The following is a 121,896-nucleotide window of genomic DNA, read 5'->3' as shown; positions in this document are numbered from 1 at the left end:
CAGAGCAACACCCAGTTTTACCCACAGCCAGTCCCTCCCACCAGGAAGCTTTCACAATCCTCTTACCCTCACCCATCAGAGGGCAGACAGAATGAAAACCACAATCACAGAAAACTAACCAAACTGGTCATATGGACCACAACCTTGTCTAACCAAATGAAACTCTGAGCCATGCTGTGTAGGGCCACCAAGATGGATGGGTCATGGAGGAGAGTTCTGACAAAATTGGTCCCCTGGAGAAGTGAATGGCAAAGCACTTTAGTATCCTTGCCTTGAAAACCCCATGAACAGTATGAAAAGACAAAGAGATAAGACACTGAAAGATGAACTCCCCAGGTCGGTAAGTACCCAATATGCTACTGGAGATCAGTGGAGAAATAACTCCAGAAGGAATGAAGAGGCTGAGCCAAAGCAGAAACAACACCCAGTTGTGGAAAGTAAATTAAAATAATTTAATTACTTTTTATACAATGGAATGTTGCTCAGCCAAAAGAAGAATGAAATGATGCCATTTGCACCAACGTGAATGGACCTAGACATATTCATGCTAAGTGAAGTAAGTCAGACAGAGAAAGATCATTATCATATGATATACTTACATGTGGAATCTAAACATGATACAAGTGAACTTATTTACAAAACAGAAATAGGCCCATGGACACAGAGAATAAATTATGGTTACCAAAGGAGAAGGATAGCAGGGCAGACAAATTAGGAGTTTGGGAATACTATATGTACACTACTATATATAAAATAGATAAACCACAAGAACATAACTGTATAGAAGAGAGAACTATACTCAATATTTTGTAATAGCATAAATTGGAAAAGAATCAGAAAAATAATAGATATATATGTATAACTAAATCATTTTGCTATACACCAGAAACTAATACAATATTATAAATCAGCTGTGTGTGTGTGTGTGTGTGTGTGTTAGTTGCTCAGTCATGCCAGACCCTTTGTGACCCATGGACTGTAGCCTGCCAGCCTCTGTTCATGGGATTTTTCAGGCACAAATACTGGAGTGAGTTTCCATTGCCTTCTCCAAGCTCTCTTTCCAACCCAGGAATTGAACCCACGTCTCCTGTGTTTCCTGAATTGCAGGCAGATTCTTTATCCGCTGAGCCATTGGGGAAGCCAATACAATGTTGCAAATCAAATATACTTCAATAAAAAAAGTTAATTTTATTTGTACATAGAACAAGTTTATTTTCCAAAGTAGATAAAGTAAATTAAAATAATTTAAAGGTAATACTTTAAAGGGTTCCTCAGTGGCTCCTGGTCACCAGAAAGACCAAACCATGCTTAGAAGCTTGGAATTTTTCCATCCTACACCCTCACTTCTCTAGAGAGGATAGAGGGGCTGGAAATGGAGTTAAAATTGATTCTGCCTACATGAGGAAGCCTCCATAAAAATTCCTAAAGTATGGTGTTTGGAGAACTTGTGGGTTGGTGAACATATCTGTGTACTGGGAGGGTAATGCACCCCAGGCTCACAAGACAAAATCTCCTGTGCTCGGGACGCTCCCAGAACTCGCTGGGAGTATTTCTTCATCAGGCTGTTTATCTATATCCTTTCTCATGTGCTTTAATACACTGACATAAGCGAGTGTTCCCCCGAGTTCCATGAGCTGCTCACTCTAGCAAATTCATTAAATGAGGAGGGGGTTGTGGGAACTTCTGACTGTAGCCCAATGGGACAGAAGTTGTGGGCAACCTGGGAACCCACTGCTTGGGATTGGCACCTGAAATGGGGATGGTCTTGTTGAACTGAGCCCTTCACCCGTGGGCTCTGATGCTATCTCCTGGTATATGGGGTCATGTAGGATACCACATACTGAGTTAAGCTGTAGGACACTCAACTGGTGTTTCAAAGTTGCTTGGTAAGGGGAAACCCATATGTATGGTGACTGGAAGCCCCAGATGTGACATTATCTGCATGGGGGGTACAGGAGACATGCAGGAAGGAAAGGTTGGGTGTTTTCCTAACATGATAAGATGTGCTCCTTATTAATGTATTAAATAAGCTGGCACCCAGTTTAATAACTCCAGGAGTTCTGCAGAACTGATGTTTGTATCAATATTTCATGATAATTATACCAACCATGGCTGTAGTTGGGCTTCCCTGGTAACTCAGATGGTAAAGAATCCGCCTGCAGTGTGGAAGATCTGGATTCAATCCCCAGGTTGGGAAGATCCCCTGGAGGAGGGCATGGCAACCCACTCCAGCATTCTTGCCTGGAGAAGCCTCATGGACAGGGAAGCCTGGCAGGCTACAGTCCATGGAGTTGCAAAGAGTTGGACATGACTGAGCGACTAAGCACATAGCACACCAACCATAATGTAAATGGAAATAGCTAATTGTTATTGGGCAAAAAAATGGGGTTGCCAAATAAAATACAGTATTGCCAGTTAAATGTGAATTTCAGATAAAAAACAAATAATTTTTAAACATAAAATATGTCCCAAATATTGTATGGGATCTACTTTTACTTAAAAAAATTATTTTGTTTACAGAAGTCTACTGTATGGCACAGGAAACTATATTCAACTTCTTGTAATAACCTAAAATGGAAAAGAATCTGGAAAACATTCTTATATATATAAGAAACATATACATATTTGTAGAACTGAATCACTTTGCTGTATACCAGAAATAGATACAACATTGTAAATTAAATATACTTCAATTTTAAAAAAGACCAAAAGCCACATACACATGTTGCTTATCTGTAGTTCAGATTTAACCCCGCTCTGCTCCTCTCCACTGCCTTGGTGTCTGGGACTCCATTGCTGGGACTGTAGGCCCCCCTCCTCCTGGGAATGAGGGCAGCCCTGGGAAAGCTGAACTTCAGGGTCTCTTCTGCCAACCACATTGCACCTCGCAGGAACTTGATGAGCCCACTGTCTTGTTTGGTGGCCTTCACCTTTGGCTCCCTCACTCAACTCAAAGGATGTGCACCTTCCTTTCCAACTAAAAACTGGGCAAGGGGCAGAGGGTTATGTTATTTATGTTTAAATAATTTCCCTGATAGCTCAGTTGGTACAAAATCTGCCTGCAATGCCGGAGACCCCAGTTCGATTCCTGGGTTAGGAAGATCTGCTGGAGAAGGGAAAGGCTACCTACTCCAGTATTCTGGCCTGGAGAATTCCATGGACTGTATAGCCCATGGGGTCACAAAGAGCTGGACACGACTGGGTGACTTTCACTTTCAACTTTTAAACGTAAGTATGTCCCAAATACTTACGGGTGGGGTGGGTGCTCTTTTTCTCTCCCAGTCTGGCTCTCCCACGACTGGTCCTGGACCTGGGAAGGGGGCTACGGGAATCTTTAGGATGTATCCTAATCACCCTGCTGCCTTGCTCAAGAGGTGAAGTGCACTCTCCTAGGGATCCTGACCTCAAACGAAAGGGACTTCAAAGGTGCAGAACTTTAAGGTAAATCTGAAGACTTAATGTTTAGGTTTTGTAAAATGTCTCTGTTACATATATGTGAAGCAAAAGAAAACTCGGCAGGCACATGAGGGAGGAATACTTTGCTGAGTTAGAGGAAGGATATATTCCTGAAGTCTTTTTTCCTGCCTTCCTCTCTGCCTCTCCTGTTACCCCAGGTCTTGTGAATGACAGAATTTAGTGTAAAGGCCACCCGTCACCCTTGGCATGCTAAGGTATAAAGGAAGAGAATTTAAAAGCATATCCTAAGAACACAATAATAAAACATCACTAGTGAACAAGATAACGATAGATTCACTATCACCCCATGAGTGTCCAAATGTATTACAAAGAAACACATTTATGGGAGTAAAATCACAACTGGCTGTTGAACAACCATCTACTGGAGGACACTGGAACCCACGAGAAAAAAGTTACCCCACGTCCAAAGGTGAACCACTAACTGGAGAACAATAATTCCAAAGAAGTTCTCCCACTGTAGTGAAGGTTAGGAACCCCAGGTCAGGCTTCCCAGCCTGGGGACCCAAAAAAGGGACTGGGCATCCCCAGGGAATTTGACCTTAAAGGCCAATGGGATTTGATTACAAGACTTCTGCAGGACTGGGGGAAACAGACTCCAGTCTTGGTGGGCACAAACAAACCCTTGTGCACACCAAGACTCAAGGAAAGGAGCAGTGTCTCCACAGGAGACTGAACCAAAACTACCTACTAGAGTTGGAGGGTCTCCTGTGGAGGCATGGGTTGGAAGGGGCTCACCATGGGGACAGAGGGACTGACAACAGCAGTCTGGGAAGGTTCCCTATGGTGTAAACCCTCTCAGAGGTTGCCATCAACCCAGCCATAGAGCCCACTGATACCAGGGCTGGGTCGCCTCAAGCCAAAACACTATTAGGGAGGAAGCGCAACCCCACCCATCAACAGATAATTGAATTAAAATTTTACTGAGAAAGCCCTTAGTTTGAACATTCTTTGGCATTGCCTTTCTTTGGGATTGGAATGAAAACTGACTTTTTCCAGTCCTGGAGCCACTGCTGAGTTTTCCAAACTTGCTGGCATAAGGTGCAGCACTTTCACAACATCATCTTTTAGGATTTGAAATAGCTCAACTGGAATTTCATCACCTCCACTAGCTTTGTTTGTAGTGATGCTTCCTAAGGCCCACTTGACTTCCCACTGTAGGATGTCTGGCTCTAGATGAGTCATCACATCATCATGGTTATCTGAGTCATGAAGATCTTTTTTGTATAGTTCTTCTGTGTATTATTGCCACTTTGTCTTAATATCTTCTGCTTCTGTTAGGTCCATACCATTTCTGTCCTTTATTGAGCCCATTTTTGCATGAAATGTTCCCTTGGTATCTCTAATTTTCTTGAAGAGATCTCTAGTCTTTCCCATTCTATTGTTTTCCTCTCTTTCTTTGCATTTGTCTCTGAGGAAGTCTTTCTTATCTCTCCTTGCTATTCTTTGGAACTCTGAATTCAAATGGGTATATCTTTCCTTTGTTCCTTTGCCTTTAGCTTCTCTTCTTTTCTCAGGTATTTGTAAGGCCTCCTCAAAAACCATTTTGCCTTTTTGCATTTCTTTTTCTTGGGGATGGGCTTGATCACTGCCTCCTATACAATGACACGGAAACTCCGTCCAACAATATGTGAACCGTGAACTTCCAGATGTTCAAGGTGGATTTAGAAATGGCAGAGGAATCAGAGATCAAATTGAAAACATCTACTGGATCATCAAAAAAGCAAGTGAGTTCCAGAAAAACATCTACTTCTGCTTTATTGACTACGCCAAAGCCTTTGACTGTGTGGATTACAACAAACTGTGGAAAATTCTTAAGAGATGGTAATACCAGACCACATTACCTGCCTCCTGAGAAATCTGTATGCAGGTCAAGAAGCAACAGTTAGAACTGGACATGGAACAACAGACTGGTTCCAAATTGGGAAAGGAGTACGTCAAGGCTGAATATTGTCACCCTGCTTATTTAACTTATATGCAGAGTACATCATGTGAAATGATGCACTAGAAGAAGCACAATCTGGAATTGAGATTGCCTGGAGAAATATCAATAACCTCAGATATGCAGATGACACCACCCTTATGACAGAAAGTGAAGAAGGACTAAAGAACCTCTTGATGAAAGTGAAAGAGAGAAAAGTTGGCTTAAGGGATGGGATGGGGAGGGAGTTGGAAGGGGGATTCAGGATGGGGGAACACATGTACATCCATGGCTGATTCATGTCAATGTATGGCAAAAGACACCACAATATTGTAATTAGCCTCCAATTAAAATAAATTAAATAATTTTTTTTAAAAACTGACTTAAAACTCAACATTCAGAAAACTAAGATCATGGCATCTGGTCCCATCACTTCATGGCAACTCACTGGGGAAACAATGGAAACAGTGACAGATGTTATTTTGGCGGGCTCCAAAATCACTGCAGATGGTGATTGCAGCCATGAAATTACAAGATGCTTGCTGCTTGGAAGAAAAGCTATGACCAATCTAGACAGCATATTGAAAAGCAGAGACATTACTTTGTCAACAAAGGTCCATCTAGTCAAAGCTATGGTTTTTCCAGTGGTCATGTATGGATGTAAGAGTTGAACTATAAAGAAAGCTGAGCACCAAAGGATGATGCTTTTGAACTGTGGTGTTGGAGAAGACTCTTTAGAATCCCTTGGACAGCAAGGAGATCAGACGAGTCAATCTTAAAGGAAATCAGTCCTGAATATTCATTGGAAGGACTGACGCTGAAGCTAAAACTCCAATACTTTGGCCACATGATATAAAGAGCTGACTCATTGGAAAAGACGCTGATGCTGGGAAAGATTGAAGGCAGGAGGAGAGGGGGACGATAGAGGATAAGATGGTTGAATCACATCACTGACTCAATGGGCATGAGTTTGAGTAAGCTCTGGAAGTTGGTGATGGACAGAGAAGACTGGCGTGCAGCAGTCCATGGGATCACAAAGAGTTGGACACAACTGAGCGACTGAACTGAAGACCTTGATGAATTACTCTTTGACTTAAGGGAATGTTGTGGCTCTTTTGTTCCTCTATCCAGACCACTAACACTTTATCCATCTAAGTGATAAGGCTGTGTGGTTTTCTTACTATTTGTGTATTCACTGGAACAGTGCTTTTAACCTCTCTTAAGAACTTTTCCTGTGCATTTACAACTTGGCTAACTGTTTAGCATAAGAGGTCTACTACTTCTTGGCCTATATTGGATTTTGGCATGCCTTTCTCAGTAAGCTTAATCATTTCTAGCTTTTGATTTGAAGTGAAACATGCAACTCTTCTTTCACTTGAACACTTAGAGGCCATTGTAAAGTTGTTAACTGGCCTAATTTCAATACTGTTGTGTCTTAGGAAATAAGGATGCCTGAGGAGAAGGAGAGAAATGGAAACAGCTGGTCAACAGAGCAGTCAGAACACACATAACATTTATTAATTAAATTTGCTGTCTTATGTGACTATATTTCAAGGTCCCTCCTACAAAAAAGAATTATAACTGTAACATCAAGATCACTGACCACAGATCACCATAATATATATAATTTTAAAAGATTTGAAATATTGCTAGAATTACCAAAAGTGACAGAGGCAAGAAGTGAGGAAATGCTATTGGAAAAAATGACATCTAAGACTTACTTGATACAGGGTTGTCACAAACCTTCAATTTGTAAAAAATGCACTTATCTATGAAACACAAAAAGCAAAGTGCAATAAAAGAAGACCTGCACATAAATCACTGAAGATCTGGTGGGAGCTAACAAGGTTCTCCTTAAGCTGATTGAGCCGACACCTTACTGTTTCAGAGGAGCCTCTGACTCAGAGACACTGTATGTTTTCATGCCAAGGCTATTTCACTTCCACAGAAAAGAAACATCTAGCCTGTTTTCTTCTTTCTCTTTTTTATGTTCAGTTTTTCTCTTTATTGACTCCCTTTCCTCTGAAAATGTGCTTATCCCCCTCATTCCCTCAAGCTCTTCTTGCCTCTTTCTCCTCTTACGTTATATTTCGAAAATCTTCCTTGGAGACAGACACTAAGTTTGCAAAGACAGCACAACACAGTCCCCATTTACAGTGCAGCACAGAAGCCAGAGCCAGACGATGATGCCAGACGGGGTGGGGACGCCTATACAGATGGTCACACAGGCCTCCAGAGCCAGGCGATGATGCCAGACAGGATGGGAACACCCATTCAGATGGTCACACGGGCCTCTAGAGCCAGGCAATGATTCCAGACGGGGTGGGAATGCCCATACAGTTGGTCACACGGGTCCAGAGCCAAGCAATGATTCCAGACGGGGTGGGAACGCCCATAGAGGTGGTCACACAGGCTTCCAGAGCCAGGCGATGATTCCAGATGGGGTGGGAACACCCATGCAGATGGTCACACGGGTCCAGAACCAGGTGATGATCCCAGACGGGGTGGGAACACCCATAGAGGTGGTCACACGGGCCTCCAGAGCCAGGTGATGATTCCAGATGGGGTGGGAACACTCATACAGACAGTCACACGGGACTCCAGAGCCAGGTGATGATGCCAGACGGGGTGGAAATGCCCATACTGGTGGTCACACAGGCCTCCAGAGCCAGACGATGATTCCAGATGGGATGGGAACACCCATTCAGATGGTCACATGGGCCCCCAGAACCAGGCAATGATTCCAGATGTGGTGGGAACACCCATAGAGGTGGTCACACGGGCCTCCAGAGCCAAGTGATGATTCCAGACAGGTTGGGAATGCCTGTACAGATGGTAACACAGGCCTCCAGAGCCAGGCGATGGTTCCAGACGGGGTGGGAACGCCCGTACAGATGGTCATACAGGCCTCCAGAGCCAGTTGTTGATTCCAGACGTGGTGGACATGCCCATACAGATGATCACATGGGCCCCTAGCACCAGGCAATGATTCTAGACAGGGTGGGAAAGCCCGTACAGACAGTCACATGGGCATCCAGAGCCAGGTGATGTTCCAGACATGGTGGGAAAGCCCATACAGACAGTCACACGGGCATCCAGAGTGAGGTGATGATTCCAGATGGGGTGAGATTGCCTGTACAGATGGTCACACAGGCCTCCAGAGTGAGGTGATGATGCCAGATGGGGTGGGAACACCCATACAGATGGTCACATGGGTCCAGAGCCAGGTAATGATGCCAGACGGGGTGGGAACGCCCATACAGACGGTCATACGGGCCTCCAGAATCAGGTGATGATTCCAGATGGGGTGGTAATGCCCGTACAGATGGTCACATGGGCCTCCAGAGCCAGGTGATGATTCCAGACATGGTGGAAACGCCTGTACAGGTGGTGACACAGGCCTCCAGAGCTAGATAATGCTCCAGATGGGGTGGGAATGCCCGTCCAGGTGGTCACACAGGCCTCCAGAAGCAAGACCAGCTGAGGGAAACGGGTGCAAGTGGCCTGGAGAGGACTGTGTGAAGGAAAGTTCTAGAGAGAGATGCTCTGCGAGGTGATTTGGGAGAGTAAGGAAGCAGGGACTCTCCGAGGAGTGAGAAGAGCCTGCTCAGAATCCTCTGAAGAACCTCAGGATTTTTGCTATGTCTGCCTCCAACCCTGCACTGAAATCACTCTTGCAAATATACCGAGAATTAATCATTGGCCAAGTGGAAGTTTTTTCAGGTCTATTTCTGCAGACTCCCCAGCAGGCTGAAGGGTAGGCTGGGCCCTGCTTCCGAGAGGCCTTGCCCCCTCAGCGTCCTGGGTGCTCTTCCCTGCTCTCTTCTTGCCAGCTTGCTTCTGAGTCTCCTCAAGTGCAGTGCCCTCCTCCTCGGCCCCACCAACGGCCAGCCCTTCAGCTCCCACCAAGATGACTGGACTGACGGCGAGGTGCCTCACCCTCCAGGAGGGGTGTGAGGGCCTGGGCACCCCAGCCTGGCTTCTCCCATGATGCTCTGCTCCACCAACAACCTGTCCTGGAGCCTTTCACTCTGTCAACTCACAGGGTGAGGTTTTCACCGAATCCCATTCACTTTACCTCAGGAATGTCTCTCAAAGCCATCATTATTTCTCCACTTGGCATCACAGGAGATGTGGAGATTTCCTCCCTATCTGCTGTCACCAGGACACCAGCAGAATTATCTTTCTGAAACACAATTCTGGTGTCTCTTCCCTGTCTTAAAGGACATCCCACAGCAGAGTTCAATCTATGGAATGTGGTTGAGCAGGCCCTTTGAGCCATCCACATGGTTTCAGACATGTATGAAGGGCCGGGTAACCTCATGGTTTGGGAGACAGAATGTGAGGGGAAGGGAGCAGGTCAGCTCAGCAGACCAGCCCCCAGGGAAAACCCGTGACGCATGCATCCCCCTCAGGTGTGACCACTCTGCCTCCTGACTGCATCCTGTTATCAGTGCTTCAGGCCGAGGTTCCACCACTGAAGGAGACACTGCCCGCAGAGCCCATGCCAGTGAGGTAGATGTTACCAAGAGGGATACAAAAACCTTGCTGTTTTAAGCCCCTGCAATCCTCAAGATGTTACTCGGTATAGCCCAGCCTGTCCCAATAGACACATCAAAGAAAAAACAGAGCTGGACAGCAGTTAAATGGTAAAATTAGGTTTTACTCAGGAGCTATGGCAAGAAGGGAAAGGAGACATCAGTACAGAACCAGGTGCACTTCTGAATATAGCACAGCCAAGGGCCTGTTGGGGTCAGAGGACGCAGTTACTAACAGGAAACAAGGGTGGGGAAATGCTAGCGAAACCAGCCTTATAGATCCTTGCTGAGGGCAGGCCAGATAAAGGAGAAGTCCTTGGGAGGTGCGTGTGTGGGGTGGGGAGGTGAGAAATCTGGTGATATTTCAAGTGTGACCAGGTGTTAACTGACCGATCAGTCACCTTACTGAAATCCGGCCCTTAGGATCATGCCAAAGGGAGGGCCTAGTTGAAGAAGAGCTCAGAGTTGCCGACGGGAGTTTGCCCAAGCAGAGGCTATCAGTACGCCTTGTTCCCCACCAGTAACACTGGTCAGCCTTGCTCTGTTCTCCTCTGGTAAAGTCCTTCTCCCTCTGCGTGTCATTTCTCCCCTTGAAAGTCCCATGACAGTTGAGCCTCCTTGCAGTAACATCACCCCTTGTGCACACTTCACAGGGCACTTATCATTCTGAATTCCAGTGAGCTGCTTCCTGACTGTGTAACCCTGTCCCCGCAACCCTCGCCAAGAACCCTTCTCCTACCAGCCCTCGAAGGGCTTCCAAGTATAAGAAGTCCTCTTCATAAACACCATCTCAAAGCCTCTGCTCAAAAGTTTCTATTCCATCCAATTTTGCTGATCAACTTCTGAAGCCTTCCTCAATTAACTTCTGGAAATTTGTAGTCAGTCTAAAACTTGCCACCAAGTAAATTGTTTTTACTTTCAAACAAATTGAAAGTATTAAAAAAAAGAAACCTGGGCTTACATAATGGATTGTTGAAGGGAGGAAACATGATGTACATACAGTTGTTTTCTTCACCGGAAGTTCTTTTTGGAAGCTTTCAAGGCTCTTGCGACACACGGCCTGACAGCTCTGTGAGGGGATGGAATGCATTTACTCCTTCTTGCTTCCAGGCAGCTAGCACAGGGCCCAAGGTAGAGCAGGTGCTCAGCTGACATTCTCTGAACTGAATTTAGTGAGTACGAAAAAAGTGCCTATGATAATAAAAGTCTTGCTTCCTTTTCACTCCTAACAGCTCTGTCCTGAGCAAAGTCTTTTTTATTCTTCAACTTCTGGAACCAAATACAGGGAGGGCACTCTCTATTTGTCTTGAAAATGGTGTACTGAGTGCCTTTGGGAGCTACAATAAAAGAAGGAAAAAGAGGGAAGGTGGGGGAGGAGGGGAAGGGAAAGGGGAAGAGGGAGGGAAGAGAGACAGAAGACGATGCTGACAATAATGCACAACAGAAAGCTGAGGGGAAAGTGTTAAGCATCACTGCCCAGGCCGACACATCTCACGGCCTGGGCTCTGATGTGCAGGGCCTTCATTATCTACAGCCCTGTAGGGACCTGGGAGCCAGTGCTCCCACCGCAGTGATGACGGGGACAGGCAGGGGCAGCCAGACAGCTGGCCCAAGATTGAGGCCCTGAGTGGGAGCCTGGGCAGCCTGACCCAGGGAGCACACTCTGTAGCTCTGACTCCTCCCCTGCTCCAGAAATGGGGCTATGGTTACCAGGTTCTGGCTTCCATCTGGGGGTTCCAGTCTGCAGTGAAGAGGCTGCTGTGAAGCCTCATCATGGTGGAAGTTGGCTCACCCACCCATCTCTGAGGAAGGAGAAAGGCTGGTGCCATGACTCCTTTGAACTTCCGTGCCTGTAGCCAACCTCCCTCATCCCCCTGCCCCATCCCCACCCCCGCTGCAGGCCAGCCTGCTCCAGCTGGTCCTGGGGTGGTTGGCAGAACTTGTTCTAAACCCAGGGGCCAAGACTTGCGGTAATCCGTGGAACTGAGGAGAAGCAAGTGGTCACTCCCAAATTTTGCTTTTACTGAGGTATACTTTTCATACAATAAAATGAACAGATTTTAATGAACAGTTCTTTACTTTTTTGTAAAGACATAACCATACTCTGGAGGTCCCCACTTGCCTACCCTTATCACTGAACAAATTTCTGTCACTGAAGGTTAATATTGTCTATTCTTGAATCTCAGTTTGGTGTCTGAATTCTTATCAATGTAACATTTTGAGGTTTATCCATGTTGCTAATGTGTATCAATAATGCTATTCTTGTTGCTGGTTTGTGTTCCATCCCAGGATTCTGTCATCAGTTCTCTCAATGATGAACATTTAGGACTTTTCTGGTTTGAAGCTATGATAAACAACCTGGCTAGAAATATTCCTGTGCAGCTCTTATTAGGAGTGTGTATTTTTATTTCTCTTAGGTCAGTACCAATGTGGTGACACTACTGAGAGATGGGGTGATAGGGTAAGAAACCATCAAACTGCTTTCCAGAGGGGTTGTACCATTTCACACTCTCACCAGTAGTGTGTTAGTTTCCAGGCTGATCTCAATCCTAGCCAGATTTTGGAGTTATCAGTCTTTTCAACTTTAGACATTCTAGTGGTGTGAAGTGGTATCTCATGGTGTCATTGACATTTTACTGATATGTATGATATTGACCTCCTATTTGTGTGTTCAGTGGTTATTTGTTTACTACCTTGTATAAAGTATTTATTCAAGTCTTTTGCTTAATTTTCAAAAGAGAAATTAAGTTCTTTATCATTGAGTTGTCATAGTTCTTTATATATTCTGGATAAAAGTTCTTTGTCAAATATGTATTATAAATATTTCATCTCCATCTGGGTCTTGTCTTCTTTGTGGCTCAGCTGGTAAAGAATCTGCCTGCAATGTGGGAGACCTGGGTTTGATCCCTGGGTTGGGAAGATCCCCTGGAGAACGGAAAGGTTATCCACTCCAGTATTCTAGTGTGGAGACTTCCATGAACTGTATAGTCCATGGGGTCACAAATAGTTAGACACCATAGAAAAGAAATGCAAAAAAGCAAAATGGCTCTCTGAGGAGGCCTTACAAATAGCTGTGAAAAGAAGAGAAGTGAAAAGCAAAGGAGAAAAGGAAGGATATAAACATCTGAATGCAGAGTTCCAAAGAATAGCAAGAAGAGATAAGAAAGCCTTCTTCAGCGATCAATGCAAAGAAATAGAGGAAAACAACAGAATGGGAAAGACTAGGGATCTCTTCAAGAAAATCAGAGATACCAAAGGAATATTTTATGCAAAGATGAGCTCGATAAAGGACAGAAATGGTATGGACCTAACAGAAGCAGAAGATATTAAGAAGGGGTGGCAAGAATACACAGAAGAACTGTACAAAAAAGATCTTCGTGACCCAGATAATCACAATGGTGTGATCACTGATCTAGAGCCAGACATCCTGGAATGTGAAGTCAAGTGGGCCTTAGAAAGCATCACTATGAACAAAGCTAGTGGAGGTGATGGCATTCCAGTTGAGCTATTCCAAATCCTGAAAGATGATGCTGTAAAAGTGCTGCACTCAATATGCCAGCAAATTTGGAAAACTCAGCAGTGGCCATAGGACTGGAAAAGGTCAGTTTTCATTCCAATCCCAAAGAAAGGCAATGCCAAAGAATGCTCAAACTACCGCACAATTGCAGTCATCTCACACGCTAGTAAAGTAATGCTCAAAATTCTCCAAGCCAGGCTTCAGCAATATGTGAACTGTGAACTTCTGGATGTTCAAGCTGGTTTTAGAAAAGGCAGAAGAACCAGAGATCAAATTGCCAACATCTGCTGGATCATCAAAAAAGCAAGAGAGTTCCAGAAAAACATCTATTTCTGCTTTATTGACCATGCCAAAGCCTTTGACTGTGTGGATCACAATAAACTGTGGAAAATTCTGAAAGAGATGGGAACACCAGACCACCTGATCTGCCTCTTGAGAAATCTGTATGCAGGTCAGGAAGCAACAGTTAGAACTGGGCATGGAACAACAGACTGGTTCCAAATAGGAAAAGGAGTTCGTCAAGGCTGTATATTGTCACCTTGTTTATTTAACTTATATGCAGAGTACATCATGAGAAACGCTGGACCGGAAGAAACACAAGCTGGAACCAAGATTGCCGGGAGAAATATCAATAACCTCAGATATGCAGATGACACCACCCTTATGGCAGAAAGTGAAGAGGAACTAAAAAGCCTCTTGATGAAAGTGAAAGTGGAGAGTGAAAAAGTTGGCTTAAAGCTCAACATTCAGAAAACTAAGATCATGCCATCTGGTTCCATCACTTCATGGGAAATAGATGGGGAAACAGTGGAAACAGTGGCAGACTTTATTTTTCTGGGCTCCAAAATCACTACAGATGGTGACTGCAGCCATGAAATTAAAAGACACTTACTCCTTGCAAGGAAAGTTATGACCAACCTAGATAGCATATTCAAAAGCAGAGACATTACTTTGCCAACAAAGGTTCATCTAGTCAAGGCTATGGTTTTTCCTGTGGTCGTGTATGGATGTGAGAGTTGGACTGTGAAGAAGGCTGAGCGCTGAAGAATTGATGCTTTTGAACTGTGGTGTTGGAGAAGACTCTTGAGAGTCCCTTGGACTGCAAGGAGATCCAACCAGTCCATCCTAAAGGAGATCAGCCCTGGGATTTCTTTGGAAGGAATGATGCTAAAGCTGAAAATCCAGGACTTTGGCCATCTCATGTGAAGAGTTGACTCATTGGAAAAGACTCTGATGCTTGGAGGGATTGGGGGCAAAAGGAGAAGGGGACGACAGAGGATGAGATGGCTGGATGGCATCACTGACTCGATGGACGTGAGTCTGAGTGAACTCCGGGAGTTGGTGATGGACAGGGAGGCCTGGCGTGCTGCAATTCATGGGGTTGCAAAGAGTCGGACACGACTGAGCCACTGATCTGGTCCGATCTGATCTGAGCGACTTTTACTTCACAGTTACAGTTTTTGCCTCTTTGAAACATTTGTGCTTTCAAACAGGGGCAAGAGCAAGGGCCACTTTGCTTCTAGCCTCTAGCCCCTGTGATCCAGTGGCTTGGACTCTTGGTTTCCATCCAGGTTACCAAGGTTTAACTTCTAGGCAGGGAACGAAGATCTCTCTTCAGGACTGCTCACTGCTCTCCCTCTGAGATCACTCCCACTGGACTGGTAAACTCGGACAGTCTGGAGTTAAGTGGGGAGGATTCCCCTGGGAGGAGGGGTTTGGTGGGGAGAGAAGGCACTGTGGCAGACAGAGCATATTCTTGGCTATTGTATCTCTAGTACACAGAGATGACAAGATCTGAGAGACACTTGCAGAAATCACAAGGAACTCTAGAAACTGGACCGAATCCCAGAGGGAAGGGGGAGTTCATTTGACATCAGTGGTCTGCCACAAATGATGGACTTGATTTCTCCTGAATGCCGTGTTCCTTGAACTAAAGTGTTGAATAAACAAGTCCCCATTCAAGATTATTGAGATTGAGGACAGTGAAATTCAGTTTTTGATTTTGTTTTTAGTGTGGGAAACACAGAGAGAACTTCACAGGAATATACCCACAATACTACTGTGTTGAGACCTGTCCCTGACTGCGGGTTCAGAAGGCCTCTTGGCTTTGACCACTGGGACCTGGAGAGGATGGAGCTCAGGAGAGTTCTCCAAAAGAACACTGCCATGGGTCCATCTCAGTGTTTCAGGAGAAGGTCCACAGGCCAAACGGAAGAGGAGCTAAGGACTGCAGTGTCTTCATGGTGAGCTGTGGACAGCTTGTGGCATCTTCTTTGTCTCATCATCATCCGTAACTTTCCGTACGATCACTGAACCTTGCTGTTGGTTTGCAGATCTCTTTTCTCCAAGGCTTGCATTTGATTGGAAGGAAAAAGCTAGGGTGGATAAACATCTTCATATTCCTTCTTGGGCTTTTGCAGATGAACACATGTGTATCAAGAAAGGCCATCACTCCCTTCTCCCTGACCTTTCCTGGGTGGGCCTTCTCTCTCTGAGAGGAGAGATGGTTTAGGACAGAAGCCATTTCCTGAGAGGCACTGTAGAAAAAACAAGTCCTTTGAGTCCTTGCTTTGATTCCTGCAAGTGGTGTGATTTTGTGTGAGTTACTTAACACAGATGTCATGATGTATTCCCATCCATAAATCAGAAGTAATTATATCTTTACCTGTTCAGGAGAATTACTATAAGGATGAAATGAAATAATTTGGAGATGGACTGTTTCGTGGGACCCACACAGAAATCACTACCAAATCCATTCACCTAGCAATCTATCTGTCCCCCTTCTTTCTTATGTGTATGTGTATATCCATCCATCCATCTGTCCATCAGACTCTCCATCTCTCTACTCACCACTTAGCTCTCAATATCAGGGAGACAGCAGACTCCAGGCTCTGGGATGACATATCAGCTATCTAATGGCATCACTGAATCAATGGACACAAGTTTGAGTAAACTCTGGGAGTTGGTGACAGACAAGGAGGCCTGGCGTGCTGCAGTCCACGGGGTTGCAAAGAGTTAGACACGACTGAGCGACTGAACTGAACTGAACTGAATGGCATAAAACTGCCACCCATGGTCAGAGGACTTAACGAAAAGTGGAAGCAATATGATCAATAAACTGTTTGGCAGGTATCAAGGAAAAAGTTGCCTCAGTGGTTTTCAGACCTAGGGTGTTTTAGTGGCTCTGGGGATTTGCAGAAGCACCACTTTTCAGTGTGTCTGCTGATCTACAAATCCAGGAGACTGTGTTTCCTCTAGGCTTGGCTGAAGAGTTTACTCCCAGCTGTGGAAGGAGTAGGTGGGGCAACAATTCTATGTCTGATGTTGAACTGGGGAGAACCACTGCTAAAAAGGCCTTCATGGCAATTTTTAAAAGATGACAAACCCACAGGCACATTAACAATCACCATATATCACAACTTTTCTGCAATACTTTCATAATTTATGCTAAAAAATAATCCTCCGAAAGAGAGCACTTGTTCAGTGGCAAAGTTCGTTAATAGTTAACTGTCTCCCTCCATGTAACAGTGACGTTGCTGCAGGGGCCTGAAGCCTAAGGCTGTCCTCACCTTGCTCTTTCTCTGCCCACATCTCTCCCCTACCTACTTGGAATACTCTTCTCTTCCATGCACACAGCAGAGCTGTGTACTGTTCCTTAGAACCAGCTGCTTCTCTCTTACTCCTCTTCCCATGGGAGGTAAAACTCTTACCTTCCAGAGTCCATCCCTTGCCCTGTTTCATCTGCTGAACTGTCCTGTTTGATCTTGTGTCCAGTCAAGAGCTCCATCACAGGACTTCTGCATCAGGTAAGGTCAGATGCTGCCCAGGAAGTGATTCTTCCTCAGTCCTGATTGCCTGTTACAATCACCTGGGGGCTAAAAATATCCATCTGCCCAGGTGCCCTGCAAATTCCAGACAGGGCCTACTAAGTTCTAGAGACCCTGTCCTATTCAGCCCTTCTGTCTTTGTGCTTACCCAAGCACAAAGTTTGGCAGGTATCAAGGAAAAAGTTGCCTCAGTGGTTTTCAGACCTAGGGTGTTTTAGTGGCTCTGGGGATTTGCAGAAGCACCAATACATCATGACATCTGTGTTAAGTAACTCACACAAAATCACACCACTTGCAGGAATCAAAGCAAGGACTCAAAGGACTTTTTTTTCTACAGTTTGGTAGAAACTTTGGCAACTGGTTTCTGCCAACAAGACAAACATGTCCAACATGAAAATGAGGTTGCATTCATTTTCATTTTCAAATTAAGGAGAAAAAATAAAGTGAGTAGAAAGAATTTTCTCAAATTTAAAAATCTTCCTAGAAGTTTTCTTAAAACTCTCAAGAAACTGCTTATGTGAATTAGAATATGTTGTTGTTCAGTCGCCAAGTCGTGTCTGACTCTTTGCAACCCCTCAACTGCAGCACACCAGGCCTCCCTGTTCCTCACTATCTCCCGGAGTTTCCCCAAGTTCAGGTCCACTGAGTCAGTGATGCCATCCAACCATCTCATCGTCCATCACCCTCTTCTCCTTCTGCCTTCAATCTTTCCCAGTCAGGGTCTTTTCCAATAAGTCGGCTCTTCACGTCAGATGGCCAAACTTTTGGAGCTTCAGCTTCAGCATCAGTCCTTCCTATGAATATTCAGTGTTGATTTCCTTTAGGATTGACTGATTTGATCTCCTAGCCATCCAAGGGACTCTCAAGAGTCTTCTCCAACACCACAGTTCAAAAGCATCAATTCTTCAGCACTCAGCCTTCTTTATGGTCCAATTCTCACATCTGTACATGACTACTGGAAAGATCATAGCCTTGACTATGGCCCTTTGTCAGCAAAACGATGTCTTGGCTTTTTAATATGCAGTCTAGGTTTGTCACAGCTTTCCTTCCAAGAAGCAATTATCTTCTAATTTCAAGGCTGCAGTCGCCATTTGCATTTATTTTAGAACCCAAGAAGAGAAATTAGAATATAGCTAAATATATTGGTTGATTTTGCTTGCATTATGTTTTATTATTTTACATGAGATATAAAAACTCTTCATGATATTAGAACCCCATATGCTCAGTCGATGGAACACATTTGCAATGATGCTGACACTTGCTTCTAGATGGGATACTGGTCAGGGTCCTCTAAAGAAATAGATCCAACAGGATGAAAGGAGGGGTGGGGAGAGAGAGAAAAAGAAATCCACAGGGCAGGCCTAGAGGTGCAGGGAAGGGTTGATGCTGCAGTTCATGTCCAAAGACCTTCTGAAGGTTGAACTATTTCCGGCTTAAGGATGGTCAGCCTGATCTTTCTTGAGGCCTCAACTGATTGGACAAGGCCCACTCACTCCAAAGAGGGACATCTACTTTATTCAAAGTCTACTAATTTAAATGGAGAAGGAAATGGCAACCCACTCCAGCATTCTTGCCTGGAGAATCTCATGGACAGAGGAGCCTGGAAGTCTGCAGTCCATAGGATCACAAAAAGCTGGACATGATTTAAATGCTAACCTTATCTAAAAAACACCTTCACAGCAACATCTAGACTGGTGTTTTGATCAAATATCTGGGTATCATGGCCCAACCAAGTTGACACATAAACATGCGTGTGCCTCATACTAATGTACTTCACTCCGAGAAGCTGCCTCTGAATGGGGGAGGAGGGGGGAATGTGTGGAAAGCTGCCACCTAAGCTGTGGAGCCCAGGAGAGACCAGAAGAGCTGGAAAGGTGCTGTTGTGGGGGTGGGGGGGCGGGAAAGGAAGGCTGGCCACTGCCTTGCCTTGGAGGGGGTGCTCAGCAACACCAAGGGGCTGCCTTCCCACCCACAGAAGGTGGGCTGTGAGGCGCCTCCCAAGAGAGTGGAGGCAGCTCCACCAGCATGGGGTCCCCTGGAAGTCGTCACCACACATTTGCAGGTGGTGGTACTGTGATTTTCATCCTCATCTTACAGGTAAGTTTGCTGAAGCACAAAGCGAACCCACCACCCAGGTGCACACAGGAGTCACATGAAGATCCAGGACCAGGGTGAGGGCTCCTGCTCCAGAGTCAGAGATGTTTCCCTCTTCACCATTCAGCCTCCCTCTGCATGAGAGTGAAAAGAGCCCTAAGAACTCAAGGCTGACATGATTGAGACCTTGGAGGAAGGAAGTAACAGCTGCATTCTTTTCTCAATCAGCCCTAGTATCTCAGCAAAGGAAAGAGAGCTGCCTCTCCAAGCCCAAGACAAAGGCGCCCACTTCTGTGCTTGTTGGCATTGAGGGGAGGCTCATTTGTCCTGTATCACTTGACAGATTGTGGCTTCAGCGAGAAGCTACTGATTCCTCCATACCTGGCGACTCCCCATCACTGGAAATTTCCCAGCAATGGTTTCCCTTTCTTGCAGAGGTCCATTTCTTCTTCTCCAAGTCTAGACACCAGTTGTCCCAAGTGAGCACATCTTGGGGAGGACACATGTGGTGGCAGCAAGCTGAAGGGAGGCTTCCTGGAGACTCAAGGAAGTGGGAGCTTGTGTCCCAGCCAGCGCAGCTTCTCTGCAAACAGCAAGTGCCAGGGGAAGACCAAAAAATGCTCTTCACTTTGACAGACCAGCCTGTCTTGTGTTTGCTCAGGGGCTCTCTTGGGTCAGCAGGCCTGGTACTCTCCTTGACACCCATACACATGCATAGGGAAAGTCCATTGAAATTGGTGTTCTAAAAGCTCTTGACCTTTGGCCTCCGCAGAGGTTTGGATGTAATTGGAGGGAAGGCGTGCAGCCTGGTCACCGGGATTATAGGTGCAGCCCCAGTGAGAAGTGCACCCCATGGGAGTGCAGCATCACTGTCCTGAGAGCTTGTCAGCCACTCGGGTGGAACTCTGTGACCACCCAGACCTCCTGGATCATCATCTGCCTTTCCGCCCGTGGTGAGTTTGCATGTGGAGTTTGAGAAATGCAGCTCTAAAGAGGAGCAATCCTGCTGCTTCTTCAGAAACAGGCGGTGATGAGGGGGAGCTCAAAGCAGGCACACACGTGTAGGTTTCAGGAAGCCAGGGAGCAAAGCAACACAGTAAGTCTCCTCCATCCTCTGCCTGCGCCCTGGGGCCGTGGACCTGCTGGGAGGAGAGCCAGGGCCCAAGGGTGGGCATGGGACACCTGTGGGTGCTCAGGCAGTGTCTGGACCGGCGCCAGCTCAGGGTGTCCCTGACAGCTCATCCCCTCCCTCAGCCCTTCCCTTGCTTTGGGTGAAGGGTATGTTTTCATTAATTTGTCAACAATCATACACACTAAATAGAGATTCCTAAATATGCTGCTGACCTCTCCAGTTGGTATCCAGATGTAATGATTAAATGACCACTACAGCAGTGCTTCAAGTGGGGGTGTTCTCAGAGGGCTCAGGTGGCAATGAGGGGAAAGGTGGGGTCAGGAATGGCTGCTGGCTTGTGGCAACACTGGTAGGGAAGAGGCTCCCACGCTGGCTGCAGGTGTGTGACCCTTGGGCCGGCTGGCACTCACTAGGCTGGGCCTTAGCTCGAAGAGATGTCCCTGAGCCTCCTCCCTGCCCTGATGCTGTGAGTCTTCCTTCTTGAGACCACTGGAAGGGGAACCATCGATGCTGGCAACAGTGTCCAATCTGCAGAGGCCACGGTCCTGCCGGGACCGTTCTCAGGTGGGGGACGGGACTTGTGGCTCTGGGAGCCTGAACTTCGGCCCCTCTCAGAGGACAAGTTATCCTGAAGGAGGACAAACAGGACTTTCAAGAGGGAGGGACATATCCAGAGACCCCGCAACCACACCTGCCTTCTGGATTTGGTGGCCTCCTGGGAACGCCAGACCAGGGTCACAGGAAAGAAGCAACACGTGCCTTTCCCGAGGTCCTGTGGTCTGGGTGATGGGATTGAGGCCATTCGGGGACTCGGGACTCAGCTACAGATGCCAGCCTCCCCAGGCAGCACAGGAGACTAGGAGGCCTGCCCACCTCCAGCAGGGGCTGCAGAGCCTCAGGAGGATGTGCCACAAGAAAGACTGTGCACCCTGGGATCTGTGCCCACCCTCCCTGTGGCCACCTTCTAGAACGTCAGGCCATCAGTGAGAGACTCAACCCCACCCACCTGTGTGAGGAGAAGGCAGCCTTTCTGGATGGCCAAAGAAAAAAAATGAAAGAGTGTTTTGGCATATGCACTGTCTCGGCCACGCCCTGTCTCACACATATGCACAACCACATGAACACATATGCTCACCCACAATGACACACTCACCACGAGTCACCCAGATGGCTACATTGAGAAACCACATGGCATCTGGTGCACACGTGCTTCCTGAGGCCCCCTGTGGCAGTCAGTGAATGGCATTCTTGGAAGAACACAAAGGCGATGCCTGGGGTCTCCAGAGGCTCTGTGCTAACCCCATAAGAGACCACAGAACTGGGCCCTGTGTGCATGGAAGCTGAGGGTCTGCCTAAGGGGGTGGTTCTGGCCCTACAGGGCTCAGGCTCCTTAACTGATTCAAGCTGACAGAGATGGGTGGGGGAGAATGCAGAGCAAGACCCTTCCTCCCAGAAGTGCCCTGAGGCCCTGCCAGGGAGGGTTCTGAGTGCCTGGCGAGGGCTGGCCTGAGTCTGCTTCCCAGGAGTTCCAGTACTCAGCTTTGAAAAAGGTGGCTCCTGGGTTAGGTTCCGTGGTGGACAAATTCTGAAAACAGTAGCCACTCAACTCCCACGACTCTTCTAGGGTCACAGGGTGTACTCAGCAAAAATGTAAAAGATTTTGTAATTAGAATGTTGGATTCCTACTGCAAAAACAACCCAAACAAGATCCATGCAATCTTTGTGCTAGAGCCGGTCTCCCTCCTGGACCATGAAGCCCAGCTACAGTCACAAAGATGAAAGTGTGGGAGCGGCCAGAACTGTCAGCAATCAGACACCTGCCCCTTCACAGGCGGAAGTCCCTCCCTTGGGCAGCCCTGCCTCCCAAACCATCCTTCTCAGCTTGGCACCTAAAATGTATACTTAGGGAAATTGGTGGTGACTTAAAAAAATCTTCTGCTGCCTTCTTGGTTGATCTCATATGGACACCCTATCAGGCATAGCAAGGGCTTGTGTGACCCCGCAGTCTGCTGCCCCATTGGTTCCTTGCAAGGTGGTGGATGTGTAGCTTGTCCTGCTCCTGGACTGCAAAGCTCGCTTCCCCTCCAGGACCCGCCCATTGTGTGCACTTGTGTGAAGCAGGGATTCATAGATGAGCATCAGGATAGCGGATGTGTTGCTCTACATTTTTCCAACAGAGCTGTCCTTTAACCAGGATCTCTGCTGCTGCTGCTAAGTCGATTCAGTCGTGTCGGACTCTGTGCGACTTCATAGACGGCAGCCCACCAGGCTCCCCCATCCCTGGGATTCTCCAGGGAAGAACACTGGAGTGGGTTGCCATTTCCTTCTCCAATGCATGAAAGTGAAAAGAGAAAGTGAAGTCGCTCGGTCGTGTCTGACTCTTAACGACCCCATGGACTGCAGCCCACCAGGCTCTTCCATCCATGGGATTTTCCAGGCAAGAGTACTGGAGTTCGGTGCCATTGCCTTCTCCGAACCAGGATCTCTACACTGGGCCAATAGTGAGATCCAGAATTCAAGGAAGGATATTGTCTTTTGCATTCGAGCATCAAATGCTATTACATCGTCACTATTAATGACCAGAAAAGCTAAAATAAGCTCACTGCAAGCCTTCTAATCTATAAGGCCCCCCATGCCTGCCTGATTGTAACTTCCTTGGTGACCAATGGGGTCACACTGGAGCCCTTGTTATGTATGGTAGATTTTCTAGGTGGTGCTAGTGGTAGAGAACCCACCTGCTAATGCAGGAGACTAAGAGAAATACATTCCTTCCCTCAGTTGGGAAGATCCTTTGGAGAAGGGGATGCAACCCATCCAATATTCTTGCCTGGAGAACCCCATGGACAGAGGAGCCTGGTCCATTGGGTGGCACAGAGTTGGACACAACTGAAGTGACTTAGCACGCATGCATGCAGAATTTTTCTAAAAGGAGTTTTGTACTCATTATGGAAACTCAGAAATTTAGATTTTACCTATTCTTGAGCTTTTGAGCTAAAAAGAGGGGGAAAAGGTCAAGGAAAGACATTGTCTCTTGCTTTGGAGCGCCAAGCACTATTACGTTGTCACTATTATGGACCAGAAAAGCTAAGATAAGCGCACTGGAAGCCTTCTAATCTATTTATATGGCCCTTCCTGCCTGCCTGATTGTCACTTCCTATTATTTCAAAGTCACCTTTGGTCTCGGTTTGTATAATACCAAGAGCTGTATAATACCATCCTGCCCAGGAACTTTTATTTAGTTCTTGATACTGTCCAAGCGGTGGCTTTTATGAACCATGCTGACAGCTTTAGCCTTCCAAAGGAGCACAGATTTAAAAGGAGCCTGAGACACAAAGGGGGCGTGCCATCACAGCCCTTTCCTTTGCTAGAGCCGCAGGGGTGGGGCCTGGGGGCAGGCTCCATCCCCACTGCTGTTCCCTGGCCTTCCTCTCACCCTGGCATCCCTCCTGACAGCCACAGGGCAGCAAGGCCAGTCCCAGTGGATTTTCACAAAGAAGGAAAAGGAGCCCCACGTGCAGCCTTGACCTGTTTCCCCTCCCCCTTCCCCATCCCCAAACAGACAGGTCTGCAGAGAAGCCAGGTGCCCCTAGTACCTCCACGCCCAGAACCCCAAGCCAAAGCTGACCCCAGGATCCTAGAGGTCGCACTGAGCCACGTGGTCTCCTCTTTCTTCCTGCGACCTGCCTGGTAACCTCACTTGAGCTGAGTCCTGTCTGAATCTCAGCCATCTGAGCCTGCAGGTCATGCAGGGCCCATGGGTCAGGGTCTCCATCACCTCTGGCCTCCATTCCCCCACCCACATTTTCTCTCCCATCCTCTTCCCAGGGGCCTAGTTTTCCTCTGACATTTTACGGAAAGGCTTATAATTTTATATTTTGCATTTAATAAGTTTTGTTTTCCTCCTTTCGTTAGCACTAATTAATTTTATCTTCACAAAAACATCATCTGTGAGGTAACATGCAAGCAGGGATTCTTACCCCCATTTCACAGACTGGGACCTGAAACCAGAAAAAAAGGCAAACATGCTAAGACCACACAATGAGGAGGAGCCAGGAGCTCCAGAGTTTCAGGGGACTTCAGAGCAGCTAATATGCAAGGCTTTCCTCAGCCTGCACTGCTTTTTGTCATGAATGTAATGCCCACTCATTCTGAATTCAGAATATCTTGGTTGTTCTGTATTTTCTCAATTGGCAAGTGTCTAGGGAAAGTGCACACATTTTTTGTTTCTTTTCATTTAAAAAAACCTCCTTATAAAAGGTTATGAATCCCTGAGAAGGGCCAAAGTAGGGTGTACATTCTGCCACTTGTACACAAGATAATTTTCAGGGCATGTTTGCATGCCCAGTCGCTCAGTCACGCCTGACTCTTTGCGACCCTATGGACCATAACCCATCAGGCTCCTCTCTCCATGAAATTTCCCAGGCAAGAATACTGGAGTAGGTTGCCATTTCCTGCTCCAGAGGATCTTTCAGACCTAGGGATTGAACCGGCATCTCCCGTGTCTCCTGCATTGCAGGTAGATTCTTTACCACTTGAGCCATTGGGGATGACCTTTCAGGGCTATACCAACATTTTTATTTGAATGTGCCAGCCTGAATTTATGACTCCATTATGACCATTTATGTCTGTTTATTACATTTGTGGTAGGAGGGGTGCAATCATGATAAAATCAAACCCCATATCCACTGGGTGGGCAACCCATAAACTGGAGAACAATAATACCAAAGAAGTCCTTGCACTGTTGTGAAGATTCTAGGCCCTGGGGATCCGGCAAAGGGACTGGAAATCCCCAGGGAATCTGACTTTGAAGGACAGTGGGATTTGATTACAGCACTTATGCAAGACTGGGGGAAACATAGACTCTTGGAAGACACAAACAAAATCTTGTGTGCACCAGGACCCAGGAGAAAGGAGCAGTGACCCCACATGAGACTGAGGCAGACTTGCCTGTGAATATCTGAAGGTCTCCTGCAGAGGCGTGGGTGGAAACGGCCCGCTGTGGGGACAGGAGGTGTGTGTCCTTTTTGGAGGTCACCAGTGGCCCTACTATAGAGACTGCAGACTCTAGGACTGGGTCACCTCAGGCCAAACAACTAACAGGGAAGGAGCACAGCACCACTCATTAGTAGACAATTGGATTAAAAATTTACTGAGCCTGATCCAGCCCACTAGAGCAAGACCCAGTTTTCCCCACAGCCAGTCCCTCCCATCAGGAAGCTTCTGCAAGCCTCTCATCCATCAAAGGGCAGGCAGAAGAAGCAAGAACTATAATCCCATTTATGACAGTAGTATTAAAGTTGGGGGGAGAATATTCAATAAAAGTAGGTTGATATAAAGAAAAGGCTGGTAGGTATGAGAAATGGAGTATTTCTTGCTGTATCAGTAAGCAAGGATGTCACAGTTATCAGCGATGCTAGCCCTCCTGTGATCCAGCTGCTCTTGCCTGCAGCCACTCCCTACAGCGAGCACTGAGGATATCGGAAAGCGAAGAAGCACAGGAGGCTGGCTACAGACAGCCAAAGAGCATATAAAAGGAATGATTTCTGTGAGTCCAGACTCTTGCATCTTCCCATACATAGAAAAGGGCTAAATTCCTTCACTTCAGAAATCTAGTTTTCTTTAATTCACAAAAATACTTTCGACGTTCAGACAACCTGCCCTTTGTTGCAAACTTCTGTATTTATAATCTGACTCCTCCCCTCCACCTCCTTGTAGCAGTTTTCTCAAGGTCACATGAGATGCTGTCTCCTAGACTTGAAGCCCTAAAAATTCCCACCAAATAAAATATAACTCTCAACTTTTAGGTTGTGACTAATTTTTTTTAGGTCAGTAAGTGTTCTGGGAGAGTGCTAATTGCAGGAGTAAAGGATGTTTGTCCAACCCAATGCTGTCTAAGCTAGGCAGTCAGGATGTTGAAGATAGAATCACTGATGAACGAATGAAATCCATTACAAACCATCAGGTGTAAGGCGTCTCGTGCAAAGGTGTCCATGTGAGGTTAACACAACCGTCAGGGCCTGAGAAGGTCCCTACCCTGTGATTCTCGAAGTCCCTCCAAGAAGAGCCCCATGAGGACAATGCAGCAGAGAAGCCCTGGGGCAGTTCTGCCAGTTATTCCTCTCCTCCCAGGATCCTCTCTCCACAGGCCCTTGGGACTGCCTCCTGCAGCGGTGGCAAGACACTCACCCCATGTCACCACGTGAGGGCCACATCAATGGGAAAACCTCTCTCTCCTGAAGGGTACGCCATTTTCACCATTATTAGGCTTTGAAATCCAAAATTCATTCTGAAGAGTTGTAGTCTTCAGAGTGATTCAAAGTTTGAATGCAGATCTCCAACAGTTGTTCCAGTGGATTTAATTCATGTGGACAACTTGATGCTGGTTGGACCAGAGGAAGGACTAAAGTAAGCAGAAATAATAAAAGCAGCTCTACCTGTACACACCCTCAGACCCCTGCCTACGGGAGCAGGTGCAAAGAGTTACAAAGTAGCCCAAAGTAGCAGAGGTGTAAGGACCAACCTGGTGAAAATCTGTGCCCCATAGTTATAGAGTGCAGCCCAGAGGAGCAGCAGGTGGACCAGCTGAGGAGATGCACAAAAATCCCAACAGAAGATTCTTGTGCTGCCTGCTGGGTTCCCAAGTGACTGCAGCAGGCTTACAGTTTACCAAAAAAACCAGGCTAGCTTTTTAAATTCTTCCTTTCTTGCTTTGTAACAATGAAAATATGAGGTGGAGCTTTGTTATGAGTTGACTTTCTCCCTGTCTCTATTTATGTATAGAAATCTTACTGCCAATACCTGAGAATCTTGTCTACAGTGACCCAGGGTGATTAGCAAAGATGAGGTCACACTTGAGTGGGGTGGGTCCCTCAACCAATATGACTGTTAACAATAAAGAACACCACACAAAGAGAAAGAGAAAATGCACACAAAGGGAAGGAGATGGAGAGAGACACAGGGAGAAGAGGCTGTGGGCAGACCAAGGTTTCAGAAAGAACCAACCCTGGTCATACCTTGATCTCAGACTCCTGGCCTCCAGAACTGTGTGGCAGTATCCTTCTGCTGTTTAAGCCTGCCCGTCTGTGGCAGCTCCTAGGCCACAAGTATATGCTTCTTGTAAATTCTTTATGATACACATGAATAAAAGAATTTTTTAAATTTAAAACAGAAAACAAGTACAATAAAAAAATTGCCTTTCCCACATCCTCAGAAATGCAGATGACCCCACCCTAATGACGGAAGGCAAAGAGGAACTAAAGAGCCTCTTGATGAAGGTGAAAGAGGAGGGTGAAAAAGCTGGCTTAAAACTCCACATTCAAAAAATGAAGATCATGACATCCAGTCCCATCACTTCATGGCAAATAGATGGGAAAACAATAGAACCAGTGAAAGACTTTATTTTCTTGGGCTCCAAAATCATTGCAGATGGTGACTGCAGCCATGAAATTAAAAGACGCTTGCTTCTTGGAAGGAAAGCTATGACAAACCTAGATAGTGTATTAAAAAGCAGAGACATCACTTGACCAACAAAGGTCTGTACAGTCAAAGCTATTGTTTTTCCGGTAGTTGTGTAGAGATGTGAGAGTAGGACCGTAAAGGAGGCTGAGTGCTGAAGAATTGACGCTTTCGAATTGTGGTGCTGGAGAAGACTCCTGAGAGTCGCTTGGACAGCAAGGAAATCAAACCAGTCAATGATAAAGGAAACCAACCCTGAATATTCATTGGAAGGACTGATGCTAAAGCTGAAGCTCCGATACTTTGGCCACCTGATGTGAAGAGACAACTCATTGGAGCTGACCCTGATGCTGGGGAAGATTGAGGGCAGGAGGAGAGGGGGGCAAGAGAGCATGAGATGGTTGAAAGGCATCATTGACTCCACGGACATGAGTTTGAGTAAACTCTGGGAGATAGTGAAGGACAAGGAAGCCTGGTACGCTGCAGTCCATGGAGTCACAAAGAGTTGGACATGACTAAGCAACTGAACAACAACAACAATAACATGACTCAAGGATACATTTCTATCATATATCTAAAATTAAAATAAAATTCTTTCCAAAACACCCCTGACTGAGAAACTTTATCCTGGTATATGCTATGCAAAAATGGATTAGACACAGTGTCTCTTTCGAGAGTTTATTCAGGTATAATTGGTGTACAATAAGCTTCACACATATAAAGTATACAAACTGTAAAATTTGTAAACCATGAAAGTTCAGCACAACCAGGACAGTGAACAGAACCATCTCTTCCAGAAGTTTCTTCTGTCACCTCTGCAATCCTATTCTTGTTCCCTTCCTTCCTCTCCCCCAGTCCAAAGAAACCAGTGATCTGCTTTCTATATTTTCTAGAATTTTATATAAGTGGAATTATGGCATGACATTTTTATATTCTCTTTACTTCTCTCAGCTTAATTATTTTGAGATTTTTTTTTCTCCCATGAGCTTACATGTATCAGTAATTCATTCCTGTTTATTGTTGAGTAGTAGTCTACTGTGTGGATATGACTTTATTCATTCATTTCTTGACAGGCATTTGCAGCATTTCTAGTTTTAGGCTATCCAAATGTACCGCTGTGAACATTTGTGCGTTAAGTCTTTGCAAGGACAAAGGTTTCTTCTCTCTTGGTTAAGTACCTAGGGGTGGAATGGCTGGCTCATATGGCATATGTTTAACTTTTTGGGAGATCACCAGATGACTTTACAAAATGCTATAACTTGTTATGTGTCCACCAGCGTGCATGAGTGTTCTGGTTGCGCACACACTTGCCAGTGCTTGTAGGGTCCACTCTGTTCTCGTACGTGTGCAATGGTGTCTCACTGCACAGTGCAGGAACTTTGGTGTGAGCCATTCCCCAGAGCCTTATGATGGAGACCCTGTGTGGAACCAGGATCACAGGTAAATGTTGGACCTACCTTTGCTAACGAGTGAGGGAACAGTGAAGATGGTGCTAAAAAGCGTGATGTCTTTCCTTCTGACACACAAAATAAATTCTAGGTGGATTACATCTGCAGCAAGGTCCTACCATATAACACAGGGAACTATATTCAGTATTCTGTAACAAACCATAATGGAAAAGAATATAAAATATATATATATATATATATATATATATATATATATATAAAACTAAGTCACTTTGCAATAGAGCTGAAATAACACAGCTTTGTAAATCAACTATACTTAAATAAATTTTTTTAAAAAATTAAAAATTTCGGGTAAAAAGTACTATTGTTTGTTCCATAGCAAAAATACACAAATGTGTGAAGAGAAAATGCTCCAACCCACACCCTTGCCCACCTGCTCCCAGGCTCCTTCTGTCTCCCTTCTGGGCCCGAAGTCATGTCCTGGGCTCCAGTCATGCAGGGCTGCTGGCCATCCCTGGGGATGAGCCCTTGCACACGTCAGCAGCTTTGCCGAATGTCTCTGCCAAGAAGTGCTTCCCTGTATTATCCACCTCCAACAACTCCTCTCACTCTGAAGGATCCACAGTGAATAGGTGCCTCATCCCTGTGGACCAGCTGTTAACTCCCAACCTGTGTGTTCTTACAGTTACCTGTGTGTTCTTACAGTTACCTGTCACATTGCTTGAAATGAGCAGATTATAGGGGTTGGCCTCCATGCATCTGTGTGTCTCTGCCGGGTATCGAATTTGCATTTTGGAGGACTGTGTTCCTGGTACCCAGCACAAAGCAGGAACCAACCAGTGTGTACCTAATAAAAGGAGGAAGCATGTGCTTGTGTTTAAAACATACAGGACATTGTAGTGGGTAGCCATCCAACCCTGAGTGAGTTTAGCTCACTACCACAACCCTCCCTATCACAAGACTAGACCCCGTGACTGGGCACTCCTGGCTCCACCTCCCCTCAGGAAATCCATGGGTTGCTGTTGAGATCCCCAGGCCCTTGACTGATTCTTCAAGATTCATGCCTCCCTAGAGTTGGCAGCTTTGCTATACAGCCCCAGTGGGCTTTGATATTACTCTGTACTTTTAATTAAACATTACCTAATTCCATGACATAAGAGTGGAAAAAGAGAGTGGTAGTTTCTATGAAAAACAATTCCAAAGCTTTGGAAAGACTCAGTAATTGTAAATCATGAAAAAAAAAATAATGTTTCATTATATGTGCATGGTAGAACTTTAAAGATGGGAGAGGGAGTAAAAATCCATAGGAATCTGCGTTTAGAGTCGTGTGCAAATGTCTTAGTTTCTCACATCACTTTAAATAAGCTGAAATTGGTCTGTATAGTCTCTATACAGATAATGCGTTATGGCTGTGTGTGCTTTAGACAGGAAATGTGGATTGAAAATGATCAAATCAGATGATCAGCATGTATATCTACATATTTAAATTTCAAGCTAAAATAAAATGTTATATGTGTATATATATATATATTATTGTTGCTTCTTCAGTTGCTAAGTTGTGTCTGACTCTTTGCCAACCCATGAACTGCAGGACACCAGGCTTCCCCATCCTTGACTATATATTAACATATATATGTAACGTATATATGTGTGTGTATGTATATATATATATATATATATATGGCTTCCCAGGTGGTGCTAGTGGTAAAGAACCTGCCTGCCAATGCAGGTGAAGAAGGAAATGGCAACCCACTCTAGTATTCTTGCCTGGAGAATCCCATGGACAGAGGAGCCTGGCAGGCCTTGGTCCATAGGGTCCCAGAGAGTCAGACACAACTGAAGTGACTAAGCACACACACCAATGCAGGAGACTCAAGAGATGTGAGTTTGATCCCTGGGTTGGGAAGATCCCCTGGAGGAGGAAATGGCACCCCACTCCAGTATTCTTGCCTGGAGAATCCCATGGACAGAGGAGCCTGGTGGTCTACAGGGTAGGGTCGCACAGAGTTGGACATGACCAAAGCAATTTAGCACATATGCATGCATATATGTATATATGCACATGTATGTGTTATGTGTGTGTGTATATATATATACACACATACATATGTACATACGCTTCCATATATACACATTTATATGCATATATGTATATGTATATTTGTGTTGGCATGAGTGTACAGGTGTTTTATATATATATACACACATACATACACTTACATATATATACATTTATATACATGTGTATATATATCAGAGAAGGCAATGGCAACCCACTCCAGTACTCTTGCCTGGAAAATCCCATGGACGGAGGAGCCTGGTAGACTGCACTCTATGGGGTTGCTAAGAGTTGGATTCAACTGAGTGACTTCACTTTCACTTTTCACTTTCCTGCATTGGAGAAGGAAATGGCAACCCACTCCAGTGTTCTTGCCTGGAGAATCCCAGGGATGGCGGAGCCTGGTGGGCTGCCGTCTATGGGGTCGCACAGAGTCAGATACGACTGAGAGATGCAGCAGCAGCAGTATACATGTATGTTTGTGTGGGCATGAGTGTACACACACACACACACGTATAATGATTTTCTACTTTAATATATGATTAAATGATTTTGGTTCTTTACTTACAAGCTACTTGTCTTATATGTGTTAGATAAGAGAGTTCCTATTAAATACATAATTTATATAAATAAATACACAATATATAAATATAGATTTTAAATATTTATGTGTATGCATTAAACATTATACTTCTGTGTAAATATATTTTGTGTACAGAATACTTTTTTGCATATGGATAAGTAGTATATAAAGTGAACACTTTTTTGCTTTTAATTTTTATTTTGCTTTGGAGTATTGTTGATTAACAATGTTTTGTTGGTTCCAAGTGTACAGCAAAGTGATTTCAGTTATACATATAAATGCACCTATTCTTTTTCAATATTTTGTATTTTTATGTTTGTAAACCCATGACTGATTCATATCAACGTATGGCAAAAACCACTACAATATTGTAATTAGCCTCCAACTAAAACAAATAAATTAAAAAAGAAAAAGTATTTCCTCCTCATTTCTAGGACAGATGGCTATAGCTGCTGGGTTCCCAGGAAGCCAGCTCTGAGGTGGAGTCGGATAGGGAAAAGCTTTGGGAGCATCACCTGTGCAGGAGAGACAGGAATCTGGATCAGGAGAGGAGGAGCTGGAATGAGAAGAAGCTGAGCAGCGCAGTGGTCCTGGGTGCTCTGGGCTTGTAGAGGTCATTGTCATCCCAGTGGGGAGGGGGTGGCAGGGCCCAGACCTGCAGCAGGACGTGGGCTGTGCAGCGGGATGAGGCCTTTGGGGAGTCACCGAGCTGGGAGGCCCTGCTGCCAAGGGGCTGAAGGCTAGAAGCTGACTGCCCTCAGCTCCCCTGAGGTCGGGCAGTGAGCCTCGATTCAGGGATTCCAGGCAGTGCAGCCCAGGATCCTCCGCAGGAGTGGTTGGCTTTGTTCTAGAATGAGTTTCCTCCATCACATGGAGGGGATTCCAAAGTACTTACCAGAATGTGCCTGCATTCTGAATCACTTCAGTCATGTCCCACTCTTTGCGACCCTATGAACTGATCCTGCCAGGCTCCTCTGTCCATGGGGATTCTCCAGGCAGGAACACTGGAGTGGGTTGCCATGCCCTCCTCCAGGGGATCTTCCCGACCAGGGAGGGAACCCACATTTCCTGCATTGCCGGTGAATTCTTTACCGCTGAGCCACCAAGGAAGCCCACTTACCAGAGCACTTGGATGGAAAACTGGTCCTTTCCTTATTTTCATGCCATTTCTCTTTTTCTTCATCTCAAAATGTCACAGAGGACAGATCCAGCCACCAGTGGTGAGCACGCTATAGGGGAGAACTTCCTTTTTACAAAGGGGCTGAAGAATATTTGGACTGAAACCTCACAGTACCAGCACACACAGTGACACACACATAAACACATACACTCAGGCAATGCGAAGTGGCTCTGCCCTGCTAATGACACACAGAGTCTTACATGGAGCTGGGAGGAGGGAAATTCTAGCCTCCTAGCTCTTCATCCTACTCAAGGATTCCATGAGTCCACAGTCTTAGGGAGGGGTGGCTGCTCCACTGTTGGGTGGGAGACAAAAACTCTACAACCATGACGACAGGTTACAAGTGTTGAAAGCCTGGTAATAGGCCTGGATGGAAATTCTGGTTGCGTGAGACAAGTTTCTTTTCCTCTCTGAGCCTTTCTTTCTGTTTCCCAGCTCTATACAGTGAACAGTGAGATCATTCATACTAAAGTGCATGCTGCCCAGTGAAAGCCAAGTTTAGAAAAGCAGTTGCTATACTGTCAGCTACTGTTTGTCTTCAAATATGCTCAAATACATAAATATGTGTGTGCAGAAAACCAAAGTGAACAGTGGTTATTACTGGGTGGGGAGATTATAGGTGAATTTTTTTCACATAAATTCTTTCCCATGAATTTTTTCAAGAGATATTACATTGGTATTCAGAAAGAAAAATAATTTTTAAAAATAATTAAAGTTAAAAATCATACTGTTTTCTGCCATGGGTGAAGTCAACAGAAGAGTCAGTTTTGTGGCCTGACTCCCCCACCTCAGGAAGGAGAAAGTATCATGAAGGCAGTTTTACCAGGAGGTCTCAGAGAGGCCGGATTACTTGCCTTAGCTCTGGAACAGTGGCTAACATGCTGTAGGAGACAGGGCTAATGTTTTCAGGCCCCAAATCATCAGGTGAACCCATACTTTTCCCCCAGCTCATGTATAAGTTTTAGCACCCAATTACTTCTCCTTTAAGAAGAAACGAATAAAATTTAGTCAAAGAATGGTACCACTTACCCAGCACAGAGGAGGTCCACCTGCTACTGCCACTGGAATGGTCTGGCCCCAGAAGAGCTCTCTGGTCATTGTGTGACCTCAGCCATACTCTCGGAGGCTGCCTAGGAGAAGTGCTGGGTGTTCAGATGGGGCTGCCAAGCTGTGTTTGGAACTCCCTGTGAATCCTGAGATAATGAGGAACATGAGGTTTCATACCTCGACATTTGGACAAGCTTGTCTTGAAGACCACCTTTGTGCTGAACCTACGCAACTTTGCAAAATGCATTCTGTAGCTTGGATTGGAAGCTGCAGACTCACTCCTGGTGAGGTTGCCCTCAGGTCTCTGGTTGTCCCCACCTTCCTCCTTGTTGTTGCTTTTCAGAAGCAGCTAAGTTGTGTCTAACTCTGTGCCCCATGACTGTAGCACACCAGGCTCCTCTGTCCTCCGAGTTCTTGCCTGGAGAATCTTCCTCCCTAGGCAATTCATAATCATGTCACCTCACCTTTCCTTCTGTTTTTCTTTTAAAAATTTGAGGTCATTTTTCTCTCTTCCAATTTCCTTTTTTTTTTTAAATTTAACAAAGCATATTTCTTGTAAAAAGTGACATAGTAAACAAAAGAAAAAATCATAAAGCAAAAGTTAATGGTTCACTATCACTTACATGCCCTCATCATTTCATCCTGAAGTTTAAGGTATTCTCAAAGTTGTCGTGTCATCCCTAGGAGTCAGACAGTATAACCACCTAGGCTGACACATTTTTATTTCATTCATTAACATTTTGTTCCTTTATGATGATGATCCTCTGTTAACTTCTGGTTGTTCAGAGAGGGAATCATCATACAGCAGCATCCCCTCATAGGCCACGGTCTAGCTGCTCACACTCCATGTTTCAGATTTGTGCCACTCAGGACACCTGGAGTGACACTGATTCTGAAGTGGAAGAGAAGCTCTGCACCAAGCTGCAGAGGGCAGTGGTTGGCCGGAGGTGGGGGTTGGGGGAAGAGTGGGCACTCCCGTTTGCTCCACAACTGTTCATAGATGCAGGTTGTGAGTCTGTGGAGACCGTAAGACCATTCACCCGGTATCCTCATTCATATTTATGAAGTCTTCTTAGAAATAGTTTTCTCTGAAACTTCAGCAATGTAAGTTTGAAGGGTTTTCTTAAAGTCATACCACCTTGGGGAGGGAAAGAAGGAAATTAAGAGAACTAAACTGTGTCCAGACTATGCTTATCTCAAACTATCTTAACCGTTAGAATCTCACATCTCCCCCCTTGTCCCTTGCCTTACACTGGAGGCCTCACCCTACTGCTTAGTCAGTTAAACGGGCAGGGAAGATGGCTGATGTTGTGAGCCTGCAGTCTGCCTCTCAGTCACTGCTGGACGAGGCTGAGGCTCAAAGACACCTTCCTGCAGTGCTGGCACTTTCCAGAGTCATCACTTCCTTGGGGGCAGCAGTTCATGTCATCAGCCATGAGTCTGAGGCCACAGAGGTGACCCAGTGATCCAGAGTGCCAGACAGGTCGTGCAGAGCTGGCACAAGGCCACAGACAACACCGAGTAACACCAGATGGGCAAAGCAAATACTGCTTCTGTTGAAGCCAAGTTTCGCATGCATGTCCCAGGCTTTATGGTCATTTTACCCCAGAGTTGAACTCAGCTGTTCTCCACTCCACCCTCAGTCTCTGAGCCACACTGGACCTGAAACCAAAGACATGTACACCCACTTGTACCCACCCCACACTGTCCCTCAACTGTGGGTTTCCTTTCCCACAGACCCAAGCTCTGCTTCCTTCTGCCGGAGCTCCGGCTCTGGGATTTCCTCTCCAGTCTCCCATCCCTGTTCTCTATAGAGAGATGCCTTCCTTCTTCTTGTCTGTCCCCTTCTCAGACGTCGGAGGAGCCAGTGATGAAGAGTGTCAGGAAAGAGGGCAGCCAGGTTGGAAGGAACAGATGATGGGTAGGAGAAGTTAGGATGAAAGAAGGAAGGATGCAGGGCATGTCCTGGGACACAGCAAATGATGCTCCCCAGGCCTGTTCAGAGGTATCCATGTGCCCTGAAGCCCTAGTTTTATGCTTCCTTGATTAAGTTCCTGACAGTTGACTCACAAAAGCGTTTGTTGGATTCAATTCTAAGCAAAGTAAAAGTGAGAGAAGCCTTTTTTTGCAATATAATCACAGTGAAGCAGATGACCAATGGTGAGTACAGGGAAGTGCTGAATCATCCATTTCCCCCATGAGCTCAAATGTAAACCCATGGAAGCAACCCAAGTGTTCATGGATAGGTAAATGAGTAAATAAGAGGCGGTACATATGTACAATGGAATACTACTTGGCCATAAAAAAAATGCAATGCTGTCATTTGTAGCAACATGGACGGACCCAGAGATTATCATACAAGTGAATTGAGTCAGTTAAAGAAAGACAAATATATCACTTGCTGCTAAGTCACTTCAGTCGTGTCCGACTCTGTGCGACCCCGTAGACGGCAGCCCACCAGGCTTCCCCGTCCCTGGGATTCTCCAGGCAAGAACACTGGAGTGGGTTGCCATTTCCTTCTCCAGTGCATGAAAGTGAAAAGTGAAAGTGAAGTCGCTCAGTTGTATCAGACTCTTAGCGACCCCATGGACTGCAGCTTACCAGGCTCCTCCGTCCATGGGATATTCCAGACAAGAGTACTGGAGTGGGGTGCCATTGCCTTCTCTGATATATCACTTAGTGGGATCTAAAAAATAATGCAAATAAGTTTATTTACAAAACAGAAACAAACTCACAGACATAGAAAACAAACATGGTTACCAAGGGGGAAAGTGAGGGGGGGAAGGACAAATTATGAGTTTAAAAATAACAGACACATTAATAGATACACTGAAGTGAAGTGAAAGTCGCTCAGTCGTGTCCTATTCCTTGCGACCCCATGGACTGTACAGTCCATGGAATTCTCCAGGCCAGAATGCTGGAGTGGGTAGCCTTTCCCCTCTCCAGGGGATCTTCCCAACCCAGGGATTGAATCCAGGTCTCCAGCGTTGCAGGCAGATTCTTTACCAGCTGAGCCACAAGGGAAGCCCAATATATACATGTGAAGTGAAGTGAAAGTCGATCAGTTGAGAAATACACTGCTGCTGCTGCTGCTGCTGCTAAGTCACTTCAGTCGTGTACGACTCTGTGTGACCCCATAGACAGCAGCCCACCAGGCTCCCCTGTCCCTGGGATTCTCCAGGCAAGAACACTGGAGTGGGTTGCCATTGCCTTCTCCAATGCATGAAAGTAAAAAGTGAAAGTGAAGTCGCTCAGTTGTGTCCGACTTTTCCCAGCCCCATGGACTGCAGCCTACCAGGCTCCACCGCCCATGGGATTTTCCAGGCAAGAGTATTGGAGTGGGTTGCCATTGCCTTCTCCGAGAGATACACTATTATATTTATAATAGATAAACAACAAGATCTTACTGTGTAACACAGGGAACAATATTTTGTAATAATAATGACAGAGAATATACATATATATATATATATATATATATGCGCACGCACACACACACACACACACACATAACTGAATCACTTTGCTGTATACCTGAAACTAACATAATATAATAAATCACCTATTTGTTGCTGTTGTTCAGTCACTTAAGTTGTGTTCGACTCTTTGTGATCCCATGGACTGTAGCACTCCAGTCTCCTCTGTCCTCCACTATCTCCCAGAGTTTGTTCAAATTTATGTCCACTAAGTCAGTGATACTATCTAAGTATCTCATCCTCTGTTGTCCCGTTCTCCTTTTCCTTCAATCTTTCCCAGAATCAGGGTCCTTTCCAATCAGTCAGCTCTTCAAATCAGATGGACAAAGTCTTGGAGCTCCAGCTTCAGCATCAGTTATTCCAATAAATATTCAGGGTTGATTTCCTTTAGGATTGACTGGTTTGATCTCCTTGATGTTCAAGGGACTCTCAAGAGTCTTCTCCAGCACCACAGTTTGAAAGCATCAGTTCTTTGGCACTCAGTTTTCTTTATGGCCCAACTCTCACCAAGTATACATGACTACTGACTATACAGACCTTTGTCGACAAAGTGATGTCTCTGCTTTTTAATATGCTGTCTAGGTCATGACAACCCACTCCAGAATTCTTGCCTGGAGAGTTCTATGGACAGAGTCTGGGAGGCTACAGTCCACAGGGTCACAAAGAGTTGGACACGATTGAGCACGCATGTGTTGATGAGGCAGCAACAATTGTGGGAGCTCACCAGGGACTGTCCGAGGAACTTCCAAGGAACAAAGGTCTTTTAATCATCTATAGTTAAATTTTAAAAAGACATTTAAAAAAATATGTAAACACAGACTCCAAATGATTTCTGCTGTGCCCTTCACAGCTAGACCCTCAGCGAGCCCCTGTCCAGCACCTTCAGTCCCATAGACCATCTTGTCCCCTTCCCAGGTCTGGACACTGTCCCTTTTTACACTTTGCTTGTTGTGAGTTACCAGCCCCTTGTTTCCTAGTAGGTATCCCTGTGACTACTTGCCCAAGGCGGTTCACATAGAACTTGTAGTCAGAATCCTGTAAGACTATTTCCCTGGAAGCAGCTTCAAGAAGAATCCAGGCATGAAGGGAAACATTTCCACTTAGCAGCACCTTCCAATGAGACATCATCCACCACAGCTGCTCTCAGCTGTGAACTGTGAACTCCCAACAGCACAAAGTATTTGCTCTAATGCTGTGCTAAGAGTCCTAACCAAACTCGTGCTTGGCTTGCAACTGCAATAGGTTGGTCCTTGAAAGTGACTTCAGCCACCATGTTGAGTCTTTGCTCAAGAAAACACAATGCTGCCAAACTCGAAAACACTCATTGTGTCAACCCCCATTGCCAAACCACTTTCAATACGTCTTCACTTAACCCTTTCTGCAATTTCCCATTTACTCAGAGTCCCAAGTCTCCTTCCTCAGACTCAGCAGTCTCAGTCTGTTGCTGACAGGTGAACAGGAAGCCTGTGGGCACCAATAGCTGGTGAGTGTCTGCCGCCAACACACAGGCCAGGATGGAGAGAACTTGGCTTCAGAGTGGGCAGGACCCCTAGGAGCTGGGCGGCATTCTCAGGGTGGCCCCAGGCCCAGGTTAGTGAAAGGCAGACAAGCATTCAGGTCCCAGACATCGAAGTATCTTCTTCAACACTCATGGGGGCTGGTGGTGCCTCTGAGGGGGAGCTGGCTGTGGCCGAGACTCTCTGGAAAGAAGAGAAGACAGACTGACAAGCCCAATGTCTATGCCACTGAACCCACACCCAGGCACAGAACAGCTTAGCCTTGCTGCCAGCCTGGGCCCTGGTCAGGGCAATCTGATCATGGTCTTGGCAGATTTACCACCTCAGAAAATCACTCTTTCCTCTTTAAATTTTAAAAAATGTTTTATTTTTCCCATGGCTTTTTTAGAATATATTTTTTATTTTTAAATTGTGGCAAAATACATATATAATAAAGTTTACCACCGGAATCATTTTAAAGTGTATGCTGTAATGAGTTTAAGGACATTCACACTGTTGTACAGCCATCCCCTCCAGCCATCTCTCAAAAGTTTTCATCTTCTCTGATTGAAATTCATCCCCATTGAACACAAATTCCATTCTTTGCTCTCCCAGCCCTTGGTAACCACTAGCAGGTTTCTGCTTCTGTGAATGTGACTATTCTAGTGACCTCACATGAGTACAATCAAATGCATATAAATTTTTGATCCCTAAATAAAAGAAGTAGGGGAGTGCTTATGCTTAGGGCCAAAGAACCTAAATGGGCAGAGTGCTGGGTAGACATAACAGTCCCTTTCTCAGTACTGTATTTCATATGCCTAAGATACATGCTTGCTCATATGCACCTGTAAGTCTGACTGTCTCAGACTGAGAAGCCTACAAGGCTTGTCACTGTGATCGCTACATTCCCAAGTCCTAGTAAAGAGCCTGGCACACAGCAGGGGACAGAATGGTGCATTTCCTAAGCTCTTGAACACAGACATACTTTCCCCAGACACATCCAGCTTCCACCAAGTTCTCCACGCGCTTCTTGTCCATAGACGGGCTTTCTGCACAGAACAGAAAAACACTTTGTCTTCTCTTGCTACATTGCCTCGTGAGATTTGCTGTGGACTACTAGATGAGGCATTTCTCATGCCTGCTGCCTGGTCCCATCTCTGCCCTAAGCCCACAGGGAAGCATAAATAACTCTCCTTCTAAGCTGGAATGTTTCCAAATAACCACAGACAGATTAGAGAAAGGCAGGAGTGCCTGTTAAGGAAATGAACTTGGTGTGAGAGAATAAGCTTCAGAGCATGCAGGGAGCCCATCTGAACAGTGACGGGGAGGGCCATGTCTGCTCATCCCACATGGCTGATGGGCATTAGGCTGCACTTTGGGGATGACTTTCAAATCATCAGCTGTTAATTTCAACCTAAAGAGGTTCAGGAAAATGCCTGGAATAGTCAGCTCAAGTCGCAACTCACTTCCACTGGAGATGGACCTTACAGTCAACATGTCCAAGTCCTCATGTTCCTGCAAGGAAGGGTCTGGTGCTGTCACTGATTGTGACACTCGAGTGCAGAGAAGGTGGTCAGAAAGTCTAGGGCTGGACTGTGGGTTCTCCACTTGACACAAAGGAAAAAGCAAATTTGGAGGAGGGTGGTTGTTAAACCATGTGGCAAGGCCAAGGTCTCAAATCTCAGAAGAGTATTGCACCTAAATGTTCATTGACAGATAAATGGATAAAGTTGGGCTTCTTTCATAGCTCAGTCCATAAAGAATCTGCCTGCAATGCAAGAGACCCAGGTTCAATTCCTGGGTTGGGAAGACCCCCTGGAGAAGGAAATGACAACCCACCCCAGTATTCTTGCCTGAAAAACCCATGGACAGAGGAGCCTGGCGGGCTACAGTCCATGGGGTCGCAAGAGTCAGACACGACTTAGCTACTAAACCACCACCATAAAAAAGAATGAGATGATGCCATTTGAAGAAACATGGATGGGCCTGGAATGATTATACTAAGGGAAATAAGTCAGTGAAAGACATATATCATATGATATCACTTATATGTGGAATCTAAAAAAATACAAATGAACTTATATACAAAATAGAAACAGATTCACAGTCATAGAAAACAAACTTATGGTTACCAAAGGAGACAGGTGGGTGGGAGGGTTAAATTAGTAATTTGGGAATAATATATATGTATATATTTGTTGCTGTTGTTGTTCAGTTGCTCAGTAGTGTGCAACTCTTTGTGACCGCATGAAGTGCAGCATGCCAGGCTTCCTTGTCCTTCACCATCTCCCTGAGTTTGCTCAAACTCATGTCCATTGAATCTGTGATGCCATCAAACTGTTTCATCCTCTGTCACCCCCTTCTTTTCTTGCCCTCAATCTTTCTCAGCATCAGGGTCTTTTCCAGTGAGTCAGCTCAAAACAACAGGTGGCCAAAGTATTGGAGCTTCAGCTTCAGCTCCAGTTCTTCAAATGAATATTCAGGGTTGATTTCCCTTAGAATTAACTGGTTTGATCTCCTTGCAGTCCGAGGGACTCTCAAGAGTCTTCTCCAACACCACAGTTCAAAAGCATCAATTCTGCAGCACTCAGCCTTCTTTAGAGTCTGACTCTCACATCCTTACATGACTACTGGAAAAACTAGCTTTGACTATATGGACCTTTGTCAGCTGAGTTATGTCTCTGCTTTTTAATATGCTGTCTAGTTTGGTCATAGCTTTTCTTCCAAGAAGGGAGTGTCTTTTAAATTATGGCTGCAGTTATCATCCACATTGATTTTGGAGATCAAAAAAATTAAATCTGACACTGTATCCACATTTTCCCCATCTATTTGCCATGAAGTGATACGACTGGATGCTATGATCTTTGTTTTTGAATGTTGAGTTTTAAGCCAGCTTTTTCACTCTCCTTTCACTTTCATCAAGAGGCTCTTTAGTTATTCTTCACTTTCTGCCATAAGAGTGGTGTTGGCATCTGCATATCTGAGGTTATTGATATTTCTTCCTGCAATCTTGATTCCAGCTTGTGCTTCATCCAGCCCAGCATTTTGCATGATGTACTCTGCATATAAGTTAAAAAAGCAGGGTGACAATATAGAGCCTTGACATACTCCTTTCTCAATTTTGACCCAGTCCCTTTTTCCATGTCCAGATCTAACTGTTGCTTCTTGACCTGTATACCGATTTCTCAGGAGGCAGGTAAGGTGGTCTGGTATCCCCATCTCTTGAAGACTTTTCCACAGTCTGTTGTGATCCACACAGTCTGTTGGCCACCTGATGCGAAGAACTGACTGATTTGAAAAGACCCTGATGCTGGGAAAGATTGAAAGCGGGAGAAGGGGATGACAGAAGATGAGATGCTTGGATGGCATCACTGGCTCAATGGACATGAGCCTGAGTAAACTCTTGGATTTGGTGATGGACAAAGAAGTCTGGTGTGCTGCAGTCCATGGGTCACAAAGAGTCGAACGTGACTGCACAACTGAACTGAAGAGTTCATGATGAAAGTGAAAGTGAAAGTCGCTCAGCTGTGTCCAACTCTTTGTGATCCCCATGGACTGAATTCTCCAGAATACTGGCATGGGTAGCCTTTCCCTTCTCCAGGAGATCTACAAAAGATAAAGAGATCTCTCTGGCCTATGTCCATCATGGCACAACAGGTCCATCCACATTTAATACAGGCTCTGCTTCCCTTTTTTCAGCTCTTCTCAGCTGAGAAGCTTCCAAATTGGAAAAGGACTATGTCAAGGTTGCATATTGTCACCCTGCTTATTTAACTTACATGCAGAGTACATCATGCAAAATGCCAGGCTGGTTGAAGCACAAGCTGGAATCAAGATTGCTGGGAGAAATATCAATAACCTTAGATATGCAGATCACACCACCCTTATGGCAGAAAGTAAAGAGGAACTAAACAGCCTCTTGATGAAAATTAAAGAGGAGAGTAAAAATGTTGGCTTAAAACAAAACATTCAAAAAACAAAGATCATAGCAACCAGTCTCATCACTTCATGGCAAATAGATGGGGAAATAGTAACAGACTTTATTTTCTTGGGCTCCAAAATCACTGCAGATGGTGACTGCAGACATGAATTTAAAAGATGCTTGCTCCTTGGAAGAAAAGCTATGACTAACCTAGACAGCATATTAAGAACTGAGACATTGCTTTGCCAACAAAGGTCCATCTAGTCAAAGCTATGGTTTTTCCAGTAGTCATGTATGGATGTGAGAATTGGACTATAAAAAAGCTGAGTGCTGAAGAACTGATGCTTTTGAACTGTTGTTTTGGAGAAGACTCTTGAGAGTCCCTTGGACTGCAAGAAGATCCAATCAGTCCATCCTAAAGGAGATCAGTCCTGGATATTCATTGGAAGGATTGATGTTGAAGCTGAAACTCCAATACTTTGGCCATCTAATGCAAAAAGCTGACTCCTTGGAAAAGACCCTGCTGCTGGGAAAGAATGAAGGTGGGAGAAGAAGAGGATGACAGGGATGGCTGGATGGCATCACCAATTCGATGGACATGAGTTTGAATAAATTCCAGGAGTTGGTGATAGACAGGGAAGCCTGGCTTGCTACAGTTTGTGGAATCACAAAGAGTTGGACACGACTGAGTGACTGAACTGAACTGCTTTACTTTGGCTATGTCCATTGAAGTTCAAGGCCTCATGAGGCTAACAAAGTCTTTCAGGTGTTTTACAAGTTCCAAAAAGTGATGAAATGATGAAAGGGTATTTATTTTGGGATTTCCTGACATTCACAAAAAAAAAAAAAAAAAAAAACAAAAACATTTTGAATGTAGACTTCAGTACTTCTAAAACTAGCAACATAACATTTCCTTTAAAATGTCAACAAACTTTCAAAAAACACTGCAGTCCTGGCCTGTCTGATCTACAGTAAGCTCCAAAGTGAGTTGAGAAGATATATACAAAAGCTATCTATCTATTGGCTTGTCAAGGACTTACTGGCCAAAGCAAAATTATAGAGATGACATCCCTACAGAAGTCTTGTGTAGAGAAAAATTTCTTCATGGATTCTGTGGAAGAGACCCTGATTCAAGGATTTAAGTGCAGGTAGTGTTTTGGGGAGTTGATGCAGAAAAGACTGCTAGAGGGTGGGGAAGTCAAAAGGGAGGAAATACAGTCTCCAGGGTAGAGGGTGGGAGAGTGGGGAGTGGGGTATAATCAAGCAAATAATCACAGGGACAGCTGGAGCTTATCTCAGTAGGGATCTCTACCCACAGTGGTAAAGACACCTCAAAGTTATTCCAACCAAGGGGTGAGGAAGCATTGTAAATTATTACCATAAATTTTAATGTTCATCTTTATCCTGTGCAAGGCTTTAAATGCAAATATCAGCATTTAACTCATACAGAATCATCAAAATTATGCAATTTGTATTTGGTAGTTCACAACACATTTATATCTCTTATCAGAATGGTGGCCACATAAAACTAACTCATCTGGGTTTATTTCATCCATTCCTTCCACCCTCCACTGGCTACCTTTGGCTCACTGATGAATAAAGACGGCCCTAAAGGAGAGATGGGTTGGCATATCTTTCCATTTCCTTCTGTCTCTTCACTGTCAGCATAACCAATTGGCTAATATGGGAAATAGCAAGAGTAAGAAAGGATGAGATAGGGTTGGCTCCTGAATCTGCTCTCTGCAGAAGAAGCAAGTTGTGATGTGATCAGAAAATGTGACCTCCTGGACTGTTGGCACCTCTTTACTCAGTCAGGGATGTGACACACTTAACCTTGTACTTACTCTCTCCCAGCATCCTGGATCCCTAAATTCTGGGCTCATGGGCCATTGGGAAAGCTTTGTGGAAACTGGGGAAGCAAGGAACAACAGTGGGGATCACATACCCCATGGGAATTTCCTCTGCTCAGGCCTCATCACTTTCGCTTACAAAAGCCCAAGGATAGAGCTACTCTAATCTCATGACAAGGACAGAAAAGCATTGAACCCGGAGCAGGGTCCTTCTGAATGTGAGAACCCCTGGAAGGCTGGTCTTGGCTAGCCCTCCTGTGGTACATCCATGCCGTGCCAGAGGGATGATGAGAGAAAGCCTTGGGCAGAGATGCAGATGTCTGCCACCTTCACTTAATGTGCAAAGGTAGGTGCTAGAGCAGGTGCAGGGTGATGGGCAGTCTCCAAAGACATCTCTGAGCTTTAAACAGAAGAGCATTGTACTTCAGGGTTTGTTTGCTGAGTATGCTGGACTCACCATTTCCTGCAATGTAGATGAGAGTCAGGAGATTTGTCACAGGGATATTTTTTATGTGTCAGCCCCATCAAAATGAAGATCACATGTTTCCCTCATCAATTTACCCTTTCCCATAGTTTTAAAAATCGAAGTATGGTATATTTCCAATATAGTATTAGTTTCGGGTATAAAATATAGTGATTCAAAATTTTTTAAAGATTATACTTCACTTACAGTTATTATAAAATACTGGCTATATTTGCTGTACTATACATCACCTCCTTATAGCTTGTTTATTTTACTTTTAAAAATTATCTGTATTTAATATTGAGGTATAGTTGATATACAGTATTATATAAGTTTCAGGTGTATAGCATAGCTATTTATGATTTTTTTCTTTTTTAAATTATTTATTTTTAACTGAAGGATACTTGTTTTTCAGAATTTTGTTGTTTTCTGTCAACAAAACAGAAAGGTTTTTTAGAGGTTATACTCTATTTATAGTGCTTATAAAATATTGGCTTTTTCCCTGTTCAGTTCAGTTCAGTTCAGTCGCTCAATTGTGTCCGAGTCTTTGCGACCCCATGAATCGCAGCACACCAGGCCTCCCTGTCCATCATCAACTCCCGGAGTTCACTCACTCACGTCCATCGAGTCAGTGATGCCATCCAGCCATCTCATCCTCTTATGTCCCCTTCTCCTCCTGCCCCCAATCCCTCCCAGCATCAGAGTCTTTTCCAATGAGTCAACTCTTCGCATGAGGTGGCCAAAGTCCTGGAGTTTCAGCTTTAGCATCATTCCTTCCAAAGAAATCCCAGGGCTGATCTCCTGCAGAATGGACTGGTTGGATCTCCTTGCAGTCCAAGGGACTCTCAAGACTCTTCTCCAACACCACAGTTCAAAAGCATCAATTCTTCAGCTCTCAGCCTTCTTCACAGTCCAACCCTCACATTCATACATGATCACAGGAAAAACCATAGCCTTGACTAGACAGATCTTTGTTGGCAAAGTAATGTCTCTGCTTTTGAATATGCTATCTAGGTTGGTCATAACTTTCCTTGCAAGGAGTAAGCGTCTTTTAATTTCATGGCTGCAGTCACCATCTGCAGTGATTTTGGAGCCCCAAAAAATAAAGTCTGACACTGTTTCCACTGTTTCCCCATCTATTTCCCATGAAGTGATGGGACCGGATGCCATGATCTCCGTTTTCTGAATGTTGAGCTTTAAGCCAACTTTTTTGCTCTCCTCCTTCACTTTCATCAAGAGGCTTTTGAGTTCCTCTTCACTTTCTGCCATAAGGGTGGTGTCATCTGCATATGTGAGGTTATTGATATTTCTCCCGGCAATCTTGATTCCAGCTTGTGCTTCTTCCAGCCCAGCATTTCTCATGATGTACTCTGCATATAAGTTAAATAAGCAGGGTGACAATATACAGCCTTGATGTATTCCTTTTCCTATGTGGAACCAGTCTGTTGTTCTATATCCAGTTCTAACTGTTGCTTCCTGACCTGCATACAGATTTCTCAAGAGGCAGATCAGGTGATCTGGTATTCCCATCTCTTTCAGAATACAATAAATCCTTATGACTTACTTTTTTAAATTGGAAGATAGGTGCTTTACAATATTGTACCAGTTTCTGCTGTACAACACAAATCAACCATAAGTACATATGTATATATCCCCTCCCTCTTGAGTCTGCCTCCCTCCCACTCCCGTCTCACCCCTCTAGGTCATCACAGAGTGTCAGGCTGGGCTCCCTGTGTTATATAGCAGCTTACCATTAGCTATCTGTTTCACATATGGTGGTGTATATGTCAATGCTACTTTCTCGATTTGTCCCACCCTTTCCTTCTCCTGTTGTGTCCATAAGACCATCCTCCTCTACATCTGTGTCTCTATTTCTGCCATGCATATAGTTTCATCAGTACCATTTTTCTAGATTCCATATATATACATTAACATATGATATTTGTTTTTCTCTTTTTTACTTATTTCACTCTGTATAACAGGTTCTAGGTTCATCTACCTCATTTCAATTGACTCAAATTCATTCTGTTTTATGGCTGAGTAATATTCCATTGTATATATATACCACAATTTCTTTATGCACTCATTTGCTGATGGACATGTAGGATGGTTCCAAGTTCTGGCTATTGTAAATAGTGCTGCAGTGAACACTGGGGTACTGTGTCTTTTTGAATAGTGGTTTTCTCAGGGTATATGCCCAGTAGTGGGATTGCTGGGTCATATAGTAGCTTTGTTCCTAGCTTTTAAAGAAGCCTCCATATAGTTTTCCATGGTGGTTGTATCATTGTTCATTCCCACCAACAGTGCAAGAGGGTTCCCTTTTCTCTATATCCTCTGCAGCAATTATTGTAGATTTTTTAATGATGGCCATTCTGACTAGTGTGAGATGATACCTCATTGTAGTTTTGATTTGCATTTCTATAATAATGAACAATGCTGAGCATCTTTTCATATGTTTGTTGGTCAGCTGTATGTCTTCTCTGGAGAAATGTCTGTTTAGGTCTTCCACCCATTTTTTGATTGGGTTGTGTTTTTCTTATATTGAGCTGCATGAGCTGCTTGTATATTTTGGAGATTAATCCTTTGTAAGTTGCTTCATTTGTAATTATTTTCTCACATTCTGAGGGCTATCTATTCATTTTGCTTATAGCTTCCTTTGCTGTGCAAAAGATTTTAAATTTAAATAAAATATGTTTGCTATTTCAGTTTAAATAAAACTATTTGTTTATTTTTGCTTTTATTTCCATTACTCTAGGACGTGGGTCATAGAGGATATTGCTGTGATTTACATTGAAAGAGTGTTCTGCCTATGTTTTCCTCTAAGAATTTTATAGTTTCTGTTCTTATACTTAGGTCTTTAATCCATTTTGAGCTTTGTGTGTGTGTGTGTGTGTGTGTGTGTGTGTGTGTATGGTGTTGGGAAGTTCTCTAATTCATTCTTTTACACGTAACCATCTAGTTTTCCAAGCATCACTTTTTGAAGAGGTTGTCTTTTCTCCATTGTGTATCTTGCCTCCTTTGTCAAAGGTAAGGTGCCCACAGGTACTTGGGTTTATTTCTAGACTTTCTATCTTGTCCCATTGATCTATATTTCTGTTCTTGTGCCAGTAATATATTGTCTTGATGACAGTGACTTTGAAGTATAATCTGAAGTCAGGAAAATCAATTCCTCCAGCTCCACATTTCTTTCTCAAAATTGCTTTGGTGATTCAGGGTCTTTTGTTGCCATACAAATTACAAAATATTTTGTTGTAGTTCTGTGAAAAATATCATTGGTAGTTTGATAGGGATTGCACTGAATTTGTAGAATGCTTTGGGTAGTATAGCCATTTTCACAATATTAATTTTTCCAGTTCAAGAACATGGTATATCTTTCCACCTGTTTGTGTCATCTTTGATTTCTTTCATCAGTGTCTTATACTTTCATGCATACAGACATTTTGTCTCTTTAGGTAGGTTGAAGGAGACCAGCCCTGGGATTTCTCTAGAAGGAATGATGCTAAAGTTGAAACTCCAGTACTTTGGGCACCTCATGTGAAGAGTTGACTCATTGGAAAAGACTCTGATGCTGGGAGGGGTTGGGGGCAAGAGGAGAAGGGGACGACAGAGGATGAGATGGCTGGATGGCATCACTGACTCGATGGACTTGAGTCTCAGTGAACTCCGGGAGTTGGTTATTGGCAGGGAGGCCTGGCGTGCTGCAATTCATGGGGTTGCAAAGAGTCGGACACGACTGAGTGACTGATCTGATCTGATCTGATCTGATTCATAGGTATTTTATTCTTTTTGTTGCAATGGTGAGTAGGATGGTTTCTTTAATTTTATTATCTGATTTTTTTTGGTGTTGTTAGTCTGTAGGAGTGCAAGGAATTTCTGTGTATTAATTTTGTATGCTGTGACCTTTCTAAATTCACTGATTTGCTCTAGTAATTTTCTGGTGGCATCTTTAGGGTGTGCTATGTAGAGCATCTGTTGTTTTCCTCTATTTCTTTGCATTGATTGCTTAAGAAGGCTTTCTTATCTCTTCTTGCTATTCTTTGGAACTCTGCATTCAGATGTTTATATCTTTCCTTTTCTCCTTTGCTTTTCACTTCTCTTTTCACAGCTATTTGTAAGGCCTCCCCAGACAGCCATTTTGCTTTTTTGCATTTCTTTTTATGCAAAGAAATAGAGGAAAACAACAGAATGGGAAAGACTAGAGATCTCTTAAAGAAAATCAGAGATACCAAAGGAACATTTCATGCAAAGATGGGCTTGATAAAGGACAGAAATGGTATGGATCTAACTGAAGCAGAAGATATTAAGAAGCGATGGCAAGAATACACAGAAGAACTGTACAAAAAAGAGCTTCACGACCCAGATAATCATGATGGTGTGATCACTGACCTAGAGCTAGACATCCTGGAATGTGAAGTCAAGTGGGCCTTAGAAAGCATCACTATGCACAAAGCTAGTGGAGGTGATAGAATTCCAGTTGAGCTATTCCAAATCCTGAAAAATGATGCTGTGAAAGTGCTGCACTCAATATGCCAGCAAATTTGGAAAACTCAGCAGTGGCCACAGGACTGGAAAAGGTCAGTTTTCATTCCAACCCCAAAGAAAGGTAATGCCAAAGAAAGCTCAAACTACCGCACAATTGCACTCATCTCACACGCTACTAAAGTAATGCTCAAAATTCTCCAAGCCAGGCTTCAGCAATACATGAACTGTGAACTTCCTGATGTTCAAGCTGGTTTTAGAAAAGGCAGAGGAACCAGAGATCAAATTGCCAACATCTGCTGGATCATGGAAAAAGCAAGAGAGTTCCAGAAAAACATCTATTTCTGCTTTCTTGACTATGCCAAAGCCTTTGACTGTGTGGATCACAATAAACTGTGGAAAATTCTGAAAGAGATGGGAATACCAGACCACCTGATCTGCCTCTTGAGAAATTTGTATGCAGGTCAGGAAGCAACAGTTAGAACTGGACATGGGACAACAGACTGGTTCCAAATAGGAAAAGGAGTATGTCAAGGATGTATATTGTCACCCTGTTTATTTAACTTATATACAGAGTACATCATGAGAAAGCCTTGGCTGGAAGAAGCACAAGCTGGAATCAAGATTGCCGGGAGAAATATCAATAACCTCAGATGTGCAGATGACACCACCCTTATGGCAGAAAGTGAAGAGGAACTCAAAAGCCTCTTGATGAAAGTGAAAGTGGAGAGCGAAAAGGTTGGCTTAAAGCTCAACATTCAGAAAACGAAGATCATGGCATCTGGTCCCATCACTTCATGGGAAATAGATGGGGAAACAGTGGAAACAGTGGCAGACTTTATTTTTGGGGCTCCAAAATCACTGCAGATGGTGACTGCAGCCATGAAATTAAAGACGCTTACTCCTTGGAAGGAAAGTTATGACCAACCTAGATAGCGTATTCAAAAGCAGAGACGTTACTTTGCCAACAAACATCCATCTAGTCAAGGCTATGGTTTTTCCTGTGGTCATGTATGGATGTGAGAGTTGGACTGTGAAGAAGGCTGAGTGCCGAAGAATTGACGCTTTTGAACTGTGGTGTTGGAGAAGAGTCTTGAGAGTCCCTTGGACTGCAAGGAGATCCAACCAGTCGATTCTGAAGGAGATCAGCCCTGGGATTTCTTTGGAAGGAATGATGCTAAAGCTGAAACTCCAGTACTTTGGCCACCTCATGCGAAGAATTGACTCATTGGAAAAGACTCTGATGCTGGGAGGGATTGGGGGCAAGAGGAGAAGGGGACTACAGAGGATGAGATGGCTGGATGGCATCACTGACTCTATGGAGGTGAGTCTCAGTGAACTCCGGGAGTTGGTGATGGACAGGGAGGCCTGGCGTGCTGCGATTCATGTAGTGGCAAAGAGTCGGACACGACTGAGCAACTGATCTGATCTGATGTAGAGTATCATGTCATCTGCAAACAGTGAAGGTTTTATTTCCTCTTTTCCAGTCTGGGTTCCTTGTATTTCTTTGTCTTCTCTGCTTGCCATGGCTAGACCTTCCAAACTTATATTGAATAACAGTGGCAAGAGTGGCACTCTCATCTTGTTCCTGATCTTAGTGGAAATGTTTCAGTTTTCCACTATCTAGAATAATGTTTTCTGTGGATTTGTCATGTATGGTTTTTATTATGTTGAGGTGGGCTCCTTCTATGCCTACTTTTGGAGACTTTTTAAAAAAATCACAAATGGGTATTAAACTTTGTCAAAAGCTTTTTCAGCATTTTTGTTGCAATAGTGAGATTATCATATGATTTTTATTTTTCAATTCATTAATAGTATATTAATAAATCACAAGCATTGGTTTGTGTATTTTGAAGAATCCTTGAATTCCTGGAATAAACCCAATTAATTATGTTTATTGACCAGTTTAATGTGTTATTGAATTCTGCTTGTCAGAATTTTGTTGAGCATTTTTCCATCTACATTCATCAGTGATATTGGTCTGTAATTTTTTTGTGGCATCTTTGTCTGGTTTTGGTATCATGATGGTGGCTTCATAGAATAAGTTTGGGAGTGTTCCTCCCTTTACAAGTTTTTATAAGAGCAGGATAGGTGTTAGCGCTCCTGTAAACGTTTGATAGAATTCACCTGTGAAGCCATCTGGTCTTGGGCTTTTGTTTGTTGGAAGATTTTTGATGACAGTTTGACTTCAGTGCTTGTGGTTGATCTGTACATATTTTCTATTTCTTCCTGGTTTAGTCTTGAAGGTTGTACTTCTATAAGAATTTGTCCATTTCTTCCAGGTTGTCCTTTTTATTCTCATATAGTTGCTCATAATAGTCTTTTATGATCCTTTTATTTCTGCATGGTCTGCTGTAACTTCTTTTTGTTTTCTAATATTATTGATTTTAGTCTTTTCCCTTTTTTGTTGAGTTTTACTAATGCTTTGTCAATTTTATTTATCTTCTCAAAAAAACAGCTCTTAGTATTAATGGTCTTTACTAGTGTTTTCTTCATTCCTTTTTCATTTATTTCTGCTCTGATTTTTAATGATTTCTTTCCTTCTACTAACTTTGAGGTTTTTTTCCTTCTTTATCTAGTTGTTTTACATGTAAAGTTGGGTTGCTTTATGCTTTTTTCTTTCTTGAGGTATAATTGTATTGTTACAAACTGCCCTCTTAGGACTGCTTTTGCTGCATCACATAGGCTTTGAGAATAATGATCAATTGGAAAGAAATAGAGGAAAACAATAGAATAGGAAAGACTAGAGACCTCTTCAAGAAAATTAGAGATACCAGGGGAACACTTCATGCAAAACTGGGCAAAATAAAGGACAGAAATGGTACAGACCTAACAGAAGCAGAAGATATTAAGAGATGGCAAGAATACACAGAAGAACTATACAGAAAAGATCTTCATGACCCAGATACTCACGATGGTGTGATCACTCACTTACAACCATACATCCTGGGATGCAAAGTCAAGTGGGCCTTAGGAAGCATCACTACGAACAAAGCTAGTGGAGGTGATGAAATTCCAGTTGAGCTACTTCAAATCCTGAAAGATGATGCTGTGAAAGTGCTGTACTCAATATGCCAGTAAATTTGGAAAACGCAGCAGTGGCCAAAGGACTGGAAAAGGTCAGTTTTCATTCCAACCCCAAAGAAAGGCAATGCCAAAAATGTTCACACTACTTCACGATTGTCCTGGTCTCACACGCTAGTAAAGTAATGCACAAAATTCTCCAAGCCAGGCTTCAACAGTACGTGAACTAAGAACTTCCAAATGTTCAAGCTGGATTTAGAAATGGCAGAGGAACCAGAGATCCAATTGCTGACATCCACTGGATCATCAAAAAAGCAAAAGAGGTCCATAAAAAACATCTACTTCTGCATTATTGACTATGCCGAAGACTTTGACTGTGTGGATCACAACAAACTGTGGAGAATTCTTCAAGAGATGGGAATACCAGACTCCTGAGAAAGGTACTGAGAAAGGTACCGAGGCATATCTGCCTCCTGAGAAATCTGAATGTGGGTCAAGAAGCAACAGAACTGGACATGGAACAATGGACTTGTTCCAGGTTAGGAAAGGGGTATGTCAAGGTTGTATATTGTCACCCTGCTTATTTAACTTATATGCAGAGTACATCATGCGAAATGCCAGGCTGAATGAAGCACAAGCTGGAATCAAGATTGCCAGGAGAAATATCAATAACCTCAGATATGGAGATCATACCATCCTTATGACAGAAACTGACGAGGAACTAGAGTCTCTTGATGAAAGTGAAAGAGGAGAGTGAAAATGTTGGCTTAAAATTCAACATTCAAAAACCTAAGATTATGGCATCTGGTCCCATCGTTTCATGGCAAATAGACGGGGAAACAATGAAAACAGTGACAGACTTCTTTTGTGGGGTAAGGGAGCTCTAAAATCACTGCAGATGGTGACTGAAGCCCTGAAATTAAAAGACACTTGCTCCTTGGAAGAAAAGCTGTGACCAATGGAGATAGCATATTAAAAAGCAGAAACATTACTTTGCTAACAAAGGTCTGTCTAGTCAAAGCTCTGGTTTTTCCAGCAGTTATGTAAGTATTTGAGAGTTGAACTATAAAGAAAGCTGAGCACCAAAGAATTTATGTTTTTGAGCTGTGATGCTGGAGAAGACTCTTGAGAGTCCCCTGGACTGCAAGGAGATCAAACCAGTCACTCCTAAAGGAAATCAGTCCTGAATATTCATTGGAAAGACTGATATTGAAGCTGAAACTCCAATACTTTGTCTACCTGATATGAAGAACTGACTCTTTGGAAATGACACTGATCCTGGAAAATATTGAAGGCAAGAGGACAAGGGGACAACAGAGGATGAGATGGTTGGATGGCATCACTGACTCGATGGACATGAGTTTGAGTAAACTGGGAGCTGGTGGTGGACAGGGAGGCCTGACATGCTGCAGTCCATGGGGTCACAAAGAGTCAGACACGACTGAGTGACTGAACTGAACTGATAGGTTTTGGGTCATCATGTTTTGTTGTCATTTGTTTATAGGTATGTTTTTATTTCCCCTTTGGTTTCTTCAGTAACCTGTTGGTTATTTAGAAGCATATTGCTAATCTCCATGTGTTTGTGTTTTTCATAGATTTTTTCCCCTGTAATTGATATCTAATCTCATAGCAATGTGGTCAGAAAAGATGTTGGATATGATTTGGATTTTCTTAAATTTACTGGGATTTGATTTGTGTCCCAAGAGGTGATCTATCTTGGGGATTGTTCCATGTGCACTTGAGAAAAAAGTGTATTCTGCTCCTTTTGGATGGAATGTCTTGTAGATATCAATTAAATTTATTTGGTCTAATGTGTTATTAGGGCTTGCACTTCCTTGTCAATTTTCTGTCTGGATGATTTGTCCATTGGTGTAAGTGGGGTGTTAAAGTTCCCCACTATTATTGTGTTACTGTCAAATCCCCTTTTTGTAGCTGTTGATGTTTGCCTTATGTATTGAGGTGCTTCTATGTTCAGTTCAGTTCAGTTGCTCAGTCGTGTCCGACTCCTTGCAACCCCATGAATCACAGCACGCCAGGCCTCCTTGTCCATCACCAACTCCCGGAGTTCACTCAGACTCACGTCCATTGAGTCAGTGATGCCATCCAGCCATCTCATTCTCTGTCATCTCCTTCTCCTCCTGCCCCCAATCCCTCCCAGCATCAGGGTCTTTTCCAATGAGTCAGCTCTTTGTATGAGGTGGCCAAAGTATTGGAGTTTCAGCTTCAGTATCAGTCCTTCCAATGAACACCCAGGGCTGATCTCCTTTAGGATGGACTGGTTGGATCTCCTTGCAGTCCAAGGGACTCTCAAGAGTCTTCTCCAACACCACAGTCAAAAGCATCAATTCTTCAGCACTCAGCTTTCTTCACAGTCCAACTCTCATATCCATACATGACCACTGGAAAAACCATAGTCTTGACTAGACAGACTTCTGTTGGCAAAGGAATATCTCTGCTTTTTAATATGCTATCTAGGCAGGTCATAACTTTCCTTCCAAGGAGTAACCGTCTTTTAATTTCATGGCTGCAATCACCATCTGCAGTGAAATAAAGTCTGACACTGTTTCCACGGTTTCCCCATCTATTTCCCATGCAGTGATGGGACCAGATGCCACGATCTTCGTTTTCTGAATGTTGAGCTTTAAGCCAACTTTTTCACTCTCCTCTTTCACTTTCATCAAGAGGCTTTTTAGTTCCTCTTCACTTTCTGCCATAATGGTGGTGTCATCTGCATATCTGAAGTTATTGATATTTCTCCCAGCAATTTTGATTCCAGCTTGTGCTTCTTCCAGTCCAGAGTTTATCATGATGTACTCTGCATATAAGTTAAATAAGCAGGGTGACAATATACAGCCTTGACAATATACCACACAATTGCACTCATCTCACATGCTAGTAAAGTAATGCTCAAAATTCTCCAAGCCAGGCTTCAGCAGTACGTGAACTGTTAACTTTCAGATGTTCAAGCTGGTTTTAGAAAAGGCAGAGGAACCTGAGATCAAATTGCCAACATCTGCTGGATCATGGAAAAAGCAAGAGAGTTCCAGAAAAACATCTATTTCTGCTTTATTGACTATGCCAAAGCCTTTGTGTGGATCACAATAAACTGGAAAATTCTGAAAGAGATGGGAATACCAGACCACCTGACCTGCCTCTTGAGAAATCTGTATGCAGGTCAGGAAGCAACAGTTAGAACTGGACATGGGACAACAGACTGGTTCCAAATAGGAAAAGGAGTACGTCAGGACTGTATATTGTCACCCTGCTTATTTAACTTATATATGCTTCTATGTTGGGTGTATGTATATTTTTAATTGCTATATCTTCTTCTTGGATTGATCCTTTGATCATTATGTAGTGTTCTTCATTGTCTCTTGTAACAGTATTTACTTTAAAGTCTGATATAAGTATTGCTACTCCAATTTTTTCTGAATTCCATTTGCATGGAATACCTGTTTCCAATGCCTCACTTTCAGTCTGTATGTGCCCCTAGGTCTGAAGTGGGTCTCTGTGCACAGTGTATGTATGGGTCTTGTTTTTGTATTCATTTAGTCAGTTTTGTCATTTGGTTGGGGCATTTGGTCCATTTACATTTAAGGTAATTCTTGATATATATGATCCTATTATCATTTTTAAGTCTTTTCCTTTTCTTCTGTTTCCTTTTCTTTTCCTTCTCTTATGTTCCTTAACATTTGTTATAAGGCTGGTTTGGTGATGCTGAATTCTCTTTCACTTGTCTGTAAGGCTTTTGATTTCTCCATTGAATCTGAATGAGATCCTTGCTTGGTAAATAATCTTGCTTGTAGGATTTTTCCTTTCATCACTTTAAGCATATCCTGCCACTCACTTCTACCCTGCAGCATTTCTTCTAATAGATCAGCTGCTAACCTTATGGGGATTCCCTTGCATGTTATTTGTTGCTCTTCCCTCGCTGCTTTTAATATTTTTATATGTGTATAAGTTTTGTTAGTTTGATTATTAAGTGTCTTGGCATATTTCTCCTTGGGTTTATCTTGTGTGGGACTTTCTGGACTTGTGTGGCTATTTACTTTCCCATCTTAGGGAGGTTTTCAAGTATAATCTCCTCAAATATTTTCTTATACCCTTTCATTTTGTCTTCTTCTTCTGGAACCCCTATAACTTGAATGTTGGTGTGCTTAATGTTGTCCCAATGGTCTCTGAGACTGTCTTCACTTTTTTTCATTCTTTTCTATTTATTCTACTCTGCTTCAGTTATTTTCACTATTCTGTCTTCCATCTCACTTATCCATTCTTCTGCTTCGGTTATTCTGCTATTGGTTCCAGCTACTGTATTTTTTATTTCAGTTGTTGTGCTGTTCCTCAATGATTATTTGTTCTTTAGTTTCATACATCGCAGAAGATGAGATGGTTGGATGACATCACCAACTCAATGGACATGAGTTTGAGTAAACTCCAGGAGTTGGTGATGGACAGGGAGGCCTGGTGTGCTGCAGTGCATGGGATCACAAAGAGTCAGACTCAACAGAGTGACTGAACTGACTGACTGAGTCCTTGTAAGTCCTTGTTAAACATTTTTTGTATCTTCTTAATCTGTGCCTCCATTTTATTTATTTGTGCCTCCATTCTATTTCTGAAATTTTGGTTCATTTTTACTATCATTACTGTAAATTCTTTTTCAGGTAGACTGCCCATTTCCTCTTCATTTGTTTGGTCTCATGGATTTTTACCTTTTTCCTTCACCTGCTGCATATTTCTTTATCTTCTCATTTTGTTTAACTTACTGTTTGGGGTCTCCTTTCTGCAGGCTTCAGGGTAATAGCTCCTCTTGCTTGTGGTGTTTGCCCCTAGTGAGCCTTGTGCAAGCTTCCTGGTGGGGAGAAGTCATGCCTGTGTTCCCGTGGGTAGACCTGGATCTTGTCTCTTTGTTGGGCAGTGCTGCATCCAGTGGTGTGCTTTGGGTTGGGCTGTCTATGAGCTTAGTATAGCTTTAGGCAGACTTTTTGCTAATGGGCAGGGTTGCATTCCTATTTTGCTAGTTGTTTGGTATGAGGCATCCAGCACTAGAGCTTGCTGGCTGTTGGTTGGAGCTAGGTCTTAGTATTGAGATACAGGCTTCTGGGAGAGCTCTTACCAATTAACATTCTGTGCAGTTGGGAGTTCTCTGGTGCTTCAACATTCTGGACTCAGGTCTTCCACCTTGGAGGCTCATGCCTAACCCCTGGCTAGAGCACCAAGACCTTGCAAGCCACACAGCACAAAAGAAAAGGAGGAAGGGGGAAAAAAAAAAAACAAGTAAATAAACAAACAAAAAAAGTGGAGAGAGAAAACCCCAGGCAAATGGTAAAAGAAAAACTAAACAGCCAAAAACACACAAAGAAATACACTCAGAAAAAGTAAGAAGAGAAAAAAAAAATAAGAAAGAAAGAAAGAAAAAAGAGGAAACAAAAAAGAAGAGAGTGATCAAATCAATAAGACAGCCCAGAAAGGGAAACAAAACTAAAAACAACTAGCAAAAACAAAAAATAAAGAGGAAATCAAACACAGAAAACAAACTAAAAAAGGGCAAAGAAAACATAAAGCAAGCAAAAATACAATGAAAAGGAAAAAATCTAAAAACAAAAGAGAGATAGAAACAAAAGGAAAAGTTACCAAACATCAAAGAAGTACAGTAAAAATAGGAAAATATAAAATATAGTTAAAATAAGATTCAAACAAAAGAAAAAAGAAAAACATGGGGAAAAGGGAATATAACCAAAAAGTACAGTAGAAATAGTAAAAGTAAAATTAAAATATATTTTAAAATTACAGCATAAGAAATAAAATGGAAATAAAATAAATATTAAAAGAATAATAAAAAGAACCTCAGTAGAATGGAAGCATATATATAGAGAGAGTAGTAGGAAGAAGAATATTTTCCTGTAGCCTCAGCTGTCAATGCCCTTACCTCCACAGTGAGCCTTACCCAGTGTGCCTACCCAGGAAGTCCTTCAGTATTTCTAGGAAGGTCTCTGGACCTGCTGTGCACAACGTGGGGCCAGCTCAGGCTCTGATCTGGCCTTATGCCAGCATGTGCTTGACTCCAAAATCTGCAATTGCCCCCAAAGTTCATGGCCTCAAATGTGAGAACACACATTTTCTAGGGTTGGGAAGATCCCCTGGAGGAGGAGGCATGGCAACCCACTCCAGTATTCTTGCCTGGAGAATCCCACGGACAGAGGAGCCTGACTGGCTGCATTCCATGGGGTCACAAAGAGCTGGACATGACAGACTGAGCGACCAAGCACACAGCTCACAGATGTAGAGTTTACTAAGCCAATTGCGGAAATTTAACCTGTTGCTCCCGCAGCTGCACACGAGACTCTTCCTCTTCACTGGTCACACTTCCGGAACTCAGTTTCAGTTTTGGATCTGCCTCTGTTTGTGTGCTGTCCTCTGATGGCTGTTCTCTACCCAGATGAGAAGGTGAAAGCTGTGGTTGCCTGGGGCTCAGTGGCTCATTCAGGCCAGGCAGAGTGAGTGATATGGCAGTCCCAGTCGGAACATGTGGGGAGTGCCTGTGGTGGCAGAGGCTGTCAGGGAGTTGCTACAGCTTGAGGTGGGCCACGTGTTCTCCTGGGGGAGTCGTACCTGGACCATAGGATGCATGGCAGTGCCAGGCTGCAGGCTTCTGGGAAGCTAAGGGTGGTGACCTGTGCTTGCTCACACGTTTGTAGAAGCCGAGGCAGGTCTCCTGCCCACCTCTGAACTTGGAGATAGCAGCCAAAGTTTGTACCGCCTCTGGAGCCTATGTAGATGGTGCCCTCCCGTCTGTGAGCGCATGGAGTTAGAGGTTCCTGGGCTGGCCCACCCTTTCCATGCACCCCACGACAATGATCTCTTGCCTCTCCAGCAAGCCCAGCTTTTCCTTGGACTCCCTCAGGTGTGTTATATTAGCACCCCCAGGCTGTCTTCACAGCAGTCAATCCCCATCATCTCCCTGGGGTCTGACCTCCAAAGTCTATGCCTCAGCACCCAGCCCCCACCACCCCGGCGGGCATGCAAACAAATGTCTCATGCTGAGGGGTGTTGGTTAGCACCAACATCTAAGCAGAATTTTCTCTGCTTTGCTCTCCACATGCCTGTTGCTTCACTCCTCTGAGGCTCTGAAACTTCCCCCTGTCCCCACCAGTGAGGGGATTCACTTGAGTGCAAAAAATTTTCCTCCTTCACAGCTCCCTCCTAGAGGCACAGGTTCTGTCTGGATTCCTTTCTCTCTCTCTCTCTCTCTCTTTTATTTTATTTTTTTAAATTTCTTTACCCTACCCTGTTATGTGGAGATCATCTTACCATTTTGGCAGTCTGAGGTCTTCTGCCAGCATTCAGGAGGTGTTCTGTAGGAGCTGTTCCACATGCAGAAGTATTTTTGATGCATTTGTAGGAAGGAAGGGGATCTTCATGTCTTCTCTGCCATCCTGAGGGCCTCACTTTTGTTTATTTTATATATTGTAGTTTACATTTGTATGTTTCTATGTGACATGTGAGGTTGCAACAAGCTGACAGCTGCTTGTGAGGTGCCTGCAGCACTCACAGAAGAGAGACAGAGAGTTGGGCAGAAGAGAGAAAGGGACAGCTTCTGTATGGGAGGAACACAGAAGCAGAGGAGCAGACGGAGGTCAGAGGGACAGAATCTGCTCGTTTCCCAGAATCTATCCAGCTTAATTGAAAAGCAGAGCCTACACAGGGATGAACGGAGGTGGCTGGAGAATGTTCTCTCTGTGCTGATTACAAGGGCTGGAGAGGCATTGGTGAATTGGGCTCACTGCAAGGAGAGTGTATATGTTGATAGCTTCTGGGTAAGCAATTTGATCACATGAATTTAGAACTTTAATAATGTTTATACCTTCTGTCCAGGAACTACTCTCTTAGGAGTTTATTCTAATAAATATTTATTCAAATACATTTACTTGGGAAAATTATACACAGTTCAATAAGGAAAAATCTTCCAAGTTTCCAGATGAAGGGGTGCTGTGCAGCTAAAAGATTATTTTGCTTTGGAATAATAATTACAAACCTGGTAAAGAGTTAGACAGGTACATGTTCCCATTTGTCCATCAGAATCCTGATCTGTACCTGTGACCTGGGAGAATTACTGCGGGGATGCCTTTCACTGTCACTCCACTGTAATGTAGCGACTGCAGAGAGATGGCCATGAAACTTTACATGCTTTTTTAACTGGGACTCTCTGGGAAACTGGCTCTGATTATATATAGCATCTGCCAATTTCTGTGGTGTAAATACTTCCCCTGTGGCCTATATCAAGCTACAACAGGAGGTCCCTGAAGATGGGTTTGGGCTGAGATGAGCACAGTCAGTTTCCTGAACCATCCAAGAAAACTCAGCCCACTTTTGGGGAAAAGTGACAGTATGTGGTGAGGACTCCACAAGGACTGTCTTTGTGTTTGGAGGTAGCTTTTGCTCTTCCCAGTTTTGCAGGGGCCGGGGGCAGGCAGTGTGACACCCACTAGGGACCATCCCTAGAGAGGGAAACCCTTGCATTTGAGGCAGTCAGGGGTTGGAGGTTCCTGCTGCTCTTTGGGGAGGGGGTGCCTCTGTGCTTGATTTCCTTGTGGGTCCAGGAGGTGCTCCTCCTTCATATGCCCCACCTCAGGGCAACAGGGCCAGCTCTGATCGCTGGCCTTGCTCCTATCCTCCCAGTCTTCCAAGGATAGCAGGGACAGGCTGACTCCTTGGGGACATTTAACAGTATACAGAACAGGAAACAGGTCCTAATGGAGAGGAAGGACAAGGAATCACAGAGCAGGGGGAAGCTGCAGGAAACACTGGGTGTTCTTGTGCCATCCTGTTGGACAGAAGTGGGATGTAGATGGCCAGGCCCAGGAATCTAAGTTATTGACAAACTTCACCATCCTGTGTTTTCAAGGGATGCAGCCACACCATGAATATGAATTAAGAGGAAACCAGAGTAACCACGTCCTTGTCTGTCCTGGTCTGTCATCCCCCTGGCTTCTGCTTCTGAGCTGCAGTCACAAAGCCCATCACAGCCTGAGCCATGAGCAAAGCACACCTGGATAGGGATCCTTCTCGGTGTGGCCAAAGTGTCTGAAGGTATTTCCAAACTCAGATTATATTTTCACACTGCTATGATCTGAATTTTCTCTCTCCTCAAAGTTCATATGCTAATCCAAATGCTCAAGGATGATAGCATTAGGAGATGGGATCTTTGGGAGGTGATTAAACTATAAGGATGGAGCCTTCAGGGATGGGATTGGATTTTTATAAAAGAGGCTCCAGAGAGATGTCTCAGCCCCTCCATGTGAGGATACAGCAAGAAGGTGCAGATTATGAACCAGGATGCAGCCTCTCAGCAGACCAAGATCCCACCCACACCTTAATCTTGGACTCCCAGCCTCCAGAACCATGAGAAATAAACTTCTGTTGTATAAGTCATCCACTCTGTGCCATTTTGTTATAAAGCCCAAAGGGATTAAGACACAGACATTCATTTCCTCTCTGAATATTTATTAAGCACCTACTAGGTGCTAGGCACAACTGTGGACACTCAGGATACCCCAGTTAACAGTAACAACAAAAAATAAATAAAAATTCCTACCTGTGAAGATCTATTTTTTGCAAAGACAGATGATCAATGATGTGCTGTATTGAAGGTGGTCAGTGCTTGAGAAATAATAGAGCAGGGCAAGGGGATGGAAGTACAGTCTGCCCTTGGAGTCTGTGGGTTCCTCTCTGCATATTCAATCAACTTTGGATCAAAAGTATTCTGGAAAAAAAAAAAAAAAAACTAATGCCAGAAAGTTCCAAAAAGCAAAACTGGCCACATGTAGCAGTTATTTGCATTATATTTACAACTATTTACATAGTATTTACATTGTATCAGATGTTATAAGTAGTTATATTGTTGCTGTTCAGTCATAAGTTCAATTCAGTTCAGTTCAGTGGATCAGTCGAGTCTGACTCTTTGCGACCCCATGAATCACAGCACGCCAGGCCTCTCTGTCCATCACCAACTCCCGGAGTTCACTCAAACTCCTGTCCATCAAATCGGTGATGCCATCCAGCCATCTCATCCTCTGTCATCCTCCTCTCCTCTTGCCCCCATCCTTCCCAGCATCAGGGTCTTTTCCAATGAGTCGACCCTTCACATGATGTGGCCAGAGTACTGGAGTTTCAGCTTCAGCATCAGTCCTTCCAATGAACACCCAAGACTGAACTCCTTTAGGATGGACTGATTGGATCTCCTTGCAGTCCAAGTGACTCTCAAAAGTCTTCTCCAACACCACAGTTCAAAAGCATCAATTCTTCATCTCCAACTCTGAGATCCCATGGACTGCAGCAAGCCAAGCTTCCCTGTCCTTCACTGTCTCTCAGAGTTTGCTCAGATTCAGGTCCATTGAGTCTATGATGCTATCTAACCATGTCTTCCTCTGCTATCGCCTTCTCCTTTTGCATTTAATCTTTCCCAGCATGAGGGTCTTTCCCAGTGAGTTGCCTCTTTGCATCAGGTGGTCAAAGGATTATTCAAGACTGATTTCCTATAGGATTGACTGGTTTGATCTCCTTGAAGTCCAAGGGATTAAGAGTCTTCTCTGCACCACAATTTAAAAGCATCAGTTATTCCCCATTCAGCTTTCTTTATGATCCAACTCTCACATCCATACCTAACTACTGAAAAAAACACATAGCTTTGACTAAACTAACCTTTCTCAGCAAAGTGATGTCTCTGCTTTTTAATATCCTGTCTAGGTTTGCCATAGCTTTCCTTCCAAGGAGCAAGCATATTTTAATTTCATGACTGCAGTCAGAGTCGCAGTGACTTTGGAACCCAAGAAAATAAAATCTGGTGCTGTTTCCACCTTTTCTCCTTCTATTTGCTGTGAAGTGATGGGACAGAAAGCCATGATCTTAGTTTTTTGAATGTAGAGTTTTAAGCCAGCTCTATCATTCTCCTCTTTCACCCTTACCAAGAAGTTCTTTAGTTCCTCTTCACTTTATGCCATTAAAGTGGTATCATCTGCATATCTGAGATTGTTGATATTTCTCCTGGCAATCTTGATACCAGCTTGAGCTTCATCCAGCCTAGCATTTCATTTGATGTACTCTGCATATAAGTTAAATAAGCATGGTGACAATATACAGCACTGATATACCCCTTTCCCAATTTTGAACCAGTCCATTGTTCCATGTACAGTTCTGTTACTTCCTGACCTGCATGCAGGTTTCTCAGGAAACAGATTAGGTGGTCTGGTATTCCCATCTCTTTAGGAATTTTCCACAGTTTGTTGTGATCCACACAGTTAAAGGCTTTAGCATAGTCAATGAAGCAGAAGTAGATTTTTTTCTTGAATTCTCTTGCTTTATGATCCAATGAATGTTGGCAATTTGATCTCTGGTTCCTCTGCTTTTTATAAACCCAGCTTGTACATCTGGGATTTCTCGGTTCACGTACTGTTGAAGACTAGCTCAAAAGATTTTGAGCATAGCCCTGCTAGCATGTGAAATGAGTGCCATTGTATGGTAGTTTGAACATTCTTTTGCATTGCCCTTTTTGGGGATGGGAATGAAAACTGACCTTTTTAACCTTTTCCAGTCCTGTGGCCACTGATGAGTTTTCCAAATTTGCTGGCATATTGAGTACAGCATCATCATTTAGGATTTGAAATAGCTCAACTAGAACTCTACTACCTCCAGTAGTTTTGTTCATAGTAATGCTTCCTTAAGGCCCACTTGACTTCACACTCTGGGATGTCTGGCTTTAGGTTAGTAACTACACCATTGTGGTTATATGGGTTATTAAGACTTTTTTGTATAGTTCTTCTGTGTATTGTTACCCTCTTCTGAATCTCTTCCACTTCTGTTAAGTCCTTACTGTTTCTGTCCTTTATTGTGCCCATCCTAGATAAGTAATCTGGAGACAGCTTATAATATATGGTAGGATGTGCACAGATTACATGCAAATATCATATCATTTTATAAAAGGAGTTTGAACATGCATGGATTTTAGCATCTTTAGGAGTGAAGGTGGGTGAGACGGTTCTGTGGGTACTGAGAGATGACTGTACTTGATGGGCACCAGGGAGGAAATCCAAAACTCTCCCTTAATTTTCCCATCAACCAGCCACATAATTTAGTGAAGTAATGTGTTGGTCCAGTCAGTCTCCAGCACAGAGCCCACTGGGTCCTGTTCCCACATTCACACTCCCATGGCTGCATCCAAGTCTCACTGCTGTGGAAACTAAGTCCTCTCTAAGGGATTTACCAGCATGTCCCAATGGCACAGGTCACTAGGTCCCTGCGAGACACACGCCCTTCCTTGGTGAATGAGACAGAAATCGTGATCCTGACGGGGCTACATTTGTGGTGGAAAAATGCAAACTGTTCCAAACATGGGAGGAAGGGTTGGAGACAGCTGAAGGTTCTGGAGTGTGTGGAAGGGTATGTGGAGGGGAGGAAGGTCAAGGGAAATGCTACAGAGGAAGATGAGCCTTCCTCAGGTAGACGAGGGAGACAAGGAGCTTCCAGCAAAGGAAATACTCGAACACTTTCTCCATTCTTATCTGATCACCTGCAGATAGTCAGGTCCCCATTTACCTTGTCCACTCCCTCCTTAGTCCCTATGGGATGAGGACACAGTCAGTGCTAGGTAAATACTTATTATGAGGAAGAAGAGAAGGGAAAAACACAAGGAAACACTCTTCAGCTAGGAGACAGGCTAGTCTGGTAGAGCTGAGGTGGGAAAACCAAGGAAAGAGGTGAAATTAGAAATTCAGAGGAGGCAGAGGCAAGAGAAGGCCTGGTGTGCTGCAGTCCATGGGGTCGCAGAGAGTCGGACACAACTGAGTGACTGAACTGAACTGAGAGGCAAGAGTCTGGTGTGACATAGTGAGGAACTAGGCTTCATTCTGAAGGGGTGATGGGAACTCTTAGAGTATTTTAAGAAGGAGAGAACACATGATTGGTGTTATATATTAGAAAAATTGCCCTGGAAGTGGTAGGCCAGATGGACATGGAGCAGAAAGGGTAGTTGGAGGGTTGGACAGGATATGTGCCTTCAGACCAGTTTAGAAAACTTGGGAAAGCTGGAGCGGCACGGTGCATTGAGCAGGGTGGTCAGGCCAGGTAGGCAGGGGTGGAGGGAGGGCAGGGCAGAAAGAAGGCGTGTCATGTTGCTTAAAGATGCATTATGTTTCTTCAAGAATCAAGACTGCACATTGAAAATATTTTTTTCATCCATCCTAATTGGCATTTCTCCAGTTACATTTTTTTTCAGGTCAGAAATTTGTGGTAAATTAAAGGAAAATGCCAACTTAGTGTATGCAAAAAGTCCCCAACAGTGTAACAGAACTGTGTTAGATCAGTCCTGGTGAAACTGCAGAGATCTAGCCTACACTCTGCTTTGCACCCTCCCTCTCAGGCACTGCCCAAGAAAGGTGCCCCTCTGTGCTGACCATGGTGAAGGCTCAGTCCCCTATAGGTTTTAATGACAGGGCTCTGGGTTAGCATCTCTTCCCATTCAGACTTGGAGTGAGAGTAGCCCTACCTTTACATACTCTAAATTCTCTTTTTGTGGTTGTTTTTCTGAGCTTCAAAATTTAACATGGGAACTTGCTTGTGAGCTTCATTTCTCTTGCTCAAATTGGATTTCTGTTCATGAAGTTCCTTTTTTTATCAACAAACAGATTCCTCAGGAGGCCAAAAACAAACCTGGACTTGACTACGTAGCAATATTATGTTGACTATATGATGGTAAACGTAATCAATTTTCCTCCCAAATTTTTATTATGAAAAATTTAAACATAAAGAAGAATTGAAGGACTACTACAGTGAACATTCACATATCCACCAACAATATTCAATATTCCACACTTTGTCATGTGAACTTCTTTACCTAACCTAGCTGCACTTTTTTTGGACCTATTATAAAGTACGTTACACTACTTTACCTCTTCAGCATGCATCTCTTAGGGAAAAAAATAATTCTCCATGACTACAACAGCATCAGTTCAGTTCAGTTCAGTCACTCAGTCGTGTCCAACTCTTTGCAACCTCATGGATGCAGCATGCGAGGCTTCCTTGACTATCACCAACTTCCAGAACTTGCTCAAACTCATGTCCATGGAATTGCTGATGTCATCCAACCATCTCATCCTCTGTTGTCCCCTTCTCCTCCTGCCTTCAATCTTTCCCAGCATCAGTATCTTTTCTAAGAAGTCAGTTCTTCACATCAGGTGGGCAAAGGATTGGAGCTTCAGCTTCAACATCAGTCCTTCCAATGAATATTCAGGACTGATTTCTTTTAGGATGGATTGGTTGGACCTCCTTGCAGTTCAAGGAACTCTCAAGTCTTCTCCAACACCACAGTTCAAAAGCATCAATTCTTCAGCACTCAGCCTTCTTTATAGTCCAACTCTCACATCCATACATGACTACTGGAAAAACCATAGCTTTGACTAGACAGACCTTTGTTGGCAAAGTAATGTCTGCTTTTTAATATGCTGTCTAGGTTGGTCATAACTTTTCTTCCAAGGAGCAAGTGTCTTTCAATTTCATAGCTGCAGTCACCATCTGCAGTGATTTAGGAGATCCCCCCAACAACAACAAAAAAGATCTCTACTGTTTCCAATGTTTCCCCATCTATTTGCCATGAAATGATGGGACCAGATGCCATGATCTTAGTTTTTTTAATGTTGAGTTTTGAGTCAGCTTTTTCACTCTCCTCTTTCACTTTCATTAAGAGTTCCTCTTCACTTTCTGGCATAAAAGTAGTGTCATCTGCATATCTGAGATTATAGATATTTCTCCTGGCAATCTTGATTCCAGCTTGTGCTTCATTCAGCCTGGCATTTCACATGATGTACTCTGCTCATAAGTTAAATAACTGCTACTGCTACTGCTAAGTCACTTCAGTCGTGTCCGACTCTGTGTGACCCCATAGACGGCAGCTCACCATTCTCCCCTGTCCCTGGGATTTTCCAGGCAAGAACACTGGAGTGGGTTGCCCTTTCCTTCTTGAATGCATTAAAGTGAAAAGTGAAAGTAAAGTCACTCAGTCATGTCTGACTTTTAGCGACCCCATGGACTGCAGCCCACCAGGCTCCTCCATCCATGGGATTTTCCAGGCAAGAGTACTGGAGTGGGGTGCCATTGCCTTCTCCAAAGTTAAATAAGCAGGGTGACAATATACAGCCTTGAAGTACTCCTTTCCCAGTTTGGAACCAATCTGTTGTTCCATGTTAAGTTCTAACTGTTCCTTCTTGACCTACATACAGATTTATCAGGAGGCAAGTAAGGTGGTCTGGTATTCCTTCAACAGCATAATTACACTTAACTTCAATTCCCTAATATCATCTAATATCTTCTACATATTAGCATTTACCAGTTGTCTCTAAAATGTTTTCTAATTAATGTATTTCTTTTAAATGGAGGCTAATTACTTTGCAATATTGTGGTGGTTTTGCCACACATTGACATGAATCAGCCATGGCTGTACAAGTGTCCCCCATCCCGAAACTCATCCCACCTCCCTCCCTACTACACCCCTCTGGGTTTTCTCAGAGCACTGGCTTTCAGTGTCCTGTTTCATGCATCAAACTTTGACTGGTTATCTATTTCACATATGGTAATATACATGTTTCAATGTTATTCTCTCAAATCATCCCACCCTTGCCTTCTCCCACAGAGTCTAAAAGTCTTTTCTTTACATCTGTCTCTTTTGCTGTCTCGCATATAGGGTCATCCTTACCATCTTTTGAAATTCCCTATATATGCATTAATATACTGTATTGGTGTTTTTCTTTCTGACTTACTTCACTCTGTATAATAGGTTCTAGTTTCATCCATCTCATTAGAACTGATTCAAGTGAGTTCTTTTTAATAGCTGAGTAATATTCCATTGTGTATATGTACCACAGCTTTCTTATCCATTCCTCTGCCAATGGGCATCCAGGTTGCTTCCATGTCCAAGCTATTGTAAACAGTGCTGCCATGAACATTGGGGTACACGTGCCTCTTTCAATTCTGGTTTCCTTAGTGTGTATGCCCACCAGTGGGATTGCTGGGTCATATGGCAGTTCTATTTCCAGTTTTTTAAGGAATCTCCACACTGTTCTCCATAGTGACTATACTAGTTTGCAGTCCCACCAACAGTGTAAGAGGGTTCCCTTTTCTCCACATCCTCTCCAGCATTTATTGTTTGTAGACTTTTTGATAGCAGCTATTCTGACTGGGGTGAGATGGTACCTCATTGTGATTTTGATTTGCATTTCTCTGATAATGAGTGATGTTGAGCATCTTTTCATGTGTTTGTTAGCCATCTATACGTCTTCTTTAAAGAAATGTCTGTTTAGTTCTTTGGCCCATTTTTTGATTGGGTCATTTATTTTTCTGATATTGAGCTCCATGAGATGTTTGTATATTTTTGAGATTAATTCTTTGTCAGTTGCTTCATTTGCTATTATTTTCTCCCATTCTGAATGCTGTCTTTTCACCTTGCTTATACTTTCCTTCATCATGCAAAAACTTTTAAGTTTAATTAGGTCCCATTTGTTTATTTTTGCTTTTATTTCCATTACTCTGGGAGGTGGGTCATAAAGAATCTTGCTGTGATGTATGTCAGAGAGTGTTTTGCCTATGTTTTCCTCTAGGAGTTTTATAGTTTCTGGTCTTACATTTAGATCTTTAATCCATTTTGAGTTTATTTTTGTGTATGGTGCTAGAAAGTGTTCTAGTTTCATTCTTTTACAGGTGGTTGACCAGTTTTCTCAGCACCACTTATTAAAGAGATTGTCTTTTCTTCATTGCATATTTTTCCCTCCTTTGTCAAAGATAAGGTGTCTATAGGTGCATGGATTTATCTCTGGGCTTTCTATTTTGTTCCCTTGATCTATATTTCTGTCTTTGTAGCAGTACCATAGTGTCTTGATGACTGTAGCTTTGTAGTGTAGTGTGAAGTCTGACACATTGATTCCTCTAGTTCAATTCTTCTTTCTCAATATTTCTTTGGCTATTCAAGGTTTTATGTATTTCCATACAAATTGTGAAATTATTTGTTCCAGTTCTGTGAAAAATACCATTGGTAGCTTAATAAGGATTGCATTGAATCTATGGATTGCTTTGGGTAGTATACTCATTTTCACTATATTGATTCTTCTGATCCATGAACATGGTATATAAAAGACAATAAAAGTTGTCCATTTTATTGGCATATAGTTGCTGATAGTAGTTTCTTATGATCCTTTGTATTTCTGTGTTGTCTGTTGTGATTTCTCCTTTTTCATTTCTAATTTTGTTGACTTGATTCTTCTCTCTTTTTTTGTTGATGAGTCTGGCTAATAGTTTGCCTATTTTCTTTATCTTCTCAAAGAACCAGCTTTTAGTTTTGCTGATTTTTGCTACAGTCTCCTTTGTTTCTTTTTCATTTATTTCTGCTCTATGTTCTGCTCCATCTATTCGTGTCACCTTTGATTTCTCTCATCAGTGTTTTATTGTTCTCTGTATATAGGTCTTTTGTTTCTTTTGGTATATTTAGTCCTAAGTATTTTATTCTTTTTGTTGCAATGGCAAATGGGATTGTTTCCTTAATTTCTCTTTCTGTTTTCTCATTGTTAGTGTATAGGAATGCAAGGGATTTCTGTGTGTTAATTTTATATCCTGCAACTTTACTATATTCATTGAGTAGTTCTAGTAATTTTCTGGTAGTGTCTTTAGGGTTTTCTATGCAAAGGATCATGTCATCTGCAAACAGGGAGAGTTTTACTTCTTCTTTTCCAATCTGGATTCCCTTTATTTCTTTTCCTTCTCTGATCAATGTTGCTAAAACTTTCAAAACTATGTTGGATAGTAGTAGTGAGTGGGCACCCTTGTCTTGTTCCTGACTTTAGGGGAAATGCTTTCAAGTTTTCACCATTGAGGATAATGTTTGCTGTGGGTTTATCATATATGGCTTTTATTATGCTGAGGTATGTTCCTTCTACACCTGCTGTCTGGAGAGTTTTTATCATAAATGGGTATTGAATTTTGTCCAAGGCTTTCTCTTCATCTATTGAGATAATCATATGGTTTTTATCTTTCAATTTGTTAATGTGGTGTATCACATTGATTGATTTGTGAATATTGAAGAATCTTTGCATGCCTGGGATAAAGCTTACTTGTTAATGATGTATGATCTTTTTAATATGATGTTGGATTCTGTTTGCTAGAATTTTGTTGAGGATTTTTGCATCTATGTTCATCAGTGATATTGGCTTGTAGTTTTCTTTTTTTGTGGCATCTTTATCTGGTTTTGGTATTAGGGTGATAGTGGCCTCATAAAATGAATTTGGCAGTTTACCTTCCTCTACAATTTTCTGGAAGAGTTTGAGTAGGATAGGTGTTAGCTCTTCTCTAAATTTTTGGTAGAATTCACCTCTGAAGCCATCTGGTCCTGGGCTTTTGTTTGTTGAAAGATTTTTGATTACAGTTTTGACTCCTGTGCTTGTGATGGGTCTGTTAATACTTTCTATTTCTTTCTGGTTCAGTTTTGAAAGGTTATGCTTTTCTAAGAATTCGTCCATTTCTTTGAAGTTGTCCATTTTATTGGCATATAGCTGCTGATAGTAGTTTCTTACCATCCTTTGTATTTCTGTGTTGTCTGTTGTGGTTTCTCCTTTTTCTTTTCTAATTTTGTTGATTTGATTCTTCTCCCCTTTTTTCTTTATGAGTCTGGCTAATGGTTTGTCTATTTTCTTTATCTTCTCAAAGAACCAGCTTTTAGTTTTGCTGATTTTTGCTATAGTTTCCTTTGTTTCTTTTTCATTTGTTTCTGCTCTAATTTTTATGATTTCTTTCCTTCTACTAACCCTGAGGTTCTTCATTTCCTCTTTTCCTAGTTGGTTTAAGGTATTTATTTGTTTTCTCTCTTGTTTCTTGAGGTAAACTTGTATTGCTATGAATCCTCTCCTTAGCACTGCTTTTACTGAGTCCCATAGGCTTTGGATGGAGAAGGAAATGGCAACCCACTCCAGTATTCTTGCCTGGAGAATCCTAGGGACAGAGGAGCCTGGTGCCATCTATGGGGTCTCACAGAGTTGGACACGACTGAAGTGACTTAGCAGCAGCAGCAGCAGCACAGGTTTTGGGTTGTCATGTTTTCATTTTCATTTGTTTCTATGCAAATTTTTATTTCATTTCTGATTTCTTCCATGATTTGTTGGTTATTGAGAAGTGTTTTGTATAGCCTCCATATGATTGTATTTTTAATAGTTTTTTTCTCCTGTTGCTGACATCTAATCTTACTGCATTGTGATCAGAAAAGATTCTTGAAATTATTTCATTTTTTTTGAATTTACTAAGGCTAGATTTATGGCCCAGGACGTGATCTATCCTGGGGAATGTTCCATATGCACTTGAGAAAAGGGTGAAATTCATTGTTTTTTTTTGGGGGGTGGGGATGACCTATAGATATCAATTAGGTCTAACTGGTCTATTGTATCATTTAGTTTGTGTTTCCTTGCTAATTTTCTGTTTGCTTCATCTATCCATAGGTCCAAGTGGGGTATTAAAGTCTCCCACTATTATTGTGTTACTGTTAATTTCCCCTTTCATACTTGTTAGCGTTTGCCTATGTATTGAGGTGCTCCTATGTTGGATGCATATGTATTTATAATTGTTGTATCTTCTTCTTGGATTGATCCTTTGATCATTATGTAGTGTCCTCCTTTGTCTCTTTTCATGGTCTTTACTTCAAAGTCTCTTTTATCTGATATGAGTATTGCTACTCTGCTTTGTCTTGGTCTGCATTTGCATGAAATATGTTTTTCCAACTCTTCACTTTCAGTCTGCTATGTCTCTTGGTTTGAGGTGGGTCTCCTGTAGACAGCATATATAAAGGTCTTGTTTTTATATCCATTCAGCCAGTCTTCATCTTTTGATTGGGCTTTCAACCCATTTACATTTAAGGTAATTATTGATAAGTATAATCCCATTGCCATTTACTTTATTGTTTTGGGTTTGAGTTTATAAAACTTTTTTTGTGTTTCCTGTCTGGAGAAGATCCTTTAGCATTTGTTGAAGAGCTGGTTTCATGGTTGCTGAATTCTCTCAGCTTTTGTTTGTCTTTAAAGCTTTTGGCTTCTTCATATTTGAGTGAGATCCTTGCTGGGTATAGTAATCTGGGTTGTAGGCTTTTCTCTTTCATCACTTTAAGTATGTCCTGCCATTCCCTTCTGGCTTCTTTCAATAGAAGAGCTTCTATTGAAAAATTAGCTGTTATCCATATGGGAATCCCCTTGTATGTTATTTGCTGCTTTTAACATTTGCTCTTTGTGTTTGGTCTTCATTAGTTTGATTAATGCATGTCTTGGGATGTTTCGCCTTGGGTTTATCCTGTCTCAGACCCTCTGGGTTTCTTGGACTTGGGTGGCTGTTTCCTTCCCCATTTTAGGGAAGTTTCCAACTATTATATCCTCAAGTATTTTCTCATGCCCGTTCTTTGTGTCTTCTTCTGGGACTCCTATGATTCGAATGGTGGGACATTTAACATTGTCCCAGAGGTCTCTGAGGTTGCCCTCATTTCTTTTAATTCTTTTTTTCCCCTCTCTGCTTCATTTATTTCCATCATTCTATCTTCCACCTCACTTAACCTATCTTCTGCCTTAGTTATTCTACTGTTGTTTCCCTCCAGAGTGCTTTTGATCTCAGTTATTGCATTATTCATTATTGACTGACTTTTCTTTATTTCTTCTAGGTCCTTGTTAAATATTTCTTGCATCTTCTCAATCCTTGTCTCTAATCTATTTATCTGTAACTCCATTTTGTTTACAAGATTTTGGATCATCTGTACTATCATTATTCTGAATTCTTTTTCAGGTAGACTCCCTATCCCCTCCTCTTTGGTTTGGTTTGGTGGGCGTTTATCATGTTCTTTTACCTGCCAAATATTTCTCTGACATTTCATTTTGTTTAGATTTCTGTATCTGGGGTGTCCTTTCTTTGGCTGGAAGTTCATGGTTCCTCTTTATTGTGGAGTCTGCTCCCTGTAGCTGGGGTTGGACAAAGTTTCCTGGTTAGGGGAGCTTGCATCTGTGTTCTGGTGGGTGGAGCTGGATCTCTTCTCTGAATTGCAATGAAATGTCCAGTAGTGAGTTTTGGGGTGTCTATAGCTTTGGCATGGCTTTGGGCAGCCTTTCTTTTAATGCTCAGGGTTGTGTTCCTGCTCTGCTGGAGAATTAGCTTGGTATGTCTTGCTATGGAACTTGTGGCTCCTGGGTGGAGCTTGGTTTCAGTGTAGGTATGGAGGCTTTTGGGTGAGCTTTTGTCTATTAATGTTCCCTGGAATCAGGTGTTCTCTGATGTTCTCAAGTTTTGGAATTAAGCCTTCTGCCTCTGGCTTTCAGTCTTATTCTTACAGTAGCCTCAAGGCTTATCCATCCATACAGCACAGATGATAAAACTTCTAGGTTAAAGGTGAAACAATTCTCCACAGTAAGGGACACCCAGGGAGGTTCACAGAGTTACACGGAGAAGAGAAGAGGGAGGAAGGAGATAGAGGTGATCAGGAGAAGAGGGGGAGTCAAAAGAGGAGAGCCCAATCTAGCCAGTGATAAGTTTCCTAAGTGTTCCCCACCGCCTGGAACACCCAGCGAGATTCACGAAGTAAAGTAGAGAAGAGAAGGGGGAGAGAGGAGATAGAGGTGACTTGGGGAAGAAAAGGGAGAGTCAATAGGGGAGAGAGCAATCAAACAAGTAATCATACCCCTAAGTGAAAATGGATACTGAAGATTAAATTCTTAAAGGTACAAAATTGATAACAAATACCAAAAAGCAAAGATTAAAAATCTAGAGTAGAGTTTAGACTCTCAAAAATACAATATTAAAAATACAAAACAAAACCAACCACAAAAATTGTAAAAAAAAAAAAAATATATATATATATATATATATATATATATGAAATTTACATTAAAAATAGGGTCATTTTGGGGGAGAAGCGAGGCCTATGGAGAGCTGCTGCCTGTGTGGTTGCCAGCAGGACCTGCTGGATTTCACACGTGCCTGTCTTCCATTCATTCACCCTTTCTATTCTGCGTGCATGCCTCAGAGAATGCAAATGGGTCTAGATCTGTCTGTTCTTCTGAGTCTTTACCATCTGGAAGATCTCACAGACACAGTTTATTGAAAATAGAAACTTAACTTTTCAAGTTAATTTTCCATTTGATTTTCTCTTTATCTCTTCTACTGGCTTCCCTCCCAATTTAGGAAAACACCCCTACTCCAAATCCCCCGCCTACATAGAAGAGAAAACAGAATCTAATCAGGAGGTTGCTAACCCAGAACACTATATTAAACACCCTTTACAGAACAGATGGGCACTCTGGTTTTTAAAAAATGATAAAAGCAAAACTTGGCAAGCAAACCTTTGATTAATCTCTAAGTTTGATATTGTTGATGACTTTTGGGCTCTGTACAACCACATCCAGTTGTCTAGTAATTTAATGCCTGGCTGTGACTACTCACTTTTAAAGGATGGTATTGAGTCTATGTGGGAAGATGAGAAAAACAAATGAGGAGGATGACAGCTAATTACTCTGAACAAACAGCAGAGACGAAGTGACCTCGATTGTTTTTGGCTAGAGACACTGCTGTGCCTTATTGGAGAATCTTTTGATGGCTACAGTGATGATGTATGTAGAGTTATTGTTAATGTTAGAGCTAAAGGTGATAAAATAGCAATGTAGACTACTGAATGTGAAAACAGAGAAGCTGCTATACACGTAGAGAAGGTGCACAAGGAAAGGTTACGACTTCCTCCAAAGACAGTGATTGGTTATCAGTCCTATGCAGGCACAGCTACTCAGAGTGGCTCCACCATTAAAAATAGGTTTGTCGTTTAAGAAGACACCTTCTAAGTATTCTCATAGGAGACTGCCTCAAGCAATTGAAATTTTGGAACCGAACCAAATCCTCTTCAAAAGAAGCGTGGACTGCATTTAAATTTGATTTCCATCTAAATGTGGCTAAGATATAAGAGAAGTCTCATTTGCCTTTGTCTTAATACTTCTGTGTACATATTTTCTTCTTCTTCTTTTTTTTTTTTTTTTTTTGAGTGTCCATTATCCCAATCAAAGAATTAAGTACACATCATCCCCAGAATCCATAAATGTGTTCCTGTTCCACTCTGTAATAGCTTAATAGAATTAACCATTACAAACACATTTGACCCATCTACACTATTAAAAAAAAAAGAAAGAAAGAAAAAGAGCTTTCATTTCTATTCCTGACAAGACAATGATTTTGTTTATGTTCTATTGTATGCAGGAGCATATTTTGCTGATTTGAAAGAGTATGATGCATACAGTTTTCTGGCAATTTTCTTTGTTTCTTTTTACAGCATTATCTTTGCTATACTCTTGCTGATGGTTGCTAGATTTTAATTTATTTTTTTCCCATTTGATAAGATTAGTGATTCTGATTTCAGTTTTTCATTTGTTTTGCTTTAGTTTTTCTTTCTCATGTAATATTGGTGAAGGATCCAGGAATATGACACAAAGGTGGAATAAACATCAATTTTGTGCATTCTTTGGTAATTTTCTTTTGTAACTTAACTACACTTTACTAAAAATTTATGCATTTCATTCAAATCAGTGATCTATGTTTTTGTGATTTCCTAAACTTAATTGTGGATTATAAAAAGAAAGTAACATCATAATTCATTCTTAATTAGAATTAGTATGTCTGTTTTTGTATCTTTATGCTGTATTTGAACACTTTGTATTATTTACGTTATTTTGTTTTGGTTAAAAAATTGGGTCAAGTAGAAAGGCAGTCCCATTCATATTAAGACAGTGTACAGAACTGTAAATAAAATGTGTACAGTGAATTTTCTTTTGGCAAATGGAATTGTCCTTTTATTTCTCCATCTCTGTAGCAAGAATTTGTACTTATTATTGCAAGACAGTCTCTATTGTGTCTTCCACATGAGCAGCATAAGTTTGGAGCATAAGTTTGCTTATTTAGTTTATTTTAATTTTTAATAAATTGAATAGGGAGCATCATAAAAAATAGTCTTTTTTTGCAAGGTAATAGGTTATAAATATGAAAATTAAAGGAGTAATAAAGAACTTAAATTTTTAAAAAATTAAAAAGTGGTAATAGTAAAAATATATCTAGGAATTTCTCTGGAGCTGTTTTGGGCAGTATGGGATCAATTCAGTTTGACAGTTCCTTGTTCCAGCTTGTGCTTGTTTTCAAGCATAGGCTCCTTCCAATGCTTAGTCAATGTTAATGACGGGGTTTTAATCTGTCGCACCTGTCACTTCCAGAGCAGTTCCTTCTTTATTTTGGATCCTCTTTTTGCAAGTCTCTTCAGTGTCTAATTTCCGCCCTGACACAAGGGGGCAAAGGTGGTCACTTATTTAGGCTCACTTGTTCAGCCGTGCTGTGGGAAGGGAGAAACACTGCAAAAAAAATATCACTGGCATGTGTGGGGAGTGCTCGCAGTGTCTTGGCCACAGTGGGTTTGCTCCCACTCACAGGGCATGTGCTTTCCCAGTCTACAGTGCTCAGGCTCCAGGTTGTTCTGCAGGGGAACTGTCCAAAGTGGGCCCTGGGTTTCGTGCACTTCCCAGGTCTAAGCCACTTAGGTTCAGGTTCTTGGGTACTCCACAAGGGCACAGACTCAGTTGGGCCTGCGTTTTGTGCCCTTCCCAGGTCCAAGCAGCTCCGGTGACCAGGTGCTTGGTGAGCGCACTGTCGCATGTGGTCTCTGCATCTTAATCACCTCCCCAGTCCCAGCCACTTTGTTTCCAGGGTGCTCCACGAGAGCACTGCCTCAGATGTGCTGTGTGTCTCCTCTGGGGAGCTGATCTCAGGCTGTGACCCTACTGGCAGATGTCAACCATCCAGGAAGATGTGGTTAGCAACTGGGAGCCTGCTCACAGTTTGGTGGAGGATGCCAGTCTCTGTGGCCAAGATTGCAGCAGCCCCTTGCCTTCTAGCTCTGGGTGTCACTCTCCTACCTCTCAGCCTCCAGCAGGGGTGGGAGGGGGAGTGGGAGAGGGGCCTGTATGCAGCTGGCTAGCTCTTCTTTGGTATTGGAGCAATCCTTTGTTCTGTGAGCAGGCCGGTGTGCACGTTAGAGCCTTTCGCAGGAAAGTTCTCTTTCTTTTCTCTCTGGCAATTCCACAGTTTGGGTTGCCGTCTCCCATTAGCTCCCTCAGATTGTCCTCAGGGCACTCAGGCCCGGTCCTTATCCTAAGCACTGATTATGCAGCCCATGCCTCTCTGTCCAGCCCCCACTCCCAGGTGGCATACACGAGCGTCTGGGCTACTTCTCCACTGGCCCTTGTGGTTAGGCGTGTATTCTGTAGTTTTTTTCTTCTCCCAGTTACGTTGCTCTCTGAGAGTCCAAAACTCCCCACAGACCTGCCTGTGAAAGGGTTTCCTGCTGTTTGGAAACTTCTCCTCCTTCAGGACTCCCTCCCCAGGACAGGTCTCTGTCCTTAACTCTTTTGTCTCTCTTTTTGTCTTTTATATTTTGTCCTACCTCCTTTTGAAGAGATTGGTCTGCCTTTCTGGGTGCCTGGTGTCCTCGCCAGCGTTCAGAAGTTGTTTTGTGTAAGTTGCTCAGCATTCAAATGATCTTTTGATGAATTCACAAGGGAGAAAGTGGTCTCCCCTATTCCTCCACCATCTTGGGACCACCCCCTCTCTGAAATGTTTTTTATAGCTCAATTAAAAAAAAAAAAAGTAGATGCAACCAAGATTGACATGTTGTATTTGGTGACTGCATCTTCTCAGTCCTTTTTGATCATGATATTTGGAAGAGACGAGGACAATTGCCTCATGAAATGTCCAAGTTCTGGATTTGATGGTGATGTCATTTTTTGCATCATTTGACAGTCTCCTATAAACTAGATGTCAAAACAAAGCTGCACTTGGAGTTAGTGTAGACATTTTCATCAAGAATACTTTAACTTGACTAAAATATTTCCTTTTTTAAAACTGTGCCAAATTGGATTTGATAGCCCCAAGAATACAATGAGGTCATGTTGTAGCCATGTTGAAGATCTTCCATACTCCTCCATCTGTGTCTGGGTGTCAGAACTATGGTAAGTTACTTCACTGAAAAATCCATGAACATCACCACTGTTCTAGGTGGTGGAACAGTGTAGATATGGATTCCAAGGTGTTTTTGAATCAAAATAACCCTGAAGCTTCAGTTTAGCACTTTAGCTTCTTAAATTTTCTTTAGCAATGACATTCACATTGTCATGTAACAATCACCAACATCCATCTGTCTTCCAACTTCTCAGCTTCCCAAACTAAAACTCTGTATTCATTAATGTACAACTCCCCATTTTCTTCTCACTCCCCAGCCCATGGCAACCATTCTTCTTTCTATCTCTGTGGGTTTGTTTTCTCTAGCTACTTTGTATAAATGGAATCATACAATATTTGTCCTTTTGTGACTGGCTACTTTTCACTTAGCATAAAGTTCTCAGAGCTAATCCATGCTGTAGCATGTGCCATTCTATTTTAAGACTGAATACTATTCCATTGTATGTATAGACCACATTTTGTTTATCCATTTATCTTTTGATGAACTTTTGAATTATTTTCTTTTGGCTATTGTGAGTAATGCTACTATGAACATAAACGTGCAAATGTGTTTGAGTTCCTGCTTTTAAAGCTTTGTGGTATATACCTAGAAGTGGAATTGATGGATTTTATGGTAATTTTATGTTTTTTTTAAACTTATTGATAACATAACCTTTAAGTATGGCAAGTAAAAGTATGATGAAATTTCTATACATAATATTAAAGAAGTCACAAGGACAATTTACACATTTCAGTTAAGGTCACATTTTCCTCAGGTAAATAGAATCTGTGAAGCAGCTTCTTGATCCCAGTTTCTGAGACCAGCATCTCAGTGAATGGTGCATAATCTTCATTAGGACCCATGTAAATGCTTCCAAAGTGGGCCAATCTGCAGGGGACAGTCCAGGCAGATGGACAGTGAATTATAAGAACCAATAGAACAGATGACAAAAACATTCATCAAAGCTGCCAGATCCAGCAATGTACAAATTCCAGAGATGTTATTAATAGGATGAAAAGAGGTAAACTTTAGATACTGGTTCAGATATGCTAACTAAGGGGGAAATCACACCGACTTTGAGAAAGCAACTCTCTACATTGTACTGGCCATTTTATTTTATTATTGTTTTTATTGATGGCAACAGAGAACTCAACATGTCAGAAACTGGGCCAGTCTCTCTTTTTTTAAATTCTTTTTTGGTTTTTACTCAGACTAGTCTGAGGGAATTTACTCTTTTATGTTGTTGAAAAAAGGATTTCTGAAGGAGGAGAAGAAACTGAAATCTGAAGGAGGAAAAAAATAACAAAGAAAATAAAAGAAATAGAGATGAGCCAGCATCTAATAAGTAAATGGATAGCTTTGCATGTATGTATATGTCCTGTAAGTATCTCCTTCTCTGGAATCAGTGGGTTCCAATGCCAGCAGACACTCTGAAAGCTGTCACCGAACTCTGCAGTAGGAAGGTAGGGAACGATCAGCCAGGCCTCCACATGATCTAGGGGCGGTCCTAAAACCCAGGGACAGGACAGGGAAGGCCAGCAGTCTGCCTCTGCAAATAGGAGAAAATGAATTATTCACTCTGGAAAATAGAGTCATCCAGAGATCATGAACTCCTTAATGCAAAATTCAAACTTAAATTGAAGACAGTAGGGGAAACCACTAGATCATTCAGGTATGACCTAAATCAAATCCCTTATGACTATACAAAGGAAATGACAAATAAACTCAAGGGACTAGATCTGATAGAGTGTCAGAAAAACTATGGATGGAGGTTCATAACAGTGTACCAGAGGTGGTGACCAAATCCATCTCCAAGAAAAAGAAATGCAAAAAGGCAAAGTGGTTGACTAAAAAAGGGCTTACAAATAGCTGAGAAAAGAAGAGAAGCAAAAGGCAAAGGAGAAGAGGAAAGACATACCCATCTGAATGCAGAGTTCCAGAGAATAGCAGGGAGAGATAAGAAAGCCTTCCTAAGTGAACAATGCAAAGAAATAAAGGAAAACAATAGAATGGGAAAGACTAGAGATCTCTTCAAGAAAATTAGAAATACCAAGGGAACATTTTATGTGAAGATGGGCACAATAAAGGACAGAAATGTCATGGATCTAACAGAAGCAGAAGATATTAAGAAAAGAGAGCAAAAATACACAGAACTATACAAAAAAGATCTTAATGACCCAGATAACCACGATGATGTTATCACTTACCTAGAACCAGACATCCTAGAGTGTGAAGTCAAGTGGGCCTTAGGAAGCATTAGTAAAAACAAAGCTAGTGGAGGTGATGGAATTCCAGCTGAGCTATTTCAAATCCCAAAAGATGATGCTCTTAAAGTGCTGTACTCAATATGCCAGCAAATTTGGAAAACTGAGCAGTAGCCACAGGACTGCAAAATGTCAGTTTTCATTCCAATCCTAAAGAAGAGCAATGTACTCTGGAAGATAGTGAAGGACAGAGAAGCCTGGTGTGCTGTAATCCATGGGGTCACAAAGAGTCAGACATAACTTGGGGACTGAACAACAAGAGATACTTTGCTCACCCAGCTTAGGATCTGAGAATCTGAAGTTAATATGTTCTCCAGACAGAGTGCTTAGGGAGCTGTTGACCTGTATACCATCCCAACAGAACTCTGATTCTCCATGGACAGCAGCAATCACCAAGCAGGACCTGGGTGGCTGAGAAGGAGGACCACAAACAGAAGTCACTTCAGCATGAGAGGGCTTTCCTCCTGAGGCAAGACTAGATCACAAACACCAACATGGCCTTCTTCCACTGTTTTAATTTTCACTCCATTGCTTACCACGTGGATAATAGCTGGAGTCACACAGAGGAGCTTCTGTTCACACAGATGCTGCACCATCCATAAGCCCTTCACATGCCACTTTTTTGGCCATATAGAATCAGCAGCAAAGACCAGATGGGGCCCTGCATCTCTTTTCAACAAAATTAGACACATTTTTGCCTTACTTTTCCTGCTCTTCTTGACCCCTGGCTGTCAGTGCTCTCTTTCAGTCCTGGGGACCATCATAGCATGGAAATTCAGGTCTAGGGAACAAGGCTGAGTGTCTGATGCTGGGGTCCATGGTGCCCAGGATACTGGTGGGGACAGATGGGGCTTGACTCAGTTCCATTCTCATCATGCTTCCTCCCTCCTCAGCAGCTGCTGATAACACTCCCTTAAGCTCTCCTGAGAGACAACTGGCTACACTGCGGGCCCATGTCTCTCACCTCACTCTGGTCCTAGGCACAGATGCACTGGACAAAAAGCCCTTCTGCAGAGGTCATCTGCATGACTTTTTATATCAAATGTTACAGCATCTCCTGAAGAGGGCCTTAGTGTAGAAAATGAGGTGCACAATTGGGCACATGATAATTGCATGCATAGTCCATGTAAACTGTCCTTGATGTTCTCCCAGCGACCACTCAGGTCACATGTAGCACTGGGCTCCTTTTTGCGAAGTTCAGGCCTAGAAACAAGTGATCTCTGATTTGTTCCTTCTATGTATCTGTTCATTCCCTCACATCTCTATCTGAGAAATGATTGCTGGGCTCTGAGACTCTGCCTTGCTTCTGCAGTCTCTCTCAGCTTTGGATAATGAGATTTGGATGTATTGGAAGACTTTCTTTAAAAATATCTGCAGTACCTCCCTACAAATCATGGTCCATTAACCTGTAACTGCTTTTGGAACATCCCAAGGCTCACACAGAAGCTTTATTTTCTAAGGTGCTTAAACTTATGTGATCAAAAAGAACTATACAGACAAAGAGTGCTCAGTTGCTAATGTGTGTCCTACTCTTTGCAGCCTCATGGACTGTAGCTCACTAGGCTCCTCTGCCCATGGAATTTTCCAGGCAAGAATACAGGAGTAGGGCCATTTCATACTCCAGGGGATCTTCCTGACCTAGGGATCAAACCCACATCTCTTGCATCTCCTGCATTGGCAGGCTGATTCTTTATCACCATACCACCTGGGAAGCCCATACACAAAAGGAGAAGATGCTAATGCTAACATGACTTTTTTGATTCAGCATCCATAGTCAGAACTGACATTTATACCCCAAATTATTATAAATGCTTCTGTTTAATTTTTCCCAACTATGGAAGTAATAAATTGTTCTAGCAATGATAAACTGAGCAATTCAGACCAGCTCTTGTTCTAGGAAAAGCTAAACTATCTGGATTATGCTAAAATATATCATCTTAAAAGCATCCAAAAGTTACATATATGTGGGCATGCTGTCACTTCAGTTGTGTCCAACTGTTTGTGACCCTATGGACTGTAGCCCATCAGCCTCTGTCCAGGGGATTCTCCAGGGAAGAATGCTGGAGTTGGTGGCCATGCCCCCCTCCAGAGTATCTTCCAACCCAGGGATAGAACCCAGATCTCTTATGTCTCCCACATTGACGGGAAGGTTCTTCACTACTAGTGCCACCTGGGAAGCCCCATCCAAGAGCTAACTAGAGAGTAAAGAACTATTCAGACCACACTTTAAAAGAAGACAAAAAAAAAAACAGAAAAGGTAAGCCAAAGACTCAGAGGTATTTTCCCCTGGGAATCTTCTCTATACACAAACAGCAAGAAAACTGATTTTTAGGTCAGAAGGAATTCAAGTCAAAACTCCAAGCCTCCTAAAATAGGACTGCAAATAGACCACATTGACATAGAGTCAGGGCTCTAAAGGCCAACACTTCCAGGGTGAGAGTGAAGTGGACATAAATAAACCTGTGCCTAGACTTGCAGCTTGCCTTTGATCTCTCTATGTGCCAAAGGAACCTCAGGCTTTGAATAGGATAAAAAGGAGTCCTAGCTGAGTGGTACATCCAAATCCTGACATATAAATTGGTGGTGCATACAGAAATTGGAGTACTGTCTTACTATTAAAAGAGATTATGCTGGGGAGTAAACTCCAGGATGTATTTTTTAAGAGAAAAGAAAGATGGAAAAAATCTGTTGCATGTAGCATGCTTCATTTATCTGGTCAGGGTAGAGGTAAAATATACACATATTACATGTAATATATAGGTATGTATGTATATGTGAGCTTATATTTTTGAATACAAAATAAACAATAGATTGTTCTCAGTTTAGTGTGTTTTACAAATTTGACTTTGGGGTTATATGTTTTCTACAATTGAGCTATTTCAAATCCTGAAAGATGATGCTGTGAAAGTGCTGCACTCAATATGCTAGCAAATTTGGAAAACTCAGCAGTGGCCACAGGACTGGAAAAGGTCAGTTTTCATTCCAGTCCCAAAGAAAGGCAGTGCCAAAGAATGCTCAAACTACCGCACAATTGCACTCATCTCACACGCTAGTAAAGTAATGCTCAAAATTCTCCAAGCCAGGAGTCAACTGTACATGAACCGTGAACTTCCAGATGTTCAAGCTGGATTTAGAAAAGGCAGAGGAATGAGAGACCCTATTGCCAACATCTGTTGGCTCATCAAAAAAGTAAGACAATTCTAGAAAAACTTCTGCTCTATTGACTATGCCAAAGCCTTTGACTGTGTGGATCACAACAAACTGTAGAAAGTTCTTAAAGAGACGGGAATACCAAGCCACCTTACCTGCCTCTTGAGACATCTGTATGCAGGTCAAGAAGCAACAGTTAGAATCAGATATGGAACAACAGACTGGTTCCAAATTGGGAAAGGAGTACGTCAAGGTTGTATATTGTCATACTGCTTATTTAACTTATATGCAGAGTATATCATGCAAAATGCCAGGCTGGATGAAGCACAAGCTTGAATCAAGGTTGCTGGAAGAAATACCAATAACTTCAGATATGCAGATGACACCAATCTTATGCAGAAAGTGAAGAATATCTAAAGAGCCTCTTTAATCCATTTTGAGTTTATTTTTGTCTATGGTGTTAGAAAGTGTTCTAGTTTCATTCTTTTACAAGTGGTTGACCAGTTTTCCCAGCACCACTTGTTAAAGAGATTGTCTTTTCTCCATTGTATATTCTTGCCTCCTTTGTCAAAGATAAGGTGTCCATAGGTGCATGGATTTATCTCTGGGCTTTCTATTTTGTTCCATTGATCTATATTTCTGTCTTTGTGCCAGTACCATACTGTCTTGATGACTGTGGCTTTGTAGTAGAGCCTGAAGTCAGGCAGCTTGATTCCTCCAGTTCCATTCTTCTTTCTCAAGATTGCTTTGGCTATTCAAGGTTTTTTGTATTTCCATACAAATTGTGAAATTATTTGTTCTAGCTCTGTGAAAAATATCACTGGTAGTTTGATAGGGATTGCATTGAATCTATAGATTGCTTTGGGTAGTATACTCATTTTCACTATATTGATTCTTCTGATCCATGAAAATGGTGTATTTCTCCATCTATTAGTGTCTTCTTTGATTTCTTTCATCAGTGTTTTATAGTTTTCTATATATAGGTCTTTAGTTTCTTTAGGTAGATATATTCCTAAGTATTTTATTCTTTTTGTTGCAACTCAAAATGGACTAAAGATCTAAACATAAGACCAGAAACTATAAAACTCTTAGAGGAGAACATAGGCAAAACACTCTCCGACTTACATCACAGCAGGATCCTCTATGACCCACCTCCCAGAATATTGGAAATAAAAGCAAAAATAAACAAATGGGATCTAATTAAAGTTAAAAGCTTCTGCACAACAAAAGAAACTATAAGCAAGGTGAAAAGACAGCCTTCAGAATGGGAGAAAATAATAGCAAATGAAGCAACTGACAAACAACTAATCTTAAAAATATACAAGCAACTCCTGCAGCTCAATTCCAGAAAAATAAATGACTCAATCAAAAAATGGGCCAAAGAACTAAATAGACATTTCTCCAAAGAAGACATACAGATGGCTAACAAATGCATGAAAAGATGCTCAACATCACTCATTATCAGAGAAATGCAAATCAAAACCACAATGAGGTACCATTTCACACCAGTCAGAAAGGTTGCAATCTTAAAGTCTACAAGCAATAAATGCTGGAGAGGATGTGGAGAAAAGGGAACCCTCTTACACAGTTGGTGGGAATGCAAACTAGTATAGTCACTATGGAGAACAGTGTGGAGATTCCTTAAAAAAGTGGAAATAGAACTGCCATATGACCCAGCAATCCCACTGCTGGGCATACACACTCAGGAAACCAGAATTGAAAGAGACACGTGTACCCCAATGTTCATCGCAGCACTGTTAATAATAGCCAGGACATGGAAGCAACCTAGATGTCCATCAGCAAACGAATGGATAAGAAAACTGTGATACATATACACAATGGAGTATTACTCAGCCATTAAAAAGAATACATTTGAATCAGTTCTAATGAGGTGGGTGAAACTGGAGCCTATTATACAGCATGAAGTAAGCCAGAAATAAAAATACAAATACAGTATACTAACACATATATATGGAATTTAGAAAGATGGTAACGACAACCCTGTATGCAAGACAGCAAAAGAGACACAGATGTACAGAACAGTCTTTCGGACTCTGTGGGAGAGGGAGGGAGGGGATGATTTGGGAGAATGGCATTAAAGCATGTATAATATCATATAAGAAATGAATCGTTAGTCCAGGTTCGATGCTGGATACAGGAAGCTTGGGGCTGGTGCACTGGGATGAACCAGAGGGATGGTATGAGAAGGGAGGTGGGAGGGGGGTTCAGGATGCGGAACACGTGTACACCCATGGCAGATGCATGTTGATATATGGCCAAATCAATACAATATTGTAAAGTAAAAGGGGGGAGGGAGGAGGGTTCAAGATGGGGAACACGTGTATACCTGTGGCAGATTCATGTTGATATATGGCAAAACCAATACAATATTGTAAAGTTAAAAAATAAAAAAAAATATTTCAACGACAAAAAATAATAATAAAAAAAAGAAAGGGAATAAATTAATTAATTAAAAAATAATAAAGAGCCTCTGATGAAAGTGAAAGAGGAGAGTGAAAAAATTGGCTTAAAGGTCAAAATTCAAAAAATACATCATGGCACCCAATCCAATCACTTCATGGAAAATAGATGGGGAAACAATGGAAACAGTGACAGACTTTATTTTGGGGGAGCTCCAAAATCACTGCAGATGGTGACTGCAGCCATGAAATTAAAAGATGCTTGCTCCTTGGAAGAAAAGCTAGGACCAACCGTGACAGCATATTAAAAAGCAGAGACATTACTTTACCAACAAAAGTTTTTCTAATCAAAGGTATGGCTTTTCCAGTAGTCATGTATGGATGTGAGATCTGGACTGTAAAGAAAGCTGAGCAGCAAAGAATTTATGCTTTTGAATGGTGGTGTTGGAGAAGACTCTTGAGAGTCCCTTGGATTGCAAGGAGATCCAACCAGTCAATCCTAAAGGAAATCAGTCCTGAATATTCATTGGAAGGACTGATGTTGAAGCTGAAACTCCAATACTTTGGCCACCTGATGAGAAGAGCTGACTCATTTGAAAAGACCTGATGCCGGTAAAGATTGAAGGCAGAAGAAGGGGACGACAGAGGATGAGATGGTTAGATGGCATCACTGATTCAATGGACATGAATTGGGTAAACTCCGGGAGTTGGTGATGGACTGGGAGGCCGGCGAGCTGTAGTTCATGGGATCGCAAAGAGTCAGACACAACTGAGCCTCTGAACTGACCTGAACTGAAGAAGGAAGTGTATTACATGAGCAGAAAGCAAGGAAACTTTCAGCCTCCTAGGGTCATGCAAAAAAGACTCAGAGTCTGTCTGAAGAGGCTTCCAATGGACAAGATAAGAGAACTGTAGCCTCAAGAAAGCTAATAATGCTACAGGCTAAAAACAAATCAAATTCATTAAATCCATTAAATCATAAGGATAATAATAGTAGCAACAATAACAAAATTCTGGGCTCATTTTGTTGATGCCTGGAGGCCAGTTCATTCTTTTGGAATAAAGGGAAAGAATGAAAGCTTTTATTCTGCTTTTCCTATTCAAATTGTACATAAGGGCATGCAATCAATAAATAAGAAATTAAAAGAAAAAGAAGTATATTTGATTTACAAAATTGTGTTAGTTTCAGGTGTACAGCAAAGTAATTCAGTTTTTTTATATATATGTGAATATATATATATTCTTTTTCAGATTCTTCTCCTTTATAGGTTACTTTATGATAGTGAATGTAATTCTATGTGCTATACAGTAAATCCTTCCTTTTTATGTTTAGTAGTGTGTATCTGTCAATCACATACTCCTAATTTATTCATCCCTTTCCTTCTTTGATGTAAGGTAAGACCATCCCCATGGAAAAGAAATGCAAAAAAGCAAAATGGCTGTCTTAGGAGGCCTTACAAATAGCTGTGAAAAGAAGGGAAGTGAAAAGCAAAGGAGAAAAGGAAAGATATAAGCATCTGAATGCAGAGTTCCAAAGAATAGCAAGAAGAGGTAAGAAAGCCTTCCTCAGTGACCAATGCAAAGAAATAGAGGAAAACAACAGAATGGGAAAGACTAGAGATCTTTTCAGGAAAATTAGAGATACCAAGGGAACATTTCATGCAAAGATGGGCTCAATAAAGGACAGAAATGGTATGGACCTAACAGAAGCAGAAGATATTAAGAAGAGGTGGCAAGAATACACAGAAGAACTGTACAAAAAAGATCTTCATGACCAAGATAATCATAATGGTGTGATCACTCACCTAGAGCCAGATATCCTGGAATGTGAAGTCAAGTGGGCCTTAGAAAGCATCACTACAAACAAAGCTAGTGGAGGTGATGGCATTCCAGTTGAGCTCTTTCAAATCCTGAAAGATGATGCTGTGAAAGTGCTGCACTCAATATGCCAGCAAATTTGGAAAACTCAGCAGTGGCCACAGGACTGGAAAAGGTCAGTTTTCATTCCAATCCCAAAGAAAGGCAATGCCAAAGAATGCTCAAACTACCACACAATTCCACTCATCTCACACGCTAGTAAAGTAATGTTCTAATTCTCCAAGCCAGGCTTCAGCAATACATGAACCATGAACTTCCAGATGTTCAAGCTGGTTTTAAAAAAAGCAGAGGAACCAGAGATCAAATTGCCAACATCTGCTGAATAATGGAAAAAGCAAGAGAGTTCCAGAAAAGCATCTATTTCTGCTTTATTGACTATGCCAAAGCCTTTGACTGTGTGGATCACAATAAACTGTGGAAAATTCTTCAAGAGATTGGAATACCAGACCACCTGATCTGCCTCTTGAGAAACCTGTATGCAGGTCAGGAAGCAACAGTAAGAACTGGACATGGAACAACAGACTGGTTCCAAATAGGAAAAGGAGTCCATCAAGGCTGTATATTGTCACCCTGCTTATTTAACTTCTATGCAGAGTACATCATGAGAAATGCTCGACTGGAGGAAGCACAAAGTGGAATCAAGATTGCCAGGAGAAATATCAATAACCTCAGATATGCAGATGACACCACCCTTATGGCAGAAAGTGAAGAGGAACTAAAAAGCCTCTTGATGAAAGTGAAAGAGGAAAGTGAAAAAGTTGGCTTAAATCTCAGCATTCAGAAAATTAAGATCATGGCATCTGGTCCCATCACTACATGGGAAATAGATGGGGAAACAGTGTCAGACTTTATCTTTTTGGGCTCCAAAATCACTGCAGATGGTGACTGCAGCCATAAAATTAAAAGACGCTTACTTCTTGGAAGGAAAGTTATGACCAACCTAGATAGCATATTGAAAAGCAGAGACATTACTTTGCCAACAAAGGTCTGTCTAGTCAAGGCTATGGTTTTTCCTGTGGTCATGTATGGATGTGAGAGTTGGACTGTGAAGAAAGCTGAGCACCGGAGAATTGATACTTTTGAAGTGTGGTGTTGGAGAAGACTCTTGAGAGTCCCCTTGGAGGGCAAGGAGATCCAACCAGTCCATTCTGAAGGAGATCAGCCCTGGGATTTCTTTGGAAGGAATGATGCTAAAGCTGAAACTCCAGTACTTTGGCCACCTCATGTGAAGAGTTGACTCATTGGAAAAGACTCTGATGCTGGGAGGGATTGGGGGCAGGAGGAGACGGGGACAGCAGAGGATGAGATGGCTGGATGGCATCACTGACTGGATGGACGTGAGTCTGAGTGAACTCCGGGAGATGGTGATGGACAGGGAGGCCTGGCGTGCTGCGATTCATGGGGTCGCAAAGAGTGGGACACGACTGAGCAACTGAACTAAACTGAACTGAAGCGAACCATAAGTTTGTTTTCTATGTCTGTGCATCTGTTTCTGTTTTGTGAATAAGTTCACTTGAATTATTTTTTAGATTCTACAGATAAGTAATATATTTGTCTTTTACTGTCTGACTTACTTCACTTAGTGTGATAATTCTATTTCCATCCATATTGCTGATGACAGTATTTCATTCTTTTTTATGGCTGACTAACATTCTATTGTGCCCTAGTGGCTCTGTGGTAAAGAATTTGCTTGCCATTGCAGGATAGGCAGGTTCAGTCCCTAGGTCAGGAAGATTCCCTGGAGAAGGAAATGGCAACCCACTCTGGTACAGTTGCCTGGGAAATCCCATGGACAGATGAGTTTGGTGGGCTGCAGTCCATGTAGTTGCGAAACAGTCGACATGACTTATCAACTAAAAAGCAACAACAATTCTGTTTCATTAATCATTATGTCTATTTCTATGACAATACCATGTTGTTTTGATTACTGTAGCTTTTTAACGTTGTCTGAAGTCTGGAATGGTTATGCCTCCAGCTTTATATTTTTGTTTTGTTTTTTTTTGTTTTTTCCTGATTGCTTTGGCAAGTCTGGTTCAAAATTGGGAAAGGAGTAGGTCAAGGCTGTACATTACCACCTCCTTGTTTAACTTATCTGCAGAGTATATCATGCAATATGCCATGCTGGGTAAGTCAAAGGCTGGAATCAAGATTGCTGGGAGAAATATCAATAACCTCAGATATGAAGATGACACCAATCTTATAGCAGAAAGCAAAGAGTAACTAAAGGCCCTCTTGATGAAGATGAAAGAGAAGAGTGAAAAACTGGCTTAAAACTCAACATTTAAAAAACAAAGATCATGGCATCTGATCATATCACTTCATGGCCAATAGATGGGGAAACAATGGAAACAGTGACAGACAATTTTGGGGGGCTCCAAAATCACTGTGGATGGTGATGGGAGCCATGAAATTAAAAGACATTTATTTGCTCCTTGAAAGAAAAGATAAGACAAATCTAGACAGTGTATTAAAAAGCAAATGTATCATTTTGCCGACAAAGGTTCATATACTCAAAGCTATGGTTTTTCTAGTAGTCATGTATGGATATGAGAGTTGGGCCATAAAGAAGGCTGAGTACCAAAGAATTGATGCTTTCAAATCATGGTCCCAGAGAAGACTCTTGAGAGTCCCTTGGGCTGCAAAGAGATCAAACCAGTCAATCCTAAAGGAAGTCAATCCTGAATATACATTAGAAGGACTGATGCTGAAGCTGAAGCTCCAATACTTTGGCCACCTGATGCAATGAGATGACTCATTGGAAAACACCCTGGTGCTGGGAAAGATTGAGAGCAAGAGGAGAAGGGGATGATAGAGGATGTGATGTTTGGATGGCATCATCAACTCAAGGGACATGAGTTTGAGCAAACTCTGAGAGATAATGAAGGGCAGGGAAGGCTGGCATGCTGCAGTCCATGGTGTCACAAAGAGTCAGACAACAACTGAGCAACTGAACAACAACAATGACATGTTTAAGGAGATTCATATGGGTGCCAAGTTGACAATGGGTGAAATTGTGAAGGATAATTTTGTGTCAACTTAGATGGATCATACTACTCAGATATTTGATCAAACAGCTGGATGTTTCTCTGAAGGCCCTTTTAGGATGAAACTGACATTTAAATTGATAGACTTTGAGTAAAACAGATTACACACCATAATGTTCGTGGACCTCACCCAGTCAATCGAAGCCTTAATAAAACAAAGACTGACTTCTCCTGAGCAGGAAGAAATTCTGCCAGATGACTGTCTTTGGGTTTGAATTGCAACCCTGCAATTTTTGGACTTACCAAGCTTCACAATCACATGAGTCAATTCCTTAAAATAAACATCTTTATATGTGTGTGAATGTGTGCACACACACATCCTGTTGGTTATGTTTCTCTGGAGAATTTCCTAATACACTAGAAACTCTCACTGAAAGAAATTAAAAAGATTGAATAAATGGAGAACTATTCCAAGTTCATAAGACTGAGAAGATCAGATTGTTAGGATTTCAAGTTTTGCCATATTGCTTGATGAATTCAAATAAATCCTACTTGTTTTTGTTCTTGTGAAGAAAATAGACAAACTAATTTTAAAATATATGTGAAAATGCAAAGAAACTAGAAGAAACAGCACAGTTAAAGAAGAAAAGCAAATTCAAGAATTTCAAGACTTTTTTAAATTTAAATTTATTTATTTTAATTAGAGGCTAATTACTTTACAATATTGTATTGGTTTTTGCCATACATCAACATGATGTTACAGGCATTCAGATAGAGAGGTAGTGGAGGGAAGATGGATAGAGAAAAGCATAACCCATACACGGTCCAAAAATAGACACAAACATGACTTATGCCAAACGTGCACTCACTGCTAGTCAGTCAGAAGCAGATGGTGTTTCTAATAAATAAATCAATTAGCTATCTGTTTGAGAAAAATAAACCTCAACTCCTATCTCACATTTTAAACAAAAGTTAAGTCAAGATGGATCATTTATCTCAGCATAAAAACTAAAAAAATCTAAATTTTAGGAGAAAGTATAGTAGAATTTCATAATTCTCTAATAGGTTAAGACTTTAAAAATATGGTATAGAAAGCACAAACCACAAAAGAAAAATCTGGCAATTTGGACTCTCAGAATGAAGACCTTTTGTTCAACAAAGGACATCATTAAGAAAAGGAAAAGTCAAGACAAATGGAAGAATATATCTGCAATAAATAAACATGATAAAAGACTCATCTAGAATATATAAATAATTCCTATGAATAAATAATAAAAATATGAACAACTCAAGTAAAAATGGGGAAAAAATTTGAACATGCAGTTTACAAGAGTATATCCAAATGCCCAATAATCATATAAATCAATGTTCATCATCATTATTCATCAGGCTTCCCTCATAGTTCAGTTGGTAAAGAATCCACCTGCAATGCAGGAGACCCCAGTTTGATTCCTGAGTCAGGAAGATCCACTGGAGAAGGAATAGGCTACCTACTCCAGAATTCTTGGGCTTCCCTTGTGGCTCAGCTGGTAAAGAATCCGCCTGCAGTGCGGAAGACCTGGGTTCAATCCTTGGATTGGGAAGATCCCCTGGAGAAGTAAAAGGCTACCCACTTCAGTATTCTGGCCTGGAGAATTCCATGGACTGTATAGTCAGTCCATGGGGTTGCAAAGAGTTGGACACGACTAGGCGACATTCACTTTCACTTTCACTATCATTACTCATCAGTGAAATGCAAAGTTTGGCAATACCAAGTATTGGTGAAGATTTGAGGCAAGTTACACTTTCATACTTTGATGAAAAATAAGCTGGGTCAATAACTTGAAAATTTTGTCACAGAACACCAGGTTGAACTCCCTGCATCATACAGCAAACTCCCACTGGGTATCTGTTTTACATATGGTGATGTACATGTTTCAGTGCTACTCTTCAGTTTGTCCCACCCTCTCCTTCTCCTGCTGTGTCCACAGGTCAGTTCTCTATGTTTATGTCTCTATTGCTGCCCTGCAGCACCATTTTCCTAGGTTCCATATACATGTGTTAATATATTTGTTTTTCTCTTTCTGACTTACTTCACTCTGTATAACAGGCTCTAGGTTCATCCACCTTAGTTCAACTGACTCAAATTCATTCCCTTTTATAGCTAAGTAATATCCCTTTGTGTGTGTGTGTGTGTGTGTGTGTATACACATACCACAATGTCTTTATCCATTCATCTGTTGATGGGCATCTAGGTTGCTTCCAAGTCCTGGATATTGTAAACAGTGCTGCAATGAACATGTGTAAAAATATCTTATATCTTAACTGAAGTAATTGCTATCATTTTCACTCAAGGAAAATTTTCCTTGAGGAAATTTTTCAAGATGTCTAGAGCTCAGGTGTGCATCCATTTCTGGCTTCTCAAGCAAGAAGAAAAACACAGCTATGTGGGCCTGACAGCAGCCACAATCCAGCTTTGTCTTCAGGTCACAGTGACAAGTTTCAAACAAAAGCCTGGCATCCAGAAATGGACAGCTTTGGCCATGAAAGTATGAGCATAATCCTAAGTATTTCAAGACAGATCTTGCTGGCACCCACATTGGCCTATTCTGAGGAATCTTTTAAATAAGACTCCTGGCAACAGGCCCCTGTTGTTCAGTCGCTCAGTTGTGTCTGACTCTTTGATACCCCATGACTGTAGCACGCCAGGCTTCCCTGTCCTTCACCATCTCCCAGAGCTTGCTCAAACTCATGTCTTTTGAGCTGGTGATGCCACCCAACCATCCCATCCTTTGTCGTCCCCTTCTCCTCCTGCCGTCTATGTTTCCCAGCACCAGCGTCTTTTCAATAAGTCAACTCTTCACATCAGGGGGCCAAAGTATTAGAGCTTCAGCATCAGTCCTTCTAATGAATATTCAGGGTTGATTTCCTTTAGGATTGACTGGTTTGACCTCCTTGAAGTCCAAGGGATTCTAAAGAGTCTTCTCCAACACCACAGTTCAAAAGCATTAATTTTTCAGGGCTCAGCTTTCTTTATGGTCCAACTCTCACATCCATACATGACTATTGATTGGAAAAGCTATAGCTTTGACTAGATGTACCTTTGTCAGCAAAGTGATGTCTCTGCTTTTTAATACACTGTCTAGGTTTGTCATAGCTTTTCTTCCAAGGAGCAAGCATCTTTAAATTTCAAGGCTGCAGTCACTGTCACCAGTGATTTTGGAGCCCAAGTAAATGATCTTTCACTGTTCCTATTGTTTCCTCATCTATATGCCATGTAGTGATGGGATAGGATGTCATGATCTTTGTTTTTTGAATGTTGAGTTTTAAGCCAACTTTTTCATTCTTCGCTTTCACCTTCATCAAGAGGCTCTTTAGTTTCTCCTTGCTTTCTGCCATAAAGGTGGTGTTATCTGCATATCTGAGGTTATTAATATTTCTCCCGGCAATCTTGATTTCAGCTTGTAATTCATCCAGCCTGGCATTTTGCATGATGTATTCTGCATATAAATTAAATAAACAGGGTGACATTATACAGCCTTGACATGCTCCTTTCCCGATTTGGAACCAGTGTGTTGTTCCATGTTTGGTTCTAACTGTTGCTTCTTGACCTGCATACAGGTTTCTCAGAGAGCAGATAAGGTAGTCTGGTATTCCCAGAAATACCAGAAAAAAAAAAAAAAAGAATATTCCACAGTTTGTTGTGATCCACACAAAGGCTTTAGCATAGTCAGTGAAGCAGAAGTGGATGTTTTTCTGAAATTCTCTTGCTTTTTTCTATGATCCAACAGATGTTGGCAATTTGATCTCTGGTACTTCTGCCTTTCTAAATCCAGCTTAAACATCTGAAAGTTCTCAGTTCACATACTGTTGAAATCTAGCATGGAGGATTTTGAGCATGACCTTGCTAGCATGAGCAATGAGTGCAATTGTGTGGTAGGCCCATGTGCCTCAGAAATATACCATGGGTCCTCAAAGCAGTCACTGGCCCCATCTCTCTGAATGCTGTATGTTGGTATTCTCAGTAATTCAGTTATTCTTCAAATTATTCTTTACGTGAGCAGCCAATGAATCCAATTTCCTAAATAAAGATTTAAAGGTGTCCCTCCTTATGAAGACATAATGACTGTAGGCTTGGTTGAGTGTGTGCTATCCACAGGGTTCAGTTCTAGCCAACAACAATGATTTTCTGTACAAGTGGCATACTATATTCACAATGCTGCCAAGAAAATATGCAATAGAGAGCAGGCAAAAATCACCTTTTGGAATTCTCCCATATATCTGCTTTTCCCCGCTATCTTCAGAATACATGTACGCATGTGCAAACCTGGCTTAAAAGGAGCAAGATTTTGTGATGTGCTTTCCAGATGGTGTATCAAGTAATGGTTATGTAGTGGAATTTAGGACCATGGAAAGAACTCTTATGTCTCCAGCATTACTCATTTAATTCCTATCAGGTTCAGCTGTCCCCACACTGGCACTGCCTCATGTATGTTGCCCTCACGTTCCCCTTAGTCTGGGTAGCCTGCCAGTTCGATGACTGGAAATGAGCTTGCAAACTTCAGTCTCCTCCACAGAGCTGACAACTCACATAGAAACACACAGGGCACTGATTTAAGAGCTCTCGTGTGTCCTTCTAGAATTCCCACTCCCTAGTCAAAGCTATGGTTTTTCCAGTAGTCATGTATGGATGTGAGAGTTGGACTATAAAGAAAGCTGAGCACCAAAGAATCGATGCTTTTGAACTGTGGTGTTGGAGAAGACTCTTAAAAGTCTCTTGGACTGCAAGGATATCCAACCAGTCAATCCTGAAGAAAATCAGTCCTGAATATTCATTGGAAGGACTGATGCTGAAACTGAAACTCCAGTACTTTGGCCACCTAATGTGAAGAACTGACTCTTAGGAAGAGACCCTGATGCTGGGAAAGATTGAAGATGGGAGGAGAAGTGGATGACAGAGGATAAGATGGTTGGATGGCATCACCAATTCGATGGACATGAGTTTGAGCAAGTTCCAGGAGTTGGTGATGGACAAGGAGGCCTGACATGCTGCAGTCTGTGGCATCGCAGAGTTGGACACGACTGAATGACTGAACTGAACCACATCTTAATTTTTTAGCTCAATCCACTTGGGTCAATTTGCATTTATTTCAGCATTGTGCATATGGAGTTTCTGATATCTCCTTCTTATCTACTGTTATATTGGTATTTTATTTTATTTTTAATTTTTTTCTAATTTTATTTTATTTTTAAACTTTACATAATTGTATTAGTTTTGCCAAATATCAAAATGAATCCACCACAGGTATACATGTGTTCCCCATCCTGAACCCTCCTCCCTCCTCCCTCCCCATACCATCCCTCTGGGTCGTCCCAGTGCACTAGCCCCAAGCATCCAGTATCGTGCATCGAACCTGGACTGGCAACTCGTTTCTTACATGATATTTTACATGTTTCAATGCCATTCTCCCAAATCTTCCCACCCTCTACACTACAATATATTGGTATTTTAAAAGAAAGTATTTAAAAAATTAGTTTTGTTATTAATGATGATATGGCTTATATATTTATTTATTAGTCTGTATAAACTACAGACAAGAGACATTAAGCTGAGCCACTTGTGAGAAGAAATCTGGCTGGCCACTTCCTGCCAGGACGCTGCTGACCCCAGGGCAGGAAGGGTATGCAAGAGAATTTGCCTTGTCCATGGTGTAGGTAAAGTTATGGTCCCAGAAACATGAACAAGCCATTCAAGGGTCACAAATGAATGGTTCCAGGGTTGCCCCAGAGTCAGGCACACCGGACAGGTGTCCAGCCAGGTGTGCCATGTGTGAAATCTGAGGCTGAATGAATCCGAGCCCTGGATCTTGTTCCTGGGCTGGAATCATGTGAGCCTATAGGGCAGAGTCCCAGTGATGGGTGCTATTCCAACACCTGCCACTCCCCTTCTCGGCTCACATTTGTGTCCCTGAGTTCAATCCCTCATCGTGGAGATGAAACAACGATAATTAACCAACACTGCATATTTTCTAAGTTAAGAGACATAATTTTTTAGATCAGCTTCAAGTTCACCATATAACTGAGGGGAAGATACAGAAATTTCTGTACACATATACCTTTTACTCACACACATGTATAGTGTCTCACATTAACAGCATCCCCCACCACTTGCTACAATCCATGAATCAACAGTATCACATAATTATCACTCAAAGTCCATAGTTTACATTAGGGTTTACTCTTGTGGAGTACATCCTATGGGTTCAACAAATATATGATTCCATGTATCCACCATCATAGTATCCTACAAAGCAGTTTCATTGTCCTAAAAATTCTCTATGCTCCATCTATTTCTCTCTCCCCCCAACTCCTGGCAATCACTGATCTTCCTTACTCTCTCCATAGTTTGCCTTTAACAAAATGTCATAGAGCTGTAATCATTTAAAGTTTTTTCAAACTGGCTTCTTTCACTTAGTAAAATGCATTCAAGTCTCCATGCTTTTTCACTGCTTGATAGCTCATTTGTTTTCAGCACTGAATAATATTACATTATCTGAATGTATTTGGGCTTCCCAAGTGGCATAGTGGTAAAGAACCTGCCTTCCAATGCAGGAGATGTAAGAAATGCGGGTTCAGTCCCTGAGTGGGGAAGATGCCTGAAGGAGGGCATGGCATCCAAATTCAGTATTCTTGCCTGGAGAATCCCATGGACAGAGGAGCCTGGTGAGCTATGGTCCACAGGGTCCCAAAGAGTTAGACATGACTGAAGAGACTTAGCATGCATGCATGCATCAGTTTACTTATCTCTTCATCTACTGAAGGACATCTTGGTTGCCTTCAAGTTTTGGACAATTATGAATAAAACTTATATAAACATTCAGTTGTGGGTTTTTGTGTGGACATAGGTTTTCAGCTCCTTTGAGTAAATATCAAGGAGCACAATTGCTAGATTGTACAGTATGAGGATGTCTAGTTTTATTTTTAAAAATTCCCCAAACTGCCTTCCAAAGTGGTTGTATAAGTTTGCATTCCAATTTATGAGCATTTTTAACATATAGAGAATTCTCAGCTATATTGTCTCATCCAATCATTAAGATAAACTCATCAGGTGATACAATTAACCCAAATGCATGACTGGAAATGGTGGCTGTGAGAGTCAGGAAATCCCCCCAGGGCCACACAGACAGGATGAGCAAACTCTCTGTGAAGCAAGTCTTAATATAAGTTAAGCTTGATGTAAGTTACGAGGTGAGAGACCTTACAAAAATGGAGGGTTGATCAGAATCTAAGGAAAATGATGCAACAAGACCCATAATGCAAGGAAGAATTAAAGAATAAGCATACAGAGACAAACAGCACAATTACTGAAATTAAAAATACTCTAGAAGGAATCAATAGCAGAATATCTGAGGCAGAATAATGAATCAATGAGTGGAAGATAAAATAGTGGAAATAACTTCTGAAGAGTAGAATAAAGTAAAAAGAATGAAAAGAACTGAGGACAGTCTCAGAGACCTCTGGGACAATAGCAAACACACTAACATTGAATTATAGAGATCCCAGAAGAAGAAGAGAAAAAGAAAGAGTATGAGAAAATTTTTGAAGAGATTATAGTTGAAAATTTCTCCAACATGGAAAAGGAAATAGTCAATCAAGCCCAAGAGGCACAAAGAGTACCATACAGGGTAAACCCAATGATAAACATGCCAGTTCAGTTCAGTCACTCAGTCGTGTCCAACTCTTTGTGACCCCATGAATCGCAGCACACCAGGCCTCCCTGTCCATCACCATCTCCCGGAGTTCACACAAACTCACGTCCATCGAGTCAGTGATGCCATCCAGCCATCTCATCCTCTGTTGTCCCCTTCTCCTCCTGCCCCCAATCCCTCCCAGCATCAGAGTCTTTTCCAATGAATCAACTCTTCGCACTAGGTGGCCAAAGTACTGGAGTTTCAGCTTTAGCATCATTCCTTCCAAAGAACACCCAGGACTGATCTCCTTTAGAATGGACTGGTTGGATCTCCTTGCAGTCCAAGGGACTCTCAAGAGTCTTCTCCAACACCACACTTCAAAAGCATCAATTCTTTGGCACTCAGCTTTCTTCACAGTCCAACTCTCACATCCATACATGACCACAGGAAAAACCATAGCCTTGACTAGACGAACCTTTATTGGCAAAGTAATGTCTCTGCTTTTGAATATCCTATCTAGGTTGGTCATAACTTTCCTTCCAAGGAGTAAGCGTCTTTTAATTTCATGGCTGCAGTCACCATCTGCAGTGATTTTGGAGCCCAAAAAGATAAAGTCTGACACTGTTTCCCCATCTATTTCCCATGTAGTGATTGGGCCAGATGCCACGATCTTCGTTTTCTGAATGTTGGGCACATACTAATCAAACTAACAAAGACTAAACACTAAGAAAGAATATTAAAAGCAGCAAGAGATAAGCAACAAGTAACATAAAAGGGAAACCTCATATGCTTAACAGCTGATCTTTCAGCAGAAATTCTGCAGGCCAGAAGGGAATGGAAGGATATATTTAAAGTACTGAAAGGAAAAATCTACAACCAAGATTACTGTACCTGGCAAGGATCTCATTCAAAATTGATGGAGAAATAAAAAGCTTTTCAGATGAGCAAACATTAAGAGAATTCAGTGCCACCAAACCAGCTTTACAACAAAGGGCTTATATAGTCAAGAAATACAAGAGAAGAAAAAATATCTACAAAATCAACCTCAAACAGTTAAGAAAATGGCAATAGGAACATATATATCAATAATTACTTTAAATATAAATGGATTAAATGCTCCAACCAAAAGACACAGACTGGCTGAATGGATACAAAAGCAAGACCCATATATATGCTGTCTACAAGAAGCCCACTTCAGACCTAAAAACACCTATAGACTGAAAGTGAGAGGATGGAAAAATATATTCCATGCAAATGGGAAGCAAAAGTAAGCTGGAATAGCAATCCTCATAGCAGACAAAATAGACCTTAAAATAAAAAAGATTACAAGAGATAAGGGAGGACACTGCATAATGATCAAGGGATCAATCCAAGCAGAAGACATAACAATTGTAAATATCTATGCACCCAACATAGAAGCACCTCAATACATAAAACAAACACTAACAGACATCAAAGGAGAAATTGACAGTAACACATTGATAGTAGACTTTAACACCTCACTCACACCAATGGACAGATCATCAAAACAAAATTAATAAGGAAACATAAGTCTTAAATGATACATTAGATGAGATGGATCTCAGTGATATTTTCAGGATATTACATTCAAATGCAGAAGAATACACCTTCTTCTCAAGTGCACATGGAACATTCTCAAGGCTAGACCACATCTTTGGTCACAAATCAAATCTCAGTAAATTTAAGAAAATTGAAATCATATCAAGTATCTTCTCTGACCACAATGCTATGAGACTAGATATCAATTACAAGAAAAAAAAAAAAACTATAAGAAACACAAACACATGGAGATTAAACAACAGGTTTCTAAATAACCAACAGGTTACTGAAGAAATCAAGAAACAAATGACAATGAAAACACAACAACTCAAAACATATGGGATGCTGCAAAAGCAGTTCTAAGAGAGAAGTTTATAACAATACAACCCTACCTCAAGAAACAAGAAAAACATCAAATAGAAAATCTAACTTTTCACCTAAAACCACTGGAAAAAAAAGAACAAAAAAGCTGTACAATCAGTAGAAGGAAAGAAATAAATATCTGAGCATAAATAAATGAAAAAGAAAGGAAAGAAACAATAGTAAATATTAATAAAACTAAAAGCTGTTTCTTTAAGAAGATTAACAAAATTGACATGCCTTTAGCCAGGCTCATCAAGAAAAAAAGAGAGAAGAATCAAATCAACAAAATTAGAAATGAAAAAGGAGGTTACAACAGACAATGCATAAATACAAAGGATTATAAGAGGCTATTATGAACAACTATATGGCAATAAAATGGATAATATGGAAGAAATGGAAAGATTCTTAGGAAAGTTCAATCTTCCAAGACTGAACCAGGAAGAAATAGAAATTATGAACAACCCAATTACAAGCACTGAAATTGAAGCTGTGATCAAAAATCTCCCAGAAAACCAAGGCCCTGGACCAGATGGCTTCATAGGAGAATTCTATCAAACATTTACAGAAAAGCTAATGCCTATCCTTTTAAAACTCTTTCAAAAAATTGCAGAGGAAGGAACATTTCCAACCTCATTTTACAAGGCCACCATCACCCTGATACCAAAACCAGACAAAGACAACACAAACACACACAAAAGAAAACTACAGACCAATATCACTAATGAACATAGATGCAAAAATCCTCAACAAAATTTAGCAAACAGAATTCAGCAACACATAAAAAAGCTTATACACCATGATCAAGTTGGGTTTATTCCAGGAATCAAGGGTTCTTCAATATACTTGAATAAATCAATGTGATACACCATATTAACAAATTAAAAGATAAAAACTATATTATAAACTCAATGGATGCAGAAAAGGCCTTTGACAAAATTCAGCACCCATTTATGATTAAAACTCTTCAAAAAATGGGCATAGAAGTAACCTACCTCAACATAATAAAGGCCATATATGATAAGCCTACAGCAAACATTATTCTCAACGGTGAAAAACTGAAAGCATTCCCCTTAAGAACAAGACAAGGGTGTCCACTTTCACCATTACTATTCAACATAGTTCTGGAAGTCCTAGCTACAGCAATCAGAGAAGAAAAGGAAATAAAAGGAATCCAGATCAGAAAAGAAGAAGTAAAGCTCTTACTGTTTGCAGATGACATGATACAGTACATAGATAACCTTAAAGATAGTATCAGAAAATTACTAGAGCTAATTAGTGAATTTAGCAAAGTTGCAGGATAAAAAATCAATACACAAAAATCACTTGTATTTCTATATACTAACTATGAAAAATCAGAAAGAGAAATCAAGGAATAAATCACAATTTTAGTTTATTTATTTATTTTTTAATTTAAATTTATTTAATTGGAGGCTAATTACTTTACAATATTGTATTGGTTTTGTCATACATCAACATGAATCCGCCATGGGTGTCACATTTACCATTGCAACAAAAATAACTAAATATCTAGGAATAAACTTACCTAAGGAGACAAAACAATTGTACACAGAAAATTATAAGACACTAATGAAACAAATCAAAGATGACATAAACAGATGGAGAGCTATTCCATGCTCCTGGAGAGGAAGAATCAGTATTGTTAAAATGACTATTCTACCAAATGCAGTATACAGATTCCATGTGATCCCTATCAGATTACCAATGGCATTTTTCACAGAACTAGAACGAAAAATTTCACAATTCACATGGAAACACAAAAACTCCTGAATAGCCAAAGCACTCTTGATAAAGAAGGGAGCTGGAGGAATCAACCTTCCTGACTTCAGATTATACTACAAAGCTACAGTCATCAAGACAGTATGTTACTGGCACAAAAACAGAAATATAGACAAATGGGATAAGATAGAAAGCCTAGAAACAAACCCATGCACCTATCAATTCAGTTCAGTTCAGTTCAGTCGCTCAGTCGTGTCCGACTCTTTGAGACCTCATGAATCGCAGCACGCCAGGCCTCCCTGTCCATCACAAACTCCCAGAGTTTACTCAAACTTATGTCCATCAAGTCGGGGATGCCATCCAACCATCTCATCTTCTGTCATCCCCTTTTCTTCTTGCCCTCGATCCTTCCCAGCATCAGGGTCTTCTCAAATGAGTCAGCTCTTCGCATCAGGTGGCCAAAGTATTGGAGTTTCAGCTTCAACTTCAGTCCTTCCAGTGAACACCCAGAACTTATCTCCCTTAGGATGGACTGGTTGGATCTCCTTAGAGTCCAAGGGACTCTCAAGAGTCTTCTCCAACACCGCAGTTCAAAAGAATCAATTCTTTGGTGCTCAGCTTTCTTTATAGTCCAACTCTCACATCCATACATGACTACTGGAAAAACCATAGCCTTGACTAGATGGACCTTTGTTGACAAAGTAATGTCTCTGCTTTTCAATATGCTCTCTAGGTTGGTCATAACTTTTCCTTCCGAGGAGTAAGTGTCTTTTAATTTCATGGCTGCAATCACCATCTGCAGTGATTTTGGAGCCCCCCCAAAATAAAATCTCTCACTGTTTCCACTGTTTCCCCATCTATTTCTCACGAAGTGATGGAACTGGATGCCATGCATGATCTTAGTTTTCTGAATGTTGAGCTTTAAGCCAACTTTTCCACTCTCCCTTTTCACTTTCATCAAGAGGCTCTTTAGTTCTTCTTCACTTTCTGCCATAAGGGTGGTGTCATCTGCATATCTGAGGTTATTGATATTTCTCCTGACAATCTTGATTCCAGCTTGTGCTTCTTCCAGCCCACCATTTCTCATGATGTACTCTGCATATAAGTTAAATAAGCAGGGTGACAATATACAGCCTTGACGTACTCCTTTTCCTATTTGGAACCAGCCTGTTGTTCCATGTCCAGTTCTAACCGCTGCTTCCTGACCTGCATACAGGTTTCTCAAGAGGCACATCGGGTGGTCTGGTATTCCCATCTATTTCAGAATTTTCCACAGTTTACTGTGATCCACACTGTCAAAGGTTTTGGCATAGTCAATAAAGCAGAAATAGATGTTTTTTCTGGAATTCTCTTGCTTTTCCCATGATCCAGAGGATATTGGCAATTTGATCTCTGGTTCCTCTGCCTTTTCTAAAACCAGCTTGAACATCTGGAAGTTCATGGTTCATGTACTGCTGAAGCCTGGCTTGGAGAATTTTAAGTATCACTTTACTAGCATGTGAGATGAGTGCAATTGTGTGGTAGTTTGAGCATTCTTTGGCATTGTCTTTCTTTGGGATTGAAATGAAAATTGACCTTTTCCAGTCCTGTGATCACTGTTAAGTTTTCCAAATTTGCTGGCATAGTGAGTGCAGCACTTTCACAGCAACATCTTTTAGGATTTGAAATAGCTCAACTAGAATTCCATCACCTCCACTAGCTTTGTTCACAGTGAGGCTTTCTAAGGCCCACTTGACTTCACACTCCAGGATGTCTGGCTCTAGGTCAGTGATCACACCATCGTGATTATCTTGGTTGTGAAGATCTTTTTTGTACAGTTCTTCTGTGTATTCTTGCCACCTCTTCTTAATATATTCTGCTTCTGTTAGGTCCCTACCATTTCTTTCCTTTATCGAGCCCATCTTTGCATGTTCCCTTGCTATCTCTAATTTTCTTGAAGAGATCTCTAGTCTTTCCCATTCTATTGTTTTCCTCTATTTCTTTTCATTGATTGCTGAGGAAGACTTGCTTATCTCTCCTTGATTTTCTTTGGAACTCTGCATTCAAATAGGTATATCTTTCCTTTTCTCCTTTGTTTTTCACTTCCCTTCTTTTTACCGCTATTTGTAAGGCCTCCTCAGACAGCCATTTGGCTTTTTTGCGTTTCTTTTTATTGGGGATGGTCTTGATTCCTGTCTCCTGTACAATGTCATGAACCTCCATCCATAGTTCATCAGGCACTCTGTCTATCAGATCTAGTTCCTTAAATCTATTTCTCAATTCCACTGTATAGTCATAAGGGATTTGATCTAGGTCATACCTGAATGGTCTAGTTGTTTTCTCCACTTTCTTCAGTTTCAGTCTGAATTTGGCAATAAGGAGTTCATGATCTGAGCCACAGTCAGCTCTTGGTCTTGTTTTTGCTGACTGTATAGAGCTTCTCCATCTTTGGCTGCAAAGGATATAATCAATCTGATTTCACTATTGACCATCTGGTGATGTCCATGTGTAGAGTCTTCTCTACACATAGTTGGAAGAGGGTGTTTGCTATGACCAGTGCGTTCTCTTGGCTGAACTCTATTAGTCTTTGCCCTGCTTCAATCTGTACTCCAAGGCCAAATTTGCCAGTTACTCCAGGTGTTTCTTGACTTCCTACTTTTGCATTCCAGTCCCCTATAATGAAAAGGGCATCTTTCTTGGGTGTTAGTTCTAGAAGGTCTTGTAGGTCTTCATAGAACTGTTCAACTTCAGGTTCTTCAGGGTTACTGGTCAGAGCATAGACTTGGATTACTGTGATATTGAATGGTTTGCCTTGGAAACGAACAGAAACCATTCTGTCGTTTATGAGATTGCATCCAAGTACTGCATTTTGGACTCTTTGTTGACTATGATGGCTACTCCATTTCTTCTAAGGGATTCCTGCCCACAGTCATAGATATAATGGTCATTCACCCATTCTAGTCTGTCTTAGTTCAAGATTCCTAAAATGTCGACCACTTCCAATTTGCCTTGATTTATGGACCTAATATTCCAGGTTCCTGTGCAATATTGCTCTTACAGAATCGGAATTTACTTTCATCACCAGTCACATCCATAGCTGGGCATTGCCTTGCTTTGGCTCCATCTCTTCATTCTTTCTGGAACTATTTCCCCACTCCTCTCCAGTAGCATATTGAGCATCTACTGACCTGGAGAGTTCATCTTTCAGCGTCCTATCTTTTTGCATTTTCATACCGTTCATGGGGTTCTCAAGGCAAGAATACTGAAATAGTTTGCCATTCCCTTCTCCAGTGGAACACATTCTGTCAGGCCTCTCCACCATGACCCGTCCATCTTAGGTGGCCCCACATGCCATGGCTTAGTTTCATTGAGTTAGACAAGGCTTTGGTCTGTGTGATCAGATTAGCTAGTTGTCTGTGATAGTGGAGGACGGTATGGAGATTCTTTAAAAAACTAGGACTAAAACCACCATATGACCCTACAATTCCACTCCTAGGCATACACTCTGAGGAAACCAAAATTGAAAAAGACACATATATCCTCTTGTTCATTGTAGTGCTATTTACAATAGCTAGAGCATGGAAGTAACCTGGATGTCCATCAACAGATGAAAGGATAAAGAAGTTGTGGTACATATACACAATGGAATATTTTTCAGCCATAAAAAGCAATGAATTTCAGTCAGTTCTGATGAGGTGGATGAACCTAGAACCTGTTATACAGAATGAAGTAAATCAGAATGAGAAAGATAAATATCATATTCTAACACATATATATGGAATCTAGAAAAATGGTACTGAGAAATTTATTTATAGGAGAGCAATGGAGAAAGAGACATAGAGAACAGACTTATGGACAGAGAATAGACGTATGGACAGAGAATAGACTTATGGACATGGGGAGAGGGGAAGAGATGGTGAGATGCATGCAAAGAGTAACATGGAAACTTACATTACCCTATGTGAAATTGATAGTCAATGAGATTTTGCTGTATGGCTAAGGAAACTCAAACAGGGGCTCTGTATCAATCTAGAGGGGTCAGATGGGGTGGGAGATGGGAGGTAGTTTCAAAAAGGGAGGGTATATATGTATACCTATGGTTGATTCAAGTTAAGGTTTGACAGAAAACAACAAAATTCTGTAAAGCAATTATCCTTCAATAAAAAAAATAAATTTAAAAAATGTCACCTCACAGAAATCAAAATCCCAAACTGGTATCATTTACAGGAGAGAATCCAAGTTCTGCATCATAAGATGCAGAAACCATACACTGAAAATTCAATATATCCACTAGCCTGGAACTCGTGAAATTTGAAGGGCAAACATGGGACCATCCTGTTGGGACACTTCTGAATCCCAAGGCCATAGGTCACACAAAGAAAATCCTCTCCATTCAAGATAACACTCAGGGAGCAAGCAGCAAGGGAATCGGTTGTTTGTTCTCACCGTCCCACCCCCCTCCTGTAGCAGGGGCCCCAGTAAACACTTGCTTAAAAAAAAAAACTTTCCTGGCGTCAAGAACCACACAGTATAAAATCCAAACACATTACCCCCTAATAGAATTTTACCCATCACATTAGTAGTTTCCGCATTTTCACAAAGCAGCATATTAAAAGGGGGTGAATGGTATCTTTTAATTTTGCCAATAAGAACTTAATTTTTAAAAAATATCCTTTAGTGTCACCACCATTTGATTAGAGAAAAGAATATTTTACCACCAAAAAAGTAAGGAGGACATAATCTCAACATGATTATATTTTGTTTCTGCAATTCCATTGTCCTGGTTTGTCTGTTTTGACAGGGGCCCATGAAGACTTCATCAGTGCTGGGCACCACACAGGGACTGGCACCTGGGGACTATCGCTTTGGAGTTTTGTTTTTAATTAAAAGACACACACACACATATATATGCTTGCTTGCAAAGTTGCTTCAATCACTCTTTGTGATCCCATGGACTGTAGCCCACCAGACTCCTCTGTCCATGGGATTCTCCAGGCAAGAATACTGGAGTGGGTTGTATGCCCTCCTCGAGGGGATCGTCCTGACCCATTTCTCTTATGCCTCCTGCCTTGGCAGGTGGGTTCTTTACCACTAGTGCCACATGGTAAGCCTATATATACGTATGTATGTGTATATATATATATGTACATATACATACATATATATACACACATATATAGCACATGTGTATGCAAATATATATGTGTGTATGTGTATATAACACACACACACACACACACACACACACATAACCGTCTATCTTCAGATGGCAGTAAAAGGACCAGGGGTCAAGTAGTTTTCCTTGCTCAAGGCCACATTCTAACTATGGGCAGTCTGCCTGGATCTCAGCACACTGCCTCACACACTATGTATGTTGGATGCCCACTGCATAGCCTGCTGTATGCATACTCATGAGCCCACGCACGTCCCTGACACATGGAGGCAGCAGCCCCACAGACCTCTGTGCTCCTGTGCACATTCCTGTCTAGACATGGAAAACGCAGCAGGTGCCTGAGTCTTTTCTGCAGGCCAGACAGCCCCCAGTGCTGGTGCACCTCCTGCTGAGGCAGCAGAATCATCATGCTCCCTGCGTCCTCCTCATGAGTGCAAAGCACAACCCGCCACTACCTTTGGAGGCACACACTTCCTATTGGAAGAAAATCTGAAATGATCCAGGGAAAGGGTGCAAAGATGGCTGGGTGGGAAGATGCCCTATTCTAGAATCCCCTTGCCACTGCAATTCTTTCTTCCAAGCCGGCTGGTTTTCACCAGCTTTCCCAGCCCACAGGAAAAGACAGGGAGAAACAGGAAATCCAAACTGCCAACAAGGACTGGGGAGAAGGAGGGTTACTCAGATCCTTGGCAGGAGCTGAGCTCAGCCAGGAAAGTGGAAACATAGCCAGTGCCCTCATGATTCAAGGGAGCATTGGTAGCAATAGAGAGTGGGGACTTGGGGGACAACTGGCTATTCCAGCAATCTGGCAGCTGGGATCAGAAGCTCCTGGAGCTAGAAGGGATAGGGAGGACACAGAAGCAGCTTGAGGAACCCAAGCTGACCAGTCCTGGGCAGGTCAGGCATGGTCCCAGTCCTGAGCCCAGTGCCCTCTCCAAGCTGCCTCCTTGGGGGATGTGTTCACTCCAGCTCCCTCGTGAGGCTGTCCTTAAGTGACATCCCACAACTCACAGTCCTGATCCCTGAGTCTAAATGTGTACAAGCAGCCCCTAGAAAGAGTCTTATTTTCCAGGATTTGGGAAGCACTGTTCCACCTCCTTGTAACACATCACTAGATATATTTCTTATTCTTATGGTTTTTGACAGATATTTTATTTTCTCTGCTTTGGCACCTTAATCAGTGGTTTTTGACTCTTTTTCTGCTCCAATTTAGTTTGAGGAACTAAATGGGATGGGACTCTACAAAAGAGTAGGTATATGTTTATGCATAACTGATTCACTTTGCTGTGCAGCAGAAGCTAACATAATATTGTGAAGCAACTATATTCCGATAAAAATTTATTTCAAAAACAATGAGGAAGAAGGTAGCCTTCTCCCCCTCCCCAGTTTTCCTTTGATTATAAAACCGTAGCTCACTAAGTTTTCAGGGTAGCATTCTCCTGCCAACCCACTTGTAAACCTCGAAATGCATCCTATTCTAATAAGTCACTTTTTATCTATCACTTTGAAAAGTGAAAAGTGTTAGTCACTCAGTCTTTTCTGGCTTTTTGTGACCCCATGACTTTGTCTCTCACTAAATTCTTTCTAGGCTGACACATAAAGAACCAGAGCTCCTCACAGTCCCTTGAAACCCATTTCCTGGGTTTCACATCCAGGGCAGTATCTAGAAATTCTGAAATTCTTGGTCCCCTTTCATCAGGGGTCTCCAGGAGAGGGTCTGTTCTGACAGAGAAGGGTCCTCTTTCCTGGACTGCCCTAGACAACAGGGCTGCCCCATCTCCTTAAGCCCACCAAGTTTGGAGTATTTATTTGCAACCTTAATAAAGGCAAGACAAACTGAAAAAGAAACTGGTTTTATGAATGACAAATTTCGTTTCTCACAAGCTGACTCTTCTCCAGCATGACTCTTCCTGAGCATCTTCTGAGATCTCACACAGGCACCACTCCCTTGGAGAAGGCTTCAGGAACTCCCCAATACCGCCCCCCGCCCCACCACCCAACGCCCTCTGTCTGTGCTGCTGGGAGGCTGAGGTCTAACAGTTGTTTACACATCGGCAGCCCTTAGAGACTGAACACCATAAGCATAGTGGTGGGACAGAGCAAGGTCATTCATTCTGCATTCACTCCTGTGTCTGGCATACAGCAGAAGCCTCTAACTAAATATTGGCAGATGGCTAACTTTCTTGTGCCTTTTCATCTCCATAAGTATTATACCCCTTATGATAAATCAAAACAGGCAATATGTGGCTTCTTACCATACATGCATGCATGTGTACCAAGTAACTTCAGTTGTGTCCAACACTCTGCATCCCTATGGACTGTAGCCTGCCAGGCTCCTCTGTCCCTGGGATTCTCCATGCAAGAATACCAGAGTGGGTTGCCATGCTCTCCTCCAGGTGATCTTCCCTACCCAGGGATTGAACCCACATCTCTTATGTCTCCTGCATTGGCAAGCAGATTCTTTACAAGTAGTCCCATGGGGGAAACCCTCTACCATGCATAAAGTGAAGTCATTCAGTCGTGTCTGACTCTTTGCCACCCCATGCACTATAGTCTGCCAGGTTCTCTCTCCGTGGGATTTTCCAGGTAAGAACACTGGAGTGGGTTGCCATTTCCTTCTCCAGGGGAACTTCCTGACCCAGGGACTGAAACCAGGTCTCCTGCACTACAGGCAGACTCTTTACCAACTTCATGGAGGTGGATCAGAACACCAAGTGATGGCTATGTTCCAGCCTTTCAGCTGCAGGCTTTGAGAAAATAAGTGAAGACCAACCAAATGAGAAAAGCATAGCAAAGGAGTCAGTGAGTCACCATCATCTGAGTTTGCCAGAGACTCAAAGGCAGGCAGAAGAGGAGAAGAGATTTATAGTGGAAAACAGAGAGGGCTTCAGGGGTGCCTTATTGGCCTGGGGGGACTGGGGGTGGGTTCACTGGAAGTGGGGTGTACTGTGTGATTGTGTAGGGGTACATATTTGGTTTTCTCTGGATGGTTCTGAATTGGAATTGGGGACAAAAATTAGGGAAACCGCCAGTTATTAATCAAGGCCTGGCCAATTTTAGTTGATTGTTACAGAAGTTGTTCACCTTCTTGGGTTGTCACAGTAACTAGAGATGGCAGTCTGGACTCCAGCAAGTCTGACTGAGAGCAGGCTGCTTCTTGGGCTGGTCCCAGTCCACCAGGGCGTTGGTTACTTAAGCTGCGGGTCCGAGTTTTATTTTTACTATATGATCCGGTCTTTGTCCCTTTCTATTTTCAGTTTCTCAGTTTGGAATCACTAATATGAACATGCTGCTCAGAGCCACAGAATTAGGTAGCTGAAAGAAAACCTAGAATCCTCTGCTGCAGCCCCAATTGTTGTGTAAATACACACACACACACACACACACACACACACCTCTGTCTCCATGATTCAGGGGGATGTTCTCTCAGCAGCCTCTGTTCCAAAAATTACATAAAATCCCCACACATCCGGGAATGTCCTCAAAGGCAGACAAGCTATCCTAAATGAAAGTTACTCCTCCACCCCCACACGCTTTCTTAAAGAGGGGACAGAATTCAGCACTTCTTGGACTGTATTCTCTCACCCCACTCTGCATCCACTCCATTTAAATCCCACGGTCTTTTCCTGGAGTCCTGTGTGTGTTTAAACCGTGGGGATGGTGGGGAGTGACTTCTCAGAAGTCAGACAGGGCTCTTTTTGGTCTTCTGGTATCTGTCTTTCCAGACAAATTTCGAAATCCATAAATACAAGAGCTACGAATTAGCTTGTGAAACCCATAATCGAAGGCTGCGGATTCCGGGCACTAACACGGCCAAGGCTCGTCCGCCCTCGGCCCTAGCACTCCTCTACTGGCTCAAGCCAGTCCAGATGCAGTAGCTGGGCCGACACCGCGTGGTCCCTGCGTCCTTGGTGTTCCCAGGCGCCGGCCCCCGGCGCTGCTATTTTCCGCCCCTCAGCGCTGCGGTCCGCGCGGCGGTGCCGGAGATGCCGCCCGAGCGTGTCCCACCAGCCCCGCAGGGACGCAGACCCTCCCCGCCCAGAGAAGGCTTTCCGTAGCTCTGTCCGCTCCCTCGGGCCCCAGTGAACGTGCAAGCTGCCTAAGAGGGTCAGTATTGTCATTTCATTTTAAAGAGATTTTATCGGACTCAGAGGGAGGGGCGCCGGGGAGTAGAAGGGCTCTCTCCCACGGGAGCCCTGCCGGAGCTGCAGGGCTGGGCTTTCCCAGGAAGGGTCAGCTCTAGGAGTCTCCCCCTCCCCAGCCGAGGGACTCCGTTTGCCACACTATCGATCTCGCTACTACAGGCAGGGGTCTATCTGCCACCTGGAGGCGCCCTTGATAGGTGGAAGCCGTCCCCTCCCCTCGCCCTCTGGCCTCCTGGGGCTCCCCCTACTGTGTCCGAAGGCGTTCCCCCAGCACTCAGGTGGGGAGCCAAGCTCTGCCCCTGCCTGACCTGGAGGCCCACACACCACATTTTTGGCTATGATCTGCTATGGAAACTTAACTGTCCAAGTCAAATATCATCGATAGGGCAAACAAGACTGAATTGTATCATGTCCTCTAAGGTCATTTGGAAATGTTGTGTGAATTTGCTACCCTTTTGCATGATCGAACAAGTGATAGTTTGGGGGCATAGATTGAGATGGCCTATAAATTAAAATGTTTTATAGGTATATAATTTTTGGCCACACCCTCCCCAGCTTGTAACATTTTAGTTCCCCAACAAGGGATGGGAGGGCACTCTCCGCAGTGAAAGCACAAGAGTCCTAACCGATGGACTGTAAGGGAATTTCCTAAAGAGTTCTGTACTGTATTTCCAACAAGCCAGATTTTACTTGTAGATATTATGTTACTAGATCTAGGGACCTAGAAAGCAGAGGAAAGTTGTATGTTGGTGGGGGGTTGGCAGGAGGGTTACAGTTACAGAATGCAGGGTTGGTAACAGCCAGCAGATAAAGATGCCAAGGAGCCTTTGCTCCTACTTCCAGCTGTGTATGAGGCCAGACTGGGTGGAGGGCTCTGGCAGAATTTGGAGATAACGTGGCAAACCATTTTGTACTTTCTATTCTCCAGAAATTTAATGACTAAAAGGAAAGACTGATGCAGGGATATTTGGTCTCCAGATGCATGAGTGTTGGAAACACATGGGCAATAATTCTGTTAAAGACAGATGATCTTGATGTGTGAAAACACAGACTGTCAAGCTGGGTACATAATTTGTATGGCACAGTCCAGTGGTTAAGAATCCATTTGCCAATGCAGGGGACTTGGGAAGATTCCTGGTCCCGGAAGATTCCATGTGCTGCAGACCAGCTAAGCCCAGAAAGCCACAACTACTGAAGCCCATGTGCCCTAGAGCCCTGTTTTGCAACAAGAGAAGCCGCTGCAATGAGAAGTCCACGCACCACAATTAGAGAGTAGCCCCCGCTTGCCACAACTAGAGAAAGCCTACGTGCAGTGAGACCCAGCCAAAAATTAATTAAGAAATCTGCGCCGCCCAATACAGAGTGAAAGAGGTAGAGAACCACCCTCCCCTCATCAAAAATTATTAAGAATTTCAAGATGGTGACAGGAAAGCTTTAAACCTATGGTGGACCTTGTGTGACTACCCACATCACAGCCTGTAAAAACTACCCTAGAAGGTATGGAAATGCTAGAAATGCAAAGAATTCACCAGTGTGGCCACAGGGTACTGTGCTATGCTTAGCAGGTATCAAGAAGCAGTTGTGTTCAGAGAAATATTCTAGCAGCTCTAAGGAGAGACGTAAAGTAAAATTTACGGAAAATAAGACTTACGGAAAGTAAGATTTATTTCAAGGTATATTCACCAGGGAAATATGGTTCTGCTGAGATGTCCAGTTGAGGGTAACATCACCTGTCTTTTTCCTAGTAGTCCCGGGGAGACTACATGTATGTGTATGGCCGAGTCCCTTTGCTGTTCACCTGAAACTGTCACAACATTTTTAATCAGCTGTGTGCTGTGCTGTGCTTAGTCGCTCCGTCATGTCTGACTCTCTGTGACCCCATGGACTGTAGCCCACCAGGCTCTTCTGTCCTTAGGGGTTCTCCAGGCTATACCCGAATACAAAATGAAAAGTTTATAAATGAAAAAAAAAAAAAAGAATAGAGGACACACACCAAACCACTGAAATACTTTTATCTGTTGCTTTATTTTTTTAATATTTCAAAAGAACATATTTTATAATTCTAAAATATTAAAGAGCCTTTTTCCAAAAAAAAAAGTGAGGTATGGCAAGAAGAGAGAGATGAGACTGCCACTGTGAGTGGGTGGGAAGAAGCCTTCCCTATAAACTTATTCCTACCTAGAAGCTTCCAGAACTTTCTTATACCTCCAAATGCTGTTGTTCTGTTCTGATGGTAGCAGTTTTTCAATAAGCTGATAGAAGGAGCTAACATGGGTGCATTCTAATGCTTATTCCCAAAAGAGCAATGGAACTTGCTATATGGTCTCTGGTCTTTCATCCAGTATGTTAAAGATGGATTCTGAAATACGCTATTGCATTTTGTTTATACTGGTACAAAAGGCCCGTTTCTGCACATCAATTATATGCAGAAAGCAACTTGGCTTTAAAAAGTATCTGGGCCATTGCTTTTCCCATAATCAAAAACATAAGAATAAGAATTTAGTTTAAAAGAATGAAAAAATGCCAATTACAGGAACATGGATGAAAAGTTTATTAGTATGATAGACATTATCATACTAAGTGGATCAAGCCAGGAGGAGAAAGACAAATATTATATGTAAAATCTAAAATATGACACAAATGAAGTTCTTTACAAAACAAAAATCAACTTATAGACAGAAAACAAACTTATGGCTACCAAAGGGGAAAGAAAAAGGATAAATAAATTAGGTTTGAATTAACATATAAACACTACTATATATAAAGTAGATAGCAAACAAGGACCTATTGTACAGCACGAGAAAATGTACTCAATATTTTTTAATTGCCTATAAGGAAAATTAATCTGAATATATATATATGCATTACTGAACCACTTTGCTGTACACCTGAAACTAACATGATATTGTAAATCAACTATACTTCAATTTAGAAAATAAAAAAATTTTGTTTAAGAAGAAATTGGCAAATACTGGCTCTTATAAGTGTATGAAAAAATTATGCAAATTATTTTAATACCTCTAAAATAGCTAAGCTAAACCTCTGGGCTAAAAGCTTCCTGTAGATCACTCATCACAGCCGACGGAGGAAAGTCCGAATACCTATTTCCCTCCACAGCATTTACTGAGCAGTCATTTATGAAGGTTCCTGAGAAATGATGAATTCTCACTTAGCTACTCACTTCTGGAAGACTTCTGGATTTTGCTGAGTGGACAAAAAATTTGAAAGGTATTTATGAAGGTCTGTTTTAGAAAACAATATAAAGATGAAAAACTTATTTGTTTATGTCAAATGTCTTTGTGAGGTTCATTGTTCAATACAAACATCTAAGTGGACAAAGGTGGTTACCCACCATCAATTTCCAGGCTGTTCTTGAGACTCTCTTGCTTCTGACAATAAAATATTCTTGATTTCATGCTTTATTTCACCTGATACTTCCTGGCTCAGACTTTGTGTTAGTTTAGAGAGGAAAGAGGCAAAGTAGTAACGGAATGAGAGGCTAGAGGGTCATGGAATTAAAGGTCATGGATCTGAAAGGAAGAAAGTATTCAGATTTGAAATCTGCCTGTGATGCAGGAGATCAGGGTTCAATCCCTGGGTTGGGAAGTTCCTCTGGAGAAGGAAATGGCAACCCACTCCAATATTCTTGCCTGGACAATTCCATTGAGAAGCCTGGTGGGCTACAGTCCTTGGGGTCACAAAGAGTCAGACACGACTGAGCAACTAGCACACAAAAAGGACAAGAAACAATCATAATAATGGAAATTAAGCTATAATACTTACTCTGTCAAGCATTTTTTAACAACATTATTATCCCCATTTTACAAATGAGGAGATTGAGGCAAAGATAGGTTAAGTAACTTGCTTAAAGTCATGGGCAAGTAAGTGGGAGGCCAGGAGGTACAGCTGGGCATTCTAATCTAAACCACTCACTGCCCCCACCACCAATCTGGGATCACAGCACAAAGACCAAGAGTTCTAGAATGCCGTGAATGAAGAAAGGGATTTGTTTCCAACCCAGATGAAATGTCAAAGACTGAGGATTTTAGTCCCAGACGGAATTTTTAAATGTCAGTACTTGATTACTTCTGGTCCCACCAAAGCAGAGCAACCCATTGCTGCCAAGTCTTCCCCTCACAACTGTAAATCCCTGGATATAAACCAACAAACGCACCTGGGAAGACTGGCAAGTGGGAGGAGAAGTGTTGCTGCCTCCCAGCGTCCTGGTAGGGCTGCAGAGCCTCCCCTGAGCCACTGCAAGCACAGACACAGAGAGCCTTGAGCACACTGGCCCTCCAAGCCGGGAAGGCTGAGCTAAGGATGGAAAATCATTTGGCACTATCCATCCTCCATTAGCCAAGTGCCAAGGGAGAGAACTGCTCCTTCCCTGGCTTCAGTTGGTCTCCTACCTACTCCCTGCACCATGGAGCAGGTGACAATCCCCCTGTCATGGGGCTGAATGGTGAGCTCACACTCTTACCAGAGACACAGGTGGACACCAATTTCCCTCACCAAAATCTCTTCAGAATAAGCTCTTTTCTGGTGACTTAGTAAAGAATCTGCCTGCAAAACAGGAGACCTGGGTTTGATCCCTGGGTCAGGAAGATCCCCTGGAGAAGGGACTGGCAGCCCAATCTAGTATTTGTGCCTGGAGAATCCCATGGACAGAGGAGCCTGGTGAGCTGCAGTTTATGGGGTCACAAAAAGTCAGACACAACTGAGTGACTGGCACCCCAACAGTGTGAGTCAGCCCTCTGCTTCCCTCCCCTCAGGCCAGCAGGGACTGAGCTTATACCACCAGTTCCTCAACTTGGAGGCAACGTGCTGGTGTGTCATACAATGTTTCCCCCAGAAGGGGTCAATAGCAGAAGGAAGGCGGACTTTCACCTACATCCCCACAGGGAGGCAAGTGAGTCAGTGTGCTCCACTTTTGTAGTGAAGCATTGGCAGGGCTCAGTGGAAAGATGAATACATACACCCAGGAGGATGTTGCACCTCTGTGTTGCACCTCTGTGTTGCACCTCTACAGGCAAGATACCTGCTAAAAAGATGATCATGTAGGATCAAGTCTCATAATATAATATCCTAGAAGGCTAGGATACAAGTGAAAGTCATGCATCAAACTAAGAACTGGGAAGATAGCAACATGAATGAGAAAAGGCAATCAACAGACCAAAGTCAAACGTTGAAGTTCTCTGACAAGGATTTTAAAGCAAACATCATGAAGATGTTTTAACAAGCATTTACTGATTCTCTTGAAACAAATTGAAAGAAATGGAAAATTACAGAAAAGAAATAGTTATCTTAAAAGTATCAGGTGCAAATTACAGAACTGAAAAAAATATAATAACTAAAATAAAAACCTACCTGGATAAATTTAATAGCAGAGTGGAGATTGAACTCAGGCCATGGCAGGAGAGTGCTGAGTATTAGCCACTCGACCTCCAAGACCAGTAGCCAGTGACAAGGCTTTGACCTATCAGCTTTTTAGAAATAAATTCTCATTAAGAGACAGAAAGCAGCGAAACAAGTCAAGTGCTTATTAGGAGGAAAAGAGTACATGTGAATAGGCACATATAGGTGGACTCAGAGGGAATCGTGCCCTCATGGCTGTTTGAATCATTTATGTGAGGCATTTCTTCCAGGATTCCCTTGGCCAATCATCTTGCTTTACCTGACAAGATCCATTTTCAAATCAAGGCATTGTTGACTGGTTCCCCAAGGTTTGACATAGATATTTTTTGGATGGGGGCATTTGTCAGTCTCCCATGCCTACAGATTCAAGAAGTTGAATGAACCTCAAGTAAGATAAAGCCAAAGACATGCCAAGACACATCATAATTAAATGTCTGAAAACCTAAGACAAAGAGAAATCTTCAAAGCTTCAAAGCAAATGACATGTTGCTTTTAAGGGAAAACAATTTGAATAACAATGGATTTCTACTCTGAAGTCATAGAAGCCAAAGTGAAGAATTCAACGTGTGAAAGCCAGAAATGTAAAACAGCAGGGCTGTTCTTGCTTTTGTCAGAGTAGATGCCACGTTCCACCTGCTCACCTACCCAGTTCTTACCTCCCACCAGCAAAAAATGTCACCAAGACCTCTTTACAAAACATAAGATTTAGTCAAGCACTTTTACACAAGTATCCAAAAATATAACATTTCAAACCATCTCCATTTCTTTTTTCAAGATCTGCTGTTCCAAGCGACTTTCATTCATACTTTAATATACTAGCTCTGTCTCATGCGTAGTGTCATACACAGTGATCATGGAATTGATAGAAACAACACACTGGACAATGAGCATAGTGCTTCTCAGACTTTAATTAGCAAAGCGGTTCCTGAGTCTCTGCTAAATCAGCGGGTCAGGATGGTGGTGGAACTGAGAGCTGAGTCTGATATACTTTTTTTGAACAATCTGCCTTTTATTTAAATGTAGTATTAGAGTTTTATTTTATTTACTTTATTTTGTATTTTTAAACCCAGTGAAGTGAGAAACATATACAAGTTAGGAATAATCCAAAATTAAAGCAGAAAGCCACAAGTGGAAAAATAAAAGTGATCTTTCTTTGATATTAACTATATAATATAAACCTATCAACTCCATATACAAAGTTTTACCACCAACAAAAAAGACTATATATATTTTTTCTAAAATTTATACCCTTAGTTCATTACTTGAATGTCAACAATTAAATTAAAATCTCTTGAGAAGTTGTTATCATGATATTTTTAATTCCATAATATTGGTATCTTTGATTTTTTCTTGCATAATTTTCTAATTTTATAATGCAATGTTGCTTGTTTCTATACTTTTAGCTTTACTGAGATATAATTGGCAAATACAGTTATAAGATATTTAAAATATACATTGTGATTTTTCAGTGCATGTATGCATTATGAAAGGATTCATCTCATCTGCTTAGTTGACACATCCATCACTATATATCTTTGGTGAGAACAGTTAATTCTATTCCCTTGGGGAATTTCAATTATACAATACAGTGTTATCAACTATAGTTGCTCAGAACTTATTCTTTGTGTAGCTAAAATTTGTACCCTGTTGCAAAAGCAGTATAAACATCTCATGTACCATTAACTCAGTTTCCCCAAATGGTCATATCTTACATGATTACAGTGTAAAAAAAGTCCAAGAATTTGACATTGATATGATGTGAGCATATAATCCATGTCATTTTATTGCATATGTGCATTTCCATAACCATTATCACATACAAGAGACAGAATTTTTCCATTACTACCAAGATGATTTTTTTTCTATATTTCCTCACCTGTAGTTTGTTTGCTTTCTCTATAATTTGCTCTCGTTTCAAGAATGTGATATATTAATAAATGGTGTTATATGGTGTGTAACCTTTTGATGTTGGCTTTTTTCACTCAGCACAATGTGCTTGATATATATCCAAGTTATTATATCAATAATTCATTCCATTTATTGCTAAGTAGTATTCCATAGTATGGACTTACTCTAATTTGTTTAGCTATTCACCCACTAGAAATATTTTGATTGTTGCCAAATTGGGGCTATTACAATATAGTAATATTGCTAAGAACAATTATGTGCAGATTTTTGTGTAAATACGTCTTCAATCCTCTGAGATAAATCCTAAGTATTGTGTGGTAGTATATATCAATTTTTTAAAGAAATTGTCAAAGTGTTTTCCATAGTAGTTGTACTATCTTGCATTTCTACCAGCAACATATGAGAAATTCAGTTTCTCTGCATAAATTGCAGGGTTTGGTATTGTCACTTTTTTTTTCTTACTTTAGATGTTCTACTAGGTATGTATGTGCATGCATGCTAAGCTGCTTCAGTTGTGTCCAGCTCTTTGCTACCCTATGGACTATAGCTCACCAGGCTCTTCTGTCCATGGGACTCACCAGGCAAGAATACTGCAGTGGGTTGCTATGCCCTCCTCCAGGGATCTTCCCAACCCAAGGATCAAACCCACCTCTCCTGTGTCTCCTGCATTGGCAGACAGGTTCTTTACCACTACTGCCACCTGGGAAGCCCAATAAGTATGTATTTGATATCTAATTATGATCTTAATTTTCATTTCCCTAATAGCTTATGATGAAAGTGAAAGTTGCTCAGCCATGTCTGACTCTTTGTGACCCCCATGGACTGAATTCTCCAAGCCAGAATACTGGAGTGGGTAAACTTTCCCTTCCTCGGGGGATCTTCCCAACCCAGGGATCAAAACCAGGTCTGCTGCATTGCAGGCAGATTCTTTACCAGCTGATCCACAAGGGGAACCCAAGAATGCTGGAGTGGGTAGGCTATTCCTACTCCAGCGGATCTTTCTGACCCAGGAATTGAACTGGGGTCTCCTGTATTGCGGGCGGATTCTTTACCAGCTGAGCAATCAGGGAAGCTCCTAATAGTTTATGATGTTGAACATCTTATGTGCTTATTTTCCATCTATATATAATCAGAATATCTTTTTAAGTGAAACGTCTCTTCAGGTCTTTTGTTCATTTCCTGACTGGTTTCTTTATCTTTAAGTACTGCATTTTAAATATTCTAGATATGATTCTCTTGTCATATACATGATTTGGGAATACATTCTCCAGTCTTTATTTCATCTGCTCATATTTTTAACAAGGTATTTCCTAGATTTAAAAAATAAGTAAATTTTAAGAATTTCTATTCATCAATTTATGTTTGCAATACCCTACAACTTCACTGAACTCAGTTCTAGGACTGTTTAGTATATTCTCTGAGATTTACAATATAAACAATGTCTTACACGAGTAGAACAATTTTATTTCTCCCTTTCTGATGTGCATAGCTTTAATTTCTTACTCTTGCTTTATTGAGCTGGCTAGAACTTTGAGTACTATGTTGAACAGCAGTGGCAAGAGTGAACATCTTTGCTTTGTTCTCAACCTTAGAAAAAGAATTCAGTGTTCATCATTAAAGATGACATTAGTTGCAACATTTTGTAGATGATTTTTAATAAGTTGAAGAAGTTCCCCTCTATTCCTATATTTCTGAGGATTTGTAACAAAAAAGTGTATTGAATTTTGTCAGATGCTTTTTTGCCTGATATGACATGATCATGTGATTTTTCTTCTTTAGCTTATTGATATGATAATTTTCAAATATTGAACAAATCTTGCATCACTGGAATAACTCCCTCTTGGTTATGCCTTATAATGCTTTTATATATTGCTGAAATACATTTGATAATTTTAAAAGAATTTTTATGTCTATATTCATGAAGGATATAGGCCCATAACTTTATTTTTGAGCTGTGTTTGCTTGGTTTTGGTAGCAAGACAACACTGGCTTTATAAAATAAGCTAGCAAAGTTTCTAAAAAATATTGTGTAGAATTGGTATTATTTCTTCATCAAGTTTTCAGTAGAATTCTGCAGTGAAATAATCTGTACCTAGAAATTTGTTTTGGGGACGTTTAAAATTATGAGAAAAAGCAAGAGAATTCCAGAAAAACATCTACTTCTGCTTTATTGATTACTCTAAAGCCTTTGACTGTGTAGATCACAGCAAACCATGGAAAATTCTTCAAGAGA

General features: G+C 42.1%; 1 pseudogene; it reads left to right on the top strand.

The window, feature by feature from the left end:
* The first annotated feature begins 19,302 nt into the window (after window positions 1-19,302).
* LOC133234714 (eukaryotic translation initiation factor 4E-like) lies at window positions 19,303-75,811 on the top strand (annotated as a pseudogene).
* Window positions 75,812-121,896: the final 46,085 nt, after the last annotated feature.

Source organism: Bos javanicus, chromosome 21 (assembly GCF_032452875.1).
Source record: "Bos javanicus breed banteng chromosome 21, ARS-OSU_banteng_1.0, whole genome shotgun sequence".
Taxonomy (NCBI): Eukaryota; Metazoa; Chordata; class Mammalia; order Artiodactyla; family Bovidae; genus Bos; species Bos javanicus.
Note: the sequence above shows the minus strand (reverse complement) of the source record. Positions and strands in the feature narration are given on the sequence as shown.